Source organism: Dunckerocampus dactyliophorus, chromosome 1, assembly GCF_027744805.1.
Source record: "Dunckerocampus dactyliophorus isolate RoL2022-P2 chromosome 1, RoL_Ddac_1.1, whole genome shotgun sequence".
Lineage (NCBI taxonomy): Eukaryota > Metazoa > Chordata > Actinopteri > Syngnathiformes > Syngnathidae > Dunckerocampus > Dunckerocampus dactyliophorus.
The window spans coordinates 29,569,055-29,691,329 of NC_072819.1; the positions used below are offsets into that span (position 1 = coordinate 29,569,055).

A 122,275-nucleotide genomic window follows, 5' to 3' on the forward strand; every position below is an offset into this window, starting at 1 on the left:
AAAATGTACTTCACGGCTTTCTACAAAGAAATTTAAATTAATCCCTCTCGTTTATACCTTCGCACACACACTAATATACTTGGGAAACAGTACCGAAAACAATAAAAATCACATTGAATATTGAATGTAAAAACGAGAGGAATTAACTTAGATTTCTTTGTAGAAAGGCGCTTTATGAAAATAAGTACATTTACAGTAGACGCGCCTACAATGTAAATAATCCGTTCCGAGAACCTTTTATGTTATAGGGTTTTTATGTTATACGAAGCGTAAAATGCATGTAAATAGCCCTTCAAAATATTCAAAGTCCATCAAACATGATGGGAAAATATAAGAAAACGTTAGCATAAACCTAGTAGAGTAACATTCCAATATAAAATAAGGTAATAAATAAGATTACTGTAAATGAATAAAACTGAAAAACAAAAACAATCTTACCGTTCACGAGATGTCTTTGATCAGGAGCACGCAAGTGGTTGCAGGAAGGAGGAGGAGGACTAGCCTGAGTCGAAACGCGACTCAAAGAGTCTAAGAGTCAGCTGGTCTCACAGACAAACGCACACGCACTACACGATAATGCTGTGTGCAAAATTTTCATTTGTAACTTAACTTAATTGTTTAAGTTAGTTTAAGGGCGACTACGATGAGGAAGGAGGTTGAAGGGACAAGCCTGTCTCTCACACAAACTCACGTACGTGCTGTATAAGTCAGCCAAGGAGATGAGAGCATAGGCGGTGCCCCAATAATCAGCCAATGAAATGAGAGCGGAGGCGGTGCCTCGAAAATCAGCCAATGAGAGTGTGAAGCGTCAGAGGCGTCACCAAGTGTTAGTCTGAACTTGCACCGACTTGAGGCATTAATAAAGTTGATTGAAAAAAAAAAAATCTTTACATAAATTCTTTACGTTCAGTGGAATTTACGTAAAAGGAGGTTTACGTTATGCGAGGTACTACTGTACTTGTATTCAAAATGCTAGGTGTAGGCGTTCGTTCTATGTTGCTATGTGAAATCAATGCAGCCAGGTAGGAAGTTTCGGTAATGCGGCTAAATACTGTAACTATTACATGTTATCATGAACGTACCTGATACTACATGATCACAGCATGTATACAAAACAATAAAACCTTGTTTTTGTAGGTATTTTAATAGTGGCGGCATAGGTGTGTCCCAATGAACTGTCCCTTTTTATCTGTTTTTATTTGTTTAGAACACACAGAAAAGAGAAAGACGTGTGTTCACGGCTCACATAAGGATTGTGGATGATGGGCAAAATTCCAAAAAAGTGCAGTTTTCCTTTAAGGCCTAAAACAACTTGAAGTCAAATACACACAAAAGAATAGTAAATTACAGAGACGCAATTAAATGTAATCCGTTACTTTAACTTCTGTTATTATAAGTGAAAGATTAAGACAAACACATGAACATGAACATTTATTTTTCCATAAATACAGGCAACATGAAATCATATTACACAAACTACATACATGATCACCTGGGAGAAGACAAACATGGCTTCAACTGTAACTTGTAGTTCCCAGGATGATACAAACTGACTTTGAAGGACGATTTCTTGTTCCCTAAATGATTGATCTACTGATGATTTTTGGCCATGGTTGAATTTTGTGCAAAGGGTGTGACTGCAGCAACGTAGGCCCTATCATGCATCATCACACTAACAGCAGACGTGAGGGAGAACATGAGCATGACTAGATGCTATCACTATCAGCAGCATTGTAGTCAAGACAAGTGATGGCTGTTTGGCATGCCTTCAAGCAGCCACTGATAAGACATCAAGGACGCATCAAGACCAGACTATACCAACGTAACTGTTGATGCTAAGGTCTACAACAGCGAATTAGCACAGAAAGGCTGACGTTATATGGCCATGAACACATAATATAAATTGAAAATAATAGACTTCACAACTCATAGACATAAACAACAACACATTGTCGGCCCTTTCTCAAAGTGCTTTTTGACTATTTGTACACAAATTTGTACAAAATGTGTACAAAGTTGTGATTCAGAGAAATTGGGTACAGTCATGTTTATTTATTGCTCTGTTTGTGCAGATGCCATGTAGAGACTCTCTTCTTCCTCGATGGTGTCCAGCTCGTCCGTGCGGATGGCCTGCGTGATCAAATTGAGCTCCTCGCACATGGTCTCGTAGCGGTAGGCCACTCTGATGTCAGGAACATTAGTCCTGCTGATGTCGTTGCTCTCCTGCCCTTCTTTGACATAGTCTGGCCCTAGCCAGTAGCTCTTCAACTGAGCCAGAAGATTGGCAGTAAGATGAAAGTGTCCAGCAAACATCAAGACTATTGTGTTGTCATTGTAATGGACACTAATGGATACCTTATGAGAGAAGCCACTCATCAGCACACTGTTTCGGGCTAGTTCACACATGTCACAGGAGCTCAGCTTCCACACCTGAGCGGCAATACTGTACTCCTCCATCAAGGGCTCCTATGAAGGAAAAAGGCAAGTTTAAACCCCTTTTTATTGTTTGTCTGTTTGTCAATGTTCATATGAAAGGCAAGTGGATTTTACAATAAGGCGCTAATTAGAGCAGGAAATCGCCACATAATAGCTCTCAGGAATGGTCTTTGGTCTCCTTTGTTCCTGCCAATCATCCATGAATAATAACCACTGTTCCTGAACATACCACCGTTCATATGTATTTAATTATTTAATTAACACAAACAGAGTATTTACAAAATATGCAAACGTCAAATGACACACGTGAAAGACATCTTGTGTGAGCTGACCTTGGTAAAGTGAAACATCAAAACCTAGCCATAACCCCAACCTACCAGCACCAATTTACACTAACTTATTCAACATGAACAGAGTATTTTCAAAATGTGCAAAGCTCAAATGACACACGTGGAAGACATCTCGTGTGTGCTGACCTTGGTGAAGTGAAACTGCAAGGGGTCGTCCGTAGACAGAGAGACCACAAGTCCTCTGGACAGGTACTCAGGCAGAGGGTTACGATGGTAGCTAAGAAACAGACTATTATTGCTGAGAGGAGACATGGCGATGCCAATCTGAGCCAAATAGTACAGATACTGCAGTACGGGAGCCTGCGGACAGATAAGACATGATGCAGTCGTGATTGTACTGCAGCTTTTCCATCTGGATTTACTTGATCAAGATGACGGTGCCAATATAGGGTGGTTGTTGCCTTGGGGTGTCGGTGTAATTAAGGTTGTACCTTTCTGAGCAGCAGCCCGTGGGAGATGTTCTCAGACAGCATGAAACCAGACACCAGGTGATGGATAGGGCCTGCCTCACCACAGTGAGGACGCAAGACAAGACTGTGGAACCCCCGCTGCCTGGATTTAAAAACAAACACATCCATTAGGGGTGGTGACCTTCATCTATTTCTCTTTTTTATTGGCTTATAGGGCAGTTGTAATTGAGCCCTATGATGTCTGCCCAGCAACAAGTAGCCGTGCAAATATGTGACCAGGTTGCACATAATATTTTATGAGATGTTTACTTCACACATTATTGTAGTTTTCCTAATATGTACATTTTTTTTTCATCTAGACTCATTGTCATACCAAAAAATACTTACTACTCCACTGTTATTTAAATGGCTTGCCAAAATTTGATACTTTATATATATCTTGTGTACAGTACTTTCATCATAAAGTAAAACAAAACAATAGGAGGAAGAATTGTAGCAACGAGTAACATCAGTTGCTTTTTCTGACCACTAGACGGTGGTACAAGATGGTAAATAACAGTAAAGGCAATAAAGTAAAGGCAGTAAAGGCAAGTAATAAAGGCAACCATAAGGAAATGGCTAAGACTTAAACAAAGATGGCTACATGGGAGAATCAATAATCAGTAATTAATTACTGTAGTAGTAGTAAAATGTCTAGAAATCAGTTTGTGTTCTCTTCTTCTTCTTCTTCTTTTCCTTTCGGCTTTTCCCTTCAGGGGTGTCCACAGCGAATCAATTGCCTCCATCTAACCCTGTCTTCTGCATCCTCTTCTCTCACACCAACTACCTTCATGTCCTCTTCCACTACATCCATAAACCTCCTCTTTGGTCTTCCTTTTGGCCTCCTGCCTGGCAGTTCAAAACTTAGCATCCTTCTACCTATATATTCCCTCTCTCTCCTCTGGACATGTCCAAACCATCTCAGTCTGGCCTCTCTGACTTTATCTCCAAAACTCTAACATGTGCTGTTCCTCAGATGTACTCATTCCTGATCCAATCCTTCCTGGTCACTCCCAGAGAGAACCTCAGCATCTTCATCTCTGCTACCAGCTCTGTCCCCTGTCATTTCCTCATTGACACTGTCTCTAGACCAAACAACATTGCTGGTCTCACCACAGTTTTGTACACCTTTCCTTTCATTTTAGCTGAAACTCTTCTATCACACATCACACCTGACACTTTTCTCCACCCGTACCATCCTGCCTGTACACGCTTCTTCACCTCTTTTCCACACTCTCCATTGCTCTGGACTGTTGACCCTAAGTACTTAAAATCCTCCACCTTCTTGATCTCTTCTCCCTGTAACCTCACTCTTCCACTTGGGTCCCTCTCATTCCCACTCATGTACTCCGTCTTACTGCGGCTAACCTTCATTCCTCTCCTTTTCAGGGCAAACCTCTACCTCTCTAGCTTCTCCTCCACCTGTTCCCTGCTCTCACTGCAGATCACAATGTCATCTGCAAACATCATAGTCCATGGAGATTCCTGTCTAACCTCATCTGTCAGTCTGTCCATCACCATAGCGAACAAGAAGGGGCTCAGAGCTGATCCCTGATGCAGTCCCACCTCCACCTTGGACTCCTCTGTCACACATACAGCACACCTCACCACTGTCTTACAGTCCTCATACATGTCCTGCACCGCTCTAACATACTTTTCTGCCACTCCAGACTTCCTCGTACAATAGCACAGTTCCTCTCTAGGCACCCTGTCATAAGCTTTCTCCAGATCTACAAAAACACAATGCAGCTCCGTCTGGCCTTCTCTGTACTTCTCTATCAACATCCTCAAAGCTATGCTGAAATCACACTATATTACCTGGAAATCATCTGCTGGCCTGCAAAGAATAAATCTGATACAAAACTTACATTTGACAAATATTGTGACACTAAATTAATGACAACTTGTTTGACTCTGCAATCAAGTTGCAGCATCTTGAAGCAGTCATTAGGTGGGGACACATACCTGCGCAGGTGATTGAGAACGGTCATGTTTGCATACATATAGTAGAGGTAGTAAGAGTAGGGCGGGTTCTCCTCCTCTGTCCAGCTGGCTGGCAGTGGACTGTCCAGGTTGAAGATATGCTGCTCTGGTTTGGACTCATCATCCACACTGTCAAAACCTACAACCTGCACCAGGGACAAAGATCAAGCCACCCCAAATAAAAACTCTCAAATATTAAACTTTAGGACAAACAAATCCTTAACACACACATGCTGGAGGAAGAGATGCAGCTCAGGATGACAGCCAGGATGGACTGTGACTTCAAACAGAGGCAGGAAGATGTTCTCCAGCATCTCCTGGAAGTTGGACAGGTGCTTCTTGGTGTGGTACACATCACTTGGAGGAGAACACACATGGAAAAAGAACAGTAATGGTGACATTTTATTTATTTATTTATTTTTTACTGTATGAATGCTACACACATGGGTAATTGTGTTTCAGATGTGGAGGTGTGTATATTAGCTGCACCCACTCAATTTAAAGAGAAAAAAAGATTTGTGCATTTTGGTTGTGTGTGTATTTGTGTTAGAAAATCCGTTTTTTGTATGAAAGTAGTGTATAAGTTGTGTTAATAAAGTGATACAATAGTTCAGTAAGTGCTGCTGTTAGGTGTTTCACGTACAAAAGCCTTGGCACTTGTACCAGCCAGCGCACGTTGTTAGAGTAGACTTGATGCTTGACTGCCCACTTGGCCAGTTTGTCCCACTCATTTCTGGAGCGGCCATAGATGGACAACCTGAGCTCCACATTCTGGTACTTGCTCTCCTCCAGGTCAGCCATCACCTCCTGATAGACAGTAATGCAACACAGTCAGCAGAGCGCTACTGGATAAAGGCGCATAATCATGAAGTCTATGCGAGTGCACCTTAACAATGTGACCAAAGTATTTTCCCTCGACGTGATTGTCAGTTTTGATGAAGATTTCTCTTAGGATGGATTCACCAATGGGATTGTATTTGGCATTGAACTTGTCAAAGCGATGGAAAGTGTTGCGATCCTGCAAGAGGAGAGAGAAAAAAATCTCAATATCGTCACCTGCTGATCAAAGGACTGTCTCAGAGAGTCAAACAACCATTCACATTCACGGCTCAGACCAATCAATCAATAGGATTTTATTATTCTGGTACTCAGACTTCCAACTTACAGCGTGCATGTCCAAGGTGTCCACACTGAGGTCAAAAGCCGTCAGGTTCATCGTCTCAAACACCTCCATGAGCGTCTGCCCTTTGCCTCGCTCCACATGCACGATCTCCTGAGGATACTTCTTCATGGCTCTTTTGATAAAGCGCAGAAGGTGCTTTTGGTTCATGCAGGAGGAGGCATGGATATGTGTATCCACCTGCAGATGCAGAAACAAGAACATGATGACTTTGGATTGAAAAGAAATATGGCTTTGGCAAAGTTGACACTCTGGTTACACCTTCCGGATGTTGTAGAAGTCTCGATGCGGGACTTTCTTCTGTGCTGCCAGCTCTTTCATCTCATTCAATAGGATGTGCATCTGGAACTTGGAGCTAAGATACTGCAGGCGACGGTAGCAGAAAGACTTCCTGTGGGAAAACAATGTGAGAATGTATCATATATCATTGGTAATGGTAATGGTTTTATTTGTTTGGGAAGATCACATCTTTACACTTGCGCAATTCACAATCAAGTAGTAAATTGCTACTTTTCATATTTGTCGATAAAGGGAACTTTAATGTTAATATAATAATAATGTTTAGGGGTGTCACGATATACTCAGCTCATGAGATGAGACGTAAGGCGCTATTGGGTTCACGAGAACAGGACGAGAAGATATTTTAACATTGACATTTCAGTTGGTTCTCTGTTTTTCGTCAAGTGACACTGGGAACACTGAGGTAGGTAGAATTGCAAGGTTTATAGTGTGCGTAAAACACTTAACGTGCGGTTCGAATCCTGCCTTGCGCACTGCCACTTACATATCACGTGTATTATCGTTCACAGTAGTTACAGTTGTTATTAGCTATTCCAGAGTTCACAATCTGATTTTTGGATGACCTGTTCCTGCGACACAGCTTTTTTCTAAAAGAGAAATATCGTCATGTTTAAATCTCTTGGAAATTGTCCACAATACCCAACTGAATATTTGCACTAATTCCTTAGCTTAGCTTCCCATGGAAAGTTTTTAGAAATTCACCGGAATTGTACAATCTTTTCAACCCTTGATTCAGTAACTCTCAAAATACATTTCATTTATTTATTTTATTCACTGACATATAACCTCATTCTAATTTTAAGTGACCTTCTCTTTGGAACATGTCCTAGTCAAACAACCACATACATACATACAGTATATACAGGATCATAAACAACTGGAAGATTCCTGATGGAATACACTGGGGTTGTCTACTATGTCCATGCTTTTCTAGTTTTCAGATCACACTGTGGTGCCCTGCATATTTGCAAATTTTTTGTGAAAAAAATATGAACTTACATTTTTTTCTCTGAAAATAGACATTTTTTTTCGCATAAAACACATCGTATTTGCCATTAGTTGGTTATAATCTACAAATACATGATACTACAAGTAAAATGTACAGCATACAAGCATACATGTACCACTGTTAGAATGCCCACAATGTGTACTTTTATGTGTCCATGCTTCAGTGATGTTTGCTTTTTTTGTTAAGCATTCTCACACTGTGTTCGGCGGTCCTCCAACGCACCATAGTTGTGAGTTGTAATTAACTGTTACATATTTCAAGACAAAGCTATGTGCTATTATTGGTTGTAGTGTTATTGGTAGTATCGCTTTTTCACATTGTTCGTTTTGCTCTGCTTTTACAATTTTTTCCGTTTTTTCTTACTCTGCCGTGTGCCTCGGGCCAAAGACAAATGAGCCACACAGGCTCTGGATGGACCCTCAGCAGCACTTTTGGACACACTTGCTTGTGTGGCTTTTCGTCAGGTTTAGTGTGTGGCGTCAGCTCTGTGAGCAAACCACAACTCTTATTTAGCTTGATGGCTTCCTGTGGATGGTGATTGAGAGGAGAGGGTGAGTTTTGTTGCGACTGGAGCTGGTCGAGGCGCTACAATAGTCAGCCTTAATGATCCATTTCACCACAGCCTGAGGATTTGTTTGGAGATGCACGTTCCTTGTACGGCAAGCTGGTGTGGCGTGCGCTGGTGCGCTGCAACTTCATGTTTCGGGGACTGGGCTCAGGGCTTAGGCTGGCTGGGTGCATGCCTGGAGAGCGGTGAGGCGTACAGGCGTGTTCAGGGTTCACAATGCATGCCTGTTGGCATGCCTGTTGGTCATTCTCTGGGAGGGGAGGGCACTGATGTGATTACGCATTTATTTTTTCTCATATTTTCAGGATCGACAAGTCCCAAAGATTGACGGGTCGATCAAGGGGTTTGGCAATCCCTGAGTATCAAAGCTAAGCATTTTATGGTCTTTTTATATGTGTTCATTATTTGTGGGTTTTCTCCATTTGTTGGGGTTATGTTGCAAGGAATCTATACGAGGCATCATGTCATATCAAATTAAAGCTGTGAAATAAATGTAAAGCAATGGAAAAGAACATATAAAGCATACACTGGTCCATTGATGATGAGGGCCATCATGACGTTCATATCAGCGATGTACTCCTGTAGGTCTGGATATGGAAGGTCCAGCTCTGTGCTCCTGCATGCAACATGCAAACATTAGTAGAAACACTGGTGCAATGGTAGATATGCAAAATTCCAGAATTTTTAATGCTGGAAACTTCACATGAGAATCATACATTTATGAAAATTCATAGGAATATCTGGGAATTTAAAAGTGGTACCTCGGTTAACGTCTTGGTTAGTGCGTTTTTTGGTTAACATTAAACAATTTTGCAAAAATTATGCCTTGGCTTGTGTTCGCCTGCTTGTTTGGTGTCCAAAATACCGTCTGGTTGGTTTACGCTGCCATTGTGGATCACGCGCCGAAGATGAAATCTCGTGATACTTGCAAGTGATCGCACAATGCATTGTGGGCCGTGAGCGCTATTTTGGGACAACAGCATTTGTTTATATCAGAGTTGAAGAGAGATACACGACGTAACAAACACATGGACCGCGCAAAAGAGAAAGACGATGGATCGTACCGAGACTGGAGTGCAAGACCTCAGAATTTTACGACTTAAAGAGAAGACCGTCGTCATTTCAGAGGTATGTAAATGTGATGGGAGTTCCCGCGTAACAGTCTATCAACCCGGAGGCGCATCAAGGGGGATACTCTGTGTTTCTTCACAATATGTAAATTAATGAATTTGTCCATGATATTCTCTATTGGTTTTTTACACTATTTATGGTTCTTTTACATGAATAAAATAAAATAAAATAAATATAAATACATTTAAATAAATACAGTACAGGCCCAAAGTTTGGGCACACACAACACAACCCCATGGTCCCAACACCATTAATAAGGCAAGAAATTCCACAAAGTAACTAAGTAAGCCTGACAGAAAATTACAATTTTTAGCAGATTTTGGCTTTTATACCCTGTGGTATTAAACTTTTGATCAGGTGATAAACAACCTATTTCTGATTTGTTTTTTTGTCTCTCTGCCCCTTCTTGCTTTTGCATATTGTAGCTCTCCTTAAAACCTCATTAAGATCCAAATGTGAAAAATGCAAATTCTAGTAATTTTTCAACTGGTCTTAAGATTTTGACCAGGTCTGTATTTACAATTTATTCCAGTCAACAGTCAAATTTTTTGTGGTTTACTGAAATTAATTAAATCACAAATAAAAAGGTCATACCAACAAAGCTAACAACAAGCTAAACTTGCTCATGACACTCACTTGTCCATCGTCGCTCTTGATGTGTAAACGTGCATGACGCCATCCACCATCTTGCAGCCGTAGCCCATGTCGGGGGGCATGCTGGCCGGGTCCTGGTTCTTGTAGGGGTGTGTTTCAGAAACAGGTGGATGCACTGTGGCGTCTGTGGGAGTACAACATGTCTTGGCAAGTGGCAAATTGGAAGGACTCATGTCTCAGCATAAGGGTCTTTACATGAAGCAGCCTGCTGGGGGTGTGTAACAGATGGTGAAATGTGTGGGAGCACCCTGTTAGGTGCTCATAGGGGAGTCATGCGGACTGGTTTACTTTCCTTCATGTTGAGACGACTCAAGAAGAAGGCTGTGACTATTAACAATGAGTAGAAACAATGAGACAAAAACAGCAGAGCACTCCTTCCTGTATATCGAGGATTTTTGACTGGGATTTTTTGCATTAGGTTTTCATCAACAGCATAGCACTCCTGTCATTTAGCTCAGTGGTTCTCAATTGTTGGGTCGCGACCCAAAAGTGGGTCGTGGAGCTGTTTTCAGTGAGTCGTGGGGTCTTTCCCAAAAAAAAATAGTGTAATGACTCGATCTCTGTGAACGTACCTCGTGTCTGTGCTATTCGCTTGCTACACCACCACAAGGTGCATGTCATGTGTAGGGGCGACTTGGTAAAGCTTGAGTGGGAGGGGAAGGACAATGAATGTGGACTTAAGGCGCTGTCTGTCCGCCACATAGCTATCGTAATTTCCAGTGTATACGCCGCTACTTTTTTCTTATACTTTGCGCAACAAAAACTAAAATCATCACACAGCAACTTAACACTCAATCGGTAGGTAACAAATATACAGGACAAGTACCGATACTAGTGGAGACCAATAAACAACAACTCTGTTAACTGCTTCCCGCCATCCTTTGCTTTGCTAGGAAGTAGGAAGTCTACTTCCGTTTTCTAGTGTGCGCAGGTTGCTGGTCCCGGCAGGACCAGCAGTGCACTGTAAGAGAGAGCAGACAGGCGGCAGCAGAGCAGCTCCAGCAGAACATGACAGTTAGTTGTTTAAAAGTAAAAGCAGCTCACACAAAGATTGATGGAGAATAATCTATTAACAAATCTAAATATCATTAACAGCAACATTTGAGTCTACAGTATGTCAAGCAGGAAGTCTACTTCCATTTTAGGAAGTCTACCCCCTGCTTCCCAGCACAGCAAAAGATGATGTGAAGCAGTTAACATAGTTATGTTTGATTATTCTCCACATCTTATTGGTAATTGTCTTGTATATTTGTTACTGACCTGTTGCATGTTAAGTTACTGTGTGACGATTTTAGCTTTTTCTTTGATGACACCTTGAGTCAGACTTTTATGTTGAGGAATGACCTCCTGCGATTTCCATTGGGTTGACAAGCTCATTATGACTTCCCTTGTAGCTCATGATTGGTTCTTGCCAAATAAAGAGATACCCCTTTCTCAGCTACCCTTTACACTGGAAATTACGGTAGATAGGTACAAATGGTTATGGTTTAATTTATTTCAAACATGCACACAGTTTTTTTTTTTTTTTTTTTTCTTCTTGACGGGGAAGGACGTGTATGGCAGGAGCTCTGTTGATGAAACTGGAAATGTTAACTATTTTGGTGCTTTCCTGACGACATTTCATGAACACAAGATCAGTGCTGCTTGCTGAATCCCCCAATTTTAACTTGGATAGTCGAGAGGTACAGATACAAGTTTCGATACTGCTAGCAAGTCTAGCTAACTGCTGAAGTTCAAAGAGGTTGCTTAGCAACAATGTCAAACACAAAGGAAAATTATTCTGGCTCTGAACTTGCAGAGGAAAATGATTCTGGCTCTGAATTCAAAGTGGACATGGAAATAAAAACATTGGCAGAATACCTAGCTCGTCCAAGATACCAAGAGTTGCAAAATGCTTTCAAGAGCTGCAAAGAAACCTTTGATAGAAGCTTCGAGAGTAGAGAGATCACTCTACCACAAATAATGCGAGCAATTGAGAAGCTGCATTCAACTGCAGAGATACAGTCTGAAGAAAATAGAGCACAGAACAAGTATATCAAAATACTAAGAAAAGAAGTCAAGAAGTTGCAAGATGAAACTGCAGACCTGAGCGCTGCTCTTAAGGAGGTTAAAAACCCTATGGAAGATATCAAGGCTCTGCAGGACGACATTAAGGAACTGTTGAATGACAATGCCGCCTTGCGCTCTGCTCTTCAGGAAGCGATAAACCGTAAAGAAAATACAGCATTTTGCAAGGATGTTAGGGTTCTGCAGGATGATATCAGGGCATTATTGGAAGATAACGCTGCCTTGCGCACTGCTCTCAAGGAGGCTACAAACCATATGGAAGCCGCCTCACGTACTGATCTTAAGGATGCTAAAGACCCCAGGGAAGAAAATACAGCACTATGCAATGATATCAACATTCTACAGGATGATATCAAGGCACTATTGAAGGACAATGCTGACTTTCGCACCACCCTTGAGGAAAAGAAAGAAGCAAAGGAGAATATCAAGGAGCAAATTAAAAACTTCATTGACGAGGTGGATCAGATTGCACGAATGAATGATGTGGTCCTCACAGGGCTCCAAATCACACCCAAGTCAAGAGATGTTCCTACAATAAAGCAACAGATTGCTAACTTCCTACACTCGAAGGAGGTGGATGTCGATGTCAACAGTATTGACACTTGCGTCCCACTCCATGGCAGGAACAACACCACACCTGTCATCAAGTTCACCAACAGGGAATCCAAAACTGCACTGCTGAAACAGGGAAAGAAGCTAAGAGGCACAAACGTCTACATGAATGAGCATCTGACAAAACGCAATTCTGACATCGCCAAAAAAGCACGAGACCTGAGGAAGCAAGGAAAGATTCAAAACACTTGGAGCACTAACGGGAAAATCTACATCAAACTAAAAGGAGGTCCAGGAGTCGCAAGAGTGCTTGTTGTCCAAGATATCAGCGATCTGGGAACATATTAAAGATCATATGACTATGACAATAAGCATAATTGCAATAACCTTGACATAGTTAATAAAAGGAACTCGTGTATACAAACTCAGTGTCACTAGCAGTGCAAAACTAAAGAAGATGTGGATATCAACAGGAGAGGAAGGACAGGATAAACAGATAGGGAAAAGGAAAGGAAAAGGAGGAAAAAATTTTAAAAAAAAATTTTTTTTTTTAGCATTTGTGTACCTGTATACTGTATATGTGTATACTGTATATGTATATGTGTGCGTACTTGTGTAGGTGCAGATGTAAGTGTATATATATGTATGTGCGTGTTTGTATGTGTATGTACACACATGTATGTATTAGCAATTGATGTGCTACAAAAAGGGGATAGGATTAAATAAGCTCTGCTTCTTCCTACTCCTTTTCGGACATATGCATGTTCAAAATAAATTAAACCAACCAACCAGTTTACAGTGAATGCTTCATGTTACAATTCACAATTCCACATGTCCAAAAAGGAGTAGGAAGAAGCAAAGCTTATTTAATCCTACCCCCTCTCCGTAACACATCAATTGCTAATACATATGTTTACTTCCTGTATTCAACACTAATTCACTGTTTACTTATTCTTCCGTTCAATCAAACCTGATAATATAATAATAATAATAATAATTATTATTATTATTACTATCATCCCTATTATCATTACTATTTATTTAACAAAAAACACTTCCTGCTGTCTATTGTGTTGTACTGAAAGTCATTGAATGTAGATACGGTACATGTGTTCCTAATTCCAGTACTTTGTTGAGTGGGCCCTAGCAACGATGATATCAAAAGTCAAATGTTATTGAATGTAATCCTTCTAACTGTATGGTTCTTTGTGGGTTGTATCCTCCATTTTTCTTGTTGTCATGGCAATATGATCTTTAATATGTATCCAGATCGTTGATATCTTTAACCACCAGCACGCTTGCTTCTCCTGGACCACCATATAAATTGATGTAGATTTTGCCGTTGGTGCTCCAAGTGCTTTGTATCTTTCCCTGCTTCCTCTTTCCTTTCCTGTATCTTTCTCGTGCCTTCCTTGCGATGTCCGTGTTGCGTTTTGTCAGATGCTCATTCATGTAGACGTTTGTACCACTCAGCTTCTTTCCCTGTTTCAGCAGTGCAGTTTTGAATTCCCTGTTGGTGAACTTAACTAGGATGACAGGTGTGGTGTTGTTTCTACCATATAGTCGATGGTGTTGATATCTACATCCACCTCCTTTGATTGTAGGAAGCTGGCAATCTATTTATTTGTTGAAGGAACATCTATTCCATCTGGTTCTGGGCTACCCAATCTTTTGCCCGAGGTGTAATTCAGAGCCCTTCATTTGTGCATTCTGATCCATGTCATCTATTAGATTTTTTGTTTGCTCAGTGATATTTTCCTTTGCTGCTTTCTCTTCCTCAAGAATGGTGTCCACGGCAGCATTATCCTCCAATAGTGCCTTGATATCGTCCTGTAGAACGCTGATATCATTGCATAATGCTCAGTTTTCTTCCACAGGGTTTTTAACCTCCTTAAGGTTAAATAAGACTCCATAAGGTTTATGACATCTGCATAGACCCCCATGATCATTTCGATGAGGCTTTCCGTTCTGTGATTGTACATATTGAATGTGTTATTGCATACAATTAAATTCTTGCTCTGTTTGTGCTGCAGTACACTCTTATGTCTCACTCATCTCTTTCTTCACGGCGTGTAATAATATCATATTTTTGCTCTCAAGAATATTTTTTGGGCATGGAGGTGGGGAAAGTGGGGGAAACCTCTCATCTTCTTCAAATTTTGGTAAAATGTCACCGCGAGCGCTTAGCAAAGGTCCCTGCGCATGTGTGTGTTCCCTGGAGCGCAGCTTACATGATCGGAGCAGGAAGAGGGCGGGATATAATGTAACGTCTTTGCTGTGAGTAATGTACCTGCAGTGAAAGCAGTCTCTGCCACCTCTTGGATGTCCTGCTCATAGATGCTTAGGTCAAGGGGTCTCTCACTCAGCTCCTGCAGGTATCGAGCAGTGGTCCTGCAAAAGCTCTGCAGTGACAGGCCCATGTACTTCTGTCTTATGAAGAGGGCCTTCACCACACACTTTGCTGCATCCAGCAGGTCAGTGAATGGAACCTGGATTTAGGAGCAACAGACCAGCAAACAATAACAAGAAAGGTGTTTTCTTAAGTGGAGATATACTGTATGTATGTAATAACTATGCGTCTTACTCCACATTTCTCCTCTCCAGAGATGGTGACTCGCTGGTACTCTCTCTCTGGGAGCAGCTCTCTCTCCAGCAGGTCTGGTGCTTGGCTTTGCTCCTTCATGTATCTGACGGAATATTAATTTAGCAGTGATTTTTCAATTTTCTATTCTGGCACTTGAGGGTAATTCAGTGGCTAATTTAAGAGGCCAATTTCTGTGTATAAGTGTTGAGGCACTCACTCGAGATCAGCGGCACTGTCAGTTTTCATAAACTCCTGTTTGGCCCGCAGCAAGATATCTGGTTCAAACCTGTGGACAGACAAGCTGAGCTCACATTGGTCAGCATTTATCATCCTCACAATCATCACAAAACGGCAACGGCACAAACACACATGTAGGAGGATTTATTAAACAATGTGTATATTATTGTGGTTCATTATTGCATTACATTAACGTGTGATTTGGTTTACTTATTAAGCCAAATATAAGGAACACCTAGATCTCATTAGATCTCTTTATATTGTTTTTGCAGCTTTGAGGGTGAGCAAAACAAGTGCTCCTTCAGTTATCAATGGACTGACTACCTACGGCTGGGGACATATACATTCCATTACGGTGGAACCGGCAAAATCGAGCACCATCAATTAATCGAAAATACTAGTGATGTCCGAGAATATCGGCCAGCCAATATTATTGGCATATATTATCGGTACATATCGACATTGTTTTTTTCTTACGATAATGATATCGGCACGCGAGTGATGACACACTCCACACAACAACACACAGCTATCTCAGTAGGTGCACAGTGTGGAATTATTTGCAAGTTTTGCCTTTGGATTGTAAATACAGTCAAACTTGTCTATAGCGGCCACTAGAGGGAGTCTGCAAAAGTGGCCGCTATAGACAGGTGGCCTCTATAGACAGGTTGGCGTACAATTTGAATGTTGACCAGTAGAGAAAAAAAAAGAAAAAAAAAGGGAGAAAATAATAATAATAATAATGTTGACCAGTAGAGGGCACTGCGGACTGCAGATAAAAGTTGTACAGCACTACTAGTCTTGTTATTATCATGGTTCATGGTTTTAATTCATCCTGAACATGCATATGAGTCAAACAGTAGCACATCACATAGTACAATTCACAATTTTGCATGTCCAAAAAGGAGTAGGAAGAAGCAAAGCTTATTTAATCCTACCCCTCATCAGTTTCACATCAGTTGCAATACATTTATTCACCTCTTATATACATACATATACACACACACACACACACACACACACAGTCAAACTTGTCTATAGCGGCCACTAGAGGGAGTCTGCAAAAGTGGCCGCTATAGACAGGTGGCCTCTATAGACAGGTTGGCGTCCAGTTTGAATGTTGACCAGTAGAGGAAAAAAAAGAAAAAAAAGGGGGGGGGGGGGGGGGGAAATAATAATAATATTGACCAGTAGATGGCACTGCGGACTGTGGATAAAAGTTGTACAACACTACTAGGCTTGTTATTATCATGGTTCATGGTTTTAATCCTGAACATGCATGAGTCAAACAGTAGCACATCACATAGTACAATTCACAATTTTGCATGTCCAAAAAGGAGTAGGAAGAAGCAAAGCTTATTTAATCCTACCCTTCATCAGTTTCACATCAGTTGCAATACATTTATTCACCTCTTGTTCTTCCAAGTGTACTTTGTAGGTCTACATGACAATGTAGTGCAATCATAGCCAAGGTTTTTACTTACTAAAAGGAAACTAGAGGCTTAATAATAACTGATAGCATTTTCCAACAGGACATAATGGCAATGTACTGTAATTAATATGCTCCAGAGTCAAACAGAAAACTTTCATTAAATGTATAAGCAAGTTTTTCTTATCTGTCATATAATTACTGTAGGCTAATTGTCTGTTCAACATGTCAACATGCTATCAGAACAAAGGGATTTGTGTAGGTAACGCCTATGTAATTGTGTTGCACAGATTACATGGAGCAATCACACCTTTTCTTATATCACAGTAAGTTGTAATTGTATGGCTATCATCAAACTTTGACTGTTTGCCACTACTGCTACCATTTTACAGTGTCCTTACAAAAAATAAAAACAAAAACAAACAAAAACAAACAAAAAAACAAATAAAATCAATGTTTTTGACAGTAACATTTTTTTTTGACATTTTTTGGCATATTTATATTTAGACATTGTATGACTTTTCAGGTGTTTGACTTCAGAGGTTCCACTGTATTAGTTTATTTTCAGATGATGTTGAATGATGATCAGATACATCTATATTTGGTTATGCTGTAGTGATGTAAATAAAGCAAAAGTAAAAGTACTCTAGTAGCGTGTCTTCTGTCAGCAAGAAAACACAGTTTGAATGAATCGTGCAGTTGTATGGTCTGCTGTCAAATATCCTTTTTCCCCTTGCACTCACTTGACATCTTGGCTAATCTGTCTCTCCAAACGTTGGCGTCTCTCCTCCAGCTTTTCAATGGGGCTGTCCTCTGGGAATTCATAAGGAGCGCTGCGCATCTCACTATCTGCCAGGCTGCGTGAGAACAGCTCCTTCACAAGGACACATAAACACACAGACGTGAAATAAAACACCATACACGTTTATACAAGCAAAAGAGAACAACCATTGAGCACTGACCTCGGCAATTTCCTTGTACTTCCCGTCCATGGATGTCCGCAGGTCGATAGACTGTTTCAAGGCCACAGGGATCCCAGGTAAGGAATGCTGGGGAGTGAGGAGGTGGCGGGGACCACGAAAGTCAACTGAAGAAGAAAACATGCTGATTCTTAATAAATATGAATCTTCCATTATAAAACCATTATTATTTTTGATACACCACAATGCTCCCTGTTGTACCTTTCTACCAGGGGTCCTCAATTACACATAGGGGCCAGAATTTTTGCATGTTCGTCACACTTGTTTCAGATCATCAAACAAATGTAAATATTAGCCAATGACAACACAACTGAATACAACATGCAGTTATTTAAATTTTTTATTATTAAGGGAGAAAAAAAATCCAAACCCACATGGCCCTGTGTGAAAAAGTAATTGCCCCCTAAACCTAATAACTAGTTGGGCCACCCTTAGCAGCAACAACTGCAATCAAGCGTTTGCAATAACTTGCAATGAGTCTTTGGACTTTTGGCCCACTCATCTTTGTAGAATTGTTGTCATTCAGCCACTTTGGAAGGTTTTCTAGCATGAACCGCCTTTTTAAGGTCATGCCACAGCATCTCAATAGGATTCATGTCAGGACTCGGACTAGGCCATTCCAAAGTCTTAATTTTGTTTTTCTTCAGCCATTCAGAGGTGGACTTGCTGGTGTGTTTTGGATCATTGTTCTGCTGCAGAACCCAAGTTCGTTTCAGCTTGAGGTCACAAACAGATGGCCGGACATTCTCCTTCAGGATTTTTAGTAGACAGCAGAATTTATGTTTCCATTTATCACAGCACGTTTCCAGGTTCTGAAGCAGCAAAACAACCCAATATCATCACACTACCACCACCATATTTTACTGTTGGTCTGATGTTGTTTTTCTGAAGTGCAGCATTACTTTTACACCAGATGTAGTGGGGCACACAACTTCCAAAAAGTTTAACTTTTGTCTCATCAAACCAGTATTTTCCCAAAGTATGCAACAGTGTATTTTCATCAAGATGTTTTCTGGTAAAACTGAGACTCGCATTATTGTTCTTTTTGTTCAGCAGTGGTTTTCGTCTTGGAACTCTGCCAAGCAAGCTGTTTTCTTTGGATGTTCTTGTGGTGTCTTTTGTGACCTCTTGGATGAGTCGTCGTTTTGGTGTAATTTTGGTTGGCCGGCCACTCCTGGGAAGGTTCACCACAGTTCCATGTTTTCGCCATTTGTGGATAATGGCTCTCACTGTGGTTCGCTGGAGTGCCAAAGGTTTAGAAATGTCTTTATAACCTTTTCCAGACCTATCTCAATTACTTTCTCTCTTTCACTCACAGGCTCTTTTTGCTCATAGTGTGCTGCCCTGCGGGTAGTTAGCATGGTAGCTTGTGAGACACCTTGTGAAATGTCTTTCCACATTGCGCCATAAAAAAAATGTACCTCCTATTCATTGTGAAAATTATATGTTTTCTATCTTTTTTCTGAAAGTTTTCTTTATTTTTTCTGCCATCTTTTCGGGAATCAGTCATCTTCTCATTTTTCCTGCGCTCCCTAGTTTGCTCTCACCATGTTTGTATGAGCTCCAGAAATGCTATGTTTTGGTGATGCGCACAATACTGACCATTGAAATATACTAGGTCAGAGTTCATTTATATTTAAAAAAATGTAAACAGTTTTTTATATATATTTCCAGTTTACATCTAAGTGTGATTTAACCAAGAATTGCAACAAAAAAAATATATACAGCTCACTGGTATGTGGTGCTATTTGAGCTATTTTTAGAAACAGCGAATCATGTGGTCTTTAAGGGCGAACTGGTGCCAACGGGCACTGTGTTGGTGACCCCTGTGATAGACCTTTCCCTGCTTCCCTACGTCTACCCTGACCTGGCACTATTTACTTACTCTTATAATACACTCATCTGCACAGGTATCACCCCCTGGTCTTTTACTCTGGAGTTGAAGTCCGCTGTGCCCTCTGTCACGTACCAGGTTGTTCCCTCTTGTTTATTCACTTTGCTTGCCCCTGCCTTCTACTCGCCTGTGTTTTCTTCTTTGGAGGCAGGACAACTGGGCGCACCTTAGTTTGATTGGCCATGTCCTTCGTAAGCTGGCAGACAGCAGCTGGGACACGCTGGTTTATTCATCTTTGCTGTACGACACTGATGTTTGCTTGTGTACCTGAACTGTTTTGGATTACCTTGTTCTTTCTTTCTCACTTGTGTATTAAATGACTTACATTTTTGGATTAAGCCTTGCTCTGGTGTCTCCTGAAGCTTTCCCAGCCTTCCAGCTCGGCCACCTGTTATTTTTGTAGACTTATTTTGTGGCGCTTGTTTTCTGTACTCATCTCCCACGCACGCATCGCCTTTTGTTGCCTTTGTAGACTTTATTAAAGACCATCTCTGCATCTGGGGTCCGGCCTTTTGTCTACACGTTCCAAGATAGATTGCTTGATATGAAGGCGGACAGCAGGGAACTACATCCCAAGTCTTGATTTTATTATTCAGTAATAATTGAATAAGTTACATTATTTTATGATGAACAGATTCATTGTGAAGTTTTTTTTTCCAGATTTTTGGGCAATTTGTGCACCACTGTCTTTACTGATTTAAATGTGGAAACTGGGCTAAATCATCAGGTTTTTGTATGACCTGACTTGTGACTTACTTGACTTGTGACTTGCTTGACCTGAGCAATGACTTGACATGACTTGGTTGATTCTTATGACTTGAGACTCACTTGTGACTTGCAAATGAGTGACTTACTCCCATCTCTGGTAACAATAATTAATTACTAGTAATTTGCCCAACACTGATAATAAATATGCTCATAGAAAGCTACAGTCGACATATTTTGGTTTATTTGAAGCATTCTAACACAGACGTGTAGTGTAGTGCACAGACAACACATGAGCATGCTGGCTGAAACACTCCAATGAGAAGACAGTGCTATGTCAGTGCTAACAGATACAAAGAGGGAAGACAGGATGGTAATAAATACATTTAGTGCAACATTCCTGTGTCTCTGTGTTCAATAGGAGCAAAATGATGATAACGCAATATGCTTATTAAGAGTGGGCAACAATCCTAATGTGAGGCATGAAAACAACCGGTGAAAAGACAGTAATGAAAAGAGGAGAGAAGATGAAAACGTGCGTGTTATACCACCTTCTGCTTAGCACTATTTTATCAACACATCCTACTCAACATGCAGGAGAACACTACAGCAGTATCAACTCTGATATTTAACACTCCACTGAGCAAAGTGAGGCAAAGTGAGTGTTTTCAGTAAAAGACAATACAAAGAAAGGGCCAGAGGGGTGTCTCCATTAGAGCAATTAACTAGAGCAGTGGCTCCCAAACTTTTTACAGTCATAATACCCCTTCAGGTTTATATTTTTTAACTTGAAATATTGACCATAATTAAAGGGTTAATTAATTTTATAGGAATTACGGTTCAAAAATGTGTATTTTGAGTGGTCACATTTTGATAAAGTTTCACATGAGCACTAATAAATAGACAAGTAGTCATCCTACATATGTTTTATTCCAGTTTGACGTTGGCATCCTTCCGTTTGAATGGTTTGAATTTGAGCTTCACTTTTTTGTCCACTCTCAATGGCTACGTTTACATGCAGTCAAATAACCCTATCATCACCGGAATATTGGCAATAACGCGGTTGTGGTCATGTTAACACCAATAACCCTTTTGAAAAACCGGAATATGCTCATATTCTGTTTTTTAAAAACCCAAGCATTACCCCTGGGTTACTCCTTTTCTAACCCGGAAATCAGGTCATGTATACGCCTATCGGGATATCCCAATCAAAAGGAGCATTCATTTGTGTTTTGCGCATGTTCTATTCGAAAGGAATCTTGTGTCTTTGGCAGGAACTACTTGTAAACATGACGACACGCAGAACCCCACACTTTTGGAGCGAGGGGGAGATAAGCCACCATGTTAGTGTGGTGAAAGACAGGAACATTATGTCTTTTATTGATGGTAGAAAGTACCGCTATAGCAAAATCTATCAGATTTATCAGATTATCAGATCTATTTTTGGAAACAGGAAGAAGAATCGGAAATGACGCGCATTGCGTCATGACGTTTTCCGTGCATCGAGATGTTGTCCATGCTGGGTTTTTTTTTCTTTTCACGTTGCACATGTAAACGGGTTATTCCGAATGTATCAGAAACCGGAATATTGACCTTAACCCAAATATTGACTGCATGTAAACGTAGTCATTGGCTATGGTTTAAGTCTGCATATTAATTTAACACAAAATTTAAGAGGGAAACTTAACAATCACGATAAAGCAGTATCCGAAGTACAAGAATACATACAACCAGCGATAAAGCCTCATTTTCATATACTGTGGTGTGAACAAGTGTTTGCCTCCTTCCTGATTTCTTCTCTTCTTGCATAATTGTCACACTTGAATGTTTCAAATCATCAAACAAATTTAAATATTAGTCAATGACAACACAACTGAACACAAAATGAAGTTTTTAAATGAAACTTTTTATTATTACGAGAGAAAAAAATCCAAACCTACATGACCCTGTGAAAAAGTGATCTACCTAAACCTAGTAACTTTTTCACATAGGACCATGTATGTCCCTTAATAATAAAAAGTTCCATTAAAAAAAACTGCATTTTGTGTTCAGCTGTGTTGTCATTGCCTAATATTTATTTTTTTTTTTGATGAGCTGAAACATTTAAGTGTGACAAACTTGCAAAAAAATCAGAAATCAGGAAGTGAACACACATTTTCACACCACTGTAAGCTGCACACTGACTTATATTCATGTTTCATTTCCACAGTACACGGTCCCTTGTGAAAATATATACGGTAATAAAATTATCCTAAATGTGACGGGTGGACTCACTTTTGTGACATACTGCAGGTCAAATCATGCCAAGAATATTGTAATAAGCAGCGGCCCCACGATCCAATACAAGCCTGAGTGATTCACCATCAGCCACAGAATCACAGATGTTCCTGTGCTAAGCTCATCTGTGTAAACTCATGGCCTGCTAAGATGTCACTTCGGACCATATCAGTTTCCCCTGATAACATAGGACACGGCTGTTGTCCAGGGCAGTATGCGACTAACAGTGAAGCCAAGCCAAACGGACCCGGAGCTAATCCCCTAATGGCTGCTATGTTTGGATTTGATGCATCTCTGGTTACATAACATCTCATCCCCTCACAGTCTGAGCGGCGAGCACTAGTAAAATAAGTCATGATTTACTTGAGGATACCATACAATCTGTTCCCTTAGAGCGTTTATTGATCTAATTGAACAGGAGGGACAATGAAACCGACTGAAAAAAGCCAAGAGGCATGGTCAGGTGTAAGAAAAAACAATGAGCCGCATATCAGCAACAAGCCTAGAAACGGGATCAAATAACATCAGCTTGGCAAGAGACGTACAATGCATTGCTGTAGTAAACAACAAGACAACAAATCAGCATAATTTCATTGCAATATGTTTTATGGACACCATCCTCTTACTATCTGCAGGGCTCCCGACCGCGACTAAATGGTCGCATTTTGCGACTAAAATATGGGACATCGCAGTAAATTTTTCATCTACTTGCGCATGTGCGAGCGACGTACTTTGTTCCTTATTACCGTGAGAATGAAGAATAATCTGTAAAATGTGGAGTCAACTAAATCAATTAAATGCCAGCATGTGTGATTGCTCACGTTTCAACCACATTCGATTTACTTTTTTTTTACCATCTTTGTTTACACATTTTGCCTGGCTCACAATTTTTTCTGTCTCTCTGGCAGCTAGCTAGCTAGAGTTATCCGCCTAGCCTCTGGTCCACGGATTCCAAATTTGAGTTGTTTTTTTTTTAACCACGGTGACATTTTGTCTTTAAAACAAACAAGCAATGTGGTTTGTTCAGAGCTTGTTTTTGTCCCACAGTGAAGCTGACTGGAAAGTGGCTATCGCGTTCATGGGGTACGCGCTAACTTACTTTTTAAGTGTCGCTTAACATCCTTGCTCTTTGCTCTTGCTCTCTCTGCTCTGATTTTGAGTAGCTCACCAAAGAATATTTGCTTCAGCTCTTCAATTCAGACATAATGCCTTTATTTAATGACAAATGACCAAAAAATAGCACAAAGACAATGAGCACACTGTTTGAGTGCAGAGGTGCTTTGTTACATAAAGCACAATGTAAATGTTGCCAGTCACATAAAACACAAATAGCTCACATCTACTTTGTTTTTGTAAAAAGTAGTTTTAATAGTACTGGAAAATGGATTGACCTGCACTATCATATACATGGACACTCAATACTTTGAGTATGAGAAAGATATTTAAATTGTTACCTCCGTCCATCCATCTTCTATGCCGCTTATCCTTAAATTGTTACCTTATTCTGTTAATTGTGTTATTTTTAACAAAAAATCAATACTGTATTATTGAATAATTTTCCATGTATTAGTATTATTCAGGCAGGAAAACAGGCATCAAGGCAAAAACCACCAAAACAGGCAGGTCGGTTGGCCCTGCCAGAAGATGTCTTTATTTTTTCAGAAGTTTATTTTACTATTGAATATTTTTTGTTGCTGAAAAACTTCAACCTAGCAGTACGCGCAAATGAGTTACTTTGCCAACCGACATTAACTCCTAAAGAGGAAAAAAGGAGAAACACCAAAGAAGAGGAAGGCGGGCCGATGTGTGTGAAACTACTTGCGCTCTTAAAATTTGAAGTTAGGGGCCACTGTGCTCTTAGTTTAAAAAGTTAGTGTGGAGTTCTGGTCTGTGTGTTTTTTATTTAAAATTACAATTTATCTGCCAATGGTGATAAAAGCACATAGTCAAGACAAATCATCATAAAAATGTACAACTATGGTAAAATTATAGAAATTTAGCAACCTAAATTTAAAAAATGACTCTGATCAGTTTTCCTTGTCACTCACACAATACAGAATTACTTGTTGCTAGGCAGAGTTCACAGGGCTCAATCGGAACAAACGTGTATTTACAGAAAATCTGTAAATATGCATTACACATTGCTCTGTATTCAATATAAAACACATTTTAGAATGCAGCACCACCACCGATACCAAAATGCATCTCCAAGCACAATGTATTTGCATCCATTGACTGTGCAGATTTAGTCCACACAGGATGGCAGTGACTCGGATGTGTCACGTGTACACTCTCAGCTAATGCAAGTATTGTGACAAAAAAAAAAAAAATTCTGGGTAAAGTTTGAAAGAAGCCTGACAATGCACGTATCTAAAAAAAAGTGCAGACCTCAGTGCAGCACGACACAAAGCAGACACTCATGTGAAGACAGTTAGTCCTACTATTCACTTCTAAGAATGCTTCTTCCTGCAGCTCTACAGCTGTGTGATGCGTACATCTGCATGGCTGGTCATGCATGTCTAAATATGTTTTCGCTCCACTAAGCCTACATAACAACCATTTTCACCCCTGTATTAACTCCTCCCCTCTCAAATCGCGTTTTGTGTCAATCAACCCACAGTACACACATGCTCCTTTGCGCTACTCCAGGCTGTTACACAACGATGTCAAGGGACAGACAAGAGGACACTGTCACTGAGTGTGGAAACGACAGGGAGGGATAAGGGACATTTGTGCTTTGGCTCAGGATGAGGCTACATAGTGGAGCATACCTGTCTCCTCTCAGCCTGTTTACCAGCAGCTAGACAAGGCCGAGAAGGGGAGATAAAAGGGGAGAGAGAAAGGAAGAGATGGCGCATGCCTGGCAAAGCAGCAATGGCCCAGGATGCTATCTTCTGTCCTTTCTTACTTGAACAGGGGAGGAAGGAAAAAAACAGTCTGAAGTGACAAAAAAACAGAGACACATTCATCTGCTACATTCTCTTGCTTCTTGCTCTATTCCTGTCATACATACAAAGACGTGGTCCAGCAGATCCATGAACTCCCCCCTCACATGCCAGTGTGTATGACCCCCCTCCTGGTCGCTGCACTAGCTGCCTCTGAAGCTGCTCTTCCTCATTTAAACGCCTCTGACATTGGACTGGAACGTACCACAGGAGAGCTCAGAGGAGGGGGAGGTGGGAGACAGCGTACATCACTGATAGATTGCCCACAGTGCAAGCCGAACAGCACCCCACCCCCCTGTCCTCCTCAATGCTTTTTGCTGAAAGTATGTTTGTGTACTCTGTGATTATGAATTTAATTGTGCTGGCTCAGCTGTGATGATGATGAAGATGACATGGTCTTTGTTGTATGCTGCTGAATAACAGCAGGTGATGACTTTATTCCCACCTTTTCGCACTTGAATGAAATTAAAGAGCCAGCACACACTACTAACTTACGTCTACCACTGCACAAAATGAAACCAACTCCTGTGAGTAGTAAATATTCTGTTGTTAGGTAAGGTTTAAAAAAGATGAGATAATGTCACACATTTCTTATGACACAAACCGAAAAGCTCAGCTTTACCCGCCCAAACACTGAGTCAGAATTTTTGCCTGCCGATTATGCAAATTAGACAATGATGTCAATTACACCCACCCCTGCAACCTTGCACCACTGATAGGCTGCAATCCTGTGGGAAACACTGATGTAGTCAACTGCCAGAGCGTTATGAACTCCCGAATTGTATCTGCGCCAAGCATGTTTGTTTGCAGTCATAATCTGTCTCCACGCCAGGTGCAAGTTTAGCATTATTCTCCTCTCCCTGCACAGTTTCTCTCTATTCTATTCTCCATTTCCAAGATAGCTTTGGTGGCCAAAACCTGTTCTTTCTTCTCAAAGAGGTTCAGTAAGCATAGTTTGTGTGTGCTGCCTATCTTATCTTCTATTGCTCAACAGTTCAGCTCCACTTTTCGTGAACTTAACTGCAAAGTCTGGACTGTTTTAGTTCAAACGGACTCAAATGGACTCCATATGCCACATTCACGCTGAAAATGTAATGAAATTATGATAATTGAATTGTTTTTGTTTAAATACAAGACAAGGAAGTATACTGATATATTGTGTTATAAAAATACTGGAAATTATTTAAATTTAGTAATAATAATATTATTATTAATTATAATAATTTAAATATATATTTTTAAGTATTGTAATGTACTCAGTATTTCAATTATTATTATTCAAATATTAACATGCGAGTCAATCTAATATGTGTTTTGGCATTGACAAAAATGTGCTTTGACTGTGCGAGTTGACAGAATAAACATACACTGTCTTGCTTATTTCAGTGTGTAAAGTGCGATATTCTTGTTAGTTTCCGTTTTTCTGCAAATGAACGTCAGCTATGCACCCCACACCATTTCACTTCTCATTACAATCATACAACATTAATATCTATACAACACAACATTGTAATTTAAGGTATTTTGTCAGCCATTTTAACTTTATGGAGTGTACTGCTCCTGATTTGATGCATTTAGCTTGAAAAACTTTGGTGAAAGAGTTCATCGCACATGATTGATTTCAACTAAATTACCTTCTCAAGTTTAAATTGGTGACTTTTTCTCTCTAAGTTTATTCCAATGTTTGCAAAGGCAGAAAATGGCCTTTGAGAGACGACGCTGAAGTTGGCTTTCGATTCGCCAGCTGCTGATTCGGCACTTTCGGGGAAATTTAAGGTGGAATTGACGTAATGAGCAGTGTGAGTGTTTGTCCTGTGGGCCTGTTATTTGTGACACTTCTTAATGTGAAAAGATTTTGGACAGTTTAAGTAAGACATTGCCTTTACCTGACACTGACTATTGTAATTGTGAAACTTTTATTTGATCTGTGAAAAAGCACATTTATGTGTCTTTTTTAGTACCTAGTCCAGATTAGACCTGGGCTACTTTGAAAACCATTAGACCAAGACTTTTCAAATCTGGACTGGGTTAATATACAGCCCCCAAGGGTAAAAACACAGTTTTTGATTTGGGAAACCTTTATTCTATTTGTGAAACTGTAATAAAGATACATTTTCCTGTTTTCAACCTCTAACCCATATTAGACCTGGTCCGCTTTGAAATCCACTAGACCTAGACCCCTCAAATCTGGACTGGATTACTATACAGACCTTGACAGTTCATAAAAACACAGCTTGTGATTTGTGAAACCTTTGTTTTATTTGTGAAAATCCAATAAAATCACGTTTTTCTATGTTTTCAAACTCTAGTCCATATTAGACCTTGTCCACTTTGAAAACCACTAGGCTTCGGCTTCTCAAATCTGGACTGGAATAACACACACACCTTGAAGGTTCATAAAAACACAGTTTGTGATTTGAAAACAGCTCGTGCAAGTGTGTGTGATTAAGTGTGATAAAATTTGTCCCTTGGAGGCGTTGCCAGTTCCCCCTGGGAATGCAGCTACGCCTCCATGGCCCAGAGAGCACCGTGGACCCAGCCCAGACCACATGGGGCCCCCCAGCCCCTTAGGGCACAGGAGATATTCGCTATTCTAATTGGTTATAATAATTATCTGATGTTATATTGATATCACATTCTGTTCATACACAAAAGTCAGACATGGCCTTCTGTGTACAGGTTAACACAGGTTAACACAGGTTAACACAGGTTAACTCCTTTTAACTGACTGGTTAAAAGGAGTTAGTTGTGCGCACAAGGTACCATACTGCTGTCATCTTAAATCCCAGAGCTTCTTACTCAGCAGAAGACCCACCATTGTGATATGATATTCTATTGGTAATAGCCATACAGTATATGCTAATGCATTCTCATACACCTCTGCACAATGATAGCCTCTGCTGTACAAAAAAGGGTACTAACCAAGTTAGTTACTGAAGGGTCATATTGAGGTCATGTCCCTTCTCTTGCATTTTCACAAATACAATAACAGTTTCACAAATCACAAACTGTGTTTTTATGGGGTCTGTAGATTAACCCAGTCCAGATTTGGGAAATCTAAGCCTTTTTCAAAGTGGACCAGGTCTATTATGAGTTAAAGGCTGAAGACATAGGAAAATGTACCCACATGGGCGCCAGGCGAAGGTAATGTCCTAACTAAAATGCTTTCACATCGAGAAGTGTCACAAAAAACAGACAATCAGTCGACAAACAGTCGTACTGCATCTTAGTTTTATACCACCTTAAATTAGAATCGGAGGCTGGTGGATTGGAAGCTAGCTTCAGCGTCAACTTTGAGAGGCTAATCAAGTTAGTTTTGCTTACTAAGTACACTGTAGGCTAGGGAGCAGTATTCCTGCAACGATGCATAATTAATTCACAGTGCTTCCCCTATTGGCCAGGCTCTGCATTGCACACCATTCCGCCAAGACAACAGCTTAAAAATAAATTATAAATAAAAATAAATGTTACCAATGGTGGTTTCAGAGAGTAGATTGTACCAAAAATGTCTATACAGTAAGCCCTCGTTTATCACTGTTAAATGGTTCCAGATAAATGAATTTTTGTGATATATGAAATCAGTTTTATTTTTTCAAAATTCGTTTTAATGTTTTTGAATTGAGTTTTTTACTTTTTCCACTTATTTTACCAGCATAGAGTGTGTGCTATTCGGGTTAGTGAATAAAATGCAAACATCCTTACATTTATTGATGCAATACATCATTGGCACATTCTGTCTAGTAATTGAGAAATGGATGTAGCTTAGCTAACTTTTCTAATGGGATGTCAGCTTCAGCACATATTGCTACAAAATCTTCAACAAACTGTAATGCCCGTGCTTGTGATTAAGGAAGATGTATTCCAATCGAGTTATGAATGTAAGATATTTACACAAATATGACAAAGAGCGCTCTTATTTTGAAGACCGGAATGTGTTGTGCGTGTTGAGAATGGCAATTGACGGTTGACAAAACACCACCTGATTCGTGCGCGCGCACGCACACACACAGCTGCACTAGCTAAACTAAGTGAACCCGGCTAGCCTCCATTCACGCTCCGTAACAGAAGAGTTTCCAAGGTTTTGACATGCTTAGTAGTGTTTGTGCAGTCCCTAATATAAGCAACCAGAGCGGCACTTCCCGTGCGATCTCCCTTCACCACGACGCAGCAGTCCGGGCACAGTGAGAGGGAACTACCATGGTAGCTGTGTTTTCTTCTTATTGCGGGTGGCGGGAGTCGAGTGGCAACCAGCTTTGAGCCGCTTTACTGCACCTACCATGTTGGAGTGTGGCTCGGAGTTACAAACGTGATACGGCAACCGAATCGGCCCGATCTCGTGGCGCAAGCCGATATTCTATCTACCATATTTAATCATTGATCACTGAGACTGATACAGTCCCTTTAACAAAAAACTTGCACGTAGACAAATGAAAGAAAACTAAAATTACTAAGAAGAAAGACAAACTTGGGCCATAAGGTTTACAATATATTAAAGGATTATACCACATACGTTTATGAACAATTTTAGGTCATAAATGATGAAGATCATGTTTGCTATAAAATAATTAATCAACAACAGGATTATTATTCTCATTATTATTAATAGTAGTAGTAGTCATAGCAATAATATGAAATTAAATACATAATAAGAATAATATAGTATTATATATATAATACTATATAGGGACATGTATATATATATATATATATACACATAAGTACTATGTTGTACTTATCATAATATTAATCTTAATAACAATAGTAATACATTGTTTTCACGTTTATTGTACTCATAATCATCTTTCCAAACTATTTAGCTTCTTAATTCAGTACCGCAGGAAGAAGTGCAAACATCTAGTAAACTCCTGATGGCTACAAAAGGAAAGCAATAATGAGTCAAACTAAATAAATCTTTATGTGAAGTTGTTTCACTAAATCAATTATAAAAAAAGTCACAATTTATATTTTCTTTCATTCACTGCCATATATAGAAAAAAGCCTAAATCGAAAACTGTACCTTTTTTCACAAAACTGTGTCTCTCCTCGGTTGCGACAGCACGTCTTGCCAGCAACAACTGGTCTCTGCTATCACACACGCACACATACACCAGATGTGAGCAACAGTATGACAAATGGTGGTTCCGCCCACTTAGGGCACAAGTCCATAAGACTTGTGCCCTAAGGCCAGGTGTTGGTTGTCAACCAGGTGTTGGTTGACAAGAGCAACTGACAGACACAGGCCAAACAACAACAGCAGATTTGGTGCAGATACTGTGGATGACTGAAGGTTCTCACATGAGGGCGTGTTGGCCGACTGATGATGGGTGGGAAGAGGCCCGGTCAATCATTGATTACTGAATTGACACATTACTCAAGCAGATTGTGTCACCGCAGGGAGTGACAGATTATTATTTAACCGAGTAGGGTCTCCTTGTCTTATTCAGCGGATGTGATCTGGCCACAGACCCCTACATCCGTGGGCATGACATGATGACAAGCAAAGGAGGTGGGAGCAAGATGTGAGCAAAGTGCAAAAGGTTCAAAGATCCATTATTAAATAGACCTCTATCAATAATTATTTTCACCACAAAAGCGACATTGCGTCTACTTGGCACTGATGACTGACTTTTCTTAAGAACCATTCTTTTGACACATCTGATCCAGGATAACTATCTCTGACCACTTTCAAGAGACATACTGACATACTTGCACTTTTTATGCCATCCTACATCACATTCTGAATTTTGCAACCACAGGATTGTTAAATGTAATGGATGCCAGCCAGTGCAGTTGTGCGAATATATGTTGGGAAACCTCACTCCCTGACAACTTAAGAGTCCCGCAGGACATTAAGTTGACAGTCCAGGCTTTTAGCTCGATGGATAACGCTCTGGACTCTCATTCTGCGGGTCCAGGTGGAACACGGGGCTTTTAGTTGGTTAGTCCACTTGTTCCTTGGCAGAGTATACGGGGGACAATCACAACTACCCCACAAGCCAATGAAAAGTTGCCATATGCTATCACTGCTCACTCTGCATGGATATCCACAGTACTGTATCTATCTATCTATCTATCTATCTATCTATCTATCTATCTATCTACTTCAAGCACATTTCTTGTTCAGAAAAGCTTTGATTCTTTACTGGGGCCAGTCACATGTTTTCACTTGTTGCTAGGCAGAGCAGAGTACAACTATAATTGACCCGCAGGCCAATAAAAGGTTGTCATTTGTTAGCCATGACCACCATTCTGTTGTAACGGGCGCCAACTAGTGTGGCTGTACGATAGTACATTATGTAAACCTCACTCCCTGATGCAAGCGCTGCGCTGGACAAGGGTTTTTAGCTTATTGGGTAGCGCTGTTCGACTGAACTCTGAGGAGTTTTTTAACCACTTTGGCAACATGAGCCCCAGACATGGGTTTGAGGAGGTCTTCAGAGTATTCCTTCCACCAGTCCACAACATCTCGAGTCAACACCATACACGGTGTTGACCATGCACTGCTTCCCCCTCCTGAGACGGCGGATGGTGGTACAGGATCTCTTCGAAGCCTTCCAGAAGTCGTTCTCCATGGCTTCTCTAAACTCCTCCCATGTCCGAGTTTTTGCCTCAGAGACCACCAAAGCTGCAGACCGCTTTGCCTGCCGGTACCCGTCAGTTGCCTCCGGAATCCCATGGGCCAAAAAGGCCCGACAGGACCCCTTCTTCAGCTTGACCAGGGTGGACCACCCTGGACCAGGGTGTCCTGGTGCCAGCTGCACATGTGAACACTCTTGAACATGGCGTTCATAATGGACAATCCGTGATGAGCACAGAAGTCCAATAACAAAACACCGCTCGGGTTCAGATCAGGGGGGCCGTTCCTTCCAATCACACCTCTCCAGGTCTTACTGTCGCTGCCAATGTGAGCGTTGAAGTCCCCCAGCACAAACAAGTGAATCCCCCGAGGGAGCACTCTCCAGTACTCCCTCTAAGGACTCCAAAAAGGGCGGGTATTCTGAAGTGCTGTTCGGCGAAAGGAAGCTACCCTCTCGTTCACCGGGTTAAATTCCAATGTACAGGCCCTGAGCCGGTGGGCAACAATAATTGCCACCCCAGCTGTGGCAGGCTGGACCCCATTGGTGCAGGCCCGGCCACCAGACATCATGTCCCACCTTCAGGCCTGGCTCCAGAGGGGGCCCCCGGTGACCCACGTCCGGGCGAGGGAAATCTTGATCCAAGATTGTGTCTTTTCATTGGGGTCTGTTGAGCTACTCTTTGCCTGGTCCCTTGCCTAGGACCCGTTTGTCATGGGGGACATGGGGGAATTTATTCTTTTTTAAATTGTGCAGGGCAGATTTGTATTTTATAAATGTATGTATTTGTATTATTTTATTCTGTTAATTTTGTGATCTTGAGCTGAAAAATAATTATTGAACCATTTATTTTCCATGTATTCGTATTACTCCAAAACATGCATAAAATTAAATTCAGGTTTGTGTCAAATAATAAAAAAATCGTTTTACAAAAGAAAAGTAAAAGAAAAAACAATCCGCCCAAACGTTTTTTTTTTTTTAAATTACATATTTGCTAGGAGCCCTTGGAATTGTTTAACGGTGCCCCTGACCAATACCAATCATCGTAAATAAACGGAAATATCTACAGTTAATCCATGGATAGTGGTTACCATTCCGCATATCATTCATATCATCCTTACTCACAGTGTTTTTTAAAGAAAAAAAAAACAAAAACATCACACAGCAACATAATAGGTAGATTACAACAGTTAAGACACTCCCAACAAATAATGCAGAATAACCGACAACTATGTGAGCTCTAAACATGTAACTGTAAATGTACTTTATAAAATGCCTTTCTACAAAGAAATTTAACATAATGCCTCTCGTTTATAAATTCACATACACACTAATACTTGTATACTTGTGAAACAGTTAGGTACCAAAAACAATGTATTTGATCTTCTTTGATGGCTGAAGATAATATATAGTTATATATAGTTATATATAATAATAAATATATATAATATATATAGTTTTAATGAGTAGTTTTAATGTAATAAAATAAGAATATAAAATAAGAACATGAAAATTATCAATCAAAATAATCAGCAAATTGTATTTTAAACGATACCTCTTTAACTAAAAATAATTTACATCTTTCTTAAAATAACATAAATCAAGGCACAAGAAACACAAATGTATTCTTATATAAAATATGTAATACATTAATTATCTACTCAGGGATGGGTGGAGTAGCCAACAAAACAACTGTACTCATTTAAGAGTATTGTTACTTTAGAAAGATTTTACTCAAGAAAAGGGTTCGTGATGTTCCACATATCGGTGTCGGTTGATATCGGAATTGGAAGTTGAATGTTGGACAATATCGGCATATCGGTTATCGGCAAAAAAGCCAATATTGGAAATCCCAAATTTTAATATTTCATCTCAGCCAGCGACTCTTATAGCCAAGACAGCGTAATAATTACATCCAATTACACCTCCAGCATCCACCTTTTATCTTGCAGTTAGGACTACTTGTTTCATTTATGACACAACGTTCTTCCATCACACGTTCTGACACGTGGCCCTGACATCTGTACATATTGGCAGGTCTGCACTAAAATTGAAAGTACTCCCTGCCTTTTACGCCACCTCTGACAGTTCACTGCGCTCCCACTATTTGAGAAGCACTGCTCTACACTAATGACTGCACCTCAGGGAACCCTTCTGTGAAACTCCTGAAGTTTGCAGATGACAGGACAGTCATTGGTCTCATACAGTACATACTGCATACAGACGGGAGGTGGACCACCTGGTCCTCCGGTGGGATCAGAGCCATCTAGAGCTGAATCCGCTCAAGACTGTAGAGATGACAGTGGACTTCAGGAGAACCCCCCTCCTCACAAGCCTCAACAGCAGTGTATAATGTGGACACCTTCAGGTTTCTGGGAACCACAATTGCTCATGACCTGAAGTGGTCCTCCCACATAGACACTGTACGTAAAAAGGCCCAGCAGAGGTTGCACTTCCTACGACAACTCAGGAAGTTCAATCTGCCCCAGGAGCTGCTGATACAGTTCTGCACCGGAATCATTCTGTTTTATGCACTTCCATCATTTTTTTGGTTTGGATCTGCACCCAAACAGGAACAGACTACAAAGGGCCATCAATTCTGCAGAAAAAATAATTGGAGCCGACCTTCCCTCCATATGTGACCTGTATCGGTCCAGGGCCAGGAAGCGGGCAGGGAACGTCACTGACCACTCCCACCCAGTACACAAACTGTTTAAATTCCTCCCCTCAGGGAGGAGCTACAGAGCACCGTACATCAAAACAACCAGGCACAGGGGCAGTTTCTTCCCCAGGCTATCACTCTGATGAACACTCGAACACGTCAGTGTTGATCCAAAACCATAACGTCCATAACGTCCCGGTCTATTAATCACACCACTTACTTGAATTGCACTGTCACTATATTATTATCCCTTTTGCACATCTTAATTTTACTTTGTAATTATTTATTTAAGTGTTTAAGTGTACAATGAGCGCTAACATAACCAAAGTCAAATTCCTTGTTTGTGTAAGCATACAGTGCCAGAAAAAATCGCTAGATTTGTCCTGAGTCGCTTTTGAGAAAATATGTCATCAAGAGGGTTTTAGGCCAGATGTAGCGACATCGTCGGCAACACTACCCTTGGTCCCGCTAGCATGTCAGTTGAGACATTTACAGCGGCTATCGGCCCAGTACTGTTAGGCACTGCTGGGCAGACTTTCCAGGGCAGAATCATAATTGCCCTTAAGTCCCATCTATTTAGCTATCGAATCAACCTTAAACATGGAAAAATAATAGCATATAGTTGTCGAGTAATAACAGACAGCAAGGTGACACTGAAATAACTTAGAATTCCATTCCATTCCATTTCCTCCGGTTATCTGGGTCCGGGTCGCAGGGGCAGCCGTCTCAGTAGGGAAGTCCAGACTTCCCAGTCCCCGGCTACCTCTTCCAGTTCCACTAGCAGGAGACAAAGGCGTTCCCAGGCCAGCTGTGAGACATAATCCCAATAGCTTTTCCTAGGTCTGCCCTGGGGCCTCCTCCCGGCTGGGCATGCCTGAGCCACCTCAACTGGCTCCTCTTGATGGAAGGAGCAGCGGCTCTCCACTGAGCTCCTCTCAAATGAGCGAGCTCCTCACCCTATCGCTTAGGGTGAGTCCAGCCAGCCTACGGAGGAAACTCATTTCAGCCGCTTGTATCTCGTTCTTTTGGTCACGACCCAAAGCTCATGACCATAGGTGAGGGTGAGAACACAGATCGACCGGTAAATTGAGAGCTTTGCCTTCCGGCTCAGCACTCTCTTTACCATGATGGTCCAGTACAGCGACCGCATTACTGCAGACGTTGCGCTGGTCCGTCTGTCGACCTCACGCTACAATCTTCCCATAGTTGTGAACAAGACCCTGAGATACTTGAACTCCTCCATCTGGGGCAAAATCTCGCTCCCAACCTGGAGGGTGCAATCCATCCTTTTCCGACTGGACCATGGCCTTGTATTTGGAGGTGCTGAGTCTCCTCCCAAAAGCTTCACACTCAGCCTCAAACCACCCCAGTAAACGCTGAAGGTCACAGCCTGATGAGGAGGCTGAGGAGTGTGATCCTTCCATTGTTGGAACACACCCTCCGGTCACCCTGCTTAAAGAGGGGGACCACCACCCCGGTCTGCCAATCCAGAAGTACTGTTGGCGACTTCCATGCAATGTTGAAGAGACGTGTCCCTCAACATCCAGAGCCTTGAGGAACTCAGGGTGACTCTCATCCACTCCCGGAGCTTTGCCACTGGGGAATGTTTTGACTACCCCAGATACCTCAACCACGGTGATGGAACTGTCCGCGTTCATGTCCTCAGACTCTGCTTCCTCTAAAGAAGGTATATCAGTGGGATTGAGAAGGGACACAAAGTATTCCTTGCACTGGTGGACTATATCCTCAGCCGAGGTCAGCAGGCTCTCGTCCCCACTGTAAACAGTATGGACTGGGCACTTCTTCCCCTTTCTGTAGCATTGGACAGTATATCCTCAGTTGATTGTTGCCACGACTGGCACCGACCAACTTGTACAGTAGCTGCAGCTCCGATCGGCTGCCTCAGCAATGGAGGCACGGACTCTGACATTCGGACTCGATGTCCTCATCCTCCCTTGATGTATGTAAAAAAAACATTGAAATTTCATCCATCCATCCATTTTCTATACTGCTTCTTCCTCATTAGGGTCGCGGGGGTATGCTGGAGCCTATCCCAGCTAATGTAACTAAAAATCTATGTGGTTGAGTGACAATACCAGAAAAAATAGGGCTCATTTAATGTTGTTCAATAGCAGCGTTTCATAAAAATCCTGCTTTGGCTACAGTCAGGATGTCATAGGTTTACAAGATATATAGTTTAATCTCATATAATAGCAGACACACTCTTATAAGCAGAAAAAAACAGGTTTTATTTAATTTAATTCACTGCTACGCCTTAATACGCCTGTTCGGCATAGCAGTGCCAAGCTGTTGGTTGAGAGCATCTGAAACAAAAGCACAAAACACACAAAGTAAAAACAATATACTCTGAGCAGCTTTTGTGTGTGTAAAGTACTTCTCTCAATCTTGGACACAGCTGAGATACCTTCCTGTCCGTCATGAGTCAATGCTGAAGTTTTTGAAAAAAAAAAGTTCATGTTCAACTTCCTGGTCATGACATTGTATTGAACTGGAAATTGAATGCCACTGTACCTTGAACTGGGTCCACAGATGTTTACGCTCACCTGTTGTGTACCAAACTCTCTTTACTGAATGTTTAGCCCAACTTGTTGTGTGCCCAACATGACATCACACATTATGCTGATGAAGCCCTGTTTAAAAAAAAATGAACCATTTCAGATCATTTCTTACAATGTGGTGAAGAGAGAGGCAAAATTAACTGTGTCAACACAAAACCACATACCTCAGAAGTGTTTTGACATAATGTGGTGTCAGGCAACCTGGCCAATCAGCATTACAGTCTCTGCTTACTTCAAACTAGAACAAGAACTCTGTGTTCTCGCTGACTGCACTATAGTGTTGTGTGCTAAAAAGACTATACAGTCGTCCCTCGCTCCATCGCGGTTTAAAAAAAAAAAGACTTTTGTGGTTGACTATGGCCTGTTATTAGTACAAAGTATGTACTATGTACAATTAATTGGCCTAAATTATGCATTTTCACGCATAAAAATGTTCTAAATGAACTAAAATACAAACACATTTGTATTTTTGGATTGTTTGGATTTTATGACATTAAGTTGTATTACATCCCCACCAGCAGCGTAGTGCATCAAAGATGACTTTCCTGCCACTTCAGCCCATGAGCCAAGTTCTGGTCAGTTCTTGGTGTTGAAGAAAGTAGTTTCAGCTAGTTGGTGGGGTCATTAAAGTAAAACATTTTTGTTTGTGTTCAAAAGAGTAATCCGTTTTCCTTGAAAAAGTCAGATCTCACAATCGCTCTGCTTTATTTTCTCTCCCTTGGCATCGCTGCGTGCCAGCTGTCAACTTGCACACATTTTCATCACCTGTTTCACAGTGTTTACTACTGGGATAGTGAAAGTAAACATGTCTGACCAGGAAACAAGTGATGGCGACATTCGTTTTAGCACAAAGCCAATGTTATGTAGCGGCCTCATTGGTAATATAATATTTGGTGATTTGCTGCACATAACTTTACTGGCTGATTCTTGATAGCTTGTAACACCGTTAGCTTGTAAACAAGGTGGTAGGCGGCATCTGATCAGCTAGTATTGCTAGTTCTTACCTGGGGTGCTGGAACAGCAGAACTTTTCAAAACATGTTTCTTCCTCTGTCTTGGGTGTGTAGGAAGGTAATCGCCCACGCTGAAGTGTGCACTACACGTACAAAGCTGTTTTATCATTGCCACTTTGGGTTCCCGCTATATAGCCAATATGGTACTGTAGAACCCAAAGGCGCCTAATAGCAAGAAAAACAATGGAATGGGCGATACAGCCCAGACAATTACAATTACCCTCACTAGGGTCACAGGGGTTTGACTTTGGGGGAGAGGCAGGGTACACCCTGGACCAGTCACCAGCCAATCGCAGTGCACATATAGACAAACAACTATTCACACTCACACTGATACCTATGGGCAATTTAGAGTCTTCAATTAACCTAACATGCATATCTTTGGACTGTGGGAGGAAACCGGAGTACCCAGAGAAAACCCACGCATGCACGGGGAGAACATGCAAACTTAAGAAAGAGATGCCCAAACAAAGATTCAAACACAGCTCTCCTGTGTGGCCAACATGCTAACCACTAGGCCATCCCTGTGGCCTCCGATTATCCCTTTAAGGTAATACAAGACATTAAAGGGGACCTATTATACAAATTTTTGGGCCTTTGTATTGAGTTCTGGACTCCTACAGAGCAGCTGCACACGATAACCCGCACAGAAAGCTTTGTAGATCCTCCAGACTCTGCACCTCTTCCTGCAGTGTTTCCTGCCTCCCGCCCAAACGGTCTGTGTAATTTACTCCACCACCAGGCCACACATGCGTGTTTCACCAGTAAGTTTGTCTGCTTCACAATTAGAAGGGGGGGATCCTGTGCAACAAATACTTCACCTTTGTTCTATTTAATTACCGAATAAAAGCATGATGCATAGGGGTGTAAGGATTCATTTTAATAACGATTCGATTCGCATCACGATTCGTGGTTGCTGATACGATTCGAGGACGATATTGGCTCATTCAGAACGATACTATCCGAAACGATTCAGTCACTTTAAATCGATTCAGTGACTTTTTAGCCAAAAAATTCAACCAGTGTGACTGTGAAATAAATACGTGGATACTGCACAGTGCAGGTGAAGTTTCCTAGATTCCCATTGTTTTTTTTTTTAAGGGAATCCGGTATGAATTATTAATAATGCTGATATACAAAAGAATAAATGATCAATAAGTACAAAAAATGAGTTAAAAATGCAATACAAATCAGCATGGACAGACGGTGGTATAGCTTGCCATGATTAATTTAAATAGTGCAATCCAAACCTGCACTACACACTCTAAGGTGAGGGACATTATGCAAATTCCTCAGCAAATGAATGTGGTATGATATCTTCCAGTAGGTGTTGAAACTTTCTCACCTGTACGAGCTGAATGAACTGCTTACATTACACTTACTCAATCACCCAGTCACAGTACAAAGTGATGCTAGTACAAAGTGATTTAAATGATGTTATAATGGCCAAATCATGCAGTCTATGGGCCAAATACTATCAAAGGTAATTGTTAAGTCTTACCTGTGAAAGGTTATTCCCTGGGATTTGGTTTGGGCAGTAAAATGAGTCGTACACTTCCATGCAGCACATGTATGAGGCATCTTCTCTGTTCCGACTCTTGCTACATCCAGTATGGCGGCGATGTTGATGTACGGAAGAAGCAGAGAATCAACTGTGTTTCACAGGTCTACTACAACACTCATAACCATCACATACCCAGAAGACGATGACGTTACAGACAGGCAGACTGAATCGAGTAACGTTTAACGTCTTTATCGCTAAAACTGCTAAAAAAAAACCCACAGCCACATAAAGCCTGCTGTGTTTAAATCCACTGCTTCATTTCCTAGTATCGATTCAATCGATTGAGTACCTCTTAAACAATGTTAGATCGATATATATGTTATATATGGTATATCCATCCATTTTCTATACCGCTTATCCTAATTAGGGTCGCGGGGGTATGGAGCCTATCCCAGCTGATTTCAAGGTACACTTCAGGGTACACCCCGTACTGGTTGCCAGCCAATCACAGGGCACATATAGACAAACAATTCATACAATTTAGAGTCGCCAATTAACCTAACATGCATGTTTTTGGAATGTGGGAGGAAACCGGAGTACCCCGAGAAAACCTACGCACGGGGAGAGCATGCAAACTCCACACAGAAATGCCCAATCGGATATTCGAACCCAGGTCTTCCCGATCTCCTGAATGTGTCCGAATGGAAACCTCAGAACCCAGATCGATGTAGTTGAATTGTAGGAATATAAACCATGCATCAATGTCATGAATCAATCGTTACAACCCTAATGACGCAAGAAACACTTTGACTTTGAATGCGCACCCCTATTTACTAAACAAAGCAACCATGCCGCTAAATTGTCAACATGGATCTCCTCTATGTACGAGATGTGTTATGAAGCGGAGTTATGGTTGACACATTATGCCTTCATATCAGACATACAACCCAGGCAGCCCTGGTGCCGCTCCGGAGTATACAGTGGTGTGAAAAAGTGTTTGCCCCCTTCCTGATTTCTTATTTTTTGCATGTTTGTCACACTTAAATGTTTCAGATCACCAAACAACTTTAAATATTAGTCAATGACAACACAACTGAACACAAAATGCAGCTTTTAAATGAAACTTTTTATTATTAAGGGCGGAAAAAATCTCTGGCAAAATTGAGATGAACCTTAATTTTCTTTTTGTTCAGCAGTTGTTTTCGTCTTGGAACTCTGCCATGCAGGCCCTTTTTGTCCAGTGTTTTTCTTCTGGTGGAGTCATGAACACTGACATTAACTGAGGCAAGTGAGGCCCGTGGTTCCTTGGATGTTGTTGTGGGGTCTTTTGTGACCCCTTGGATGAGTTGGGGTAATTTTGGTTGGCCAGCCATTCCTGGGAAGGTTCATTGTTCTATTTGTGGAAAATGGCTCTCACTGTGGTTCGCTGGAGTCCCAAAGCTTTAGAAATAGCTATATAACCTTTTCCAGAAGGATAGATGTCAATTAATCTCAGTTATCAGTTATCAGTAATCACTTTTTCACACAAGTTTGGATTTTTTTTTCTCCCGTGATAATGAAAAGTTTCATTTAAAAACTGCATTTTGTGTTCAGTTGTGTTGTCATTGACTAACATTTAAATTTGTTTGATGATCTGAAACATTTAGTATGACAAACATGAAAAAAAAATAAAACATCAGGAAGGGAGCAAACACTTTTTCACATCACTGTATGTGATATGTTAACACAACTTGTTCATCAGTGTGATGAGCCTTCAGGTGCTGCTTGACGTTGCAGCTATGTTTACCGCCGGATCTCTGAACAATGCATTCAGTTTTTCTGTCAGATGGATTCAATTTAAAGTATATCCACAAATCAGTGTGTCGTTTCCCACCAAAAGTGCTCTCATTGCCCACGTCACCTGCCACCGGCAGAAGTGCACTTCGTACTAAGCTAAGATGCTAGGATGCGCCTTTAGTTTTTGACAAAAAATGACACAATAGGCAGAAATGTCATGCATTTTAAACATCTGACAGACCACCGACTCACGTTTTCGTCCAGTCTCGTCTCAACGAAAACTCACACACGACTCATCATGTTTTAGTCATCAAAGAGCCATGTTTAGCTCGTCACCGTCTCGTTTTCGTCATGAAAAAAAGCTTAATGAAAACAAGACTGCTACTATACTGGCTAATATGAGGGTAAAGGTGACTATAGGGGTGTTATTTCATGTCTAGAGGGCTCTAGTAATGGTAAAAATTCTATTTCGAAAGTCATAAACAGGTTTTCTATGCTCTAAAATATTCCATTTACTAATATTGAATCCTACTTCGCAGAAATTCACTTGTCATGGTGGAGTCTGGACCCAATTAACCATAATTGCTTATTGCTGTATTTAGTTTTACTCCCCTAATTCACTATTTAAACGTAGGCTACACATAGCACATAGCAATGGCCGCTTGTTCACCTAGGCAAATATGACATGGTTTGAGCGATTAGACTATTACAAATTATTATATAATCAATAGACTAATTATTATTATTAAGTCCAATTATACACATACTGTTCTGTCTATCACTTAAAAACAAATACGTACCTTATTAATGTTGGCGGAGATGTACAAAGCCATAAACATCCATTCTACTAGTTTCCCTTCTTTTTTCCATTCCTTTTCTTCTTCTTGAAATGGCAATTGACAGAGTGTATTACTGCCACCATTAGTGTGTAACAGGAATTGCAGCTGCTAAATTTCCCACCCCGATTATGGAGTGCAGGTACGCTGGTCTACCACAAGATGGTCTCCCACTCAACTCTAAATCCATGATTTAGCAATCATCTCTTCTTTCAGGATGTATGCAATATTGTTTCAGTGTCACTGCTGTTTCATCAGTTTGGTAACATTGATTCACCATCTGTTTTGCGCTGAAATTTCAATGTCAACCATTTTGATGGAAAATTAACAACAACCAACCTTGTTTCAGTGTTACCTTGCTATCTGGGAATACCTCAAACATAAGTCACAAATCAAAATACAGTCGCCCCTCGTTTATCACGGTTAATTGGTTCCAGACCAGACTGCGATAAATGAATTTACGTGAAGATTCAATATTAATAAACGGACATATTAATAAACAGAATATATAGTAGATATATAGTAGCAATAGTTAGAGCATAGAAAACTTGTTTATGACTTTCTAAATATGGTTTCTACCATTACTAGAGCCCTTTCGACATGGAATAACGCCCCTCTAGTCATCTATACATTCCTATTATTCTTTGTTTACACCACATTGTGCAGGGTACAAGATCACTGTAGGGGCATAAGAGACGGCCGCCACTCATAGCATATAAAAAGCTACCGAGCTGCCTATTTAGCCCCCAATTTATTTGTTCTAAACTTAAGAACATGTTTCAAACAGAGTGGGGAAGAAGGACAAAGTAAGAAGCCAAAAACTTACCACTTTACGCTGAATGGGAGAATAACTTTTTTTCCACTCTATCATGTCAGACATGTCATCGCTGACTACATGCAGTGTTAAGGTAATGTAATCTAAATCTAATCAATGTAACATTACTGATGTCTAGTGAGCAGAATACTACTGTACTTATAACTTCTCTTTCAATATTTTCGACTAATAATAGGCCATAGTCAACCACAAAACAGCGATTATTTATTAATTACGTTTTGAAAAAACACTAACAAAGCCATGTTCGAACCACAATGTAGCGAGGGACAACTGTATCTGTAAAAAATATTATGATACCTAGTACAAGTAAATACCATTACTGCTAATATGTTTTGTTGTTCTATTCAGCCCTGCCACTCTCATCTAGCTGATTTAAGCAGTTGAACAAAGTGGAGCGCAGCACTCACACAGAGGAGGCAAACTGTTGAGTGGGTGGTGTACAATTTTCACAACTACCTTTTTCACAGCAACAGCACTGATTGGCCACCCACCCCACTGCCACTCTGTGTGCACAAAGCCTGGCAATTATGAGCTAAATGTGGACACTGCTACACCTCAACTCCGCACACAGGAGAGCGCATAGGCTGTGTGACTGACACTATCACATGATTCTATACACACAAGGGGGGGGCGGTTGTGACCTTTAATTACAGACTGCTCTGGCCTCCGCTGATTCACAGTTTGACTGGATTAAATTCGTTGTTTAGTCTGTAAAAAATCCTCAAACAATTACAATCATAAACATCAAGTATCACAATCAGATTTTCTGCTCCAAAACAAATAGTATTTTTACTGAGACTGGAGATACAGTATACTATACAGTACACCATGCCCCTTAAAGTGGCTTTGAAGGGGCTAATATTGTGTCATTTAAATGTCATTTTTGCTTACTCAGATGGGACAAACGTGAATGTCATCTCAGTAAGTCTCTGCAGACATGCGGAATCAAACCTTCGAAATACAATCACATCTTCAAAAAACATAGTAGAGCTCATACTTTCTTAAACTGATCTGAGAAACGATGAGATAACATAGATTAGCTACCACAGCCCAATTTATGATTAAAATCTGCCTCTTTGTGGACATTTATTTTATAAATCTCGCGTCCTACGAAGAACAAACAACCTCATCAAGGACAGCACACATCCACAACACTCATTATTCACACTCCTACTGTCAGGCAGACGCTACAGGAGTTTGAAGTCCAGGACCACAAGACTGGCAAACAGCTTTTACCCACAGGCCATCAGGCTTCTCAACAAAGCACTCACACACGCCACACGCAACACACTTATAGCACTATATATATTTATTTATTTATTGGTATTAATGTCTCCTCTGTTGTTGTTGCTTAATTTACTGGTATAAATGTTTCTCATGTTCTTATTCATTTTCTTGTGTTTTCTTTCTTTTTTGGGAGAATGAACAGAACAAGAGTTTCATTGCATAGCAGAACTACCTGTTTTACTGTGCATATGACAATAAAACTCTTGAATCTTGAAAATAAATAAATAAATAAATAAAACACAGTCAACATCTACTAGTATTCCTGTTTATATCACTGCACTAGTTGTACTATTATCCTAACATTTCAGTCTATAACACCACTGCACTCTAATTTAGAAGCCATACACTAGCACATTTTATCCCGCCCTAGTATACACACCGATTCAAATTGACTTGTCTTTTCATGCTCTACCTTTCCTCATATTGCTTTTCATATTTCGGTTTACCATTCCACACACTGCACTGCTCTTTACTGTTTACATCACAAGTGCATGCATAATACATGCTTATGAATACAGGTTTCCTGCAAAGTGCTGTTTCCTGCAAGCCATTACATCAAATAAACGCATGCTGGTTTGCAACTGAAGCTGATTTCTATTTACACTGACATGGTCATTGTAGTTTGCATACGTCACACAGGAGGTGACTCTTCTCACTCATGAGCGGATCAAGTGCTGAAGTAACATACGGATCTCTTTGTAGTGCACATAATCATGCAGCATGGTAAACACCAGCACTCATATATTAGCATATAAATCAAAACTGCAGGTACAAGTGGTGTTTTCTACAAAAAAAGAAATGCAATAAGTCATGTCATTAATTCATGTCATTTCATGAAGTAGCATGCCTGATGCGTTCACACGTTTGATTTGGTTCAAAGGAACTCTGACGCGTTTGCTCTCTGCTAGCACAGTTTGTTTGTTCAAGACTGAACGTGGTCATGTGAAAATGCGATGGAAGTGTTGTTTCTTTGCATGCTCACTCCCTTTGTATGTGTGTGTGACAATGTTGTTTATTAAAAGTATTTTATTTTTTTGTGGAATCTAACATAAGATAAACCTTTAAAATGAGAGGCTGCCATTACTGTGTGCATGCTGTGCCATCTTTACAAATAGAATTGACAAAGTTTCGTCCAGAATAAAAATAAACAGGGTCTGCAGGCTGTGCTGGATGTCGGAATCCCATGCAGCCAATCAACAGGTTTGCATTTCCTCAAACATGAAAAAGTGCTTCAGTGCTTTATCGCTCTGCCTCTACTACATGACAAACTAATATATTTCCAGCATCCTCCATCATCCTCCTACTCCTCTCATTCCCACTTTTGCCACTCACCTGTACTGGCTGTGTACTGCAGGCTTCCCCGCTTCCTGAAGGGGGAGAGGGGCTTGCTTTTGCCCGTCCCCGGGGGCAGGTTGGAGGCCATGCTGCCAACGTCTGTGCTTCAGCTGGTTGAGGAGGAATGAAAAAGGAGAAGTGAATGAGTCAGAACTGCAGAGCTTGTCAGCGCCAACAGAGAGAGAGCGAGAAGAGAGATGCTGCACAGATGCTGAGCGCTTGGGGTGATTCAATTGCAGTCAGCTTTGGTGCATGTGTGAGTGTGAGTGTGAGTACGTGCTTGAGAGCAGGGATTTCCAAACTGGCTGGTAGTGAGCGTCCCTCTGCAGAGAAACTGATCCCGCCCTCTTGGAAGTCTTCAGTGTTGGAGCTGCAGCACTGATGGAGGTTGGGGGTGTAGCAGAGAGGCGTAGCTACCCTTCCACACCCTCCCATCACGCATGCACAAACACACACACACACAAAGAGAATACAAATGATCCACACACTCAGCAGCACAAAGCTCCTGGCTATGCTGTTGCCATGACAACCAAAAGTGTGCGTGTGTAAGTTCTGACTCTGCGCCTGATATATAGTAATTGAATAAAATGCCACATGTAAAGATGATAAAATGTGTATGTAAATATAATGGAAATGTGTAAAATACCTTGAACTCAGAAATCCAAAAGGGTTTCAATTTTATTTTAGATAGATTAACAGCACCGCAGGAACCAGGGCTAAATTTAAGTTCCTGGTCATTTTGGGGGTCTTTAAGAAGTCACTATTGTTAATATCACACAATCATGCTAAAACACATCATATTAATGACTATTCAATCTTTTGAGAAATAGGTGTCGTATATGTTTACATATTTCATGACAAACACATTAGATTAAAAAGTGTTCGGTCCTGTCCTGTATGGTGGACCCCAGATGCAGAGACGAGAGGCAGAGAGTTGCAACAAAAATATATATTTTTTTATTGCAGTCCAAAACAAAAGGCAATGGGGCAGAAGGGGCAGAAGGCATAAAGCAAAAGAACTCCCAAACTCGGCTGGAGGAGGCCGCGGTCCACTGGGCAGTAGTCAGAAGTCCAAAATAGTGTAGTGCTCAAACTACAAGACAAAACGCAGCAGAATTAAATGGTGGAGAAGGTTTACATATCGAGGAAGAGCGGCTGTCTGAGTGCCATGGAAGACAGAGGAATAATCCAGCAATACTCAGCTGACAGCAGTGAGCCTATGTAGCTGCTACAATCAATTACAGGTGTGCCCAGTGGAACCACCTCGTGCCAGAGAAGGGAGTTCTGTTTAAAAAAAAGAAAGAGGAGGAAAAGGCAGGGACAAGATAATAGGAACAGCAGGCGTGCAACAGGAGAACATAACAAAAAGAACACAACAGATTCATTTGAAAAGGCTAAAATACAAATGCACATCTAAAATTAACAATGACAATTCAATTGTTTAACAAATATAGCATATACTGTATGACGAAACAGATGTTTTGCTTAAAATAGAATAGAATAAACTATTATTAGTCCTGGAATGGAGAAATTCCAGTTTCAGCACCAAAGTGAACAATAGCAGCACAGAAGAATGAGCATCAGTATATAAAAATCTTTGTACATTCTCTACAGCAGGGGCGGCCATTACGTCCATCGCAAGCTACTGGTAGATCGCCAAGGTAGTTTAGGTCGATCGCGTAAAAGTCACTTTGTAGTTGTCATATGACATCAGTCAGCTGACATTGAGCTCCCCTCCTGATTCGTGCTTGCTCCCCCTCAGCGTTCCAAACTACACACGAAGATGCAACTTTCTTCTTTATTATTCTGATTATGGATGAACTAACTCAGTGAAGACGTGTTGGTTGTGAAACTCCAGCTTCATTTACAGTATCATAAGCAACAAACACATTTTTTTTTTTGTTGATGTCTTTATTAGGGATGAGTTTTAGACGAGTATTCGTTACAGATAATGCATTTTTGCCGAGTACAAGCATGAAACGGGCACAGCTCGTCATTATCCGTAATTTTGATGAAGGAAAATCGTAACTACTTAGGTATTCACTCTTCATGCTCTTTGATTGGCCAGTCACACACATCGACCGCCCCTCTCTAGACAGACTCCCTAGAGCCAGAGAGAGGAGTTCACGGTGCATTTGATAAGACAGAGTTGAAAACGGCTCGTGTCGCGTTGGTCACTGCCTCCACTCTGGACAGGTTTTTTTAGGTTTTCCTCAGCTCAGCTCGTATCTAAAGTTACTTGGTAAACTTGTTTCGTTTCGTACATGGTGTATTTGACAAGACAGAGCTGTAAGTGACTCGTGTTGCATCGGTCACTGCCGGTGTTTTTTTTTTTTGTTTGCTTGCTTCTAATTTGGCTGGTGATATAAAGTCAATTGGAAAACTTTGCTCATACTAGTGAATGCGGTGCTTTTGAGAAAACTACAGTGAACCAGGCTGACACATTATTTCCCTGTTTGCCATCACTGGATGATTGCAGTACGGATGATGATGATGTCTGTGATTGGTTTGAGTTATTTTCTGGACTTTCTATCTTCCCGGTTTATGTTAAAATCCCCCATAATAATAACTTCTTTATCAAAATTACTTTTTTAAAGTAAAGGGGTGGTGCTCCAACTATACCTAATATGAAAAATACTAAATAAATACTATATATGCACTCTGATATGAACAACACCAGGCATCAGGAGTATTTCAGCAGCATTGTAATTAGGAAATACTGTACATGTACTGTATATCAGCAACTGCGTGCAGCAAGGAGCCAGCGCCCTCTTGTGGTAGAAACAGAAAGTGTGCTCTGTCGTTTTGCCCAGAGACCTCAATTAAATTCAGAAATCAAGGTTTAGAACAAATTAAACACCTTAAAAATGTCTAAAATGACTATATGAAGAAGAAATGACCACTCTCATCTAAGACTGGGTGAGGGTAGAACTATAAAAAGAGGAACATATTGGAACAACTACGCTGACCCAATACTGAAATAATGGTACAAGTGGACACATTATTATTGTTTTATGTATTCTCCCATGAAGATGAATTCAGAACAGAATTATGTGGAGCTTCTTGAACTTCTCGACGAAGGAATTTTTCTATCAGACACAAGTAAGACAAAAGAGAAGTGTATAAGGTATAGTGTACTATAAGTGTATAAGTGTTTCCTTGAATTAAAATCACCACTCTGACTTTGTTCACTTGCCCCTCACGTTAATCTGTCTGTAACACTAATCCCTCTCTGACAGCAGGACCATACTGTAGAAACTGACCTTGGACACACGGTGTTCTCTGATGGCACACTACTCACAGGCCACAATATTAGGTACATCTGCACAACCTAATATCTCACATTATACGTTTACAACGATAATAATCTTCTCATTTCTATGTGGTATTTAATAACATGTTTACCTAGTTTAAAACACACGGGATTCATCTGTGGTTATTAGACTGTGTGTACTGATGGTGGTATTTCAGATCTGTGTGTTTTTTAATGATGATTCAGGGATGAAGGTGCGAAGGTTGGATCATGTACTGTAACTGTGACAGCATGGCGTCAGCCAGCCTCTCGATGCGTCACCAGTGAGAGTACGCCTATTTCCTTGGCAGACTTAGAGATTAACATGGCTCAAATCTAGCTGAGGTCCTAGGTGGGGGAATCGAGCCGAGTTAAACCTCACTGAAGCCCCCAAATATGAGGAGGAGACCCTGGCTACTTTTCTTTGACATGAACGTTATGTGATCATCAGTTGATTTCGGTGGCAGTTGTTTATTGCTGTGATCGTTAAATTGTTTAACCCCAGAATCGCACATCTCCTCTTTTCCACTATAAAGCATTAAAACAATTTTATAAGCACCCACAGACCAAAAACGACAAGTGTTAATCTCCTGCCTCTCTGATTGAGCCGAGGCTCTCTGTATAATCTTGTCAACAGATCAGCACCGCAGAGACAGAGCACAAAGCAGGACTACGCCATCGTCGGCCTAATGGGATTGGTCCCCGTCAGTCGATGTGCCACCATTAGCCTGTTTGGAAGCACACTGAAGACTCAAGCAGCCTGCCACATGCGATTAATGACACAACTATGCTTAGCGGCGTGACAGGAGGGGACAATGTAGGGCGTCTCAAAGCAGAAGTGGACTCTATCACGGTCCAAACAGATGAAAGGGAAATGAATTGGGGAGCTGAAGTGATGAGTGAAAGGTGGAGGGTGACAGGTGGGGCAGTGATCAGCTTTCACATACAAACGAACATTCACAAACATAAGGGTAATTTTCGGTGCATTTGCACTTGTCATGTTTGGTCCGGTTAAAACGAACTCTGGTACGTTTGCTCTGCTGGTTCTGCTAGGTTCGTTTGGTCAACTGCGAACACAATCATCTGAGCACCGGTGTGCAACAAACAAGCCGACCAGGAACATTTGAGAGATGGGTCTCGGACAGTTTGCAAGTGAACTCCAGTGCGCTTCGGTTCACTTGAGCTGAAATGTGAATGCTGCACGGAGCACTGTTAAAATGACAGCAGACAGCATTGTATGTGAAAATGCGAAGGAAGTTCTATCTCTCTACTGTCTTGCTCTGTGTGTGTGACAATGACACTCTTTAAAAGTATATTTTTGTTTTTCGTGAAATTTAAGATGGTAAATATAACAGGATATAAAAATAAGCGACATATTCAAGCCAGCAGATGGCATTTTGGTTTGGAATAAGTCCTGACTTATGCATGGGTCTTTCCTTCGAATTCGAAGCCATTTCAGCATTGCCACTTCAAAAAAAAAAGTTTTACTTCGCAAAAATGTTTCATAGTATCTGAATAATAAACAAAAAAAGTTGAACAGGCATGTGCCCTGTTTTTAACTGACTTTAGTTGTTCAATACATTCATCATGTTACAGTTTTTCTCCACTGGTTTGGCTCATTTCTTGAAACATAAATTACATTCTGAAAACTCTAACAGTCCAAACAGTCACAGTTCAGCACAACACCGTAGCTCACTTGCAAAAGCTCATATCTGTCCCAAAACTGTTCACTCGTGCTTCAAAGCTAATTAATTTCCCATATACAGTAAATAGTCGGTGCCACCAAAATGCTTCTCAATTGCTTTGTCTCATTTTCAGCAAAATACACATGGGTGGTTTTCCGCACAACACAATGGTTCATCTGTAAAAGCACATATCCATCCCGAAACACTTTACTCATGTGTCAAAACTCGCTTTCTTTCCTATATACAGTCAATTGTCAGTGACCTCAAAATGCACCCTCTCTTTGGCATTGTGTAAGCACTGGAAGTCAAAATGTTTGGATGCTTTGTCAGAATGGCAGAGGACCATTGAAATATCCCTCATGTCCACGTCTCATTCTTAGCCCAGTCCTTCATTGACAACAAACAACTGTGTATAAAACTGAAAAAAATGGATTTTAGATTTTACAGTAACAATAGCATCCGAGATTTGACATCACACATTGCACACATACTGAAAAGGAAATTGTACTGTTTTATTCACAAATATAAAATGACTTCCATAGATCAGAGTAATGAGAAAGTGTGTTCAGCATAACGTACTGTAATATAAACACGTACATAAAAACTAGGGAAATGATGTCACCTACAGTACTGTACTGTAAATAAAGCTGGAGTTTCACAACTGACACTTCTTCACTGGTTGCTGTCCTCACCCTCCCTCACCTGGCTACCATCCTCACCTTCCTAGGCTTCCTTACACTGCCGTCTGTCTGATCACAGATTCTTCCAAGAGATTCATATACGGTATCCATGGTATTGCAGTATATCACAGTCCAATTTTGACAATTGAACAGACTAGTGTGCATGTGATGACTTATACAATGAAATTGCGCCAAGACAATCAGATTAGCTCAACAAGATCTATTCAATTGTAAATTGTGCTCAGTGTAGGTTAACTGTCCTAACTGTTGCTACCTGTACTTAATCATTTGCAAAGATGTACCCACACATTGAGACATTTGAAATTTGATGAAATGAAGGAGAAATTCAATTCTGTTGTGAACAACTGCCAGGTTGTTTGGAGGTTTGTCCATGTTATTTTGAAAATGTAATTTCTGTTTCAGGAAATGAAACAAACCAATGGAGAAAGGCAATGAAAATATTATTACATTTTATGTAATTAACGTAAAAAATATATGATGGACATATTACATTATATAGCCATACATCTCGTTAAATAAAAATAAAAGAGTTAACCTATTTGTTGTTCTTTGACACACTTTTGTCTAAAAGTATGGACCTTTTGCTTACAGGTTGTGGTGCTCTCATGAGGCACACAACCTGGTCATCCCTGGACCAGCCAATGACCTCTCTTGGACCTGACAGTAAAACTTGTTGAGTTCTTATGCATAATTTCACTGTAATATCATCTCCAGCATTCAAGGTGATTCATAGGTAAGGTTGACCATCATAGTTAATGCAGCGTTGCCCAATATCTTCTCACTTTCTGTCCCTTCTCCAACCTCCCTTTCTCTTCCTATGTTACCCGTTTTTCAGGGTCTGGTTACACCGTGCCCTGTACCCTGTGCCCATGACAAATACAAGCAATGTAGATTGGATTAAGAACGTATAAGAATCTAACATATAAAGACAATTTACAGAAAGAAAGAAAAGCTGCCAATAAATGCTGGAAACAGGTGTTTTCATGACTTTGAAAATATCAAGACAACATATTTTTCCTTTGAATCTGGCCTCATTGAATGTCCAATCCAATCAGGTGGCTACGTTTTACACACTGGTCTTATTTTATGTCAAAATAAAAAAAACAAATAAAAAAATGCATTCATTGTATTTGTCAACTTTAATAGAGTGTTACGTTGTTAAAATGGTATCTTATTTGGGAGACACTAAATAGTGCTTATGACTTATAAGGACTCACAAATTTCAAGCCTATACCTTCGCACTCGACCTGTCTTGTCTTGGCTTGAGATGTGACATGGACTTGTACGTTTATACTTGAGACTTGAGTCGAGATTTGAGATTAAAGACTTAAACTTAAATTTACTTGCATCTTGCAAAACACTGACTTGCTCCCATCTCTTGTTGGAAATAATTAATAATCTCCTTCTAAAGTCCACCCTGCTATTGTGAGCCCGCACTGTTACTCTGCAAAATGGTAACAGGGTGGACATTTTAGGCTAAAGTTAGCCATTACTGCTCATGGGATGAGTAACATGCTACTACCTGTTGACCTCAGAGGAAGGTTTACAAAATATTTATTAACCACATTTTAAAATTTGTAAAAATTGTCAAATTTAACAATAAAATAGCGTAACAGGGTGGACAAGTTCTTCTTTAGCACATCAGAAAGACATTCTCAAAGGTTGAAAAAGAGGAGAATGAAGAGTGATACAGCATTTACTCTGCTCATTGTACATTTCTCTCCAAATATATTTCAGTAATTCCTGAAGCTGCGTTGACTCGAGGAATGGTCATTGGGTGTATTCGTCAGAGTAACGAGGGGACATTCGACACAGGGACAGAACTTATTTTGAAAGCATTAAAGTGTTCAAAACTTTTTAATACAAACAAATTACATTTTTTCAGAAAGGTGTCAAATAACAATACATAACCATAACAAAAAAATATGAAATTGTTTCATTGTTATTACTTATGTTTGTAACTGTAGATGAGTGAATACGGATGGGGACATGCCAGTTTGCAAATGTAAGATCAATTATTCATATTTAATTATTGATTTTTTCATTTTGCTATGCTTCACAGTAGAAGTGGACTTTTGAAACACGATTGTTGAAATTTAAATTGGAATGTTTTATAAACCAAATAAAGCATGTAATGTCACAGGGAGGGCCGCACGGTGGCCGAGTGGTTAGCATGTTGGCCAGACACTGACAGGAGATCGGGAAGATTTGGGTTCAAATCTCCGCTGGTCATCTCTGTGTGGAGTGTGCATGTTCTCCCCGTGCGTGCGTGGGTGGGTTTTCTCCGGGTACTCCGGTTTCCTCCCACATTCCAAAAACATGGAATTAATTGGCGACTCTAAATTGTCCATAGGTATGAATGTGAGTGTGAATGCTTGTTTGTCTATATGTCTAAATACAATTGGCTGGCACCCAGTCCTCTCCTGAGGACCACTCCTCTCACCCAAAGTTAGCTGGGATTGGCTTCGGCATACCCCCACGACCCTAATGAGGGTAAGCGGTATAGAAAATGGATGGACCCACAAGTCAAGACAAGCCAGTCTAACATGTTTTTGGACTGTGGAAAGAAACCAGAAAAGAACCCACACAAACACAGTGGGAACGGTATCGTGGAACTGAATGAAACAAATATCCATCCATTTTCTATACCACTTGTCCTCACTCCTCCTCATTAGGGTCATGGGGTCATGGGTGATCTGAAGCCTATCCCAGCTGACTTTGGGTGAGAGCGGGTACACTCTGGACTGGCCACCAGTCAATCACAGGACACATGTAGAGACACACCCATTCACACTCACAGTCACACCTATGGACAATTTCGTCACAGTGAAAACACTAAAAAGTGCTAACCACAACATATCAAGTGTAAGACAGCACGCAACACGCAAATCCACTACATGGCCCAACTCATCACGTCTGACCTGTTGCCTTATATGCTCTTCATCTTCACCTAGCATCTCTCACATGACATAGAACACATACTATGGTTGAAAGATGATTCAAAGCGATTATGTAACCCATGTAACACATTTAAGCCATGCTAACACTCACACCCAGCAGAAAAGTACGGTGTGGTGACAGTTGCTCTATTTAGCAGTCCACCACACCACCTGAGACTTAAACGACTTAGGCATAAGAAGTTTAGACGACCTTAATGCCTCCCTCCTTGCTCGTCCATGTGACTGGTGTCAAGAGTCCAACGGGCAGCGAATGCAACACGGTTGAAAGCCATATAATGCCCTGCACCATTCCTTTAAACCACTTTTTGTCATATTTTTACATCACGACATGTAAGGCTGGTAAAATCCTGGAAACAACATTCAGCGGTCGCACTGTGTATTTAAAAGTCAACGTTCAGACAGTACCCCAAAATAGAACAAGCCTCGGAGGATGTTGTGAATGGGGTCAATTTTCTTTAAAATTGTGTGTAAAAATGCGGATTTTTGTGTGTTATGGTCTTTCATCCACAGCTTTGTATTGTATTGTAAGGCTTCCCACACACCAAGCCTGTTAAATGCATTAGTTCTATTCATTCGGGCAGGGAATTTGTATTGCAATTTATTTTTGTTCAGTTTTTTAAAAATCGTACAATAGTTTCAGACATCTAATCTGCTTACAACTAATTCATTGGCTTTTAAAACAAGTTATCAATGAGTTTGTTGGTAAAAAAGTGACAACCACTAAATGTAGGGGAGAGTATGTAATAATATGATTGGGCAACGACATAACACGATTCTTTGAAGTCAACCATAACTCCCCTGTTGTCTGACAGTTTAACACAGCTGTATGTCACGCATATCAAATAGTCCACAACACAATAATATCACTTTCTGACTACAAGTGAGAGTGTTTATATTCTCCCGTTTCTTTCCATCATTCACATATAGGCCCCGTTCGACTAATTGGATTGACTGGCCAATCAGGAAGAGGCATCTCCTCAGTAAGGGGTTTAAGAAGAGGGAATTAAAGGGTGACTCTCTGCTTGACAGAGCCGCTGAATTGAAGTGATCCCTGAGACGCTCCCATCTGACCATCGGCTCACACAAGAGGCAAACCAAGCCAAGCACCTCCTTCTCCTTCCGTTCGGAAATCGCCTTTCGGCACAATTAATGCGTCACCTGAATTCTCTGTAGCAGTTGACAAAGCACCGGCAAAATTTCTATCCTTGAGGATCTTGAATTTGCGGAGGAAGAAAGCATGGGAGCGGGAGCAAGTGCAGAGGACAAAAAGTCCAAGGAGTTGGAAAAGCAACTCCAAGAGGATGCCGACAAGGACTCCAAAACGGTCAAGCTATTACTGCTTGGTAAGTGAACTTCGGAGGGGGCAGCAGCTTGTCGTGTTTGGAGTGTAAGGTGGTCGATGTAAATTCTGCAGAACCGAAAAGTTGTCTTACTGAACAAACCCGCGAGGAAGATCGCCTTTGCAGATCCATTCCTTAGGTTAAAACGAATAAGTGGATGGAGAAGTACAAATTCATAATGTCCAGATGATGATTATAAGTGAAAAACCTCATAATCATGTTGTAATTAGGATGAAGGCTGATTTGCTGCATTTTTAAGTGGTAGACACATCTGCTCACTACATGGTTGGATGGAAGACGCTTTGTTGGGGGATTTGCTGGTTACATTAGTTTATTAGAGAGATGGAAGGCGTGTTTACACCTGTCGATACTGGAGAGGGGATGGAGGAGATTATCAGCGGCAGTGAGAGGAGACTGCAAGTCTAGTAGATACAGTTGAGATCAAGAAGACAGGATAGAGAAACAACACAAATAATACAAAAAATAATAATACTTACAAATAATAATTTACTGCCCGGTCTTATCTAGCATGCAAGGAGTCCTGCAACATTTAAACTTTAACTTGGGGTATCTGCCGAGCATGCAAAGTCAGAAAAAAATAACACAAATTCTAAATGAGCTGCAAAGACGTTTCAATTCTTGTGTAAGGATGTTGGTGCTTAAGAGATCACAGCCTTTGGTCTAAATGAATCGCACCACAGCAGTGATACGTCAATCCAATTAGCTAACAGGTTTAGTGCAGATCCACTTGCTAGAGGTCTCTGCTGAGCCCTCAAGTGACACAAAAAATAATTTCTTTTACTTTCGCTCACATTGCAGTCGTCACATTTTGCATGGCACCAGTGGTACACTGTTATTAAGTCTTTGATCATTCAATGAAGTGTAAACATTGGTGCTAGGTAGCTGATGCATGGCGGAATGTTTAAGTGCAACTATGTATTGCACTGAATTGGTCCTCTCAAGTTTAATCTGCAAAATATCTAAAGAGATTTAGAAAATGCCGAGTTTATCTTCAAAGTCATGTCTATTGCAAGGGGTAAGCAGTAAGAGCAACATCTGTAAAAACAATAAAACTAACCCTTGGTGTCTTTAAGAACACAAAACACAGCAATGACTCCTCTTGAAAGAACCAAATGAACTTGCCAAGAATTCTATCCTAATCACTGTATCACAAACGATTGTCGTTTTGGCGTTGGTGAGTGTGTTTCTAGTGAAATAATAAAAGGTTTGCAACTGTGGCTACAGATCTTTCTTACTTGAGGTGCTGTTAGATGCTTAGTTGTAGTTTTTATATTTGCCTGTTTTATGTGCATACTATAGAGTGAGTGTGTATAATAAGTGTGAGGTATAGGTGTAGGGTTTTGAATGAGAATACCGTGGCTTTATTATGAGGATTATGTAAGGCAGCTACATCGTAGACGGTTTATTACTGTTTATTTAGATTTGTGCCCTTGCGTAAGCAACCAGACAGCAAAGGAAACCATAGGTCAATAGTGCCAAGGCTGCGCCTTTACATTTCTATAAAGCAAATTCTTCTGCCCTTTATGGCCCGTTCTGTGTGTCTGTGCAACATTAAAGAGAAACAGAGCTAAATTGTGTCCTCTCTCTCTCTGCAGGTGCTGGTGAGTCAGGAAAAAGCACCATTGTCAAGCAAATGAAGTAAGTCAACTCAATTGCATTTATGATTTCATCCACACTGTGTCACTGTGTGTGAGTACTGAAGAGTGGCTCAGTTTATAGAATCTGATTGGTTGGCTGGCTGTACATGCCGCCTCTCTGTCAGCTTTGCTGAATCCCTGCACAGAGGTCAACAGGTTAAACATCCACTTACGCTCATTAGTCAGCACTTGTTCTGAGTCAGGGAAGCACTGTTGCTTTTTGCCTTCTCAGTTAATATCATCTTAAGCAGTGTTCATATATAAGTGGACTGCATGCATTCATTAACACATATCCACCACCATTGTTGTGTCCCGTCCCCCCATCCCGTGTACAGGATTCTGCATCAGGGTGGTTACACAAAAGAGGAACAGATGGAGTTCAGAAGCATCATCTATGGCAACATCCTGCAGTCTGCTCTGGCTATCATCAGAGGCATGGAGATGCTGGGCATTGACTTTGGCTCTCCCAGTGCACAGGTCTACCATGACACTAAGACGAGATATGTTTAAATTACAGCGGAACTCCTAACGTCTAACACGAGCTGTTCTGGTTTGCTGATCACACTCTCCAGGTTGTATTTTGGAAACTACTGTCACCTTAAAAATACAGGGTTAGACTGTCTCCATCAACTTTTTAAGGCTTTAAGATATTTATCACTAACAATATACAGCTAAAATAAAATAAAACTACTCACCCTTTGATGACGTGTGGTGTTCTGCATCTAAGGAAGCAGGAAGGGTGACGACTGTATGCTTCGTGCTTTTTAACATTCTTAATTGTCATACATTCACTGCATAACTGAATAAAACTAAAGCCAAACAAAACTACTCACCCTTTAATGATGTAGGGATTAAGGATGTGGCAAAATGGGGACTTTATACATAAAGCTTTTTAACATTCTTAACAATAATACAAGTATGAATAAGTGTTCGCTGCACAACTGAATAAAAACTAAAAACTCTTCAACCTTAGTGATGTTTGCCGATGCACCAAAGAGAGAGACAACTGACATGCTCTGTAACATGCGTAACTGTCATACAAGTACAGATAAATGTTTGCAGTATCACTGAAAAAAACTCTAATAAAACGAAACGACTCACCCTTTGATGATGCGAGATGTTAGGCAACGCATCTAAGGAAGTGGCAAGTGCAAAGACTTCATGCATCAAGCATTTTAACATTCTTAACCGTCATAAAAATGTAAAAAGAAGTTAACCCCTCTATGTTAAAACTTTGAAAAAACAATCACACATGTACCTAGCGGTAAATCTGATGAAGCATGGCGGATGTGCAGAGGGAGGGTTACTGTGTGTGCCTGGGAGATGAGTCTCTTCACATTAAATGCAGCTGACTTGATGTTGACTTGTTGTCGTTTTTGCCATATTGTGCTGCGCAAACACAACAGTGAGAATTGTACCCTTCATTAAGGACACACAATGAAGACGAAAGAAAAGCCCACTTTAGATGCAAGTCTGTCGAGATATGTTGCAACCTCAGGTGATGGTGTTTAAAGGCATTCAGTTTGGGGGTTTCGCTGTACTTCTCACTGAGCCAGAAAAGTTAAAGTGTAGTGACTGATGGATCTCTACATTTCTGAAATTGTAGGAGAATGCACAGAAACTGCAGAACTTGGCCGACTCCATTGAGGAAGGCACTATGCCTACTGAGCTGGCTGACGTCATCAAGAAGCTGTGGAGTGACTCTGGTGTGCAGGCCGGCTACGACAGAGCCGCTGAGTACCAACTCAACGACTCTGCTGGCTAGTAAGTCCATGTCCTCAACTCGTTACGACAGCGAGCCATCTCACTTTAGATGCGAGAATGAGGTTTTTGTGTTTGTAGAGGTGATGAATTTCACTCCGTTTGTCCTTCAGTTACCTCAACGAAATGGACAGAATCTGCAAATCCGACTACTGCCCCACTGAGCAGGATGTGCTGCGATCTCGAGTCAAAACAACTGGTATCATTGAAGAACAGTTCTCCTGCAAAGAGTTGCACTTCAGGTGAAAGACTCACTTTGGAAAAAAACACCTTGCTGCTTCTTAAAAGTCAGGCGCTAACATTCTCGTTGGTGCACAGGATGTTCGATGTGGGAGGCCAGAGGTCGGAGAGAAAGAAGTGGATCCATTGTTTTGAGGGTGTGACCTGCATCATCTTTTGCGGCGCCCTCAGTGCATACGACATGGTGCTGGTAGAGGATGACGAAGTGGTGAGTTGGACTCCATGAGGACCTGTCGAGAAAGACCCTGAAAACAAGTTACCTTACACGCTCTTCCTCTCTTATCATTTCAGAACCGCATGCACGAGTCCCTCCATCTATTCAACAGTATCTGCAACCACAGGTTCTTTGCGCTGACTTCTATTGTTCTTTTCCTCAACAAGAAGGATCTTTTCGAGGAGAAGATCAAGAAGGTCCACCTGAGCATCTGCTTCCCAGACTATGACGGTAAAAAATTCTGACAATGCAGGAAATGACTAATGAGGATTAGGGCCACACTCACAAAGCAAAAAGATAGCACAGCATAGCAGGCTTATGTTGATTGGTTTCACCATTTTCTAAACAAAAGGTGAATATATACTATAAGTGGCCCATGAATCCTTTGTGTCTTCTGTGGGAAAAGTCTGGGCACCTCTGAGTTAAATAGTCATTGTTGCCTAAAGTGTATTTATTAACAAAGACGATCACAGTGGCAGTAGTCAAACCAGCTAAGCAGTGACAAACCGTGACTGTTTTGCAAGCACTGCACACGACTCAAGTGTCAACATAGCAAGAGAGGTGTCTTGGCTGGTCCACCGATATTATAGACTGAAAGATAGATCGTTTGGGGTTGCGAAGGATTTGACAGAGATGCCAAAGCATCTGAGCCTGGCTCATTAAGATGATATCACTAAATAGATGTTGCTACAAAGTATGTGACAAGTGATTATTTATTGACTGTAGGCCCGAACACGTATGATGACGCCAGCCTCTACATCAAGACGCAGTTTACGGAACTGAACATGAAGAAGGGCGTGAAAGAAATCTACTGCCACTTGACTTGTGCCACAGACACAAAGAACGTCGAGATTGTGTTCAACGCTGTCACAGACATCATCATCAAGGAGAACCTTAAAGACTGTGGTCTTTTCTAAGCAGCGCCACAGTTACACCAGGTAGGTTCTTCAAGACATGACAAGCCAGTTGGGAGAACAGTGAAAACCTCATTTCAATGGGTGCCTTTCTCTTCTTTTAGTTGCCATATTTTGTTATGTTCTGATAAAACTGCTGCCGTGAAAGGATGTACTTTAATGATTGCATACTTTCCCAAAGAACCATTGCATGCTGTTCTTTCATCATTTTTTAGCGTTGACATTTTCTCAGGTTCTGTTAAAGCTGCTCCCATGCTTCAGTTTCATTTTATCCAAGGAAATAAGTTGATTCAGTACAGACATTTGATCCAGTTCTGATAAAACTGCTCCCATGACTGTAAATGATGTCATTCTTACCCAAAAAAGAAGCATTGTGTGCTGCTCTTTTTTCGACTTTACTATAAATGCATACATTGATTCTAGTTCTGGTGAAACTGCTCCTTTCCACCAAGAAAAATGTAGACATGGTCTAGTTCTGATAAAAATACTCATTTGGGCTCTCCTTCCCACCAAAAAAAAAGTGTTTTTGCTCTCCTTTCATTGTAGACTTTTAGTCCAGTTCTGATATAACTGCTCACTTGGGCGCAATCACTAAAAGCGTAGCTCGATTTGCCTCAATCCACAGTTGCATCAGATTGAATTTTGACATATTGCAAGATTTAGAATTTAAAGTCTCACACAACTTCTTCACAAATCCGTGTTTCTTGTCTCTGCCTTTGCAGAACTCAATTTGGCCCCCCCCATATTGGCGTTAAGTGTGCTGATGGACCACGAAGGATCCACCAAGGTTTATTGTATTCATACCAGCGCCTCCATGCCAAGCCCGGCTCCATGACTGCTCCTCTCCTATCACATCTCCAACAATTAAACCTTTCCTGCCACTAAGAGCGCATCCAGCAGGGTTGAGAGTCACCACTTAATGGACTTACAAGTTTTTACTGGTTTTCAGTTGCAAATACTAGTAGCCGCTAGTATTTGAAGATTACCTCATTGCCCCCTTTGACGACTACCCCTGAGCTCCATTTTACCCATAAAGAAAAAAAAAAAAGACAATGAGCACAGAGTTAATGATTAATGTTTTGTGTAGCATCATTGCATCCTTGTTTTTGTTCTTGAGTACAATAGTTGCTGTGGTCTTGATATTTAAACTATAAAATGTTGCTGAGCAAATATTTCACATATGCTTGCAGAACACCCAGATGACATTTAAATAGTGTTGATGTTTTCAATCCACCCAACATTTTAACGTAAAGAATATATTTCTGACGGTCAAATATGTTAGACAATGTTTGTACATAAGAGTAGTTAATTAATTATATATTTTGAATGATAATAAAATGTATATGGTTATATATACACACATATATAAATAAGAGAGAGAGCGGGGCAAACAGTAGAGAGGGGGTAATGCTTTATTATTAAAAGGGAATGAAAATCTCCAGTTTGTCCTTTCTTATGAAACGTAGAGGCATGAATTAAAGCTGCATTGACTTCACGTGTCTCTGTGTTGTTGTTTGCACAAACGCAGCATCATGTGGCTACCAGACACTGGAAATACGGTTGTTGACTGTCTGTGGGTTGTAAATTGTTAGCAAAAGTAACTCTTGTTCAAACTAGATGGGACCTGGAATGTCGTCATAAGCAGGGGAGCTAATTTACACCACATTATAGCAGTAAAAAGGACCACATACATTCATTTCACAATGGAGTAATAAAGTAGGTTGTTGTACAGTGTGACCACAAAGTCTCTTTACAATTCAAAAAATGTATTACGAAAGCAACTGATTTGTTCTATGTGCTCAGTGGTTTTCAACGTTTTTAATTAGTTTTTTTCAGGTTAATGAAATAGGTCCTGTTACATAAAAGGGATGGCCCAATTCCCTGGCCACCTGGTTCACTTATATCAGTGGGGTTATGTGTATCGAACAAAGACAGATGGATAGCTACTTTATTCAACTCTAAGAGAAATTCACACGGGTCATCAGCACCCTGAAGCAAAAGATCAGTGATGCCATTGCCATCACTAATGAGGCAATGCTAAAGCAAATATGGCAAGAAATCGAGTACCGCCTTGATGTGCTTCATGCAGCTAATGGTGGCCATAAAGAAGTGTTAAATGAGGCAAAAAAATAAAACATTTCTTGAATACTTACTCCTCATTTTGTAATCATTTCCGCAGGTTTGACTATTCATTTGCTTTTGTAGCAAATTTGTTCAACTGTAAAGCGACTTTATGGACACCCTGTAGTTTGTCTATGCCAGGGGGATCCAAACTTTGTCCACCGAGGGCCGAATACTAAAAAGTCAAAGGATGCAGAGGCCATTTTGATATACAGGCGTCCCTCGCTACGTCGCATTCTCTCACTCTATGCCGGTTTTTCAAATATTAATTAATTAATAAAAGATCACTCTTCCGTGGTTGACTATGGCCCATTATTGGTCAAAAATATTGAAATACAACTCAAACTGATGAGACATGACATGACATAACATTACCGGCACAATCAATGGAGTCAGCCATGGTTAGTCCGACATGACATAATGAAAATAAGTTTTCCTCCTATGCTTTCTTAAGTTTAGAATAAATAAACTGGAGGCTTACTGGCTCGCTAGTATGTTATGCAGCCGTGGTTATCTGTGTCCCTGCAGTGATCACGTAGCCTGCGCATTAGCAATGTGGTGTAAACAAATAATAATAGAGTGTAAAGGTGACTATGAGGGTGTTATTTCATGTCTGCATGGCTGTAATAATGGCAAAAGCATATTTAAAAACTCATAAACATGTCTTCTATGCTCTAACTATGAAACTATTCAATTTATTAATATTGAATCCTACTTCACGGAAATTCACTTACAGCGTCTGGAACCAATAAACCATGACAGAGTGAGGGGCGAATGTACTGTAGATACAGTATATTTTAGCCTAAAAAAGGCATAGTAATCCCCAGTTAATTGGTTCCACACCCGACAGTGATAACTGAGTTTCCATGAAGTAGGATTCCTTATCGATAAATAGAATATTTTCATAGAGCATAGAAAACCTGTTTATGATCTTCTAAATTTTAAAGGTTTTCAACATTAGAGCCCTCTAGACATGCAATAACACCCCTAAAGTCACCTTTACACTCGCATTACCCAATATAGTAGAGATATGTGTGAATAAGCCATTTAAGTCATGAATAAGACTCATGCTTGTGTGTGTTGCAATGTTCCCTTGAGGAGAGCGAGTGGCACACAGGAATGGCGTCAGGGTTTCAGAGTTAGGTTTCAGCTTGCCATGGGTTACAGCCACAACTGTAGCCCATTTTTTTTATTCAGGATTGTTATTAGGGATTATTATGCCTGTTGTGAGATAATTCAAACCTGCAATAAAAGGCTTTTATTCCAGCAATCAAGCCTGGCGTGTGTGTCTCACAGAACATTACAGTAACATTACTGACACCTTGTGAACAGTGTAGATCCTACGTATCATTCACAGTGTCTTTGAATGTGTCTTCTGAATGCCTTACACTGTATACAGTATGTATTTTAGCTCAATTAGCCATTTTTATACTTGAAAATGCTTAATTTTGCCAAGAAATATGTAAAATTTGCCTAAGTATGCATATTTTTGACTAATAATAGGCCGTATTTAACCATGAAACAGCATGATTCATTCATTTTTATATTTTTGAAAAATTGTGATAGAGTGAAGCTTCCAAATTCGAACCGCGAAGTGGCGAGGGACTACCGTATATATATTTAAAGACAAAACTTTGTGTCACCTTTGTGTTACAGGTGACAATTTTTTTGTATTATTACATTTTCACTTATTATGACTTTTTTTTCTTCCATTTTGCTGTTTCGTTTCTTTTAGTTTTTTTTGTTCACATTTAGACTTATTTACATTAACGTACCTCGCGGCAACAAAAACCAAAGCCGCGGGCCACACTTAGGACACCCTGGTCCATGCACAAACTGATTTAAGCTTTGACGGTCTTGACCATTTTGTGTTTTTTACAATTTTGCATGTGAAGGCTGAAATACGCTGTCAATAATCGGAAACATCACATAAAAAAGAAACTGAGGATATAACGTGAGACATAAATCACATCATATCATACCCAACCCAGATACTATGCAAATATGCCCCCTAGAGGTGACATCATAATAATCTGACATTTAGAATAAAATATATCTATGCTTTTATGCCATGTCGTGGAATCATTGCCACATTTTCTCCATAAGATTGTCTTTTAATCTCCTTGCAGAAAAGTGACTGGACTAAGAAAAGAAATAGCTCGACTGTCCCGATTGTGCTCAAATCCAATGAGCAGAGGCACTGCTATTAGGCAAGATCGCAACAATTGTCTCTAAGCAGTCTTCGACATAAAGAGGATATGCCTTGTTGTTGTTGTTGTTATTGTTTGAAATGGATCAGTTCCAAAGCCCCTACAGATGTTGACGTGGCTGTATCTTAAGACAGTAAAAGAAGAACCCCCCTGCAGTTAAAACAAGTACATTGAAAACAGACTCCTGTTTGTCAATCACTTCTGGATGAATCTGAAATCCAGTTGCCTTTTCAAATTTCTATTAACAAGTAATGGTTTATTGTGCATAAAACCAAAGCTTGCATTCGGTCATCTTTCCCTGCATAGCTCACTTGACTCTAGACAATGCACTCTTGTTCATGTCTGTGGTGTGTTGTTGCACTACACAAGCAACGGGTCATCATGCTCGGCCATCACTTCAAACACGTATGCCAAAAATACTCTTTCCCATTTGCATCACAACCTTTACTGCTTTGTTTGGAAGAGGCCGTAATAACTCTTCCAGGTGGATATCGACCGCCTGGTGAGAGATTTTGATTTAAAACCCAAACGAAAGAAGCACAGCCTGCATCTAATGATGTTAAAATGAGCTAATATAAATGCAGAGCAAAACATGCAAATATTAAATGGAAAAACTAGCAGATAGGACTTCTTTGAACAGGATGTGAGGGAAGAATAAAGTCCTCTTTAGTAGGAGGTGATATGAGGCTATCAAACGCAAATGCACTTCTTTCAGGATTCTGATTTGAAAACTGAAGACAGCTTCAATTTTAAGCATACTTAGTGATTAACATTGGTCGAGAAATATCATCATCTCCCTTTTAGGAATTCTTGTGCAATGATGTGTTTCAGGTAAAAATATAAAAAATTGTTCAGTGTAACGTGGAATATAAAAGTCTGTTAGATTGTGCTGCTGCGGAGTTCATTAGAATTGTATTCTTACCCCAGAACCTATCTATTATGTTATCTTTACCAAACACAAAACTATGTCCTCCACATAAGTTATGGTATTCATACACTCCAAAGCAATACAGCAACCCAATTGTAAAATAGAAGCTATGTAATGCAGACTTGCAACCTAATTAAGCGACTTTACACATCAGCTGTGAAAAACAGACGTACTGTAGATGTATCAGTGTCTTTACCTGCCACAGCTGCAAAGACTCACAGTGATTGTTTCGCTAGTTGCTCTCACGAATCACTTCATCCCAGCGTAAACTCTGCCAAGGCTAACGTAATCATGACAAAAGTCCCTAAAATGGCGGCTGTCATAGTTGCTGCAGACTGCATTGGCTTAGTCCTTTTGTTTCCCACTGCCCCTTCTGCAGACACCACATACCGGCCAAGACCACCAGTAACCCATTGTGGCACCTGCAAGCAAAGGATAGGAAAGCAATCAACGGCCGAGCAGATTATACTGAATACACATTTTTTAAATAACTAGACTAAAAACAAGGTTTAATGGTGCAGCAGGACGTACACAGGAATAATCCAAGTTATAACATGTACTACAGGGACAGTTTGGATTTAGAGAAGAAATTGTACGATAGTCGCATCAGCAGTGTAGTGCATCAACGGTAACTTTTCCCCTACTTCATCCCGTGAACCGAGTTCTGGTCAGTTTTTGGTGTTGAAGAAAGTAGTTCCGGCTAGTTGGCTGGGATCACAAATGTAAAGTGTTCAAAGGATTAATACATATGCATCACAAAACCGTTTTCCACAAAAAAGTCAGACCTCACAATTGCTCAGCACTATTTTCTCTCCCTTTGTATCACTGCTCGCTGCTGCCTGTCAACTGTTGCGCACCTTTCCATCACCTGTATCAAAGTGTTTACATGCTCGGATGGCGGCCGCTGCGACGTGAGAGAGCTAAAGTGAGAGTTAAATATATTGTGACAAAAGAAAATGTCTAAAAAATGGTGCGGACTTGTAATTACCCGGGCTGTTACAACAAGAATGTGTCTGATTTGCCCTATATAGTCCATCGCTTTCCTGTCACGGACATTGCTATTAGGCAACTTTGGCTTCTTGCCATATTGGCTGTAAAGTGGGAACCAAAGTGGCAAAGCTAAAACAGCTTTGTGTGTGTAGTGCACACTTCATTAAGGATGATTACATTCCTACGTGCTCAGGACAGAGGAAGTTTTGTGTTCCAGCACCCCAGGTAAGAACTAGCTACTATCTAATTAAGTGGTTCTTAACCAGGGTTCGATCGAACCCCAGGGGTTCGGTGAGTCAGTCCCAGGGATATATATATACACACACACACAGACACACACATATATATACACATATATATATATATACACACACTCATACCCTATATACATATACATACATATATATACACAGTATATATATATATATATATATATATATATACACAGTATATATATATATATATATATATATATATACAGTATATATATATATATATATACACACACACACATATATACACATATAGATACAGTACATATAAATTATATATATACAGTACACACACACACACATTATATACATATATATACATACACACATATACATATATATATATATATATATATACACACACACACACACACACACACACACACACACACACACATATACAGTCAAACTTGTCTATAGCGGCCACTAGAGGGAGTCTGCAAAAGTGGCCGCTATAGACAGGTGGCCTCTATAGACAGGTTGGCATCCAGTTTGAATGTTGACCAGTAGAGAAAAAAAAAGAAAAAAAAGGGGGAAAAAAATAATAATAATGTTGACCAGTAGAGGGCACTGCGGACTGCGGATAAAAGTTGTACAGCACTACTAGGCTTGTTATTATCATGGTTCATGGTTTTAATCCTGAACATGCATATGAGTCAAACAGTAGCACATCACACAGCACAATTCATAATTTTGCATGTCCAAAAAGGAGTAGGAAGAAGCAAAGCTTATTTAATCCTACCCCTCATCAGTTTCACATCAGTTGCAATACATTTATTCACCTCTTGTTCTTCCAAGTGTACTTTGTAGGTCTACATGACAATGTAGTGCAATCATAGCCAACGTTTTTACTTACTAAAAGGAAGCTAGAGGCTTAATAATAACTGAGAATATATCCACAACCCACAGAATAAAGCCATTAAAGTGCATCGGCGACGTGAGTCTCTCCTTCCCCACAACAAGCGGCATTACAGTATTGACCAGTGCACACCAGGAAATAAACGGTGTCACTTGTTACAGGCATTGGCTGGACAGCTATGTAGTGGGGCTTGTTTAAACTTTGCCTTGTGGGCAAGCAGGAAGGAGAGACAATGCTGAGAGATGTGTGTGTGTTCTGAGCTGCTGTCTGGTGGCCGCGTTCAATAAATAAAGTTGGCAGAAGCAACAGGAGAAGTTTCCTTCTTTGCTTCGGAGCTGAATAACACTGACAAGTTAACAGACTAGTAGCGAACGGAAAAGAAGACGGCTTTTTTTGTGTCGAATACAGAAGATGAGGACTTTGATGGATTTGTGGATGAGGATTGATGAAAAATAACGTGAGTACATTCTAAAATACTTCAATTAAGTACAACCGAACTCAGTTTTGGACCCGCTGCCGCATGCATGCTAGCGTATGTTTTTTTTTTTATTGTGGAGTCGCTGGGAGCACGTCCTGTTCCCAGCCTAATTTGCGGTAATGTTTTGGTGCAAATGCTCTTAAAGTTACATGTTTGACCAGGAAATAGCAAGCTCAAAAGAAGACGGCTTTTTTATGTGGAACAACTGACAGTTTGTGTGGATCTTGTGAATGATTGTGACTGAGCTAGGACTCGGTAATTAAAGTCTACACACGACAGCTTCATTGATTGAAAAACGAAACTTTTTCGTGCATGAAGCTTCTACTTGAGTCGGTAATTTGGCCGCTATATGCAGTCAGATATTGAGCAAGGGAGACAAAATGGGTGGCCGCTGGCCGCGTTGGACAGGTGACTGCACAGGGTCTATAACATGTGGCTGCTATAGGCAGGTGGCCGTTCTATAAAGGTGGCCGCTAAGACAGGTTTGACTATATATACACACACACACATATATATATATATATATATATATATATATATATATATATATACATACAGTGTGTGTATATACATATATATACACACACACATTATATATATATATATATATATATATATATATATATATATACACACACACACATATATATACACACACACACACACACACATACAGAGGAAATTGCTCTATGACTAACCGTCATACTGAGTTGCGAGAAGAAAGGCGGCTAACATGTTAGATAATGACAACAATTCAACAAACGGAATGACTGGAAGGTTGAGATACAGAATGTAACACCGCACTGCATACTGCTGGTAAGTAAGAAACTACCACCGAGAACATCTGAACACCTGAGTGAATAAAAAAGATGGCTGATGACATTTCCACTACATTATAGTCCATTAGTCCATTAACAAACCCTTTACTTAATGTCGAGAAAAATCACCATACAGTATCAGACCCCACATTTCATGTAGAACAGATCATCTAATAAAGCATGACCATTAAATATAGATAAATACTGTTTATCCAGTCTTTTAATTAACGTTTTGCACTCATGATAGGGCACCGCATTTGTTGTGAGAGGTCACATTACAGCATCAAGTCGTGGACCAAATTCACACATAAGAACCAGAAAAACACCAGCACTCTGTTCCCTGTTGAGTTTAATAAACTAGATCATAATCCATATAAAAAATAAATAATTTCATACTTATGTTTTGTGTATTATTAATTTTACACACCACTTTAACACATTGTTGGTAACAAATTCATTTAAAATTCTGAGGAACAACTTGGGAGCCAAAATACATTTTAGTAAGCAGAGTCTTAACAACAGTTTCTCTGAAAATAGACGGAATTCCCATCACTAGTACACATGACATACTTCTTGGTCGTATTTCCTGGTCTAGTCTGAATAGTTTCACGCAGTCATGTCAGGCCTGCCCTGTTCTCATTGCAGGAGCAAGCATAGCTCGTTCCTGCCACTTGTAGCTCAGCAGTATTCTCTGTTTCTGCTCCACTTTGCGCGCTGTCCTGGCTTGATTCATTTTATTGTTATGTTTCTATGTCTCCTTTGTTAACATTTAAATAAAAAATATTTAGTTCCCTGCTTGCCTGCCTGTGATTTTTCCAGTCTGCTTCATCTCCAACGTTCTAACACCCAACTGTGATATTATTAGTTTCACATCCTGTTATCTGCTTATTAGGCCTGATGTAATGCTCATGGCTGTTCCATATAACAAGAGTTGGTTGTGAAAAGGAAATCCTTAAAAGTAAAGTTATTATTTTTAGGCATCCCAGCATTCATTTTCACATAAATCACCCACATAAGCCACATAACCAAAGAGGACTAATTAGCTGACCTTCAGGGCCTATGGCTTTAGTACAGCCCGATATCCGTCAGGTTGATTTTGATGATGACATCGGTGACAGCATCAAACACAAACTGCACATTCTGGGTGTCTGTGGCACAAGTGAAGTGGGTGTAGATCTCCTTGTTGGCCTTTTGTTTATTCAGGTCTTCAAACTGGCCCTGGATGTACAGCGCTGCCTCCTCATACAAGTTCTCACCTTTACCAAAACAAAAAAAAAGAATTTTTGCACAAGTTGTTGGTGGATCCTTACAGTGTGGAGCAGCAAAAACACTATCAGCAGGTTTCGGCTGGACTCCTGCCAGATGAAGAGGAGGACACCGAGAGCACACCGAAAGAGAGAGAGAGAGAGAGACCGACGTGTGTGACAAATGAATTATGACGCTGTTCAATTCTGACACGGAAGAGGAAGACTTTTGTGGTTTTAGTTCCCAAGAGGCGATGAATGGCTTTTCCGGTAGGTTACTGTTATCTATGTTACAATGTAGGTCACTATTCGGCACTGTTTAACTAGCCATGTACTGTTCTGCACTGTTTAAATAGCCGTGTTGTACCACTGTTTGGAAAAAGAAAAACATTTATTTTTATTATAAGTCTAAAAATCTTAAATAGAAAAATAAGGCTGACCGATTATTTCCCTGTCTGCCACCACTGGATGTTTGCATGAATCACCAACTTCACACAGATCATTAAAAAACGTCCTAAAATATATGTTCTGTTAGTGGTTCTTTTACTTTTGTGATCAAAAACAAAATTTGAATCTCAATTTTGAGGCTGTTCTGTAAATAGTTTTCAAATAAATAATAAATATAATAAATATATGCTATAATAATAAATATAGTAACTTCTGATCAATCCATGTCAATTTCAGACTTAAAATAATGTACTGATTTAAGCCCCCACCAATTTCCGGTTAAATCACGCCCACTTCTGGTTTATTTCCCGCCCACTCTGAGTAATAATAAGACGGGTGAACAGATACAGATACAGACACAGATACAGACACAGATAGTGGTGTACTCGCTCTTCCCTAGCAGCTGTGTTACACTGCAGTTTGTTTTGCTGTCTCGATCATGTAATATCAACATGATCAATAGGAGGAACTTCACACCCATCGAATGTCAGGCACATACAGAAATTAAATAACAGAGATTTAATATTTGGATCTTATAACAAACCTTCATGTGCAAGAGACAGACATCTCAGTGATGTTTAAGAACATATTCATATTATTCAACACTCAAAGTCAGGACTTTGTCAGCTGTGAAATGAATGGATGTTTGCCATCATAATATCATTATAGTTAAACCTGCAGCTGCTTTTTGTCTTACCGTTGTACTCTGGATAGCAGATTTTAAGTGGGCTCCTGACAATCTTCTCCTCAAACAGATCCTTCTTGTTGAGGAAGAGGATGATGGAGGTGCTTGTAAACCACTTGTTGTTGCATATGGAGTCAAACAGCTTCATGCTCTCATGCATGCGGTTCTGAGGAGAGAGCGAGAGAGAGAGACAAAGACACAGTGAATTGTTTCTTACATATCAGTTGTACATACATACAAAAAGAAGGAAGACACTCTGTTCACGAAACGAGACGATACACGAGATTGGGTCTGTGAAAATGAAACAAAACGAGATTTTAACCATAATTTTAAGAAAAGTACAATGAAAAAATCTAAAAAATAAATGACAATATATTGCAATCTCCTAATTTAATTTGTACGACATTACACTCATCTGCACTCTGCGTGTATGCTACCGGCCCAGCCTCCACCCACTGAGACAAAGAAACTGTATGACTGACAAAAGGTGCTCACTCCGTTCATGCTGATGTTCTATGGAACAATCATGCTGAAAGGTGCTGAAATCAATGCAAAGAGTGAACCTGTTTGGAGGCGAGAGACGAGGAAAACAGACACGGATGCACATGCCAATATATTGAGGCCGGCAAAATTATCGAGTTTATTTTCATTTATTGTGTGAGTAATTCATTATTTATTATTGTCCCAGGCCTTGTGCCCATGAGACCTTTTTTTATTCAACAAGAAATCTTGTCATGTTTTAATATCGCGAGATCTTGCGACAGCCCTACATGGAAGAAAAACTAACAACAAACCATCTCCTCATCCTCAGCCAAGACCAGATCATAGTCATTGAGAGCCACACAGAAAATGATGGCTGTGACTTCCTCGAAGCAATGAATCCACTTCTTCCTCTCTGAGCGTTGACCTCCAACGTCAAACATTCTGGACACACAGAAAGCAAAACTAAAAAGTTAAAAAATATATATATAGTAATCCCTCGCAATATGACGGTTCGATTATCACTCCCTCACTATATGACGTTTTCAGGAATTAATGAATGATTAATTAATGATTGGTGTTTCATGGTTGACTACAGCTATTAGTCTAAAATATGCATATTTAAGCAAAGTCTATGTATTCTTGGCCAAAATAAAGCATTTTCAAGCATAACAATTATGAAATAAAGAATAATACAAGGCCTGGGAACACGTACTATACAGTACAGGAAGTTATTGTTCAGTATCCTGGGCACTGATTGGCTCACCCTCATGCAACATCCACCCACATGTTGCGTCTCTCACATGTGATTGCTACATTGTTGTTAAACAGAGGAAAGTACCTTTGCTCTTGTGAATGAGTGATTTCTGAGAACTTTTATGTAAACTCCACTGGCTTCAATCTTGTTTATGACTAATTTCTGTCATATTTACTATTACAATACAGTACAGTACAGTATGTTTAGTATATTTGGTTATATGAGCGTAAAAGTGTATGGGGTGTTATTTCATTTCATGTGTTTCACTAAATGCAGTATCATTTATTGTCTTCAAGAGGTAGCGCTGACTTTATACAGTATTTCCCTGTGAGCTCTTTGGAGGCTCCAGACGCTCATGTTTATCTGTAAAAAGCAAATCTCAAAGCTGCCATAATCCAAGTTTGGTTATTTAAGAATATTCTTTTCCCATCTGTGGTCCAGTGTGCAGGTTTTACTAACTTGAAGTAGAGATCTTTGAAGGTGAAGTGAGTTTCCACAATTCCCGTGGTTTTGACACGTGTCCGCAGTACGTCCTGCTGGGTCGGGATGTAGTTGGGCTGACAGAGTCTGTCAAAGTCGTTCAGATAGCTGCAGCACAAAAAAAAAAATTCTGATTCGAATCGGAAATAACTCATTTATTTTATGGCTTGAGCGCTCTGCCTGTATTTGTAAAATGTCACATGCATTTGTTAACTGACAGAGGCTAAAAACATAAAGGCAATGAATGTACAAGCTGAACACTAACATAACACTTTGGTGTTACAACACAGTGTCTTCAGATAAATATTGTCTAAACGATTTAGTGTGCAGCAAAGTTTGGACAACCACTGTACACACAACTCCGAACTGAAATGTTATCATAGATGCTAGTGCTAAAACAACTTGAGAGGTGTCCAGACTGCTCCACCAGTATTATGCAACTGTATCAAGAGATGAACTGGCTGACTGGACAGTTGTGTATATTAAGGTTATATCACTACTGTTTTACTGTGTGCCAAATCATCAAATTCAATCACACCCTACAACACGTTAGATTGTCTGCAGAGACAACGGACTGGTTGCTAAATATGGGCTCATGTTTTGGTGGCTGATAAACACTGGCTCTTTATGAGTTCAGTAAAAACAGATAACCTCCTCTGGTACAGTGCATAGAGAGCCACGAGCCTCTGTTTTCAAAACAAAATGCATGTCCTTCACCCTGACTTCTTCCCCTTCTAACTGTTACAACAGAAAAAGTGACTTAATGCCTAATGGGTCTCACATTGCTTTGTTTTTACTTGCTCTGGAACTTTGGTCATTGTATACAGTGGAACTCAGAGGTTCAACACGTTTCAAGAAGCTTCTCAACTTGCGATGTACAGTAATTGACATTGAAAGACAGTAATCTCTTCCAATGTCAAGCTGTCACCATTATAAAACCTTTCTGAACTGTACATGCAATATTCAAGTAGCATAACATTCTCAACTGTCATATAAGTGTAAAAAGATGTTAACTGCGGTATAGTAAATATCAGAGCAAGAAACTGATGATGAGTGACGCGCTCGGAGTTGCCTCGCATTAAAAACTTCATGCCGCACTTTTTTTTTTACTATCCATCCATCCATTATTTTTAATTTATTCAAACATAAAAGGGACGCGCATGTGACAAATGTGAATAGGGAGTAGACTTCACAGTTTGTTCCTCTTTGATTATTGATGTTGATTTATAGACGCTGAAGAAGCCAGGAAAGAGACTTTATTATGTCGCATAAATTCGATGAGTCCTTGTGTAGTGGCATCACAAAATATATTTTTTTAAACGCACACATGGAGTTAATCCTTTTCATGCATTCTCACAAGACATGCAGAGGTTTCACAATAGATTTCGCAGCTTTGCTTGACGTCATGCAGCAAGGTGGTTTGATCTATGGATATTTGTTTGACATTAAATTGAAAAAAAAAAAAAAAAACAGCATGGGTTGACAGAAAAATTGGACTGGAAGGTAAGCTGCTTTAATGTCCATGATCTATTTGCTGAAATAAATCCCAATAATTCGAAATCATGAACCGTTTGGGCTAAGAAACTTGGGCTGTCAAATGATTAAAATTTGTAATCAGATTAATCACAGTTTTGTAATCATTAATCATGATTAACCACCACTGCAATTATGTTATGTTATGTTTTATTTTACTAAGAGAAAGATAAATGACAGAACATAACCATATTTATTTGTATGTATTAACAGCCCCAAATGAACTGACACTTGAAATCAAACTACAAGATAACACAAGTCTGAAAATCTAAACACTTTCTCTTTAATAGTTGCAGAATTTGAATCCAACTTTAACTGTATGCGGGGTTGCCTTCAAAGACACCACACCACATAATTTATTTAAGTTGAATTCACATATGTATTCACATATGAGTGTAATTTCTGTGATTTCCAAGCATTTTTGAATGCTGAGAAGAATATCCACTTATTGTTTTGTCTTTCCGTTCATTTCGACGCATATTAAAGATGTTGTTGTGATGTTCGGAGTTGGGAGTGCCCATAAATGCACCTACCACGAGTGTGATAAAACGGAGGAAGTGTTGTTCCGAGGATGGACAGAGAGACGTGTTTGTGAGTTGGGCATACATAAATGGTGTGGGAACCGCGCTGCTGTTGATGTGATGATGTCAGAATAAACTTATATACCAACCTATATACAGTGTCAGACTGTGTGGGAGCTCGACACTGTGCCTCTGTTTGCCATAATAGTGTGGCTTTGATGTGCATACGTTAATCCCGCAAAACATTTTTACACAATTAATTAAATATATTAGTTACTGCCGTTAACACGTTATTTTTGACAACCCTAGCCTAATGCTAAAAGTAATGCTCACCGCTGCATTTACACAATACATTTTTAAGAAATATTTCAATGGCTTCAGGTGCTGCTCTGCCTGCCTCTCTTCTTACTCAGGAATGCAATGAAGTGAGCAACAAGCTCACACAGCGACCTTTAAAAAACAAGACACATCTTGCCTCCTTTGGGCTCTGAGTGGAACACTACTCTTATTAAAGGGCGATGAGATGAAAGATAAAACTTTACAGCTACAGAGCACAGAACAAGACTAGCATTCAAGAAATGCATGTGGCTCCTTGTGCAATAAAGAAAGTATGAAACAAATTGATGGTTGAGATTAGCCAATACAACAGTCAGATGCATTTGTGTAATACTGACATATTTTGTGGTTGCTGTTTCATTTCAGCTTTCTGTGTCATGTGGCTAAAGCATAAGAGGTGAGAGTAGAGCTCAGCTGAAGCCAGTAAAAATCAGAGTGACTTCTCACTATGCAGCAGAGTCGTTGAGCTGATACTCTCGTGATCGGTCAAAGCAGGCTTGAACGCCGCTGTCGCCCCAGAGCCGCTGGATCACACCGCTGAGCTCTGCCGACATTGCACCTTCCTCAGCTGAACTGGCCAGCACAAAGAGCTGGCGGGCATCATCCTGGAAAGAAACCTTTCTGTCACATAGGGTTCTTGAAATTGACGTGTTAAGTATCTCAGTATTGTTATCTTACCGCGCGGGCCTCATCTCCAAACTCTATCTTTAAGCGTCCCATGGCCCGGATGATGGCCATGATGGACTGGATGGTGTTGCTGTAGACCACCACTTTGTACTGACTGCATTCCTCCTCTGAGTAGCCATCTTCGTGAATGATTCTAGCACATAAAAAACAAATCCCAACACGTTTTCAGAGGTCATTTAAATATTTAAAACTGTGACCGAATGCTTGCACTAATGTGGGACACGTTAGTGATCTGCAACATTTCCTGCAATGCTGTCAATAGAGCTGGAATTTGAGCTCCAGTGAGCATGCAGCATGTCTAATGTGGGAAACGGGAGAGTCTATTCATGTCTTGCCAGGCTATGACTGGCCTCTGTGGCCTTTGTTTCACATGTTGTGCAAAATGGGGGTTTTTTTGCTCTGCCCAAGTGTACCCGGGTGTATCAAAATGTGTCTCCCACTCTCATTTCCACATAGATAAACCTTGTTTGTGACCACTGACAACAGGGCTCAAAACAAAAATGGTATCAACTCTTCCATGCTTACTTCATCTGCTTGACTAGTGTGCTTTTCCCAGATTCTCCAGCACCTGTATAAAAGGGACAGAAAATAGATGAAGTCATAAAACATTATGGCCTCTGAACCTTCATGCGATGTGTACAATGTATGCATCAAACCTTCCGCTAAAGTGCTGAAATACACTGCAAAAACTGCACTTTAAAGGGGACCTACTATGCTTTTCTTCTTTTCTGACCTCTAAATGTTGTTACAATGTTGAATTCTCGTGTTAAACGATGCCAACACGTCAGATAAATGAGGTTTGCGCATTTGGAAGTGAGCCCTGAAAGCAGTTTTGGATGGCTCTGCAGGCTGTGTTTTACAGAGTTTTTTCTTAACACTGAGTTCCACTGACATCAAAGCAACCCAGACTTCCTTATATGGGCATGCCCAGTAGCCCCGCTCTGCTTCGCTCTGTTCACTGTGTTAGCACGTCAAGCAATGGCTCCCAGGAAATGTTTGTTCGGGTGTGCCTAAAGAGGCAAGCATCAGGCAGAAGTAGTTGGAGTTGCTGATTCCCGGCCAGCTAGAGAAAAATATGCTCATCTGCGGCACTTCACACGGGACTATTTTGTGAACATGGGCCAACACGAAGCTGGACTATCTGCCAAACTGTTGCTGAAGTCCGACGCCTTTCCAACGTTACTTGGTCGTGTTGAAGAGTCAGCAAGCTGCAAGTGACAATTTATCAGTGTTCTAACTGTGTTTATTTTGTGTAAGTAATCGTCAGCTGTCCGGAAGTCCTCGGGAGCACTTCGGAATGTGATCAATCACAGCGGAGTGGGCTCCCCAGGAGGCGTACCCGGAGGCGGGCCGGGGGTGGAGTAAATTACACAGACCGTTTGGGCGGGAGGCAAGAAACCCAAGGAAACACTAAGGAAGAAGTGCAAAGTCTGGAAGATCTAGAAAGCTTTCTGTGCGGGTTATCGTGTGTAGCTGCTCTATAGGAGTCCAGAACTCAATACAAACGCCCGAAAATTAGTATAATAGCTCCCCTTTAAGAAAGTAAAAATGTTCCATTTTAACAACAGTTTCTAATTATTTTCCAAAAAAGACAAATTATCTTGTCTAGCAATTTTCCCATGAGAAAAATAATCTAAAAAAGCATATCTAGCCAATTCTTCTGCAGATATTTTTTCTTACACCATTGGCAGAATTTTTAATTGAAATAAGAGAATTTTTTACATTTGAAAATAATGTGGGCTTGTTTCAAATATGGCTGTTTGTGCAATTTGTCATTTGAGTGAAGTGTGATTTGTTGTGCACAGTCACATTGTGCTAAGCAGTTGCACACTGTGGTGATGCTCTCTCTCTTTCTCTGGTGTACCAGTCAGCAATTTGGATGAATGAGCACATTGTCAAAATGATCTTATGTTGCACTAAGCAAACTTAAGGATCATAATATAAGGACAGAGAGAAACCACTCAAGCAAACAGTACCTTTCATTTTTTTTTATTTTTTACTACGACTCCACTGGAGAAGCAAAATTTGGCGGTTTACACAAATGATTTACACATCAGAAATGTTGCAACAATGGGTGGGAGATGCACTTCCCATAGAGGACTTTTACAGAATTTCATCAACATTCAGCCACACAGGATGCATCTGGCTGACCTAACATTATTCTTGCACTGGAGGGATTAAAAAAAAAATCCTAAAACACATCAGTTTGCTTTGACAAAATGCATATGTATAAACCTGTGCAGGATGTAATTGAATATCAGTGTCAGTAAAATAATAATAATAATATTCCTTATTTCTAATTCTCCAGGGATCAGAAGTCCTCTTTAATATACTTTCTCAGAGCATTGAATCGATCGACTATATAGGAAACTAGATATGCCCTATCTACTCGTGGGCGTGAACTGATGAAGCCTGCTCAGATAAGAGGCTGTCTTCTAAGGCAACCTGAACAGTCCAGTTGCGATCGATTCAATCCGTTGAGAATGTACTATAACGTAATGTAATCCAACTTACTGCAAAAAATCAATAGACATAAGGCTCCAACTATTATTGATTGACACCAACACTATTCTAAATTGTAATGATAACAGGGGTTTAATAAATAAAATATAAAAGTCATCTATGTGAACTACTATGTTACCAATAGCACATGCACCATACCATGAACTTCATTTACAACTCACTCATCTGTAGGCAGAGCATGTGAAGCCAAAAACTAAACTATTAAACTACTATTAAACTATTCTTTACTACTACAGGAAATAGTGTTTGTTTTTTAATATAGTGAACTGTATGATACAGAACAGAGTTGTGTTTTTTAATAAAATAAATAAATAAATAAATAAACATATATTGGGTCTACCACTTGACTTTTTTGTTCCATAATGCTCAGGATCTTTCAAAAAATGTAGAATGACTGTCTTACTGCGCCCAACCTCAGCAGCAATGGCACGCTGCAGGAGGCCTTGCTTATGCAGCTCAACAATCCGACCACGTTTAAAAAGAGAAAGCCTCTTAGCTTTAGCCATCAGCAGGGCATGACAGTGTGAATGCCTGACAGAAAATGCAAGTTTTGAGCAGATTTTAGCTTTTATAGCCTGTGGTCTTAAACTTTTGATCAGCTGATAAACAGCCTATTTCATTTTTTTTTGTTTTTCTTTAAATTTCAAGTTCCAAATGTTTTTTGTGTCACTCTCCCTTCTTGCTTTTGCATATTGTAGCTCTACTTAAAACCTCATTAAGATCCAAATGTGCAAAATGCAAATTCTAACAATTTTTCAACTGGTCTTAAGGTTTTGATCTTAAGTGTATATATAGTGGGGCTTTTGGAGTAATTTCACTAGTGTAAGTCTGTCTGACTTCCTCTTCCTGTCGGCCTGATTGGCATTTGCTATTTTTTAAATTGACCTATGGGGGCAGTTATGATTGAGGCCAATGAAACCTGCCTAGCAACAAATGGCTGGACAATGTGTGTTATGTGGCTGGGAAAAACAATCAGGGGCCTTACTTATAAAGCTTGCGTACGCAGAAAATGGGGCCGAAACGTTGCGTACGCCGTTTTCCACACCAACTATGGTACCTATAAAAACACAATTTGATGTGAGAATGTGTGCACCGCTACGCCATCTTTGTAGTTGGCCTACTCATCTTTTGGAGACATGGCAAAAAGGCAACGCACATTTTAAGTGGTGAATTGAAATCACATGCAATGGAAGCCTAAAAAGATTTATCCACCATTGCATGAAAACATCACGCCATATTGACTTAGAACACTTGTGGAAAGTGCTGTTATTTGACATCACACTGATGAATATCATTTGACATTTATCATAAACACCATTATGCACAAGCGTATAGTATTCGGACTGAAAGATATAAGAAAAAAACAATGCAGCGCTTCAATACATCATAATTTTATTTTATAATCATGATGATATAATGTGTTCGATCAATATTAATTACAGCAAACATCAGGTTGTCATTTAAGTTTACAGAGCTAATATGTCCTTAGTGCTCCATTTCACAATGTATTTTTGTTGCATATGTCAAGTATGTCATCAATAGCAACATTTATTTACATTTATTTATGGTGTTAATGTCATCATTAAGTTAAATATTTTTAAACTATCTGTCTGGAATTACAGCAATTAATTTTCAACATAACTTCATCCCCGTTTTGAGTCTTTGCCTCCACCTTTAAATTAAACAGATTTTGCTAAGCTTATGTTCATCAAAAATGTGGTATCAGTTAGAAAAAATGTAGAAACATGCTCACAAAAAATGGAAATGTGTACCTTGATATCCGACCACTTCTTTTTTTTTTTTTTAGCTTTACCACAGAGTGCCCCGTTCCACTGACGCGCAGACTCGCTCATCTTCCTCTTGTTATGCCACTGCTGTGTCCTCCAAATAATATGTTCTTATGGGCCTCCAGATCTCCGACTAAAATTTCCACCTCAGTTTCGGTGAAGTTCCGTTTCTTTATTTTCGGCTTCTCAGCAACCACGATTCGGGTGCGAAACAGTCATTGACAGCAGGCTTTTCACTTGTCCAAGTTGTAGAAAGAATAAATAACAATTTTACTTTTTGTTGATCATTTGGAATCAGAGATGGCTTATATGACTGGCAAAAGTCTCTAGATTATGCTTTCATTGAGTTGTACCATCTAATTACGCCAGAAATGTCAGACTGTCCTTTGACAGAAGTACTGTCATATGCAAACAATAATGTAGAAATTAGGGGTGGGGGTCACAAGATCTCGTGAGATTAAAACATGAGATTTCTTGTTCAGAAAAAAATGTCTTGTGGGCACTAGGCCTGGGATGACAATAAATGAATTGATTAATCACACAATAAGTGAAAATGAACTTGATAATTTAGCTGGCCTCAATATATTGCCATGTGCATGCGTGTCTGTTTTCTTTGTCTCTTGTATCCAAACAGGCAGGACGAGGACTCACTCTGTGCATTGGTTTCAGCACTTTGGCACGTTTGTTTCATAGAGCAACGGCATGAACAGAGTGAGCACTTTTCTCAGTCATACCATCTCTTTGTCACAGTGGGTGGAGGGGAGCCCAGAAGCACACACACAGAGTGCAGTGCAGAAATGTATAACGTAGTAGAAATGAAATTAGTAGATTGCCATATATTGTGATATATTTTTTTATATTTTTCTGTTGTACTTTTCTTAAAAGTAATGTTAAAGTCTTGTCTCGTCTCGTTCTTGTAGACCCGATCTCGGGTATAGTCTCGTCTCATAAAACTGAGTGCCTTGTGACACACCTATTAGAATTTATATTTTATTTTGAAAACACAAACTGGCTATAATAACATCAGCAGTCATGGGGCCTTGTTAGGAAGAATTAATATAGTGTATGGCTCCCATGAGCTTGAGGCCCGCATGCATTGAGACATTGCAGGTCGGCAATGACTCAAACAACTTATTGATGAAATCATCTGGAATGGCAGAGACAAGAAAGCAGTCTTACATTACTCTCAGATTCTTTGGTTTCATCTTCCAAGCCTCCTCACTCATCTAACCTTAGATATGCTCAATAATGTTCAAAGTTCATATTGTAAATACCACATCTTTATGTATGTACATTCTAGGTGTCTTATTCAGTAAAAATCTGTAAAATTCAATTCTGTTTTTTCAGGTGGTCTGTCATAAATTCTAACACTTAGCATGCAGTAATGCAAAGCATACTCTTGATCCAGAAGATAAAAATTATATTTTGAAAACACAACCATGCCACAATAACATCAGAATATAAAGTTAAGGTGCCATGATAATTAACATGAGCCTGGAGGACTGCATCCATATATCAGCAATGACTCAGACAATCAGACAATTTATTGATTAAATCATCTGGAATGGCAAAGAAAACAGTCTTGCAGGACCCTCAGAGCTCATCAAGATTCATTGATTTCATCTTCCAAGCATCCTTACCACAGGCATGCGCAATTATGCTCATGCCTGGTGACTGGTCTGGCCAATCTTGGAGCACCTTGACCTTCTTCGCTTTCAGGAACTTTAATGTAGAGGCTGAAATATGAGAAGGAGTGCCAGCCTGCTGAATATTTTGCCATCTCTTGAGATTTGGAATGTAATGCAAGACAGCAAACAAAAAAAAGTGTAAGACCCACAGCTTGCAGAAAGGATGGACATTGGAAAAGTGGCAGAAGGTTGATTTTCTGATGAATCATCCAATGAACTACATCCCAATCGCCACAAATCTTGCAGGAGACCTACTGGAACCAAAACAGTCGAGTTTGGTGGAGAGACAATCGTGGTTTGGGGTTACGACCAATATGGAGCTCATGGAGCTGTGCAAGAGATCTGCAGAGCGGATGGCAACATCAACAGCCTGACTTCTCATACTTCAGCTCCCACATCAAAGTTCCTGAGAGCGAAGAAGGTCAAGATGCCCCAGGATTGGCCAACCCAATCACCAGGCATGAGCGTTATTGAGAATGTCTGGGGTAAGATGAAGGAGGATACTTGGAAGATAAAGCCAAAGAATCTTGATGTTGGTGTTTTCCAAATAAAATATCATTTATATCTTCTGGATCTGTAGTATGCTTTGCTAAAAGTGTTATTAATTTATGACAGACAACCTAAAAAACTGAATTGAATTTTACAGGTTTTTACTGAAGTAAGACATCCAGAATGTACATAAATAAAGGATGTGGGATTTACAATACGAACTATGAACTTTAAAACATTGAACATCAAAGACTATGTGTACGTCCTTGTTTACTTCCCAGACGACCTCCTTGACATGTTCATCAAGCAAAAAGACAGCAAAAAAGCGACAGACAACACAGTGAAACACACAAAAAAACACCCAGAAAATATTACTTTTCTGCAGAAAAAGCTTGTCTGAAAAAGGTGGCTTCTCTAACCCTCTCCCTCACACAGACTCAAGCTGCTTTGTACCAAGTTCCGCACCCACTCTGCTTTCTATTAAAGCCTCGTCTTCCTAGAGCTGCTGTGATGCAGTCCCTATGATTACCATAATGACCCGTATATCACGAGGAAGTGCGGAGTTTTGCTTCAGAAACCATTACAATAATTGTGACAGTTCAAGACTTAGGAAATTTAAAAATAGCATTGCATATCCTATTGCCGAAAAGGAAAAATCTGATTAATGGGTCGCAGTTTGCCCATGTCTGACTTAGGTCGTAAGCAATTTGAGGTTGGATTGTCATTATACTAAAATACAAGAGCCCAGTTGTGACTGAATAGAGCTAAATCGGCAAGGAGTAAACTTTGAAGTAACTGTTTTGCTGTACTATATCCTACAGATCAAAGGTCAAGAAAAAGCACAGCAAACATGCAAGATAAAATGTGAAACAGCAAACCACCTTCCATGTGGTAAACATATTTCCTTGATCATGAAGTCATGAAGAACCAACAGGCAACTAAGCATGAAACCCCTAAGATGTTCAACTTGATTATCATGCTGTAGAGATTACCATCAGAATTTACGATAAATCTACTGTGTTTAAGAGTAGAGTGGTAGAGTGTTTAAGAGAGAAAGCATGGTTTCACTTCATGGTAACTACCGAGAATGTATGACTCATGTAATATGTACACTCAGCGTCATGCATGTGAATGTCATAATCGTATAGACACTAGTAAAATGTTCCCATCTAGTCAAATTACAGGAGGCCATGTTACAGAGGTTGTCCTCCAGAACGTTGACGTAAGCTGGGTCTGTTGTCACTGAATACGTATAAAGCAACACGAAGCACAACTACAAATGTTTTTGGAATGTACACAGAGAATATCAACCAAGCTACATTACCTACCTATCTAAGCTTATCATCCTTCTTATTTACGCCTGCTTGCCTGCTTATTTACCCATCAATCTTGTTTAGCCTTTGTTTAGCCGGCATAACTAACACCGTTATTGTTTTCTAGTAACGGGTAATCTAATTAATTACTATTTCAAACATTACAATGCCGTGAAGCGTTATTATGCAGTGATTTCGAACAGCTGTTATTAGACATGGCTCGCTCAGCCAGGCACAGGACAGGAGCTGCAAATAAAAGGTGTTTTTTTCTGATTGCCCTTTGACTTTGTGATTCACTTTGCCTTTTCCGAGTTGGGTGGAAAATTAGTTATCACCTGCTCGATGGTTCTCTGGTTGCCAGTAAGTTTAGCTGGTTGTTTTACCTCCTCATTCGGAGGGAAACGTGCTATGTGGTTTCTCATGTTTGTCGTGTTCCCAAAATATTTTAAACTTGCATGAAAAAGCTTGCATATTGCCTGGCTCTTGTCTAGCAAATTTTTAACTTCAAGTAGGTGAAAGCCAAAGTGCTTCCAGACGCTCGCTTTAAATCCAGCGGTTTTAAGTACACCACCATAAATTGTCCGGGCTGCAGTTCCGCTTTCCATCTTTCAATTTTTTTTGTTCCGTCAACATTGATTATTAACATTAATGAATCGATTAATAATGTCCACATCACGATGCATCTAAGAATCAATGAGTTCCCCCATCCCTACTCATCACACAGCAATTTAAAAGTCAAAAGGTGTTAATTTTAACATTTTCCCATAATACATTTTGTCTGAGCTAAGCATTTCATTCGAGGACAATGGATGGATGGCTGGATGGTGCTGCATTGTTGCCTCTGTCCGCCAGAGGGAGCCAGAGTACTCGTATTCGTACTTTTATTTTATATTTCCGAACTACCTTTTGAGTGTTAAGTTGCCGTGTGATGAGTTTAGTGTTGTTTGTATGATGACACCGTGAGTCAGATTGTTACTTTGAGTAATGACCTCCTGCGATTTCCAATGGGTTGACTAGCTCGTCATGGGTTCACTGATAGCTTGTGATTGGCTCCACCCAAAGAAAGAGCTACCGTTTCCTCACTGACTCGGGAGCGGCACATTATTTAAACGATTAGTAGTAGTTCTGAAGTAAAGGAGATGTCACAAGGTTAGAACTTAGCCATAAATTAGCCACACCGCTGTATAAGCCGGAGGGTTCAAAGTTTAAGAAAAAAGTAGCAGCTTATACACTGGAAAGTACAATAAGTTACGGTAAGGATTTTCTCTGTAATTCTTGACGGAGGTCTCACTCATCACTCTGCACTGTGTGTGTGAGCGCGCCACTCCTGCCCCGGGCTCCTGCCCCGCCAACATCCATACATGAAGGAGGAGACAGGAGGGGCGCAGTGGAAGCCTCGCTCAGTCGTCAACAAGCATGAAGGAGGAACGGGTCCCAAAAGGAAAAAGCAGTGGCTCACTAATTTTGCGGTGACTGTCAAGTGCGGAAGCACTAAAGTCTTTTTCACCAGCTTAAAACTTGGCACAAACTCCAGTACGAGGGTGTGAAGGTGCGGGCTGAAACAACCCCACAAAACTTGCTTCTTTTTCCTCTTGCGTTCCTCATGAAAGGAAAAGTCCAAAGTGGTATGCTATTACTAAAGCGGTGTTCTATCACATTGCTAAAGATACGGTCCCCATTGCAATGCTGGAAAAAAAACTGCTGAAAACAATGGACTTGTGATGTCCAGCCAGCTTCATAGTTACAATTATTTAACACGACAAGCTTTAAAATGTACACAAATGTAAAAAAGAGTCAGACAGACAGTTGCTAAGCCTGATGCAGTTGACATGTTGGTGTTCTGGCACAAAATCTTTAAAGAAATAAGGACATGCTTATGTCTTGTAAAAATGTTTACCTAAAAAAATAATACTGTTCAAAGTAAAGTACTTTTGAGTTGCTGCTGGGTTTTTGTAAAGGTTTGTTATAAAGAAGACTGAGATTATATTTGATTTCTTCTATTTTATTTCGAAAAGCGAATGAACTATTTTATTTTGGCGGCTATTTTCTATAACATTTTTTACATTTTAATAAAACAACTTTGCACGCATATTTGGCTTTGACTTTGTCTAAACTCACTTTGTGAAAAAAATATCGAGATATATATATATCGTATATCGATATTCAAACTAAATATATACCGGTCCTAGGCAATGTTTTTTCTCCACGAGCGTGGTGATGTATGAATTAAGTGGATTTATTGTGCTGCTTTTGTGTTGTTTTTTTCGTGACACTCCAAAGCCAAAGTGAGTCCACGCTTTTTTGATTTCACTTATGCTGGCGCATCTTTCAGTTTAACTTCACCATTTTCTGATCAAATGCAGCGCAGAAACCTAAGATGAGGCTGCCGCAAGCATCTCCTCTCGGCTTAGTCCGCAAGCCCAGCCTAAGGTCTGGGTGCACTAAGTGTGTGCACTGAGTTGGATCCTGGTGCCTGCCAGGTTTTGTTTGTCACCATGTTGGCAATAACATAATGTTGTAGAAACATTTATTAGACATCATGACTTTATACAGCCCGTGCAATGTCTTTCATGCAAGTGTGACATCATTATTCTTGCTAATCAAACAATATAATACAGTGGAATTTCGATTAGCGTCATTAGTTCGTTCCAGAGGGTCACACTCTAACCAAAACAGATGTTAGCTGAATCAATTTTTCCCATAAGAAATCATGGAAATCCAATTAATCCGTTCCACAATGCCAACAATGTTAACATAAAACACATCTTTACAGGTTTACAATTATAGTTTTACATGCAGAAAACAATTTAAAATGCAGATTGATGAACGAAAGGGATAAATGAACATTTAAGGTTACTTTTACTTTCATTGAAGACTGTGATGGTTGATCTTGCTGCCACATTGTGTCTTTGGGAACGTCTTCAATTCATTTATCCCTTTCATTCGTCATTTATATGCATTTAGAATTGTAAGACTATAATTGTAAAACAATAAAATTGTGTTTTGTGTTTGAACACAAAACACAATTAACAAGACATTTGTAGCGGCCCCTATGGGATGTGCTCAAAATGCTTTGAAAGGCATGCTGGCCTACATTTAATACAGACATCCTCAAAGTTTTAAGTTAATAATTAGACAAATGATCAATGACTTATGGGCAATTAGTTGCGAAGTCCCGCCTCTGCCTCTGCAAAAACGTTTTGCTTGATGGCCTAAAGATGGCCTTGATGGTTCTCAGTTATTTTCTGTCATGGGGGACAGAAAATAACCCCCCCCAATCAAATTGCATGCTGACTACGACAAATTCATAAATGTTGGTAGGTCTGCACTAATATTGAAAGTCCTCCCTGCCTCTCATGCCTCCCCTGACAGTTCACCGCGCCTGCCCCACTATTTGTGAAGCACTGGCCTAAAGGTGCGGACCAAATTTTGTGACGATTCAGCTAAACACCCTAAAATTACAGTGGTTGTTTCGTAGAACATAGTGAGCTGTGTGTGAAATTTCAAGTCAGTGTGATTGATGGGGTCAAACTTTCATTTTTATTCGCTTTCATCAGACATCAGATTTCAGACATCAGACAGAAGTTCACAAAAACTGACACGGCAGCCTCTTGTAATAACACATGGAACCGTGAAGAGGTCACTTCTAGTTTATTTGGAAAGCTGGTTCTGTTTGGAGTAAATGCTGCCAAATGCACAGTGGGTGAATAACTGGGGCATCCAACCCACTTCAGCATGTCTGTGCTCCTCACGTATAACTGAATGTATCCTACCATGATACACTGGCTTTATATTAATGCTGCATAAACATAAAAAAACAGTCCTGATTCACCTCTGCATTGCATGATGGCCGCCAGGGTGAGCTGGTTCTGCTGCCCTGGGCGATGAGGCACATTGGCTTCCATTTATTAGCTTGCGTGAGAAGCAATCACATTAATTGACTGTTCTTTTGACTTGTCTTTATTACGTGTATTACGTGTATTAACGTATTGTCCTGTGAGCCAACGTGCCATTTTTGGACTTGATGGAATATTATCTTTCTATTGAATTTAGAGTAATGAGATCGAGAGTTTGAATCTCAGTTGGAACATTTTGTCTGCATGTTCTCCAAGTGGTTGCAAGGGTTTTCTGCTTCCTGCCCATCCCAAAACATGCATGTTATGTTATTTGTAGACTCTAAATTGCACATACAGTAGGTGTGAATGTGAGTGGGAATGGTTGTTGGTATGTGTCCTGTGACGGTGTACCCCACCTCTCGCCCAAAGTCAGCTGGGACTGGCTCCAGCTCACCCGGAACCACAATGAGGACAAGCGGTATAGAAAATGGATGGATCGATAGTCAAAGTTTGAAGGTGAAAAAATCTTTAACCAACTTCACCGCTTGAAAAACAAGGTCTAAAGGCTTCCTCCCACATTTCAAAAATATGCATGTTATTCTACTTTTTATTTCAACAGTGAATGTGAGTGGGAATAGTTGTTTGTCTATACGTATGTGCCCTGCGATTGGCTGGTGACCAGTCCAGTGTGAGTGAACCCCCTCGCCTGAAGTCACCTGGGATAGGCTCCAGTTCAACCCTAATGAGGACAAGCGTTATAGAAGATGGATGGATTAATCCAAAAGCTGTCAGGTGGGAGACCGGGTGATCTGCGGCCGTGTGTTTATATTAGTATATAAACGTATAACTGAAGGTTTGATTTAAAGTATTGCACCTCTCACTGTCAAAATCTCGTCGACATATGACACAGGGAAGAAGTGGTGCGTTCAATTGCCGAATGGTGAACGATTCTTACCGAGCAAAAGCAGCTTCACTTCTCTCAAGGACTTCTCTAGATCTTCTCGAAGGTTTTTATCGATCATCTTGCTCCTCTCCACTGCAGCTTTGTCCTCGGCGCTGATTGTGCAGCCCATGGTGGCTCTCAAAAAACTTTTTATAAAATGTAGTATGCGTTCCTTTTTAGCAGCTCATAAGTGGCAAGAGAGAAGCTGGAGGGGTGAGGAGAGTCCAGAAAGGCGTTGGCGATCACGCCTGTCCTACTAAAAGCTTCAGATGTTCAGGAAAAACGTGACTGGGTGGGTGTTTTTAAATTGTTCTGAAGCACTTTATCAGCGGTTTTAGGGGTTCAACGTTCTGTACATCAACGTCAAAGGAAATTGACTGCCACAGTACAAAATTTTCAAAGAAAGTGGCCGTTAAAAAAAGTATTTTCGCCGAGACACCACAGCTCCTGCTGCTGTCTGCCTGTTGATCCAGATGCTTCTCAGTGAAACTACAGTGTCGTACACAGAAGGGGGAATGGTTCACCCCACATGCATGATGGGAAATGGAGTCTAATAAACGAAACTAACAACACCGCCTTTCGAGCAGAATAATTCGAGCAGAAAAAGATATACAGTAGTGCACATGTTTAAACATGAAACTATGTGAATTGTCTAGGTGTCGATATTTTCTTTATTTCTAACAATTTAATGCAAACGTTCACAATAGTTTCTGCGGTGTGGCAGCGTCCCCGAGCGGTTGGTTAAAACAACTGCAAATAAGAATTCAAGAATGACTTCAAATCCGACTGGCAAAAATCAAGAGTATGCACATACGTATATAATGACCAATCTAATATTGTGGTCTTACTTACTTAATTACCTCAGTAATGCACTTTGCATACGTGATTGTGTGTATTTATGTTGACAAATTTTATATTTCCAACCATTTTCTGTACCTCTTGTCCTATCTATTTTTGCGGGTATGCTGGAGCCTATCCCAACTGTCATCTAGTGAGAGGCGGGGTACACCCTGGACTGGTCGTCAGGCAATCGATAGGTGAGATATTTAAAAATGTATAATTATTTGTTTGTTTTTTGTTTTGTCTTTTCAATAAAAGTGAGCGGCAATGTAAAGACCAAGGTTGCATCACAGGCTGAGTGAGCCCTGGTCAAATGTCATTCATTGAGGGAAAAAAAAGTGTATCTCACCATGGATGATACTGACAGTTTACAATGAATACAGTGCTTGACTCATGAATTCCATCCATCCGTCATTTTTCTATGTCGCTTATCCTCACTCGAGTCGCGGGTATGCTGGAGCCTATCCCAGCTGACTTCAGGCGAGAGGCGGGGTACACCCTCAACTGGCTGTCAGTCAATCGCAGGGCACATATAGACAAACAACCATTCACACTCACATTCATACCTATAGATAATTTAGTGACTCATGAATTCAAATAAGTAAACACTTGAAGGTCCCCTGTTCATTGTGGAATGTCAAACAGTAACATTAAAAACTCCAGCTGCCCACGAAACCTCTTGTCAATGCTGGTTACCAAGGCAACAGCATCACTGCAAGTCCAAAACAAGGTAGAAACTTCATCCACTAAATGAAGGTTTGAATCAGAGGCTGCTTCCATCTGCACAGATGAGCATATTCTCCTATTTTAGGGAGAGCTCAGTAGATCACCTTATTAGGTTTTGGTTTATGAGCAACAAGACTACAGTGTCCTGGGGTAACAGGAGATTGGATTCTGGCTACTACTGTTTATTGTACTATTTTTTTCTGAGAATTGGTCTTATACCAGTTAAAGCTGAGATGCCCAAAGTGCGGCCTGGGGGCCAATTGAGGCCCATTGCTTGTTTTTTAATGGTCCATGGCGTATTCTCAAAATAAAATTAAGATTAAGGCCACAGTGAAAAGAAAAATAAAAGGCTCCAGGGTAAATTATTTCTTTAAAATACTTGTTATCTCATATCAGAAATAACGGCTATTACCACACGGAGGAGCAACAACTTTAAGATCGACAGTAAGTTGACAAATGATCCACATAAACAGCAGTAGCATGTATGCAAATTATACCAACATCACGACACGAGATAGGAAGGCACTCCAGCGGGTGATCAAGACCTCACAGCGCATTGGTGGGGCAGCCCTCCCCTCATTGCAAGACATTTCGAAGAGCAAACAACCTCATCAAGGACAGCACACATCCACAACACTCATTATTCACACTCCTACCGTCAGGCAGACGCTACAGGAGTTTGAAGTCCAGGACCACAAGGCTGGCAAACAGCTTTTACCCACAGGCCATCAGGCTTCTCAACGAAGCACTCGCACACGCCGCACGCAACACACACACGCACTCATAGCACTTTATTTATTTATTTATTTATTTATTTATTTATTTGTTTGTTTGTTTGTTTGTATTCATGTCTCTTCTGTTGTTGTTGCTTAATTTATTGGTATTTATGTTTCTTATGTTCTTATTCATTTTCTTGTGTTTTTCTTTCTTTTTTTGGGAGAATGAACAGAACAAGAATTTCACTGCATAGCAGAACTACCTGTTTTACTGTGCATATGACAGTAAAACTCTTGAATCTTGAATCGGACAATATTTGAGTCAATTCAATGAACCCTTCAAAGTAATTCCAATCTCAGAAACTTGGATTGATGCTGAGAAGGGAACAAAGTGACATGAACTGTTTGGGGGCGGCATGGCTCAGGTGGTAGAGCGGTCGTCTCCCAACCTGAAGGTTGCGGGTTTGATCATCCGCCCTCCTGTGATCGTGTCGAAGTGCCCTTGGGCAGTTGCTCCTGATGCTGCGTCATCAGTAGGTAAATGTGCGTCTTGGAGGTGGAAAAGCGCTATACACTAAGTCCCCAACTAACGAACACAATTGGTTCCAGACGATCGTTCTTAAGTCGGGGAAAAGGTAATATTACAAATGATATAGGTACTACATCTACGTGTATACATATATACATATATGCGTATGTATGTAAATATGAGTTTGGATGCAATAGTAATATTAAACGAGGATAATTAATGAAAAAACAATAATAAAAATGATATAATAATACGTAATGATAAATGTTATTTACCTTTGAAGAGGAGTGGTCGAGCATACGTCGTTGTGCTGGAGTTGGAGGAGGAGTTATTGGAAAAAAAGGACAAGTCGTCGTCGTCGTTAGACTCTTCTAAAAGAGGTAGTGTTCTGTGGGGGGTGTAGAATTAAGCAGGCCTATTAACTCTTCATAAACTTTAATCACACGCTCTGTCCGGGTTGTACAATTTTCCTTTCCATTTAGCTTTACACTGTATCTCCCCAGTGTCTAACTCTTCCTCTGTTGGTCTCATTAACTCTAAGGCTGCATTAGCAGTGTCACAGTGCCCTCTACTGGTCAAGCATGTACAGTAGCCGTATAAATTCTGATTCAGCGACTGACTACAAGGCAAAATAAAATAAAATATAGACCCGTCGGCTTGTGTTCGTATCCGCGAGTGTTCGCTAGTGGGGTGTTCGTAAGTTGGGACCTAGTGTACAAGTGAAAGACCATTTACCATTGAAGACCATTTAGTAATATTATAGCCACCACTGTTATAAAACCAACAACATGATAACACCATTGATAAATCAATGAGTTATGTAAGGAAGTATGTAGTATGTACTGTGAGTGTGTATATGTTTGTGTGTACAGGTATCTCTGTAGGTGTGTATGTGTGCATGTCTGCATGTATACAGTATATATGTGTATATACAGTAGATGTGCGCGCATGTGTGTACATGTAATTGTCACTGTGAAAAGTGAGGGACTGCCTCCCACCACCCAGCATGCCCCAGTATGGAGTGTGTGTGTACAGTCAAAATAATGTGGATGAAGCATATGAAAACTTTCAAATATTTACACGAAGTTCTATGATAAGCACTGTCCACTGAGAAAATTGTCTAACAAGCAAAAGACGAGAAATTAGCCATGCATGACAAAGGGACTGCAAAATCCCTGTAAGAAGAATAACACATTATATAGGAGATTTATTATACAAAAAGCTAAAGAAACCAAAATTTTGAGAGTGTGTAAGAAAGAATATTATAGTCAGTCACTAGCCAAAAATAAAAATAACATTAAAGCAACATGGGGCATCTCAAACAGCATTCATTTCAGACTGGCATATTTCCGAACAAAATCAAAATAGCTTAGTATCAATTGGAAATGGAGGCAAACATCAATTCACAAACTACCAACCAGTTTCCTTCTTACTACAATTTTCTAAAATCATCAAAAAGCTATTCAATAACAGGTTGGACAAATTTATAAGAATGAATTGCTTGTGGACAGCCAATACGGATACAGAGCTAGCGTTTCAAATTGCATGGCAATCAAAGCTAATTAGGAAACAGGAAGCAATATGTGAAGCTAGAAGAATATAATATCTGTGAGCTTCAATATATTATGCGACGTACCCCAAGCGTCAACATTGTGACCAAAACTGTTCAACCTAAATGACATCTGTAAAGTCACGAAAGACTTCCGGCTAGTATTAGTTGCAGACGAAACTACTGCATTTTGTTCTGGGGAAAGCACATAAGAGCTAATTAAAAAATGTCAAAGATTAATTGACTATATTAAAAAGATGGTTTGATAAATACAGACTATCCATGAACCTAAGCAAAACTCCCCTACCCCTTAAAACCGAGGGCTAAGGGGGAGAAAGCACTAAGAAATAGGATACCACTTGATTCTTATTACGTCATCAACCTTCACCATTTGCTGGCTGTGACATAGGCAGACGAGATAAATGGTTTATAATAAATGTTTCCTTCCAGAAAGTAAGGTGCATACATGTCTACATTATTTCAATGTTATATAGCCTACCTCACAACACCTTTTTTTTTTAAATAAAAGGCACACATGTTTACAAACTGTGACATTTATTGAGAAACAAAAAACAATTGTAATAAACAGCTTACAACCAGCACTGTAACAACATTTATAAAAATACAAAATGAAGCAAATATAGGAAATAGAAATAACAATATAACAAACGTCATCAACAAATGTATAAACCTTATCAAGCATCATTTCAACGTTTAAAACCCTCCCTGCCGTAGAGGTTCTCTCTGATTGTTTTGTAAGAAAGTCCATAATTGCATTTTGTTGTATTTGACTTTTCCATACTGAGATTGTAGCTTTTGAAAGGTCCTGGAGTGTTGTACTGTGTAGCAGCCGACTTCACTTGGCTCAGCATCTCCTGCAGGAATGACACATACGCATGAATGATGACTACAACTATTAACTCATTGTAAATACAATAATAATAATAATAGTAGTATAGTAATAGACTGCTGAAAACAAATATAGAGTGATGATTTTTTTTTAAATAGATGGGACAACGGTAGAAAGTCGAATACATTTTGATAATGTCGTGTGCTGTCCACATGTTTTATTTAGCTTACTTCCTGACCATACATACTGTATGCTGAATACAGTTAACATATCGCGCCATGACAGTTGTTGGTGGACCAGGTGTCATGAGCTAAGGTGCTGCTCTGCTGCCATCTAATTGTGGTTTGTTGCAGCACACCTACCGATCCGTGGGAGGAGCTCATGCACACCTGTTAGCAATCAGCATCTGGACTATTTAGACCCTGCCTTACTACCCACCTTTTGCCAGATTGTCTTCTAATGCATGCCTGATTCCTGCTTTCATTCACCTTGTTATGCCTTGTTCCCTAGCTCTCTGGTTAACCTTTCCCTGCATTTTGTGTGTACTTTGTGTGTTTTCCTGCTTGCGGTGTTGCAGCAGTGATTTTCTGTTACACTTTGTACTTGGATGCTGCCTGGTTTTCAGTCTATTTCCCTGCAAGCCTTTTTCTTAGCAGTGTTTTTTTTGTTAGCGTAGCGTTTTTTACCCCTGCTATTTCCATGTGTGCAGCAACCTTAGTTCTTCCTTTTTTTGTTGTGTATTTTTCCCGCGGCTCGGCCTGGAGTTTTCATTGTACTTTTTATGGACAGTTTTTGTGTTTTGTTACTTGCTGTATATATCTTGTTAATAAATCTTTGTTACACAGACGTTTGTCTCTCTGCATCTTGGGATCCTATTTACGGGCTACACGCCGCCCATTAACCTAGGGTGGCTAGAATTCACAGCAAACGGACTTCAGCCTAAAATAACGCTATGTGGTAATAGCAAAAATAATACTTATGCGTCAATACAAATTGATGCCGGGGACACTGACAGGGTGAACGAAAGTAAATTTCTGGGGCTCATAATAGATGATAATATGAGCTGGAAATCTCACATTTAAAAATATACAACATAAAGTGGCAAGAAATACCTCAATACTAAATAAAGCAAAACTTGATCTGGACCAAAAGTCACTCAATACGCTCTATTGTTCACTAATATTACCATATCAAACTTATTGTATGGACATATGGAGAAATAACTGTAAAAGTACACTTCACTCGCTAAATGTACTACAAAAAAGGTCAGTTAGGATCATTCATAATGCCGCTTATAGAGAACATACAGACACCTTATTCCTAAAATCACATTTATTACAATTTGCCGATCTGGTAAACAGCTAAAATTATAAATTATTTTATATGTATTATGACTGTTACATAATTTATTTACTGTTATTGTATACCTTGACTCCTGTTGTACCACATTGCTATACTACCTTATCATTTTCCTATGTATGAAAAATTGGTAAAGAGTACATTTGGAATACAGGAAGTGAACAAATGTATTGTAATTGATGTGAAGCAGAAATGGGGTAGGATTAAATAAGCTTTGCTTCTTCTTACTCCTTTCTGGACACGTAGAACTGTGAATTGTACGATGTGATGTATTCCAATGTAACTTGTGTGCATGTTCCAAATAAATTAAACCATCACAAACTATTTTGTTTTGATTTTGATTTTAGTGTTTAAATATATTCATCTGATTTGCGTATCTTGACATAATGCAAGGTTCAATGAAAACAAAATCAGGGTTTTTCTTTTTTTTTGTCCTGTCCAGTCGGATGGAAGAAATTCTGAGATGGGAAAGAGTTCCCATCTGTTGTTCCAGTATCTGGTTCATGAACAGATTAACTGAGTTAGTTCAGTCAATACTGAGTGTGTTGACTCTGATTTAAGTGCATGCATGACCACAACACCCAATGTAACTGGAAGGGTTAATGCATGCTTATGGGAAGTATGAAGATGTTTTTAGAAAGAAAAGTAAAAGTAAAAATAATACACAACTGACGTGGCTGCTCAAGTCGATGCATACGTTTGAGGGCAGTAGTTTCTTGATTTAACATTTAATCACATTTTCTTATTAGTGTGAGACTCAACACTGTGTTCTTCAAAGCATTGTTAGCTAGCACAAGAGTAACAAACAATAATTGTCCAAAGTGCATTGATTAGAAAAATAGATCAGTAGAAAATCGGATTGTAACGCGTATCATGGACACTATGCCATATTTCTAATTCTGAATCAGTGTCCTCTTCGCTGATGTCTGAATTTTGACAAAAAAAAACAACGGATAAATAACTCGTGGTGCACAGTGAGGTGTTATACTTTGGAAATCACAGCAGCTGAAAGGTAAATTCCATTGTTTTGGATTATTTCTTTCATCGTATTTGTGACATACTTTTGCATCTCATAAAATGGCGATTCACAAATGTGCTGAAATTGACATCAGATCTTGTTTTATACACAACAGACACAAAGAAAGTATTCAACACTCTTTCTCTGGTTTATTCAATGTGTTTGCAATATATATGGTTGTAGCTTCACTGTGGTCTGCCCCGTCTGGTGACGGCACCATCGCTGGTATCCCTTTCAGGGAACAACAGGTTTGAATTATCTCACAACAGGCACATAGTAATCATAATAAAAATAATCATAATAACAACACGGGCGACTGTTTCAGCGGTAACCCACTCCAAGCTAAAACTCAACTGCTGGCGTCACTTCCTGTCCTCCAGACATCGGGAACACATTCATTGCAACACACACGGGCACAAGTCTTATTTATGTCTGAAATGGCTTATTTTCTCTGATTATGTCTACTATATTGGGTAATTTAAGTGTAAAGCTGACTAGGGGTGTCATTTAATGTCGAGAGGGCTCTAATAATGTTAAAAACTGTATTTAGAAGGCCGTAAACAGGTTTTGTATGCACTGACTACAAAAATATTTGATTTATAAATAAGGAATCGTACCTTCAGTTAGTATGGTCGGGTCTGCAACCAAATAACCGCGATAATCAACTGTACTGCTCATCCTCAATGTTTGGCTTGGTTAAGCAGGAAAACAAAGAAGAGATGCTGGATAACTTTAAGGGACTGTATGCAACTTACATTTTTTAAAACCAAAAAATATAACAACACCACCACAGGCAAGTACATGTTACCAGTAGTGGTTTAAAAGAACAGATGGTAGGAAAAAAAAATTATATTTTTTACACAAAATTGTCCAAAATTTTTGTTCAGCCTGAATACAAAAAACTGGCATTGATGACTGCCAGTTATGGCTGTTGGTATTCATGCACACTATTTTTGGGGGAGAGGAACAGGGAGGCAGTCCATCCAGGGTGTCATACATGCCAGGGCCACATACAAGTCAGTGGTGTGAAAAAATTTTGTCCCCTTCCTGAGTTCTTATTTTTTTGCATGTTTGTCAGATCATCAAATAAATTTAAATATTAGCCAGATTAACTGAGATTAATTGAAATCTATCAGTCTATAAAAGTTTCAAAAGGCTTTGGGACTCCAGTGAACCACAGTGAGAGCCATTATCCACAAATGGCAAAAACATGGAACAGTGATGAACCTTCCCAGGAGTGGCCGGCCAACCAAAATTCCCCCAAGAGCGTAGCGACGACTCATCCAAGAGGTCACAAAAGACCCCACAACAACATCGAAAGAACTGCAGGCCTCACTTGGCGCAATAGCTCGTCTCAATTTTGCCAGAAAACATCCTCTTGATCCCCGAGACCTTTAGGAAAATACTCTGTGATCTGACGAGACAAAAGTTGAATTTTTTTGGAAGATGTGTGTCCCATTACATCTGGTGTAAAAGTAACACTGCATTTCAGAAAAAGAACATCATACCAGCAGTAAAATATGGTGGTGGTAGTGTGATGGTCTGGGGGTGTTTTGCTGCTTCAGGACCTGGAAGACTTGCTGTGATAAATGGAACCATAAATTCTGCTGTCTACCAAAAAATCCTGAAGGAGAATGTCCACCCATCCGTTCGTGACCTCAAGCTACAACTAACTTTGTTTCTGCAGCAGGACAATGATCCAAAACACACCAGCAAGTCCACCTCAGAATGGCTGAAGATAAACTAAATGAATAGTTTGGAATGGCCTAGTCAAAGTCCTGACCTGAATCCTATTGAGATGCTGTGGCATGACTTTAAAAGGCAGTTCATGCTGGAAAACCCTCCAATCTGACTGAATTACAACAATTCTGCAAAGATGAGACTCATTGCAAGTTATTACAAGTTACTGCAAACCAGACCAGGGGCCTGGTCTATCTACACTCCAGCAAGAGGCTTAACTCCCGACAGGCACGGTGGGTCATGTTTTTGCCCCATTTTAATTTGATTATTACTTATCACCTGGCATTCGTAACGGAAGTCTCCAGACTTTACACTCCTACAGCCATGCAGCCCATGGCAGAGGCTATCCTTTCTCTGATCCGTTGGGACATGGAGCATCGTGTTGTGGATACCCACAGGACTGTTACATCCCCCCCCCGCCCCCCCCCCCCCCCCCCCCCCCCCCCCCCATGTCGACCTGGATTTTGGTTTTGGAATATGGTGGGAACCAACACTGGCACAAGGAGAACATGCAGACTCACCCAGAACATTCTTCTGTTTTCCTTAACAAACTAATTTTATGTAATTTAATTTTACCATTTAAAGATAATACAGGGTGATGGCAAAAATGGGCATAAATCTACAGTATGTTATTCCAACAATGCTCCATAGTGACATGCCCTCTCCTTGAGCACATGTGTTGGGTTAACTGTATCACAAAGGTCAGTGTGTTTGAACTGCTTCTGTGCGCCGTAGGAAATGCCCTCCATGGCTCTACATGAAAAGTTTGAGTCATTGTGACCAATGGGAAGCAGCACAGACAAACTGGTTGGGAATTAGAGGATGAGCCTCAGGTGGAATTATGGTGGTATCTGTTCATGGAATGGTCACGCCAAACACTAAGAGGGAAACAACTGTGAGGAGACCAAGAATGTAGTACATGTATCAATTTAACAAAGATGCAAGATGTAATGACAACAACGAGTAATATATGTAACTATGTAATAATAGTTACATACATTAATGTAACGAACTAAATGTAATGGATGTAACTAAATGTAATCACAACAACGTTTATCTTGTGTTTTTAATAACAGGTTTTAGTCAATAAGTTTTAGCCCAAAAAGATTCAAAGCAGTCAGCTCTGACACACAAAATGATACAAAGAGAGTAAAATTAACATTTTGGCAATTTACACATGAAAAAAGGTGTTACTGTAGTATCTTCTGCCTTATAATCCACAGTTTGTCACAGACATGGAACTTGCATTGACTGGCTCATTTTGCTGCCGCGCCGACAAATTTGAATAGTGGTTTTATGTCACTATTTTCAACCATTTAACAAATGACAGTTATGCTCAAATTATAGTTAAAGGGATAGTTTGAATTTTTTGCCTAAAAAAAAAAATCTGACCTCACAATCGCTCTGCATTGCTTTCTCTCTTCCCTCGTATCACTGCGCGCTATCGCCTGTCCATTGTTGTGTATCTAATGAAGATGGCTGCGATGTGTTTACGTATGTATTCCACAGCTGACGCTCGCATCTTCACGTCAAAAATTCCGAACTATCCCTTTAAGAGCTCAGGCTGATGTAAGTATGGTGCAACAATAGTAATAGATCATAAATACATGCAAATTGTAGCACATTGAGGGGTATGGCAGTTATTTTGTCTTGTGCTCAAATATTCGGGCCTCAGTGCTCCACATTGCACTTTTATCACTTCCAAAGCAACATTACGACTCTAATACGAATCCTAACAACAAAGACACTGTTTAAAAAAAGTACAGAATGTTTGTTATGGTCTAACTTCCAGCAAAGTGTGAATCTTCCTGTTGTGTCGACAAGTCTTGTGATCATGCCAGCAGTTCAAAAGAAAGGCAACAAGGAAGAACGCGCATCGAGTAATGACGCAACACTCTGTTAGAAAGAGATTTGTGCCGTGCCATTTTCTTTGGCAAACGCCTTACGCAACTTTTGTGCAAAATGTTTGTATTCCACCTGAGATGTGAGACTTCAATTTATCATGCTAAACGAGGCCAAAGGCAAAAGAGTGTGTATGCACTGTCACAACCGCAAGCTTGTGTAGCCACAACATGGCTGCTTGTGTCTATCACAAACACAGGAGCACTCTCTCTGCTCCTGTGTTTACCTGTCAACATGCAGCATGCTTTAATCACACAGTAGGAAAGCTGGCTGTTGGTAAAGCCTCAATGTATAATAAAGAGCCACATATTCTGCTTTAATGTGCTATAGTTGGATCTTGACGGGGACCATGGCTTGTCACGGCAGTGAGGTGCCCTTAAATTCAGCATGGGAATCCAACAGAGGTGCATTACTGTAGACTGAATGGACATGAATGGACTCTTAGTGTACCTCTATTTGTGACAGTAAAGTTAATGTCCAACAATTAAATGAATGTTAGCAAACACATGCCTCCCAATGTGATAAGATTGCGGAAATGACAATCACAAGGCAGATATATAAAAGAAACATGGTAACAGGAATTAAAGAGGTTCAAATTACTCTGGTGTGTCAGCCTGTTTATGGCAGCACCAGCAGTGAAACTATTTATTTTAATGCCAATTAATCACTTTTATCACCTCTTTCTGGTGAGGGGAGCAGTGTCATCTCATGGGACAAAATACACTTAGTCTGAGATGACCAGAGGTCTGGTCATAGTTTGTTGCAACACCTGGTTGAGAAGCATCCAATTGTCTTAAAAATGGTTAAAAACATTGTTCTGTAAAGGCATTCTGTTCTGTAAAGTGAGAATTTTCTTCACTGCTAATAAAAAAGGTGAATAAGAGAACAAAGGTTTCACTTAGTGTGTATCTGCTGATCGACATGTAATGCCACATGATAGTGACTGGAGGGGATGAAAATGAGAACATGCACATGATGTATTTATCAGTGATCTTTCACAGAAAATCTCATTTTCTCAAAAAGATGCTGCATAACCAAAACTAGAAGACAGCATCATTTGCAAATCACCAGGTTTCAGTTTGAGCTCACATAACAGGGTGTTATTATTTAAAACAATTAAAGGAGATCCCAAAGAAATGAATGACTTTAAAGTGATTATTAGGTAATACGGGGGAGGCAGCTATAGTTCTGATACCATTTTGGTCTTTTCCAAACCATGAAGTTGATTGTTTAGTTTTTGCCGCTGTATGAACTCTGAGGTTTCTTCAAGAATCTGCCCTGGGATGTGGAAATCAGCTGGCGTGTTCTGCAGAGCAGATGACTCCTGAAGGCCTTCATGTTCCACCTCGTCTGGAGTCACTCCGCTGTGAGAGTTGCACGGCTCCAGATTGCACGCCGTGCCCTGAAGGAACTGTAAGAAGTTCTCCTCGATGGAGGCCTCTCGGCTGGGCAGCTGTTCCCCCTGACCAGACCCAGCCCGCTTGAAAAGGCAGGCCACGTGGCGCCCCAGTTCTTCGCGAATCTGACGATTGAGGCAGCCGTAAAAGAAGGGGTTGGAGGTGAAGCAGAAGTAGCCAATCCATGTGACCACACCTTCCAACCGGGCCAGCGAAGCGGGAGAGGTATACACGACAGCTGAGTAGAGATGGAAAGAAAAGTATGGCAGCCAGCAGCACAAGAACTGGCCTCCCACCGCCACCAGAATCACAGCGGCCTTCCCACCACCAAATGTCCTTTGAGGTGTGTTGCGGGAGCCCGTCCCTCCAAAACTTGCAGCCATAGTGGAGTGGCTGCTGGTCGACTCAGAACGTTGTCTCAGTGTGTCCATCCAAGTAGGGAGTGGGCCATGATGCATGGCTGCCACTCGAGCCACCTTGAACATATTGCAGTAGACCACTAAAATAATCAACATGGGACACAGGAAATAGATGAAGGTGAAAAAAACCATGAAGAGCAGCCGTGTGGTCCTTCCTCCCGCCCAGTGGAGGGAGCAGTATGTCTGACCTGAGATGAGCACTGAAGGAGAGGTCATCCCCTGGTTACCTTGGAGCAGCCACCCCAGGAGAGGCACCAATGACATGACAACGGCTTTAATCCAGACCCCCACAAGCACCATCACCACCACCCCCAAAGTCATCTTCACCTCGTGGCGCATGGGGTGCACGATGTAATAGTAGCGCTCCACGTTGATGGCGCAAATGGTGAGGATGGCCGCGCTCACCAGGCAAACACTCAAGCAGAGGTAGCTCTGACACAGAGCCTCGTGTACCATGAACTGGTCCGACACCACTCCAAGTGGCATCAAAACCAGCGCCGCCAGCAGGTCCACCAAGCACAGGTGGAACACAAATGCAAACTTGCGCAGCTGCGCCGTTTTGGTGATGACAATCATCACAGCGAGGTTCCCCACCACAGCTAGGGTGTCCATTATGAGCATGGCACACACAGCTAAAAACTGGTTCACGCTTGCTCCGGTGTGAATGCTTGTGACGGGCTGGCTCAAGTTGGAAGCATTTGGATGTAGCGAGAGGGGAAACGAAGGAAATCCCGAGAGCGAAGTGTTCCAGGAGGGACTTGGTGTGACAAGGTGCTCCATGAGAGGATGGGATATGGAGAAGAGAGTCCGCTGAATGTCACGGGCCCATCTCCCATCCTCCCCTGGCGTAGGGTGTCACAGAGAAGTTCAAGAGGTGGATTCGGTCATGGCAGCCCAAGCTCCACACATCTTGTTTCTGTGGTGGACTGGACCTCAAAGGGGGGCTCAGAAGACCGATGTCCCTTGTAGATGAAGCAGCTTAGATCCTCCACTTTGAAATTAACCAGGCAAAGCTGAAAAAAAGAAATATTGTCATTCACAAAGAGGTACATTGTAAAAGAGGTGCTAACATTTGTACAGTATTATTAAATTATTTGATCACTATCAAAATTAAGATTATGGTTACTTTTATTATTGCATATCAATGAATAATGAAAAAATACAATTTGAATCAAAATCATATTCTACACCTTCATTGGTACCCTCCTCTTACAAAAAAATATAATAATATAATATAATTTTAATATTTGTATAATGAATGATAATTTTATTATTATATGGGTTTTTGTATTTATTTTGGGGAGTGTGGTGGAACTATTTCTTTCTCATCTATTTTTATATTTATTTTCTCATTTATACCTTTTTAATATAGCAGGTTGTGAGTCCAGCACCTGTATGCAAGTGACTATTAGAATTATGTAAAAAAAATTATGTAAAAAACAAGTTTGGAAAGATTGGCTGTGATTGTAATAGACATGTGACCTGATACACTTATGTGGTGTGCCTGGGTCATAATTTAGAATCTTTTTGACATCTGAATTAAGTGTCAGTGAGAACCCTTGTTCCCTTCAAAATGAAAAGCACGATGTATAAAAAAGATGAAACTTCATGTCTGTTGGTGATTGGAGGAAAGCAAATTGATTTAACGCATCCTAAACCATTACCCAGGAGATATGGTGTCATCTGTGGTCGCAAAAGGGAGGATCAACTCAACAATATGTGCTGTGCGCTCTGTGTTTACTGTCATAACCTCATCTGCACACTGTAAAACTTGTAGGACGAGCACCAAGTACGGGTACATTTCCATATGCCGTGCACCTGCATGGGCAAGTTTTCCATTCAGCCATGCTAGCGAGGCGCCTGCTCTTTCCCTGCCCACATGCATGCAGATAGCGTCACAATAACCTGACAGACTTGGCATAGTGGCCTTTTGCTAAATGGGTCAAAGGGTCACAGTCACCTTCAGCCTAATTACCTGTAAATGAAGCATAAACTATGACTTGGCGTGCAACAAATGAAGAGCAGCTCTCTGGAGAGCCTTAGTTTGTATCAGTATTGATTGTTTTGTTTTGTCACCATAGAATTTGTGTGCAAAATATACACAGCAAATAGTTTCAATGTAAGGCAGAAGAAGCAATGGATTCAGCAAAGAAAATAATAAGGAAACATAAATATTATACTGGTTTAGTATTATCATTAAATCTAATGAATAACAATAACAATCACAAAAGGCCCTCCAATGGTTATTTAGAGTAACAATGTCCAAGTCAGTTCAAAGATCGATACATGAGAATTGAGGGGAAATAAATAAATAAACACACTTTTCAAACGGGGCAACAAAAAATCTTTCAATCAAAGTCCCAATTGGAAAGGACAATTACAGTTCACTAAACTGTCCTAAGATCTTAAATTCATTGCACATTTTCTGGATCAAAACATGATGAACATCTGTAAGAACTCTTGACACAAGCCACATCGCTGCAGTCTTGGTGGGGCTTACTTAGTCATGCTATGCTGGATTTTCCTTAAATTTACCACTCGTCTGTATATTGAAATTCGACCTCTGAGGGTTTTAAAAAAGCGAGATTCAACAGAGTCTCTCTGGCTGCAAAGGGGGAAACCATATGACCCAATGATATGCACATGACACTGTGAGGAGAAAGCAAGCCCGTTGTTCTGCTACACTATGACTCCTGACTCCTCTGTGAAAGTGCTCACTAAGTTTGGAGATCCAGGAGGATCTCATTCGAGTACAGTACAGTAAATACAGTATTTTACCTTTTCACTCAAACACACACAAGGTCTCCCATACACTTTATTCACAGAGCATGTACATGCGTGTGTGATGTGTGTCACATACCTTAGTCTGCAAATAGCTGCTCACTGGTGTGCAGGTTCACGGTCTCTTGATGTGTCTCTCCCATACAGACAAACACATACACACAGCCAACACAATGATACACACCAGTCACACACATCCAGTGGTGGGCTATAGTGGGCTAAGCAGACGAAGAGTGGGATGCTCCTGTGTCTCCTCCTCACCTGGCCCCTTTCATCTTGTCATCGCCTCCCACCCAAACCCTCCCCCTCTCTCAGGCCAGTCGCCCTCCCCATTCCTCAAAACACACACACACACCCCTCCCTCTTGCAGCTCCCCTCCAAACCAGGTCCTCGGTCCAGGTGGGGGAGGCAAAGCTGGAACAGAGGGGAGAGATGGAACAGCAAAGCATGAGGCTCTCACACACACACACACACACACACACACACACACACACATATGCACACTTACATGCACATTCATACACTCCTCCACTCCACACAGTCTCCCACACACACACATGTAGTGGCTTCAATATGTGTTCAGGGCAACTGCAGAGCAGACAAGCAGGGTGGGTGGGCAGGAAGCACTGTTCTCAACTGCAAGGTCCTAGTGCCTCCTATCATCCCCTTCCCTCTACTCACTCTGCTTTTCTCCCCCCACACTCATCTCAACACAGGTCACACTGTGTTCTTTTTACAGTGCAATTAGGAGGCACAATCACATTCACCCTCGAGATAAGAGACACTGTCAAATTCTCCATCTTGTAGTACGCTCAGTACGCCATAATCTCCCTTGATGCACAACAATCCAGCAAAAGCCGTCTCACGAGGTGGGATTATTGATTGGCAGACAGGGAAAGAATTCGACTGGTTAATGTTAATGAGTTGAGATTAACATTTACAAAATAGAACACATTATGTTACATCAAGTATTTCCAACCCTTCAGAGGGAGTAGTTTGTTATTAGTGAGCTGTAGTTTTAAATTTGGACATACACATAATTTCATAGGGTCGTTTTACATCAAGATGATTTAAATCCTTCTAAAGACTCTAAATTAAAAAAAAATACTCTTAGGTGATCACTTTTGTTCAGTCACCAGGTAACAAAATAATAAAATTAGTTGATTTTAGTAATTACATTAGATGGATAACTATATATATATATATATATATATATATATATAGATATATATAGATATATATAGATATGTATACAAGGTATATATATATACAGTATATATATTTTATAAATAACAAAAAAATATAAATTATAGTATTTATTAACTATAATGACAATTATGATGGCACTCTTTTATAACTTTATTCTTACCTGACCAAATGAACAGCAGTGCAAGTCCAACACCATATATGTATCTCCAACTCCAAACACGTCTCTAGTCCATTCGTCATTGCAACAACACTTGCTCATTGTCACAGGACAGACCGCGAGATGCATTCACTGACACTCTGAGCATCACATTAACGTCTTTATAATACGTGTATGTGTGGTCTAAATCAGGGGTCACCAAAACGGTGCCCGCGGCCACTCGGTTGCCCCCAAGGACCACATGAGTCACCCGCCAGCCTGTTCTGAAGATAGCTCAAATAGCGCCACTTACCTGCGTGCTGTATCTCATCTTTTTTGGTTGCTCTTCTTCTTTAAATCACACTTATATGTAAACTGGAAATGACAGGTTTTTTTTAAATACTTAAAAAAATTGTACAAAAGACATTTAGTATTGCCCATTCTTTTTTTTTGTAGCTTTCGTAGCTTTTTTAAACGTAGCTCCCAATTACGACGCTAGATGGGCACCTGAATGCATCAGGGCAGCCACACAGCTTTATTGTTGTCGTAACACGGACCTTGTTTTTGATGTTGAACTAACAGTGTGCGTCCGTAAAGGTGAGTAACCTGGGTATTTATCATTTGTTCGATGCTAGACACTGTTTGCACTGTGATATTGTATTGTGTTGTGTTGTATGCCTCAAGAATCCAGCTGCCGAGGCAGTCGCTAACTGCTGAGCTAAGTTAGCCTCGTCAGCATTGCCACTAATTCATTATATTGTTAGCATGCTATTTCAGTGTGCTTAGTGTACTGCTGATAGTTGATATGTTATCTTGCTGGGCATTTGTGTTCATGTTGCTAACTGGTAGCTTTATAAGCATTGCAGTAGGGTAGATTATCAATAATTATTCATTCATTCATTCATTCATTCATTCATTCATTCATTCATTCATTGGTATTCATGTCTCTTCTGTTGTTGTTGCTTAATTTATTGGTATTAATGTTTCTCATGTTCTTATTCATTTTCTTGTTTTCTTTCTTTTTTGGGAGAATGAACAGAACAAGAATTTCATTGCATAGCAGAACTACCTCTTTTACTGTGCATATGACAATAAAACTCTTGAATCTCGAATCTTGAATTATTAATAATAACAGATAGTTAAAGGTAAATTTAGCAAATTGGCTATTTCAGAAGTGTGTATCAAACTGGTAGTCCTTAGCATTAATCAGTACCTATGAAGTACTGTAGCTCTCAGTTTCAAAAAGTCTGGTGACCCCTGGTCTAAATAAACAGAAGTGCAAAGAAAATCATTAAGTGTGTATATGTATGTATATACCTGTATATATCTGTGTATATGTACGTATCTATACACTGCTCCAAAAAATTAGAGGAACACTTTGAAAACACATCAGATCTAAACTGGGGGAAAAATGATCTTGAATATCTTTCCTGATAATAAGTGGGTGATGTATTAGTAACAAAATGATGCCACATAATTTGATAGAAATGAAAATGATCACCCTATAGAGGGGGGAAATCAAAGACACCCCAAAAATGAAAGTGAAAAAATGATGCAGCACACTGGTCCATTTTGCTAAAATGTCATTGTAGCAACTCAAAATGATTCTCAGTAGTTTGTGTGGCCCCCACGTGCTTGTACGCATGCCTGACAACGTCGGGGCATGCTCCTAATGAGACTATGGATGGTGTGCTGGGGGATCTCCTCCCAGATCTGGACCAGGGCATCAATGAGCTCCTGGACAGTCTGAGGAGCAACCTGGCGGCGCCGGATGGACCTAAACATAATGTCCCAGAGGTGTTCTATTGGGTTTAGGTCAGGTGAACGCGGGGGCCAGTACCGCAGTGATGCCCTGGTCCAGATCTGGGAGGAGATCCCCCAGCACACCATCCGTAGTCTCATTAGGAGCATGCCCCGACGTTGTCAGGCATGCGTACAAGCACGTGGGGGCCACACTAACTACTGAGAATCATTTTGAGTTGCTACAATGACATTTTAGCAAAATGGACCAGTGTGCTGCATCATTTTTTCACTTTCATTTTTGGGGTGTCTTTGATTTCCCCCCACTATAGGGTGATCATTTTCATTTCTATCAAATGATGTGGCATCATTTTGTTACTAATACATCACCCAATTATTATCAGGAAAGATATTCAAGATCATTTTTCCCCCAGTTTAGATCTGATGTGTTTTCCAAGTGTTCCTTTAATTTTTTTGAGCAGTATATGTATATATATATATATATATATGTATATATATATATATATATATATATATATACATACATATACACATACACACACACTCACATAGAAAAAAAAATGCAGAGTCCACATATTTTTCCAGGTCTGCATAAAAATGAAGTTAATTCTTCCTTGGCCCTCTACAAAAGTTTTGTCAAAAACGTTGTTGGCAAATGCTGATTAATTTGTCATCTCCCTCGGGTGAATGGTGGGGATTGGAGGGCTGAGGGTGGAGGCTGTTGTTGAAAAGGGTGCAGGGTGTAAAGAAGGAAGGCCTGAAGTCGGGGTTGCCATGGAAACAATTGTGTTCCCCTCCTCTGTGATTGGTGCTGTGCCAGCTTGTGCAACTATCTGCTATTTCTGTCATGCAACAAGCTCTCAGACACGAGTGCAGTCACAGGACATACACCCACGCACGCACACACACAAACTAACTTGCCAACTTTCCTATTATGCTTTAATGAGTCAGCTGGGATAGGCTCCAGCATACCCCTGTGACCCTAATTAGGATAACTGGCATAGAAAATAGATGGATGGATATACAGTAAAGTATATTCAATTATCCATCCATTTGCTTATTCTGGAGTTAATCCAGCTGACCGTGGGGGTGAGGTTAGATGTACGTGCATATGTTGTAACAAATGTACAGTATATTATAACTGCTGATTAGCAACAATTTAGACTCCCCATGTACGATAGTTTCAATACTTTTTCTCAAGGAATTCCCAGTTTTCAAAACCATAACCTGTCCATTGTAGCATGCATCCAGTCTACAGATCACATGAGCAACAGCAGCCTCTTACTCGCATACACATATCACCACTAAAGCATGCATTCAAGGTAACAAAACAGAGCGTTCTCAAGTCAGCTATAGCGATTGTGCCATACCACAGTAATTGGATCAATGAGTGATCATGTGCTCCATCTCCCCATTGATTTAGCAGTGAGAGGCTTATGTGGCAATAAAAGAGTTTGTTGCCAAAAGTCATGAGGAGCGACTGATGAATGAATCCCCCAGGAAATAAAGCGTTAGGCTGCATGAAAGAGAGATGTCATATTGTTAAGTGTGAAACAGAGCACGGCAAGACTGCGAACTACTGTAGATTACAACACCACACATTTGATCAAGAGGTTGGCAGACTTTTGGTTTACTGGTGTCTTATAACTAACCTGAAGGTCACATCAAAATAATAATCCACTAAACAGTCTTTGTCTTCTGTGGTTTGCTTTCAACAAGTATAATCCAGCCAAAAATAAAACACTAGAGGAAACAGAACAAGCAAGCATCCTTGTCAATACCACAAAAGTCCAGACATAATACAGTATAATAAAAAGAACATTAAGCGTATGAGTGAGAAGGGCCAAATCAGAGCTTTAATGCTTTCTTTAATTCTGCATTAGACTTGTTAATACCTAGTGTGACTTCATGTGGGACGTTAACTTGTAATGGAGTGCTTTGAATTGTTCTTTTGGTAATTTTTAATGCAATAACTTCAATTACAGTTGGAATTTATCCCCTGGGAATACCAGCGCCTCATAATGCTTCAATATTCTCGACTCATCCAAGACTGCGTTTGAATGAGGTCTCCAATAACTGCCAGTAGGGGGAGCGCTCACATTTGTGGTCAGTGGGGAAATAAACCTTCACATTCTCCTGCTGTTGTAAAGCTTATAAGAGTAGACCAGAAAGGTTGCACAGCTGCTATATAATAAAATATCAATTTCACTGATCAATATTGCCTATTATGGAGGAGGAAAGTCGTACATGGAAGAAGCAATTGTCAAAATTTGACTACGTCAGGATTGGCCGGGACCAAATAACTAGGATGCAGAGAAGAGTCAGTGTTCATGTCACAAAAATTCTTTTACAAATAGTCCACAACAAAAGATACAACTAGAATCCTCCAATAGCCACGGGTAAAAATACAAAAAGATAAATAACCAAAAACACTGCTAGAACACGCGATAGCAGGATATAAAAAACACAAATATACTAACAAAAACCCACTGCTGAAAACCATGCAGGGAACGAGGCTAAGCTAAATCAGGGGGCTGCTGAAAAAAACAGCAGGATAGTACAACACCGAGGTGAAACCCAAAACCACTGCTGGAGCTAGCCAAGCAGGGAAAACACTAGTACTCACAAAACTGCAAGAATGACCAGAAAGCTAGGCTACAAGGCACGGAGTAGCACGACGCAGGCGTAGACGGAAAGACAATCTGTCACAGGTATGAGCGACCGGAGCGTAATGAGCACCTCGCGTGCCAGTAGAAGGTGTGCTGCAACAGATGGCAGAGAGAGGGCAGCAAAGCAGCACTACAAACTCATGACCGCATGTATTGCGTCAGAAAAAATCTCTATTGATTTATGTTTTGTGTAAATTGTAAGCACAGAGATTGCCAGGGCATTGCAGACACACAAGTAGCAACACTAGTCTATGTGTATGTACTTGCATATGTTTGACCTTTTCATCAAAAACCAGCTGGATAGTGTAAATGAAGAAACATTTTGACATATTTCTTCATGTTGTTTTATATATCTCCTGTATGTTGCATCACTCGCTCAGAGTTGCAGTCAACACCTTTATCACACAGTGGCCAATATCTGACATAGACAGTTATATCACATTTGCCATTTTTATCCACCCACAACCTTGTCCCTCCCCCTTCCCCAGGTGCATGATGGTGCTTACAAGGTTGTGCATGGTTATGATTCAATGGCACCAGTGGTAAATGCATATATGTATACAATAGGTGTAGCAGCAAACAGACAGTTGTCTTTTTTTTAAAAGGTCATCGTGGTACATGCAAATTTGGCAGCAGTTGATGACAACTTTGGTGAAGCAAGTTAAATATTAAAAGATCTCAAGCACGTTTTTGACATGTGTAAAGACATTCCTTGCAGTAGTCACTAAATGTTGAATGTTGAATTATTTGAGTTTATTTAAGTTTGCCTTGTCGGGTCATGTCTGAACAACATAGGTGAGCTGGGGTTGCCATGGCAATGACATAGACATTACTGTATTCTCCATGTTACCTGTTATTGTAAAGTCAGATCATTACATTTTAGTGCTTTACTGTTAGTCGACAACATGTAAAAATAAACTGAGTGTCAGAGAGTGGGAGTGTAGAGTATATTACCACCTTAAAGGGATAGTTCGAATTTTTTGACATGAAGTTGTATGACATTCCCATCAGCAGTGTAGTCCAGCAACAGTGACTTGCCCCGCACAGTTCTGATCGGATTTCGGTGATGAGAAACGTAGTTTCGGTTAGTTATTGGGGTTACTAAAGTAAAGAGTTTGGCTTCTCAAAACAATATGCGTTCGAAAGAGTAGTACATTTGCATGACAAAAATGCCTCCTCGAAAAAATCAGACCTTACAAATCGGTAGACTTTACTTTCTCTGACACACAATCACACACACAATCAATTGATGTCTATGTGATGAAGATGCATCCACCGCGACGTCGCAGCTATCTTGTTTACTAGGGGTGTAACGATTCGTTTTAATAACGATTCATTCTAATAACGATTCAATTCGTACTATGATTCGTAGTTGCCTAAACAATTTAAGGACGATATTGGTTCATTTAGAACGATACAATCCAAAACGATTCATTAACTTTAAATCGATTCAGTAACCTTTTAGCCAAAAATTCAACCAGTGTGACTGTGAAATAAATACCTTGATACTGGACAGTGCAGGTGAAGTTTCCTAGATTCCCGTTGTCTTTAGTAAGGGAACCAGTCTGGTATAAATTATTACTAATGCTGACATACTTAAGAATAAATTATCAAAGAGTACAAAAAATGAGTTAAAAATGCAACACAAAGTCAGGATGAACAGCGGGTGGTATAGCTTGCCACGATTACTATTATTATACTATTATTTACTTTAAATAGTGCAATCCAAACTTACACTATGCACCCAAAGGTGAGGGACAGTATGCAAATTTCTCAGCAAATGAATGTGGTATGGTATCTTCCAGTAGGTGTTGAAACTTTCTCACCTTTCTGGGCCAAATGAACATATTAATACTCATGCTTATATTACACTTACTCAATCACCCAGTCACAGTCAGTCACATCTTTGCTAGTACAAAGTGATTTAAGCTATCCCACATTCTTATCTCATCACTCCCCATTTGTTCTGCCAGCACCGTGTGTGTCTGTGTATGCGTGTGTGTCAGGGATACACATCCATGACTGACATGATTCATGTATGTGCATATGTGTATGTGAGATGACAATCAAAACGATGTTATAATGGCCAAATCATGCAGTCTTTGGGCCAAATACTATCAAAGGTAATTGTTAAGTCTTACTTGTGAAAGAGTATTCCCTGCGATTTGGTTTGGGCAGTAAAACGAGTCGTACACTTCCATGCAGCACATGAATGAGGCACCTTCTGCGCCGACTCTTGCCACATCCAATATGGTGGCGGTGTTGACGTACGGCTCAGCTTAAGAAGAAGTGAATCAACTGTGTTTCACAGGTCCACTACAACTCCCATGACCACCACATACCCGAAAGACGATGACGTCACTGACAGGCAGACAGAATCGAGAAATGCTTGACGACTTTACCATTAAAAATACGAAAAACACACATACATATAAAGTCTGCCGTGCTTCAATCCAATGCTTTATTTCCTAGTATCAGTTCAATTGATTGATTACCTTTTCAATGATGTTAGATCGCTATACGTATATGTCATCCTGAATGGAAACTTAAGAACCCAGATCAATGTAGTTGAATCATAGGAATCCAAATTGATGCATCATGTAGTGAATGAATCGTTACACCCCTATAATGTTTATGTGTCCCGAAGCAGATGAAGATGCGAGGGTTGCAGCCATTTTCATCACATACACAGCAATGGACAGCCGATAGCGCACATTAATACGACGTCAGAGAAAGTAAAACCAAGCGATTTGTGAGGTCTGATTTTTTCGAGGAGGCATTTTTGTCATCCAAATAATTTTTGACACTACGTACATTCTAGTGTTGTGTGTAATGATCATTATTTGGCTTTAATTGTTTATTCTTGTGTGTAGGACTAGAACACAATTAATGTCTGTAATTGTATTACTTTAAAAGGTCATCAAAACAAACTTTTTCTGGCATAAATAAAAATAAAAAAATATATCATGGGCCTGCCTGAAAAGTGCAGCCCATCCTATTACTCCTCATACTTATTTATTTTTCTTCTTATAGCGTACTCTGTCACAACTAACTCTGGACAAACCATGCAAAGAACCATATATTACAGTATATCACTGGATAGGCCTTGATGGTGGGTAGCATACTACTTAGAGCACATGTGTCAAACTAAATGCCCGGGGGCCAGATGTGGCCCGCCACATCAATTAATGTGGCCCGCTTAAGCCTGGAAATAATGTGTCAATCATGCACTCCTTCTAAATGTATTTATTCTTTCATTGTGCCAAAAACATTTTTAAACTTTTAAAATTATCTGTGTCATGTTCTGCAGGACAGGAGTGAACACTCCCTGTCCTGCACTCTTATTTTGCCGGGCTGTACTTCCTGCGGGGAGGAAGAGGCAGCCGCCTCGCTGCTGGTGGCCGCGCAGCTGCCGGCAATTAACATTAGTGGCAGTTAAAAGGCCAGCGTCGTCAGACTTGCGGCGCTGGTTCATTGTCGGTGTTCCTCGTTCCCTCACCGGCGCTGTTACCTACATTAACCTACCCGTTAACGTGTCTACAGAGTTTTTTTCCCCTCTGTCTCTTTTGGTTTTGCTCCCGACCTTTTTGTGAATACCTGCACCTGTTACATTAAAGATTCCTTTTTTTTGCATGCCATCGCCTCGTCTCTGCATACTGGGGGTCAAGCACTCGACAGCCTAAGCGGATGCTGACAGTCTGATCATGCAAAAAGATATTGCAAGCATTTTTTGTTCAAAAAGAAATACATGAATGTCTGCTTCACACCCTGACAATCTCACTTCCCTTCTCATTTCAAAACAAGTTATCCATCAATTTGTTCGTAAAAATATAATAATCAAATGCATGGGCAAATGTGTAGTAATATCGTGAGGTTACATTCATGTTTAGGCAGCCATAACTGTGATGTAGCCCTCAATGAAAACGAGTTTTTGACACCCCTGACTTATATTATGTAACATTCTGTGTAATGGAGGTGGCATAAGAAAAATAATAAGATGAGCACTTTAATTTGAAAACTGTGATTAATCTAATTAAAAAGTGTAATCATTTGACAGGCTTATTTTCAATACTTTCCTGAAAAAGTACTTTCATCGAAGAGGTGATGTTTATGGCATTTATTAAAGTCATGGAAATGTGCAAAGTTTGTGGTTTACTGCTAAGACATTTGTCAGACTACTTTGAGTGTAATCTGTACACCAATTAGCTGTCAACATATTTGTCATGGTTTGTTTTTGGAGAATAACATAGGAAAAAGTTCTAATGGCCAAAAGTCCATGAAGCGAGTGGCAGTGAAGTAGTTCAGTAACATCATGAGAAAGCATTATTCATATAAACTGTCACAAACAGAACACAGCGTGACAGAAAGTCATGACATGCATATTAATGAGTATCAAAAATGCCAGCGGTCTGACAAAGTCAAATGTGTCAAAACAACTCAACAAGAACGATCTTTGTCACGACCCGTTCCCACGCACCGCTTAGCGCTCAATGGGCCAAAACCAGCATCTTAAGCAAGGAGATTATAGAACAGGAGAGCCAACTCTGCAACCACTTCCGTATTATTATGGCTTTGGCCGCCATGATAGGGAGCAGAATCCAGAAAAATTGCATTGAAATGTCCTTGGCACACTGCTCAGCCATTAATTGCTCAAACAGATGGTCCAAAAGACCAGATTTGTCATTTTTCAAGTTCCCCAAAAGCAAAGACAGGTGTGTATGATAAAAATGTTGTATATTTATCACACACTGGTTGCTGTAAAGAAACCAGACATTGGACAAGACTTAAAGTGTATATTAAATGAGACCCCCATACAATATATCTTTAAGCTAATATGTTTCTCTGGGTGATTAGTTGAAGTAATGACAAGTCAGTAATGAGGATCACTTAGATTATGTATGAACAATGCCATTACTGAAATAAATGTTGTATTGTGTAAATACTTCCAGTTAAATATCCATATAATATAGTGTCTGGGAGGCTTTGGTTGCTGCTGCACAAAAAGTTAATGGTCAAATGATTAAACAACTGACACACTCCATGAATGGAAGGCTTTTCCGTGTTATTGAAAAGAAGGGTGGCTATATTGGTCATTGATTTATTTTTGGAAATGTCAGAAATATTTATTCGTAAAGTTTGTGTTGTTTGTTTATCATTCTGAAATGAAAATAAAGTAGTGAGATAGGAATCTTTTTGCTTTTCTTTGAGTTGCTTAATAATTCTGCACAGTAATAGTTGCCTAATAATTGTGCACACATACTGTAGATATTCTCAAAAAAAAACAAAAGCTCACTTTCTCTTCCTTAAATATTCAAGTTTGAGGTTTATTAACATTTTGGATTGACAGAGAGCACTGTCTCTTATTAAACCATTGTTGATATTAATTGTGAGAAATCATTAACATGATTAGTGTCTTCCCATAGATAAATATTATTAATAATAACATAGGGTTAAAGGTAAATTGAGCAAACGGGCTATTTCAGAAGTGTGTATCAAACTGGCCGCATGGTGGTCTAGTGGTTAGCATGGTGGCCAATACAGGAACAGTCTGGAGATCAGGAAGACCTGGGTTCGATTCTCCCCTGGGCATTTCTGTGTGGAGTTTGCATGTTCTCCGTGTGTGCGTGTGGGTTTTCTCCGGGTACTTAACATCTTCCTCCCACATTCCCAAAAAAAACATGCAGGTGTGTTAGGTATGACTGTGAGTGTGCCCTGCGATTGGCTGGCGACCAGTGTGTACCCCGCCTGTCGCCCGAAGTCAGCTGGGATAGGCTCCAGCTGGGATAGGCCCCGCGACCCTAATGGGGATGAAGCGGTATAGAAAATGGATGGATGTATCAAACTGGTAGCCCTTCACATTAATCAGCACCCAAGAAGTAGCTGACGGTTTCAAAAAGGTTGGTGACCCAGGCTTGGAGTTGGGGGTGTGCCTCAAGATGGCTGAATAAACAAGCAATGCCGGGAGTAGTCCGTCTACATCTTTGTTAATACCACAAGATTAAAATACATGTTTGTTTTGCAGAATATTGTTTGATAACTGAGACAGTGTACGAGGACCGATTGGCTACATTTTGATCAAAAACAGACTGATACGAAAGTTGGGGTGTTGAAAAACCGAGGTTCCACTGTATATCACTAAACACACATCCACTGCAACCTGGTATGCACCTTCTCTCCTGAGCACCGAGCGCAGCACAGAGGAGGGGGCTGATGTTGTCAAGTCCAAACAGATGCTGCACAGCTCAATGATGCACGCCAGCTGTCGGCACTCTGCAAGGTGAGAAAATGAAGATGAGACTGGCAGCCTTCAAGCTAGACTAAAAAAAACTCAAAACAACACAACACAGAGAGGACAGTGGATGGAGCGTTAACGTACATATGAATAAAAAAAAACAACCAGTTAACACTCCAAACTCCCCAGGGAAGTGAGATTGCATGATAGCTCCAGGATGCTGCGGTTAATTATGGGGGGACTCATGTATGGACTCAACATGGATGCTGCAGATGCTGGTAATACCAAACAATACATGGCAAAAGTTAGTTTCTGGAGGGTTTCTCTTCCTCAGTTTGATAGATATTGTAGATACAGTATGCTGTATCAAGTATTGCTTGGTCGCTGTATTGTTTTTTTTTATTATAGTAGGTCAAATACTGAGTTACTGTGAATCCTTTAATTGTATAATGCTGTTTACAGTATGCGCCATCAGTCGTTCATCAAAACAAGCAGGTTCATATTGCCCCTGAAAGAAAATGTAAAGAGGTGAGTCAGGAGAAGAGAAAGTGAAAGAAACAAAGTAGCAAATAAACAGGGGGAATTCTGAACTGCACGTACACAGGAACTAATTATAAATAAGCAATGTAACACAAAACAACACAGAGGAAGAGAAAAGAAAAACACCCAAGAGGATACTTTGTACTGCAACATAACAGAGCCACTAGAATCGTGCCAGTACTTTTCCCAAAATGACAAGTCCCAAAGAATTATGTGAAAATAAACTGCTAAATGTGATACTGTGTGCAGTGATTGAGAGACATTTGCACGAAAACCATGCTGCGCTGAGAGCTTTTTCACCCCTGAAGCTTGACTCTGTGTACCTGCTGATGATGGCCTCATGGGAGGGCACCCAGTGCAAAGTTACACCTGAATAATAGATACATCTTCCACCACCAAAGTGACTGACTCATTCATTTTCTTCAACATATCGCTATGGGCAACAGCAGCCGTTACATAACAGCTGCAAAGCAAAGGACAGCTAAACATATGGCTTCGTCTGTCTGCCTCTTGTCAGTGGGTGCTGCTAACTTGGCTTTAGAAAATAATAATAATGATAATACATGTATCCCTCTAGCGTATCAGGGAACAGAATAAAGCACATTCTACTGGGGACAGAGCCAAGAACCAGGTTGATTAAATAGGAGAACGTCTAATCTGTTTAGAAAATCCTCTTACTTACATTGGGAATCACTGCAGTGTGCTCATGACTGTGGTCTGGTTGACTGTAAAGGTCAAAGTTCATAGGGATGACGAGCTATTCATGGGGATGAACTCATCCTTGATTATAGACTGTCTGAGGGCTTTCAGAGCAACGACCATGCGGCAGAAAGCATGGACGGGACTATAGAAAAAACGTATAATTAATTTCAACTTTCAGTCACATTCAGTTTGTTACATATACTGTATGAGGCTTAGATGATTTACTCTTGAAAGTGGTCACTTTTGCATTTTTTCATATAAGATAATCATTTATTGTATATTGTTCTGATAAGTACCCAAATCATACAAGTTTTATTTTGTACAAATTTACTAAGGATCTTATACCTGGTTTCACTGTCTGATGCCTTACACACAAGTTTCAAACAAGAGATACAAAGAAGACTTCAGGAGCAGTGCAGCAGATCGAGAAAAAAGGCTCAACCACTCACTGTGCCTTGCAAAAGTATTCACCCCCCTCAGGATATTTCCGCCTTTTTAATGCTTTTATAAACTGCTCAAAAATAAAGGGAACACAATCAAGCACAATGTCAGTCACACTTCTGTGAATATTGACAATCAATTTCACATGCTGTTGTGCAAATGGAATAAACATCAGGTGGACAACAAGACACCCCCAGTAATAATAATAATAATAATAATAAATTTGATTTCCATTGATTATTTTTGTGTGATTTTGTTGTCAGCACATTCAACTATGTAAGGAACAAAGTATTTAATAGGAATATTTCATTCATTCACCTTGGATGTGTTATTTTAGTGTTCCCTATTTTTAGAGCAGTGTGCATGAAATAAGAGTCAATGTATTTTGACATTTTTGACGAGAATTTAAATTTAAAAAAAAAAACGCTGCTTTCAAGTCAAAGTGAAAACAGAGTTTTACAAATTGCTTTTCAATGAATTTAAAATATATAAGGTAAAGTAAATGCCTGCATAAGTAATCACCTCCTGCTGGTCAGTGTTTAGTAGATGCACCTTTGGCTGCAATCACAGTCTGTGTGGATATGTCCCAATCAGGTTGGCACATCTGGAAAATAAATCTTCTCTCAAAGCATACTTCTCTTGCAGGTTGAAATAGATTATCGTTCAGAATTTGCCTCTATTTTCTGTGTTTTGTTCCCCTCTACCTTGACAAGCCTTCCAGGGCCTGCTGCTGAGAATCATCCCCACAACATGACGTTGCCACCACCATGCTTCACAGTGGAGATGTCATGTTTGTGGTGATGTACAGTGTTGGGTGTTCGCCAAACATCGCGTCTAGTCTGATGGCCAAAAAGCTCAACATTTGTCTCATCAGACCCAAAAACCTTCTTTACATTTGAGCAAATTCCAAGCAACATTACACATGAGCTTTTTTCAACAGTTTCTCTTTGCCACTATCATACAGCTTTAAATGGAGAAGAACCCGTGCAACATTTGTATGTACAGTCTCTCCCATCTCGGCCACTGAAGCTTGTAATTCGTTCATAGTGGTCATAGGTGCCTTACTAGTCTTCTTCTTGCCTGAAGACACAGTTTGTGAGGATGACCAGATCTAGGCAGATTTAGAAACATGCAATATCCTTCCATTTCGGAATTATGGATTGCAATTGCAGCAGGAACGCTACCGAATTGACTGGATCTCCCAGACACAGGTGTTTTTATACTACAAACACTTGACACACATTAACTGAACTCCATTTCACTAACTGTGACGCTGCAGGCATCAACTAGCTGGATCTCTGCTGAAGTTGGTCACTCATTTTAAAGAGGGTGGACACTTATTTTACCTAATATATTTTTAATTAATTGACACCAGTTTGTTAAAAAAAATCTGTTTTCACTTTGACATGGCATTTTTTCAATTACTTGTCAAAAAAGTCCAATTACATTTACCATGATTTAATTTCTATAAGTAATAAAAGGCTGAAGTGTCCAAGGGGAGTGACACTCAACGGTATCATAATGCATTGTACCATTGTATAGCACAGAGAACAAGAAAATATCCTGCTTCTGGCTTTAAACATACAAAGATGCATACAAGAAAACAAATGAAGAAGTGCATCCTTTCACTTGGATGCATGCTTTCCTCTCTGCCTCATTAAAAGCACTCCACTACAAAAGTCCAAACACAATTTTCTGTCTCCCCTGGAGCACAATCATTGCCGTTTGAATGGAGAGCCGCTGTAGTGAGGGCCTCTTCATCCAACGCTTGATGTGCTATTATGGTCAGGGAGGCAGCGGCTGAGGACTGGAAAGTGAGCTGGAAAGGCCAAGTACTTAGTAAACAGGACTGTGGCTGCAGGTCAACATTTCAACTCATTCACTCTGAAATGATGTGCTCTTAGCAAGGACAACAAATGAAATTTTGTGCAGTTTCAGCCATTTGTAAAGATGTTGCATGCTATGTTTTGCCTGTGGCAAACCAAGACTAGTGCTGTACATGTCAACAACAGAGAAGCGTGTTTTAATCGTTTTGCTCTCTGCAAATCAGCCTTATTCCTGTCCTCTTCATGACACCACATCTAATTGGTGGTTGCTGAAAAACAGGGATATTATTTTTCAACATTGTTCATTATGAGCAAATCATCTGTTTCCTCTAGAAGTTGCCAGCGTGTATAAATTACTTTGTTTGTCTTCAGGAATGGATTAACATGTCTATCACACAGTATTACAACATCTTCAGACTCGGAATTGCCTGTATGTATGTGTGCGTGTGGATGGTCACGACAGGTGACATTTTACCTCAATGTCAGCTTCATATTTCCAAAGATATGAACACATCCTTGGCTCGACAGCAGCTTCTGAAAGCGAGCTAATTAAGCCCATTTATTACAGCTTGGTACTGCCTTTCTAAAAGTGTTAATTAAAGAGTGACACAAATATGCTGCCCAGCTTCCTCACTGCCATTAATAAACCTTGCATTTTACTCAAGTCTGGTCTCAATGATTTTGAATTGCTGTACATGTAGGTACATGACAAGTGATTTTTTTGATTTTTTTATCTCAGTATGATATAATGCAGTTCTTCACGACGGGAAACTGCACCGACAATAATAAACCTATTGTTACATGAATGGTAAATAGGCTGTCACTTGTAAACATCAGGTACTCAAAGGTCTTTGACAATTTGTCATTCATGTACTGTTGACGCAGCTGGGCTTCAGTAGCTTCAAGGATAATTTGACACGATCACGGGGTGGGAGAATGAGTATGGAATCAGCAACCTTCAGGGTGGCTCAACTTGAGCCATAAAAACTCTTCCTTCAGTGTCAATCAAAACTGAGCACATTTTCAATATACAGTAGCTGTTATTATGGACACACAACGGTGCAAAAATAGATAGATGTTTTGTCAGTGGTGTCAAAAGCAGCTTTAAAACATTACTGCTATTTCTCTTGAGAAATTGTGCAATTCATGCATCTGTACGTAAACAATGGTGAAAATGAAACAATGGAACAGGAAATAGTCAATGTCAGCGTCACCTAGAAATTGCAATTATCTCGGAAATTGCACGGTAATGCTGACAGACATAGTCACCAAGATAAAAAGTTATAGAAAGAAAAAGAAATTACTTCAGGATGATAATGCGGGTTATTACATCACATCATGTGATAGCAATCCCTAGATATCATGAAAATACGCCCCCTTGTGGCTGTAAGCACCAAGGGTATAACGTCAAACACATTAGGCAAGGCAAGGCAAGTTTATTTATAGTGCACAATTAGTACACAAGGTAATTCAAAGTGCTTTATAGAAAAGAAGGGTAAAATCACTTCATAAAGTCATTCCAAAGAAACATAAAATAATTCTAAAATCATTATATAGAATTCCATAATCTAAAAAATGTAAAATGAGATAAAATACTTTCAGTTATCGTATG

General features: G+C 40.1%; 4 protein-coding genes across 13 annotated transcripts; 1 reads left to right on the forward strand and 3 right to left on the reverse strand.

The window, feature by feature from the left end:
- Positions 1 to 1,350: 1,350 nt before the first annotated feature.
- On the reverse strand, positions 1,351 to 46,556 carry ampd2b (adenosine monophosphate deaminase 2b). 10 transcript variants are annotated; one of them, XM_054776922.1, is made up of 19 exons: positions 46,129 to 46,241; positions 37,363 to 37,618; positions 17,892 to 18,016; positions 17,673 to 17,803; positions 15,481 to 15,564; positions 15,264 to 15,366; positions 14,970 to 15,168; positions 10,043 to 10,184; positions 8,802 to 8,891; positions 6,660 to 6,789; positions 6,384 to 6,578; positions 6,105 to 6,236; positions 5,862 to 6,025; positions 5,449 to 5,575; positions 5,201 to 5,364; positions 3,218 to 3,338; positions 2,913 to 3,086; positions 2,356 to 2,466; positions 1,351 to 2,268 (listed from the first exon to the last, which is right to left on the reverse strand). In XM_054776922.1, the coding sequence occupies exons 2-19, from the start codon at positions 37,460 to 37,462 to the stop codon at positions 2,053 to 2,055; spliced, it is 2,508 nt and encodes an 835-aa protein (XP_054632897.1). In that variant the 5' UTR covers positions 37,463 to 37,618; positions 46,129 to 46,241; the 3' UTR covers positions 1,351 to 2,052. The 10 variants fall into 10 exon arrangements, with proteins under 10 accessions (XP_054632897.1, XP_054632905.1, XP_054632932.1 ...); XM_054776930.1 differs by lacking the exon at positions 37,363 to 37,618 and adding an exon at positions 46,412 to 46,556 and having other exon boundaries at positions 1,352 to 2,268; XM_054776975.1 differs by lacking the exons at positions 37,363 to 37,618; positions 46,129 to 46,241 and adding exons at positions 25,557 to 25,688; positions 25,799 to 26,801 and having other exon boundaries at positions 1,354 to 2,268.
- Positions 46,557 to 55,778: 9,222 nt separating this feature from the next.
- On the forward strand, positions 55,779 to 62,391 carry gnat2 (guanine nucleotide binding protein (G protein), alpha transducing activity polypeptide 2). Its single transcript, XM_054769819.1, has 9 exons — positions 55,779 to 56,112; positions 57,726 to 57,768; positions 58,103 to 58,244; positions 59,374 to 59,531; positions 59,642 to 59,770; positions 59,847 to 59,976; positions 60,060 to 60,213; positions 60,709 to 60,920; positions 61,619 to 62,391. Exons 1-8 carry the CDS (start codon positions 56,007 to 56,009, stop codon positions 60,897 to 60,899), a joined length of 1,053 nt encoding a protein of 350 aa, XP_054625794.1. The 5' UTR covers positions 55,779 to 56,006; the 3' UTR covers positions 60,900 to 60,920; positions 61,619 to 62,391.
- Positions 62,392 to 62,481: 90 nt separating this feature from the next.
- On the reverse strand, positions 62,482 to 89,799 carry gnai3 (guanine nucleotide binding protein (G protein), alpha inhibiting activity polypeptide 3). The gene is made up of 9 exons (XM_054769804.1): positions 89,334 to 89,799; positions 77,268 to 77,310; positions 76,734 to 76,875; positions 76,503 to 76,660; positions 73,645 to 73,773; positions 72,743 to 72,872; positions 71,961 to 72,114; positions 70,621 to 70,828; positions 62,482 to 66,577 (listed from the first exon to the last, which is right to left on the reverse strand). Exons 1-8 carry the CDS (start codon positions 89,449 to 89,451, stop codon positions 70,638 to 70,640), a joined length of 1,065 nt encoding a protein of 354 aa, XP_054625779.1. The 5' UTR covers positions 89,452 to 89,799; the 3' UTR covers positions 62,482 to 66,577; positions 70,621 to 70,637.
- Positions 89,800 to 99,110: 9,311 nt separating this feature from the next.
- On the reverse strand, positions 99,111 to 105,455 carry gpr61 (G protein-coupled receptor 61). Its single transcript, XM_054780265.1, has 2 exons — positions 105,227 to 105,455; positions 99,111 to 103,379 (listed from the first exon to the last, which is right to left on the reverse strand). The coding sequence occupies exon 2, from the start codon at positions 103,144 to 103,146 to the stop codon at positions 101,731 to 101,733; it is 1,416 nt and encodes a 471-aa protein (XP_054636240.1). The 5' UTR covers positions 103,147 to 103,379; positions 105,227 to 105,455; the 3' UTR covers positions 99,111 to 101,730.
- Positions 105,456 to 122,275: the final 16,820 nt, after the last annotated feature.

Bases quoted from the DNA above. Each gene is read 5' to 3' on its own strand.
- gnai3 (XM_054769804.1), bottom strand. From the start codon at position 89,451: ATGGGCTGCACAATCAGCGCCGAGGACAAAGCTGCAGTGGAGAGGAGC. The intron at 76,661-76,733 runs GTAAGATAACAA...GTTTCTTTCCAG, and splicing joins TTGGAGATGAGGCCCGCGCG to GATGATGCCCGCCAGCTCTT. The intron at 70,829-71,960 runs GTAAGACAAAAA...GTTTTGGTAAAG, and splicing joins CTGCTATCCAGAGTACAACG to GTGAGAACTTGTATGAGGAG.
- gnat2 (XM_054769819.1), top strand. From the start codon at position 56,007: ATGGGAGCGGGAGCAAGTGCAGAGGACAAAAAGTCCAAGGAGTTGGAA. The intron at 58,245-59,373 runs GTCTACCATGAC...CTGAAATTGTAG, and splicing joins TTGGCTCTCCCAGTGCACAG to GAGAATGCACAGAAACTGCA. The intron at 59,532-59,641 runs GTAAGTCCATGT...TTTGTCCTTCAG, and splicing joins CTCAACGACTCTGCTGGCTA to TTACCTCAACGAAATGGACA.
- ampd2b (XM_054776922.1), bottom strand. From the start codon at position 37,462: ATGACCAGGAAGTTGAACATGAACTTTTTTTTTTCAAAAACTTCAGCA. The intron at 8,892-10,042 runs GTGAGTGTCATG...TGTTGCATGCAG, and splicing joins TCAAGAGCGACGATGGACAA to GAGCACAGAGCTGGACCTTC. The intron at 5,576-5,861 runs GTACGTGAAACA...TTCTCCTCCAAG, and splicing joins GTACAAGTGCCAAGGCTTTT to TGATGTGTACCACACCAAGA.
- gpr61 (XM_054780265.1), bottom strand. From the start codon at position 103,146: ATGGAGCACCTTGTCACACCAAGTCCCTCCTGGAACACTTCGCTCTCG.